General features: G+C 44.1%; 1 protein-coding gene across 1 annotated transcript; it reads right to left on the bottom strand.

Moving 5' to 3' along the window:
* Nucleotides 1–42363: 42363 nt before the first annotated feature.
* On the bottom strand, nt 42364–139520 carry NTN3 (netrin 3). Its single transcript, XM_073553584.1, has 7 exons — nt 138982–139520; nt 97601–98571; nt 65553–65741; nt 57258–57407; nt 56448–56501; nt 49918–49992; nt 42364–46021 (listed from the first exon to the last, which is right to left on the bottom strand). The coding sequence occupies exons 2-7, from the start codon at nt 98547–98549 to the stop codon at nt 45693–45695; spliced, it is 1746 nt and encodes a 581-aa protein (XP_073409685.1). The 5' UTR covers nt 98550–98571; nt 138982–139520; the 3' UTR covers nt 42364–45692.
* Nucleotides 139521–144179: the final 4659 nt, after the last annotated feature.

The following is a 144179-nucleotide window of genomic DNA, read 5'->3' as shown; positions in this document are numbered from 1 at the left end:
CAAGTGCACTGAGAGCAAGACTAATCCTAGCAAGTGCACTGAGGGCAAGACCAATCCTGGTAAGTGCACTGAGGGCAGGATGAATTCTGGCAAGTTCACTGAGGGCGGGATGAATCTTAGAAACTACAATGAGGGCAGGACGAATCCTAGCAAGTACACTGGAGGCGGGACCATTCCTAGCAAGTGCACTGAGGGCAAGACTAATCCTGGCAAGTGCACTGAGGGCAAGACTAATCCTGGCAAGTGCACTGAGGGCAAGACTAATCCTGGCAAGTGCACTGAGGGCAAGACAAATTCTGGTAAGTGCACTGAGAGCAGGATGAATCCTGGCAAGTGCACTGAGGGCAGGATGAATCTTGGAAACTACGCTGAGGGCAGGATGAATCCTGGCAAGTACATTGGAGGCGGGACCATTCCTAGCAAGTGCACTGAGGGCAAGACTAATCCTAGCAAATGCACTGAGGGCAAGACCAGTCCTGGTAAGTGCACTGAGGGCAGGATGAATCATGGCAAGCGTACTGAGGGCAGGACATTTGTAGCCTTATTTACATAAAGTTGATTTACTCAGAGATGTAATATACATTTACAGTCAGGAAGGTTTGATCGATCTTGACTTAAACGATCCTACCTAATCATGTCATGTGATTGGTGACCCTAAAGCTCCTTACAGGTTACCCATAAAGTTCTTGGCATACACAAAAAAAATGTATTCACAGACCCTCGTTCACCCGACAAAAGTCAAGAGTGTCATTTTGTCCCATTTGCCAACATACCTTTCGTAGTTTAGTCTGCTACACTATTGTAACGTCCGTCTGCGGTTCTGGGCTGCAGCCAGGCAACACCCCGAGAAACACTGATACCCTTTACCCCTATACAGGGATCTGGATTTACAACAGAGCCCAGGAGGTACTGTCTGAATAGGAGCAGCGGCCAGAGCAGGACGGTCGTCAGAGTGAAGTACAAAAACGGCAGGCAATAGCAGAGTCAATTTCAGGCCAAGGTCAGAGTCAAAAACCAGGAGGGCGGCAGAGGTACAGAATCGTTAGGAAGTAGCAGAGTCAGAATATCCAGGCCAAGGTCACAAAACAGGAGAGTAGCAGAAGTACAGAATCGTCAGGCAAAAGAGGGGTCAGAAATCCAGGCTGAGGTCAGAGTCAAACAGAAATCAATCACTAAGTAACACACAGGGGAACCAAGAATATATCCGGCGGCTTGCAAGACCAGTCCCAAGGTATTTGAGGGATCAGGTCATCCCTCACAGGTTCCTGGACTGGTGATGTCATTAGGGCCGCCCCCAAGACCAGGCCAGATGGAGTTGCAGTAACCCCCTGATGACTGACAGAGGGGCGGAGCCTGCGCCCACCAGATGCCTGCGCAGGAGCCACTTCTCTGTCACCACCATAACTCACGGGCGGACCACGGCGCCTCCCAGTGGCCGAGGCAGGAACAGCCGTCCCCGAATCTGACAGTGAAGTGGCGGTCTGGCGCCTCCTAGTGGCCGTGACCGGAACAGCAGGCCTTGAATCCAACGGTGACGTGACAGACCGGCGCCTCCTAGTGGCTAAAGCTGGGATCATAGGCCCTGAGTCTGACGGCGACGTAATAGAACCACGGCGCCTCCCAGTGGCCGAGGCAGGAACAGCCGTCCCCGAGTCTGACGGCGAAGTGGCGGCCCGGCGCCTCCTAGTGGCTGCGACCGGAACAGCAAGCCCCAAATCTGACGGAGACGTGACAGTACCCCCCCTTCCAAGAGGGGCCTCCGGACCCTCAAAACCTGGTTTGTCAGGGTGGAGGAGGTGAAACCTTCTAATTAGTGCTTTTGCATGGATGTCCCGCGCAGGGACCCAGGACCTCTCCTCCGGGCCGTAGCCCCTCCAGTGTACCAGATACTGTACGGACCCTCTTACAAGGCGGGAGTCAAGGACACCCTGGACTTCATACTCCAAGGACCCTCCGACCGAAATGGGAGGAGGAGGGGACGGGACAGGGTGAATTGGGGAGCGATACAACTTGAGGAGAGATTTGTGGAAGACATTGGGAAATTTGAAAGACTGAGGGAGTTTTAAACGGAAGGCCACCGGGTTAATCACCTCTATAATCTCGTATGGACCAATAAATCTGGGACCCAGTTTGGCAGACGGTACTTTAAGCTTGATGTTTTTGGTGGAGAGCCAAACCTTGTCTCCAACTCCCAGGTGCGGTCCTTTGGATCGCCGTTTGTTCGCTGCCGAGGTCTGTCTAACCCGGGCCCCTTTCAAGTTAGAGTTTACCTCAGACCAAATGGTTTTTAAACGATGTATATTTTTCTCTACCCCAGGAAGCTCCGACATTCTGGCCGAGAATGAGCCAAAGCGCGGATGCAGCCCGTGGTTGCAGAAAAAGGGGGTAGACTTAATGGAGTCCTGATACTGATTGTTTAGGGCAAACTCGGCTAGTGGCAGATGTTCTGCCCAATCGGACTGGTGTTCTGAGATGTAGCAACGAAGGTATTGCTCCAGAGCCTGGTTGACACGTTCGGTTTGCCCATTGGTTTCAGGGTGGTAAGCCGAGGAAAAAGATAGCTCAATACCAATGCGTTTACAGAACGCCCTCCAGAACTTTGACACGAATTGGGTACCCCTGTCAGACACAATATTGACTGGGGCACCGTGTAAACGTACCACATGTACAATAAACAGTTTACTCAACGTTTCCGAGTTAGGTAACCCCGACAGGGGGACAAAATGACATTGTTTACTGAACCTGTCCACCACCACCCAGATACACGTCTTTCCATCTGAGGACGGTAGGTCCGTAATGAAGTCCATGGAGATGTGGGTCCATGGACTCTCGGGGGTGGGCAAGGACTGGAGCCAGCCGGCAGGGCGAGTATGGGAGGACTTGGCGCGGGCACAGACCTCACATGCTAAGACATATTCTTTGCAGTCCTTAACCACCGTCGGCCACCAAAAATTCCTAGTTATCAATCTGGCGGTATTATTGAGACCAGGATGGCCTGCCAAGACAGAGTCATGTGATTCTCTAAGCACTTGTAGGCGAAACGCAGGTGGAACGAACAATTTGTTGGGTGGCGTAGTGTCAGGGGCTTGTTCTGGGGATTTACGGATCTCCTCCAGAAGGTCCAATGACACTGCGGAGACAATGATCCCAGTGGCCAATATCGGAACTGGTTCACAGTCCTCGGCTTGTGAGGGGCAGAAACTGCGAGAGAGGGCATCGGCCCTCACATTTTTTGTACCAGGGCGGAAGGTGATTATAAAATTAAACCTAGAGAAAAACAATGCCCACCTTGCTTGTCTAGGATTTAACCTTTTTGCTGATTCTAGGTATGTCAGATTCTTATGATCGGTAATTACCGTGATCTTGTGTTTGGCGCCCTCGAGGAAGTGACGCCATTCCTCGAAGGCCCATTTAATTGCCAATAGTTCCCGATTCCCAATATCATAGTTTTTCTCCGTGGGAGAGAATTTGCGGGAAAAAAACGCACATGGACGAAGCTGAGTGAGGGATGTAGTGCCTTGTGATAGCACTGCTCCCACTCCGATTTCAGAGGCATCCACCTCCACAATAAATGGACGGTCCAGATCCGGCTGAACCAAAACTGGGTTGGCCACAAAACTCTCTTTTAACGTAGAAAACGCCTGAATTGCCTCAGGATTCCAGTTGGCCACGTCCGCCCCTTTCCGGGTCAGATCCGTGAGTGGCTTGGCAATCTCTGAGAAACCTCTAATAAACTTGCGGTAATAATTAGCGAACCCCAAAAATCGCTGCAGCGCTTTCAGCGATTTTGGTTGCACCCAAGCCTTAATAGGCTGGACCTTGGCAGGATCCATGCGGAAGCCTTTACCTGAAACCATGTATCCTAAAAACTGTACCTCCTCAGCAAAAAATACACATTTCTCCAGTTTAGCAAACAAGGAGTGTTCACGTAGTCTTTGTAGCACAGAACAGACGTGTTGAGAGTGTGTCACTGGGTCAGCAGAGTAAATCAGAATGTCATCTAAATACACCACGACATACACCCCACAAATGTCTCTAAAAATATCGTTAACAAAGTGCTGAAATACGGCAGGTGCGTTGCTGAGTCCGAACGGCATAACCAGGTACTCAAAATGGCCAAGGGGTGTATTGAAGGCCGTTTTCCACTCATCCCCGTCTCTTATGCGGACTAGATTGTATGCCCCCCGGAGGTCAAGTTTAGTAAACCAACGGGCTCCTGTTAGCTGATTAAAAAGATCAGGGATGAGTGGAAGCGGATACTGGTTTTTTATAGTGATTGCATTCAACTCCCGATAATCAATGCAGGGTCTGAGACCACCATCTTTCTTCTCCACAAAGAAGAACCCAGCCCCAACTGGAGAAATGGACGGTCTGATAAACCCTTTTCTTAGGCTATCTGCAATATAGTCATTCATGGCCTGACGCTCTGGGCCAGAGAGATTAAATATTCTTCCCTTAGGGAGACGGGCATCCGGAATCAGATCAATAGGGCAATCATACTCTCTGTGAGGGGGTAGCTTTTCAGATTCTACAATAGAAAAGACATCCTCAAAATCTCTGAAAGCAAACGGTATGCGGGGGGTTTTAACCTTAACTTGGTTTACTGCCAAGGATATGCAATTTTTCTGACACTGTGGGCTCCAGCGTACAACGTCACCCAAGTGCCAGTCGATGACAGGATTGTGCTGGCGTAGCCATGGCATACCCAGAATAACTGCAGAGGTTAAATTGTCCATCACAAAAAATGACACCAGCTCAGTGTGTAAGGCTCCCACAGACATGGCAACCTTGGCAGTAACAAACTTAACCCCCTCCTGAATAATGGACGTGCCATTAATAGCCGTGGTTTTAATAGGGGCATTAAGTTTTAGTAGAGTTACACCCAAATTCCTAGCAGTCAAGGAATCCATAAAATTTCCTTCAGAACCACTATCCACATACGCGTTTAAACACAGCGATTTCTGACCACATGAAACTGAAATGGGTAATAAAACTTTAGCCGCATCTGCGGGCAATACCTGAACCTCTGGGCAACCATAGCCAGAGTAGTTGCCCAGAGGTCGACGTGCCAGGAGCATGGATCTCTGAGGTGCAGCTCTCTCCCTGAAGACTCCAGACTGCCGCATAGTTGTCCAAGAAAATGAGAGAGATCTTCCAGGCTGTGCACTGCAACAGGTGTTCAGGCCAAAAATCAGCTCAGTCAGAAGAAGAAAAAAAAAAAGTTCAGGGAGACTGCTTTTGTATATGTTGGGTATATACACAAGAAGCAGTTAATTTTATGGCCGGATATAATGTAACGTCCGTCTGCGGTTCTGGGCTGCAGCCAGGCAACACCCCGAGAAACACTGATACCCTTTACCCCTATACAGGGATCTGGATTTACAACAGAGCCCAGGAGGTACTGTCTGAATAGGAGCAGCGGCCAGAGCAGGACGGTCGTCAGAGTGAAGTACAAAAACGGCAGGCAATAGCAGAGTCAATTTCAGGCCAAGGTCAGAGTCAAAAACCAGGAGGGCGGCAGAGGTACAGAATCGTTAGGAAGTAGCAGAGTCAGAATATCCAGGCCAAGGTCACAAAACAGGAGAGTAGCAGAAGTACAGAATCGTCAGGCAAAAGAGGGGTCAGAAATCCAGGCTGAGGTCAGAGTCAAACAGAAATCAATCACTAAGTAACACACAGGGGAACCAAGAATATATCCGGCGGCTTGCAAGACCAGTCCCAAGGTATTTGAGGGATCAGGTCATCCCTCACAGGTTCCTGGACTGGTGATGTCATTAGGGCCGCCCCCAAGACCAGGCCAGATGGAGTTGCAGTAACCCCCTGATGACTGACAGAGGGGCGGAGCCTGCGCCCACCAGATGCCTGCGCAGGAGCCACTTCTCTGTCACCACCATAACTCACGGGCGGACCACGGCGCCTCCCAGTGGCCGAGGCAGGAACAGCCGTCCCCGAATCTGACAGTGAAGTGGCGGTCTGGCGCCTCCTAGTGGCCGTGACCGGAACAGCAGGCCTTGAATCCAACGGTGACGTGACAGACCGGCGCCTCCTAGTGGCTAAAGCTGGGATCATAGGCCCTGAGTCTGACGGCGACGTAATAGAACCACGGCGCCTCCCAGTGGCCGAGGCAGGAACAGCCGTCCCCGAGTCTGACGGCGAAGTGGCGGCCCGGCGCCTCCTAGTGGCTGCGACCGGAACAGCAAGCCCCAAATCTGACGGAGACGTGACAACTATACCATAATGAGGTGTCTGTGGGCGACAGATGACATTGTATATGGTTTCAGGGTCATCCAATGGAGTCTTAGGATTGGAAATTTCTATATATTTCAGATTGACACTGTAGAATGCAACATGGTGGCAGATTTACCTTGGCTCCCATGATCTATAGGCAGCAGTATAACACCAATCACATCTGGTCCAAAAATATAGTAAACCGATCTGTATAACCAATAGCTCCCTCTTCTGGTTGGAAGGTCTTACAAATGACTATTTGATACAACATTTGCAAGCTCTGATGGTAAAAAGGAGGCAGAAAGAAAGAGGGTTTGTTTTCTAATTATTAACTATATATAATTATAGGGCAATTTTTTTTATTTTGCAAAAATAAAGTTTTGGTTTTGCTCTTGGAATCACTTTAAGGATACAATTCTGCAGGATTATGAATAGTTTCTTGTGCGTTCCTTGGCACATAGAGTTTTTCATCCCAGCAGATAGTTTTTTGCTCCATGCTTACACTGGAAGGTGAAGGGTTTCTGGCCCAAAGGTTCCTCTGGCATGGGCACACAGAAATGAGCGTTTTAATCCTGTGTGACCAATCTGTCCTCACTGGGAGCTGCTCTCCATGAGTACTTTGTCATGCTAATCACAGCTTGCTGAGTGAAAGGTGTGTGTCCTGCTGTGTATGTTTGTTGTTCTGTGTGTGCGTGTTTTTGCTGTTTTGTGTACCCTGCTGCGGGCTTATGTTTTCCTGCTGTGTCCTTCAAAATATTTATGCATCATAAAAATCTTTATGTACGTGTCAGTCAAAGTGTTTGGCCTAATGCATTTGTGAATCGAGCACCTTATTCCACATTGCCACATCTAATGAGGTCTAACAAGTCTGAAACAACAGCATGAAAGTTGTGATACACCCATGTCAGTGATGTACACCAGCGGCATGGTCCAGGGATTTGGACAGCCTCTGAGGGGAAATCATAAGCCTTCATTTAGGTTATATGTACTGAAATTGAGATATTTAAATATCCTTTTTATGAAGGAGATGCAGAAACCTTTCCATAATGTTTTGTGTTACTGGGATTTTAGAGGTATGTAGTAATAATAATAATAATAATAATAATAATTTTATTTCTATAGCGCCAACATATTCCGCAGCACTTTACATTATAGAGGAGACTTCTACAGACAATAGACATTTCAGCATAGCATAGCAATAAACACAGATCAAAACAGATACCAAGAGGAATGAGGGCCCTGCTCGCAAGCTTACAATCTATAAGGGAAAAGAGGAGACACGAAAGGTGGATGGTAACAATTGCTTATATTGTTTGGACCATCCCTAGTGTAAAGGGCCTTTTACATATAGCAAGATCGCTAGCGATATCGCTAAAGCGTCACCGATTTTGTGACCCAACAGCGACATTGCTAGCGATCTCGCTACGTGTGACACTTACCTGCGACTGTCCCCCCCCGCTGGATATCGCCGATCGCGCTCGAACGTCCTGGGCCATTTTCTTCTCGTTGGCGTCCCGCTGGCGCCGACTAGCGACGCATGGACGCAGGCGGAAGTCGTCATCATCACTGCCGTCTGACAGGGAGGAGCGACCGCCAAGCATCACTGGATCGTTGCTGCGTCGCTGGTGAGATCTGCCTGTTTGGCAGCTCACTAGCGACCATTTAGCGATGCACCAGCGATCCTGATTGTTGTCGGGATCGCTGGTGCGTCGCTAAATGTAACAGGACCCTAAGAATCGGGTGTTCCTGTTGCTGCATGAACCAGTTAGCAGTCTAAATATGTAACAGTACAGACACAGAGGGCTATTGGATGCAAAAAGCATGTGAGAACATGATGTGAGGAACCTGGTTATGGTAAAAAATTTTGAAATAAGCCACGCAGGGATATTTAGGTTAATGCGTTGAGGCGATAGGCCAGTCTGAACAAATGCGTTTTTAAGGCAAGCTTAAAACTGTGGGGATTAATCGTACTAGCCTGGGTAGTGCATTCCAAAGAATTGACGCGACAACTGAAAAGTTTTGGAGACGGGAGAGTGGGAGGTTCTGATTAATGAGGATGTTAACCTCAGGTCATTAGCAGAACGGAGGGCACGGGTAGAGTGGTAGGCTGAGACAAGGGAGGAGATGTAGGGTGATGCTGAGCCATGGAGGGCTTTGTGGGTAAGGGTAATATGTTTATACTGAATTCTGGAGTGGATGGGTAGCCAGTGTAATGACTGGCACAAGGAAGAGGCATCGGTGTAACGATTGGTGAGGAATATGTTCCTGGCTGCAGCATTCAGGACTAGAGAATGTCATCCGCTCAATGCCAACTTTTATTTCCCATTGACTTGCATTGGGGTCGGGTTTCGGATGAAACGCCGACTTTTTTTTTCCCTAGTCGGACCAGTTTCATCCAACTCAAATTTTGTTTCATGAAACCCGATCCGACCAAAGTCACTCAACTCTATTCAGGACAGATTGGAGAGGGGAGAGTTTGGTACGAGGGAGACCGATTAGTAGAGAGTTACAGTAGTCCAGACGAGAATGAATAGGAGAAACAGTAAGAGTTTTTGCAGAGTCGAAAGTAAGAAAGGGTCGAATTCTAGAAATGTTTTTGAGGTGCAGATAACAATAGCGAGCCAGTGATCGCATGAGGGGGGGGGAATGAAAGCGTGGAATCAAGTATGACCCCAAGACAGCGGACATGTTGCTCGGGAGTAATGGTGGAACCACATACGGAAATGGCAGTGTTGGGTATAGGTACATTAGTAGAGAGAGGAAACACGAGGAGTTCAGTTTTTGACAGGTTCAGTTTCAGATAGAGGGAGGACATTATGTTAGAGACAGCGGTAAGACAATCACTGGTGTTTTCCAAAAAGGCAGGAGTGATATCAGGAGAAGAAGTGTATAATTGAGTGTCATCAGCATAGAGATGATACTGGAAACCAAATCTACTGATTGCTTGACCAGTAGGGTTAGTATACAAAGAGAAGAGGATGGGGCCTAGATTTGATCCTTGAGCAACCCCAACAGTAAGGGGAAGATGAGAGGAGGAGGAGTCAGCAAAAGATGTATGTATGTATGTATGTATTGGATTCTGCCTCCGACTAGGTCCTAAAAGTGTACACAGGTCACTTTTCTGTGGATCTTTGTTTTTGATAATCATTCCATTCAATTTACTGGAAACAGGATCTAAACTAATCGGCTCTAATCTGCAGCTGAACCCAACAGCAAGTGCTCTATTTCCCCACAGCGCACCCACAGGGAAAGCAGAGCATTACCCAAGTTCTCCAAAGTAAGTAATGCACTTTGTTGCTAATAGACGATAATCTTGGACAGAGACAGCCCTAATAACTCACAGGATCTAATTCATTAAACTGGCGTTTCAAACTGATGGGCATGCAAGAATAAGGCTGAACGCAACAGCAAGTGCTCTATTTCCCCACAGCGCACCCACAGGGGATACAGAGCATTACCCAAGTTCTCCAAAGTGATTGATGCACTTTGTTGCTAATAGACGATAATCTTGGACAGAGACAGCCCTAATAACTCATAGGATCGAATTCATTAAGACTGGCGTTTCAAACTGATGGGCATGCAAGAATAAAGGGGGTTTTACACTAAGCAATATCGCTAGCAATATCGCTAAAACGTCACTGGTTTTGTGACGTTATAGCGATATTGCTAGTGATATCGCGATGTGTGATACTTACCAGCGAACGGCTCCCCCGCTGTCCATCGCTGATCGCGCGAGAATGTCCGGCTCCATTTCTCGTCGGGCGCTTCCTGCTGAGACTTCCTGCTGTGACGACGAGCGACGCTGGAGGTGGGCGGGAGGACGTCTGGATCGCTGCGTGTGAATGGTAAGTATCGTGCGCTGCGTCGCTGCTGCATCGCTGTGAGGACTTTCTGTATGAAAGCTCACTAGCGATCATTTAGCGATGCACCAGCGATCCTGACCGGGTGGGATCGCTGGTCGGATCGCTGGTGCATCGCTAAATGTAAAAGGGCCTTAAGGCTGGCCATACACATTAGATGATTGTCAGCCAAACAATGCTTCAGTCGATTGTTTGACTCGCAGCCATCTCGGCCGACACTCATACACAGTAGCGCTCTTTGGGCTGAGCGCTCCTTTGTTCTCTGTGATAAAGCTATCGACTGACCCCCTGGCCAGTGGCTTATCTCAGAGAGAACAATGCAATCAACAGTTCGAAATTGGACATGCACAATCAACATCTCTCTTGACCACCAGTCATCCGGGGCCACCATACTCATTAGATCATTGGCCAGACCCATCGGTTCAGACGACATTAGTCTTATTATTATTATTATTATTATTATTATTAAATGCCAGAATTACCTGTTCAATTATAATAAAAAGAAACCTATGCAAGTTTGGTATCACTATTATCATATTAAACTAGAGAATCAAGTTGTCAAGTCACGTTTATCACTTCTTGAGCATCATATAAACAAAAAACCATTGACGAAATTGAGTGATTTTTCACTATTTTATCCCAGCTGGAATATTTTTTCCTTTATTCATTAAATTATATGGTAAGATGAACGACGTCACTCAAGACTACAACTCGTTCTGTAAGAAACAACAACTTAATACGTTTGTCGATGGAAAAATAAAAAAGTTATGACTCCTGGAAGAAGGGAAGGAAAAAAAAGAAAATCAAAAACAAAAATTGGCCATGGCGGCAAGGGGTTACCAAAGGGTTTCTCCAAAGATTCTTTCATAAAACCATGGTCCTAAAATGATCTCATACGTTGATATTCCTTGCACAGGTGTTCTAAGTGGGTGGCAGAGGAAGGGGACAGAGTGACAAGAAAGGACGGGTAGACAGGCAGACATCTAGGGAACTTTCTCATGAATATCAGCACCCGGCGAAGAGAGACAGGAGGATTTCCTTGATATTACCTGGCATTGACAGACATGTGGCGTATATGTGTCTGCAGGTGCCTCTCCGCAGGTATGTGTGTGTATGCGTTACACAAGCACCCACTTCCTCTCCGCAGATGTGCGCTCTCTCTGTATCACCAATCCCATTTCCTGAGTGCAAGCCCGAGGTATCGTCTGGCAGAATACAGTAGATTTTAATAGCCACTGAAAAGATGTTTGTAGCCAACTCACTTTATCAGTTTTATAATTAACAAAACAAAAAAATCAAGTCTCAGATAGTCTCCATTATTGACCCTATCATCTGCTTGTCAGAGGGGTTTTCAGTTGCATTGTTGGTGAATCTTGGCCCTAACATGAACCTATTCTAAAGGTACTGTCACACTAAGCGATATCGCTAGCAATATCGCTATAACTTGTGACGTTATAGCGATATTGCTAGCGACATCGCTGTGTCTGATACTTGCCTACGACCGGCTCCCCCGCTGGTTATCGCTGATCGCGCGAGAACGTCCAGGACTGTTTCTCGTCGTCAGCTTCCTGCGGCGCTTCCTGTGGAGAGACGAGCGACGATCGTGGACGGGAGGACGTCAGGATCACCTAGTGTGACAGGTAAGTAGCGACCCCCGTCCCCAGCGATGTCGCTTGTGAGATCTGCCTGTGTGGCAGCTCACTAGCGACCACTTAGCGATGTACCAGCCATCCTGACCGCGTCATATCGCTGGTCGGGATCGCTGGTACATCGCTAAGTGTGACAGTACCTTAAACCACTGACAGGTGACGCTAGTAACACTGATAATCTTGTTACAATGGCGCCTGTCAGGGTTGGGATATATCATAAGCAAGTGATCAGTCAATTCCGGAGTTAATATGTTGATTTACAAAAAATGCCGATATGTGAACGACTGGTAAGAGAATCTCCAAAATGGTGGGTATTGTAGGGTGTTCCCGGTGTATGTCAAATCTTGTTTTGTGTACCCGGTATATGGCAGGTCTTGTAGGGTGTTTCTGGTATATGGCAAGTCTTGTAGGGTGTTCACAGTATATGGCAGGTCTTGTGTAGTGTTTCTGATATACAGCAGGGCTTATAAGCTGTTCCCAGTATACTTCAGGTCTTGTGGGTTGGTTCTGGTATATGTCATGTCTTGTGTAGTGTTCCCGATATAAGACGGGTCTCGTGGTGTGTTCCCAGTATGCTGCAGGTCTTGTAGGATGTTCCCAGAATACCGCAGGTCTTCTGTGGTGTTCCCGGTATACAACAGATCTTGTGGGATGTTCCTGCAACGCCCACTAGGGCCGGGGGACTTAGTCAGTTCTTCAGGGGTTTTGTCATGGCAGCGGTGACCCGGCCCGTGGCCCTGGGCGTGCAATGGAAATATAGTTTTGAGGATGGTTTGGGGGAATAAAGATGGGGATAAGTCGTGACGCCATCCGTGGTGTTCGGCAATGATGATAAAACCGACACTGCAGTTCAGATCCACTGGGGCAGTTGGTGACGCAGCAGAGTTGGTACAGCTCTCCACGGGTAGAGCTAGGCCCCAGGGCAGTTATGGTTTAAAATGTGATGATGGTGGTTGTAGTGCAAGGCAGGTGACGCTGTAAATAAGTTAGAGGACACAGTGGAGTGCAGTCTTCACACTTTTACACACAGTTCTTCCAGGTATAATCCCCAGCCGGGGTGCTGTGTCCTCCGGGTCGGTGGGCCAGCCAGCTCTCGGGTAATTTGGGGTGCACTGTACAAGAACCCGCTTCTGATGTTCCTTTCCTGGCCGTCTCACTATGCTGGCTCCCACCTCTTCTGCCCTGCTCCTTCACACACAGTGTCCCAAGCCAGCAGCCTCGGATCCCGTTGGGCGACGTTCTCTTATTCCAGTTGATCCTATCTGGCTGCCTTTTCAGCGAATGTGTATGGAGTTGGCTGTCGCACATACAGATACTACAGCCTCCGGTTTTCTAGCTGAGTCCTCAGTTTCTCCACTAGTCTGGGGCCGGTTCCCTACTGTGACCTGGTCCCTCCATCCGACGAGAGTCGGCGTGGATTTGGGCTCCACAGGTGGATTCTTCACTTCCTGTGGCCCTAGGACCCCTTCTTTCTCTTCTCACTCTTCTCTAGTCTAGGGACGAGCTCCTCACTCCTCCAGTCCCCTTCACAAACTCATTTCTCCTCCTGACTCCTTCTGACTCCTCCTACAACTGTCACTCCTGTTACCATGACAACTCTCCACTACCAACTGTCAGCTTTCTCTCCAGCTGTCCTAATCTTATCTGCTTTCTCCACCCACACCCTCTACCTAGTTCCTCCCTGGCCTAAAGAGGTCTAGTGTTGGGTGCTAGTGTGTGGGTCCTGGGTATTGCCCCCTCCTTACCCGAGAGTGGGGTGCCACACCTCTGGCTGAGGTGCAGTACCTCTGTGGCGACTGGACCCTCAGGGGCGCCACATACCCGTTATAGCATAGTTCTTGTGAGGTGTTCCCAGTATATGGCAGGTCTTCTGGGATATTCCCAGTATGCGGCAGGTCCCATGGGGTGTTCCCGGTATAGCATAGGTCCCGTGGGTTGTTCCTGGTTTACGGAAGCTCCTGTGAGATGTTCACAGTACACGGCAGGTCTTGTGGAGTGTTCCCAGTATACGAACAGTCCTGTGGGGTGTTCTTGGTATACAGCAGGTCTTATGGAATGTTCCGTTATACGACAGGTCCTGTGGGATGTTCCTTGTATATGGCAGGTCCTGTGGGATGTTCCCAGTATACGGCAGGTCCTGTGGGGTGTTCCCTGTATACATCAGGTCTTGTGGGGTGTTCCCTGTATGCGGCAGGTCTTGTGGGGTGTTCCATGTATACGGCAGGTCCTGTAGATTGTTACCGGTGTACACCAGGTCTTGTGGGGCGTTCCCAGTATACGGCAGGTCCTGTGGGGTGTACCGCTATAAGGCAGGTCTTGTGGGGTGTTCCCTGTATTCGGCAGGTCCTGTGGAGTTTTTCTGGTATACTGCAGGTCCTGTGGGATGTTCCCGAATCCCGAAGGTCTTGTGAGATGTTCCTCATATATGACAGGTCTTGTGGGATGTTCCCATTTTATGGTAGGTCCTGTGTGGTTTTTCCGCTATACAGCAGGTCTTGTAGGATGTTCCTGGCATGTGGCAGGTCTTGAATGGGATTACCGATATATATGGCAGGTCTTGTATGGTGTTTCTGGTATATGGCAGGTGTTATAGGATATTTTCTGTATACAGCAGGGGTTGTGAATTTTTCTCCGTATATGCCACGTCTTGTAGTGTGTAGTGAATTAAGTAATCCAAGGCCAACTTGGCGCCATATACCACCGACATCTTAATAATAATAATAATAATAATAATATAATAAATTTTATTTCTATAGCGCCGACATATTCCGCAGCACTCGGCTCAGTCAGAAGCTTCCAGGTACACATAAATTGGCCATTTTATGTGCTAAACTTTCTAAAATTTTCATACTTCTAATGCAGTAATGCAATTCATTTTTCATATTTGCATGTTATGGCGCTACAGTGTGCTTCCTTTTTTCTTTGAATGTTTATGAGTTCGTGACTCTAGGTTAAGCACCTGTTCACACTATGTTTATTCTTAGATGTGACTGTCAGTTTTTTGAAATTTGTATTCATTAACCTTCTGACTGAGCACTCCACCTGTTAGCCGCAGGCGGTTTTAATTAAAGCAGGGCCACCACCCCTCCACAGAGATATAGATTTCAGTCTAAGGAGAGGATTTACATAGGTTCCCATTCAGATGAAGACTTTAGTCTAACTGAGAATTGGCTTTAGGTTAGGGTCCTGGAAAACGAGAAATGCCTTACCGTGGTGTCCAGGCACACATAAATTGGCCATTTTATGCGGTAAACTTTCTCAAATTTTCATACTTCTAATGCAGTAATGCAATTCCATTTTCATATTTCATATTTGCATGCTATGGCGCTACAGTGTGCTTCCTTTTTTCTTTTTATTAGCCGGCCTGATGTGACATCGTCATCGCGGTGTGACATCGTGCAAGGCCAACTAATCAAAAGAATAGCCGGTAGGTAGGAGGGATCCCATCCGACGGCCATAGATCCCTGAAGTGGCCGCTGGGCCAGGTCCTGTGTTGACCAAGTCAACTCAGAACCATGATCTAAATGTATGCATAGTGGGAATGCAGCGGTTGTGTGGTGCCCGAGTGCGTCATTGACACCTGTCAATCTGCCCTTATACTTATCAGATGATGGGTGCATTTACAAGGTACAGCAAAATGTCCCCAATTTGCATTGTTCGGGTAGTAAAGCGGGCAGTATAGGGCACTGAATCGGTTAAGTACCTGTAGAGGTATGGGGCAGAAGATTTTCATTAGCCTAAGTGACCTGAAAATAGCTGACAAGCACCAACCCATGACAAAGGAAATGAAAGAAAAAAGACTTGATCTTCCTCCTCCCTCTGCGCCAACCATTCGTAGCAAAAAGGTACTAGGTTTATATCAGGTAATGCTTTGCCTAGAGGCAGGTACAAGACAACATCTTCTTGAAGAACAATGCCTAATCCTTGTATTTTCAGTAGATGCCGACATACAGCTACATCAACGTAAAAGTAAAAAGTTTGGGCCCTTGGGAAAAGAGGAGGAAAGAAGAAAAGCATATGGAAAATAAATGAAAAATTGCCCTGATTGGAAAGGAGTAAAAAATATACTAGTTTGCATTGTTTGCAATCTCCTTTCACCTCTATGCAAAACTCTTTGCATGAGCCCGAATAGTTAGTGACCCTGGACGGACCGTTTAGAATACTGCTCTTCCTTCAGCTCCTTCCAGGCTTTCAGTCCCCGGAGTCAGTTCATTCATCTCTCGCTTCTGTAAATATACAGACATTTCAAACAGCACCAAAAACTTTCCTCTCCATCGTCTGGCGAGGACTTTCTTTTGTACAACAGTCCCCAAACGACTGCAATAAACTCATAATGTCTGCTCACAACCTAACACATGATAAGGAATGAGCTGGAACTGTCCCGTCCTCTGCTGGATTGTAAAATGAAGAATTCGTCCTCCCTAAACTAGAAAATACTAATAATTCACTTAAAATGAATTTCAAGCTAAAAGATAATAAAGTCCATGCTCTGTGAGCCATCAACGGCAAAGAAGATGGTAACATTGTCCTTGTTTTCATCAGTTAAATTAACTCGTCCTTCTTAAAATAAATATTTCCATGACGGCTGCGCTCCTTTCATCCTATATAGAAATTCCTTGTGCCTTTAATTTCCATTTTCACACCCTCTGCTTGTCTCAATATTCTCCTCTTCCATCTTTCTTTTCGTACCTTACAAGTGTCTCGATTGATGTTACCCTGGGAGAAAAATTCTTAGGGATGCAAGATTTCAGAAGGTAAACATTGTGCATCCCCAAGAATTGGCGTCGACGATCCGAGACAGTGCCACATGCAATAGACTATTAGCCAAGTGTCCCAAATATTCAGACAAACACCAACATGATGCTGATAAATTGGGATCCCTCGATGGAACAAGGAGCTAAAGACTCCCTGCTCCACCCAGGGCTGTGGAGTCGAAGTCGTGGAGTCGGAGTCTGTGCTCATTTTGGTGGAGTCGGTATAAAATGGACCGACTCTGACACCTAAAATATATAATAAAATTGGGTACAGTAGTTCAATGCAGGATGTGCTGAATATTTTTTCATAGGAATTTGGGAAAGTTATGAAATATCCTATAAATGGCTGTTCTATTCCTGATCTAAGGCTACATTTTTCAAAGCAAAATTTGTATATATATAAATAGTAAGGTCAAACAACTTAACTTAAGTAAACAAAGGAGCCTTACAACAACTTCTAGATACAGATGTACATAAAAACAACCTTTAATGAAGCCTAAATAGTAGACAAAACAACCACATAAACAACAAGCAACCGTGTCACCTATTACACCCTACTATGGGGTACTGATATGAAAGCTGCCTAACAACGGAGGTTGGCACCCTAAACACAATCGAGATTGGTGCCCCCGTTCCACGATGGATGAACCCTAAAGCTCCTAAATAGCCCTGAATATGTGCCACATTTAGTCAACCAATTATTCAGAAAAGGAGTGTATAGGGGTTGCCAGATAGGAAGCTCAATAGGCAACAAAGAGAAAAAGTGTAAAAATAGTGCAAAAAAGACACATTCACACAAGAACAGGTTCTTGCTATTGAAACGGACAATGCTTCAAACATTATAAGTACAATTAAACTGATGAATAATAAATTTATAATAATAAATTTTTATTTTTATAGCGCCGACATATTCCGCAGCACTTTACATTTCAGAGGGGATTTGTACAGACAATAGACATTACAGCATAACAATAATCACATACAGTAGATTATAACAAATAACAAGAGGAATGAGGGCCCTGCTCGCAAGCTTACAGTCTATGAGGAAAGAGGTAGACACGAAAGGTGGGTGGTAACAGTTGCCCTGATTGTATGGACCAGATGAATGAGAGTAATGAACAGCAGCTGGAAGAAAATTTAGGATTCAGTATGTTTGAGATGGAAGGCCACAGTGCTGTTCATGTAACTGAGGAACAAACAGATATTACAACAGAAGAACAGCAAAATTATACTTTAGAAATAGATGATCTTGTTGAAGCCGCTTCAAAACACTTTCAAATTCATCACATGTGCTGTGTTGTGTCTGCAGCTGGCAATAATAGATAGTCTGCAAGAGGGACATGCTGGAAATCTGATTGGAAAAGTGAGGAAATTGCTTATTGCCGCCAGAACCCCTAAATTTGATTCCATCTTGAAGAGACATGTTGAGAAAGGGGCAATTGTCGATCAAGCCACTCGGTGGGGCAGCACTTATTTAATGATTGAGTGATTGCTTGAACTAAAACCATTTCTTATAGATATGGCGAACCCTCAGGTAACCCTAAATGAAGGTCAATGGACACAGGTGGCTGAATTGAAGGAATTGCTTAATCACCCATTTACTGTGACTAAAAAATTACAAGCTGAGGATTTAACTCCTGGCATTTTCATGAGGGAGCGGAAGAACGTGCTATTTTACCTGTCCCAAAAAGGAGGTTTAATTGCAAATGGCATTTCTGCTTCAATGAAATGGAGAGAGACACAGCTATTGGAAAATAAAATTTTTCTGGCAGCTGTTTATGTGGACCCAAGTTATCGTATACTGCTTGATGATCAACGGCTTACTAAAGGAAAAGAAGCTCTGACTGAGGTAGCAGTTAGGATGAGTGGCCTACAGGAGGACTGCCAGGCGCAAGAGGACTTGGGTCCTGACAGTGCTACTGATGCCATATCATCATCCTCATCAGATGAGGCGTTTGACTTTGACAAGTATTTGGATGACATGGAGCAGGCAAAGCTTTGCCGCAAGGAAAAAGATTTCACTCCGTCTCCTATAGCAAGCAGATTGACCATATTTCAGCAACATGTTTCACTTGCTCTCAAAGAAATAGAAAAATTCAACCGTTCATCAAAGCTGACTGTGCACGAGGCAATTCCTTTATACCCGGAAATTGTTAGAGATGTTGCCCTTGTGGTTACGGCTTTGCCTCCAACCCAAGTTAGTGTAGAGAGGTTATTCTCTGGCCTTAAAATTATTAGGTCACATTTGAGGTCATCTATGAAGGAGGATCTGATGGATGCAATTCTATTTCTTAGAACAAATTCACAGACTGCACAAATGTTATTTCATAGAATCATAGAATCATAGAATCGTAGAGTTGGAAGGGACCTCCTGGGCCATCTGGTCCAACCCCCTGCTCAAAGCAGGATTCGCTAAATCATCCCAGTCAGATGTCTGTCCAGCCTCTGTTTGAAGACATCCATTGAAGGAGAACTCACCACTTCTCGTGGCAGCTTGTTCCACTCATTGATCACTCTAACTGTCAAAAAGTTTTTTCTAATATCCAATCTGTGTCTCCTCCCATTCAGTTTCATCCCATTGCTTCTAGTCTTTCTTTGTGCAAATGAGAATAAAGATGATCCTTCTACAATGTGACAGCCCTTTAGATATTTGTAGACAGCTATTAAGTCTCCTCTCAGTCTTCTCTTTTGCAAACTAAACAATCCCAAATCCTGCAACCTTTCCTCATAAGACAGGGTTTGCAGACCGGTCACCATTCTGGTTGCTCTTTTCTGAACTTGCTCCAGTTTGTTGATGTCTTTTTTAAAATGTGGTGCCCAAAACTGGACACAATATTCCAGATGAGGTCTGACCAAAGAGGAGTAGAGGGAAATAATGACTTCACGTGATCTAGACTGTATGCTTCTGTTAATACATCCTAGAATTGCATTTGCTTTTTTTGCTGCTGCATCACACTGTTGACTCATATTCAGTTTGTGATCTATTAGTATACCCAAGTCTTTTTCACATGTGCTGTTGCTTAGGCCTATTCCTCCCATTCTGTATATGCTTTTTTGATTTTTATTGCCCAGATGTAGTACTTTGCATTTTTCCCTGTTAAAAACCATTCTGTTAGTTGCTGCCCACTTCTCCAGTTTATTTATATCTTTTTGAATCCTCTCTCTCTCTTCTCTAGTATTAGCTATCCCTCCTAGCTTTGTGTCATCAGCAAATTTAATCAGTTTACCCTCAATTCCTTCATCTAAATCGTTGATAAAGATGTTGAACAATACAGGGCCCAGGACAGAGCCCTGTGGTACCCCACTTGAGACATTCTTCCAACTGGATGTGCAGCCATTTACGTCCACTCTTTGGGTCCGATCACTAAGCCAGTTATGAATCCACCTAACAGTTGCCTTGTCCATTCCTTACTTAGTCATTTTCTCCTTCGTCTCATTGGGGGACACAGAGACTGTGGGGTGTGTGCTTCTGCCGTCTGGAGGCTGACACTAAGTATACAAAAAAAGAGTTAGCTCCTCCTCCGCCGCATACACCCTCGCCCCCAGACCGGAAGTAACTCAGTTTTTGCTTAGTGTCTGATGGAGGCACACGCAGTCTGGAGCTCCAGACTAGGTTTTTTTTTTTTTTTTCCCTTTCTTTGAAGATAAGACAGGGGCGACGGATCCTATAGAGAGGGTCCGATCTCCCCAAATCACCAACGGGCGACCACGTGTGAGTAGTCCTCCACGTGTTTTCTCTCCCGCACCGAGGGACACATCTGGGACTTTTCCCCAGACAACCATTTTTCTTTTTTATTTTGTAAAGAGGGGCAACGCATCCTGATGAGAGGATTCGATTTCCCCATGAGCTACAACGGGCGAGCACGTGTGAGCGATGGGCGATCCCCAACGGACTCCACGTTTTGTTCCTCTCCTGCAACGCGGGATTTCAGGTTGGCCCCTTCCACCCCTAGGTAGTGACACCAGGGGTGCAGTTGGAGGCACAGGTGAGCCAGGGGATCGAAGCATCCACCCCCAGTAGCCTCCCCCTCCCCGCCCAGGGATGGGGTTGAGTGCACCCCAAGAGAGCCCCCCCGGCGGCAGGCTCACCTTTGTTTGTAGGGTCACCCCCCGGAACGGGACCCTCCAGAAGGCGCCGCGGGGCTGTCTGTTCCCCCGCCCGACGGGGTTACTTCTTCTCACGGGGCCCGACTCTCTCCCCGGTGGAACCCGGTGCAAGTAGTGCCACATGCGGCAGCAGACGCTCTGCGGCCAGAAGTCCCGCCGGCGGCCGCGGTCCCCGCGGTATGGGGAGATCCGCAAGGCCTGCCCGCCCCTTCCGGTGGTAGCCGGAAGCCCCGCCCACTGACTTCCGGCAGCCCGGGGGGCGCGGCGGGCGCGCAGTGTCCGGGGAGCGCGCGCCCTCCTCCCCCTCCTCGCAGGTCCCCGCCGGAGTACGGCTGAAGCTCCGCCGGCGGCCGCGGTCCCCGCTGTGACCAGAGGCTCCCGCCCTCCTCCCCCTCCTCGCATTTCCTCGCCGGAGTGCGGTCGGAAACCCCGCCGCCTCTCTCCAAAGTGCACCGCAGTGCCCCCGGCGAGTAACGGCACGTGAAGGAACAGGTGTGCAAAGCAGCTCGTCCACGTCTCAGGGTTTTCGCTGCGTCCAGAGCACCCCGTGGAAGAGGGGGGACGTTACCGGTGGGTGAGTGCAACCGCGTTTCGAGTGCCGCACTGGTTGTCAAGGAAGGGGTTACCCTCCTCCTCCTACCCTACCCTGCAATATGTCTGGCAAAGGGAAAGCTCACTCTTTCCTATACGCTGTTTGCGTTTCCTGTGGGGTCAGGCTGCCTAAGGCGCAGCCGGGTAAATTTTGCGAAGCCTGTGAGTCGGAGCGAGCCCAGGAGCCCCCCATTGTTGCAGAGCCCAGGGGTCAGGACCCCCCAGAATGGGCAGTGTCTTTATCGCATTCTATGATGTCCCTTACGAAGGCAATTGAGTCCCTTCGGGGCCCGGGCAGGGTCAAGGATGGTGGTCTGCCAGCGGAAGACAGCTCGTCCACGTCTCAGGACCCTTCGTCCGTTAGGGGCCGCTCCAGCACCAGACAAGCTCATGGTAAGAGAGCTCGTTCACCGTCGGCCGGGCCCTCTGGGGAGTCGGCGGCGATTTTTAGGGCATCTCGTTCCCTGTCGCCAAGCTCAGGAAGCGATCAGGACGAGGGCGAGTAGGAGGAAGAGGAAGCCTGGAATCCAGAAAGCCTGGGATACCAGGACTCGGTGGACAGCCTCATTGAGGCGGTCAACCAGACTTTAGAGATCGAGGATGATGTGTCCGCGGCCTCAGGTCACAAGGTCTCCTTCAAGAAAACCAGGCGTCCGCATAGAAGGTTTGCCACACATCCGGAGTTCGAGGAGCTAGTCCAGAAACATAGGGAACACCCGGATAAGCGCTTTGCAATGCAAAAGGCGCTGCAAGCAAAGTATCCGCTCCCTCCTGAACTCCATAAAGGGTGGGTGGAGTCGCCAGTAGTGGACCCACCGGTGTCACGTTTAGCATCAAGATCGCTATTGTCGATACCCAGCGGTTCTTCTATTAAGGACCCAACTGATCGCCTCATAGAGGGGCTTGCCCGCTCAGTGTATGAGGCAGCAGGGTCGGCTCTGGCCCCCTCCTTTGCGGCTACCTGGGTGGCTAAGGCCATGGTTTCATGGGCAGACACTCTGCATAGGGCCCTCCAAGACAGGGATCTGCCCGCGGAAATCTTGGAGGTGACAAATCAGATATCAGGAGCGAGTGATTATCTCGTCGGCGCCGCTCTGGATGCGGCCGAGTGTTCTGCTGTGGCAGCAGCAAATGCGATCGCCGTAAGGCGAGCATTATGGCTGAGATTATGGAAAGCGGATTCTATCTCTAAAAAATCCTTGACCTCATTGCCTTTTCAAGGCAATCGATTGTTCGGTGAAAAGCTTGATAAACTTATCTCAGAAGCCACAGGGGGGAAGAGTAGTTTTCTACCGCAGCAGAAGAGTTGGCCGGCATTCAGGCAGACGCAGAGGCGTTTTCGGCCCTTTCGTAGCTCCTGGAGGTGGACTTCGGCCAGGGCATCCACCTCCGCAAATGATGGTCAGATTAGAGAAAGGCAAGTTTCTTACAGGGCCAATCCGCTGTACCTGTAATGAGGTCACAGGAGGGGGAGGAGTCAGAGGTCACATGATCAGGGGCCTCAGTGTATGAAGGACGCTGCTGTCTGTGCTGGTTGTCATGGTGCTGGATGCGGATAAGTTTATGTGTGGGGTCAGGAGGGGTTTACAGGGTGTTCGGAGCGGAGCCGTGTGTGTACGAGGTGTACGGAGCGGAGCCGTGTGTGTCCGAGATGTACAAAGTGGAGCAGAGTGTGTACGAGGTGTACAGAGCAGAGCCCAGTGTGTACGGAGCGGAGCCGCGTGTGTACGAGGTGTACGGGGAAGAGCTGTGTGTGCGAGGTGTACGGGGCGGAGCCACGCGTGTGCGAGGTGTACGGGGCGGAGCCGAGCGTGTGCGAGGTGTACGGAGCGGAGCCGAGCGTGTGCGAGGTGTACGGAGCGGAGCCGAGCGTGTGCGAGGTGTACGGAGCGGAGCCGAGCGTGTGCGAGGTGTACGGAGCGGAGCCGAGCGTGTGCGAGGTGTACGGAGCGGAGCCGAGCGTGTGCGAGGTGTACGGAGCGGAGCCGAGCGTGTGCGAGGTGTACGGAGCGGAGCCGAGCGTGTGCGAGGTGTACGGAGCGGAGCGGAGCCGCGCGTGTACGAGGTGTACGGAGCGGAGCCGCGCGTGTACGAGGTGTACGGAGCGGAGCCGCGCGTGTACGAGGTGTACGGAGCGAAGCAGAGTGTGTACGGAGCGGAGCCGCGTGTGTACGAGGTGTACAGAGAAGAGCAGTGTGTGCGAGGTGTACGGAGCGGAGCCGCGTGTGTGCGAGGTGTGTGGAGCGGAGCCGTGCATGTACGAGGTGTGCGGAGTGGAGATGTGCGTGTATTTTGGCATGGGGGGGGGCCCATTTGGAAGATCGCACCAGGGCCCATAACTTTGTAGTTACGCCACTGCTCACGCTAGAAGAGAGGAGGAGTGCGCCGCTCCATAGTGGCTGTGGCCCTGCGTGATGACATCCCTCTGGCGCTGTGTAATGACATCACGCCAGCGCGCAGAGAGCGGAGGAGAGACTTTCCCCCCATTGCTGGATTTTGCAGGTGACTGTAGCTGTGCATGTACAGCGAGTTGATAGCACCGGCTCACATGCAGAGACGACACTATCATCCGCTGAGGTAAGCTGTACATCGCAGCTGACAACCTATTTGAATGGCCACGATCGGTATTAGCGATTAACCCCTTAGATACCGCTATCAATTGTGGCTGTATTAAGTTTGAAAGGAATGCGGCCTGCACGCTTAAATTTTTTTTTTTCTGTGCGGCCCATTTACTCTGTCGAGTTTGAGACCCCTAGTGACTACTCCATCCATCTGGACCATCCAGGGTTGCTCGACACTCATCAGTAAACAAGACTGTTTAAAATTAGTCTTTAGGTATGTCTGGGCCCACTGCAACTGTTTCTGCTTGTGAGCACTGTTTAGGGGTGACCGAATAAGTAGGTTTATGACACTTAAAACCAATTTGCATAATAATTTGGAACACGGTGTACTTACGGCCTCAATACTTCAAAGAAATTTTAGGGATGGAGGGAACCTGAGTGGCCAGTGGCAGAAAAATATAATTCTTAATGTTCGGAGGATAATTTATAGAATCTTGTTAAGTAAAGCATTGGGTTTTAATTAAAAAAATGTAGGAAAGGATTACATGCATTTAGCAAATCTAGAGGGTTTAAACACAAAATTTACTGTTTTAATTTTTTTTTTTTTAGAAAAATCTGTAATTACTTGTTCGTTTCTTACTGCTGATTCAGAGATATCACATCTGTAAATGAACCAATCTCTTATGTTTCCTAAGAAGGTACGTCCCAAAAATGAAAAAGCCCCCGTATCCCAAGGTAGGCTTGTTACTTTTGGAACATGTACAATATTTTCAGAACTTGTACAATAATATTCTATTCCTAACTTTCATGTTCCAATCTGGGATATTTATGGCCTTTGGACAGGAATGATAGAGGCGGGTCTCGCCTTTAATGGGGTTGTTCACTGCTATATTTTATTTTACAAATGGTCACGTGGTAGTCCTAAAATAAAACCAGATTCCTATTTACACCCATCATTTCTGCTACCCATGTCCCGCACTTGTCTACTTGCATCCTTCTCAGGTTGAGACTGCTGCAGTCAGTCACTCGCCACTCATTAGCTGTAAGGGTATGTGCACACGTAGTTTTTAGGTGCTGCAGATTTCTCCCTGCGGATTTTGTAAAATCCGCAGGTAAATTTCAGGTAAAAAGACCTGTGGTTTACCTGCGGATTAGGCTGCGGTTTACAATGGAGGAGATGGTAAACCTCAGCGGAATCCGCAGAAAAGAAGTGATATGTCATTTCTTTCTGCGGATTTGAAACCGCAGCAAAACCGTGCGGAAAATTCCGCAGCATTTGCACAGTGGTTTCCATTTTACATAGAGTAAAATGGTACTGTTCAACGCAGCAGATTCTGCTGCGGACCCGCAGGGCCAGAAACTCTGTGGGTCCGCAGCAAAATCCGCAACGTGTGCACATAGCCTAACAATGAGCCTAGAAGCTCTTTTCTGTGGTGCTAATTGGCTGTAGCCATCAGGTCTTGTCCTCCACTGGAAGTAAAGCAAGAAGACTATGGAGACATAGGCCGAGCGAATATCGTCGGATCCCTCCTTATTCCTCTCACTAATAGAGCTTACCGAATAGCTGCAGCGAGAACCCGGATACCTAGAGCACTCCCAATAATCAGGTTTTCGGCGCTGCAGCTGCATGTGTCGCTGTGTGACAGTCACAACACACAGGCTCTCCATGCATGTGTTGTGACTGTCACACAGTCTTTATTTTTTTCATTTTAGGACCGTCGTGGGTCCATTTGTAAAATAACCTTGTGCTTTTTTTTGTTTTAGTGCACCATAGGGTTCTTGAGCTAGGGGTCTTTTTGGTTAGGGCTAATTTTATGGTCCTGTTTTTTTACAAGTGGGCGTGGCTCACAGGATTCTCTAGGGGCGTGTCTATAGGCTGTTATGCATTACTAGATGGTGGCCCGATTCTATCGCATCGGGTATTCTAGAGTCTCTGTTAAAATAAAAAATAGTTATATACTCATCTTCCGACGACCCCCGGACTCTGTCCCTCCTCTCACCACGCTCCCGGCATCTTCCGGTCCCAGTAATGCTTAGCGCGAAACACAGCTGATGACGTCGCGCTCTCGCCAGAGTGACGTCATCTCCGGCCGTTCTCGCTAAGCATTACTGGGACCGGAAGATGCCGGGAGCGTGGTGAGAGGAGGGACAGAGTTCAGGGGTCGTCGGAAGGTGAGTATAGAACTGTTTTTTATTTTAACAGAGACTCTAGAATACCCGATGTGATAGAATCGGGCCACCATCTAGTGTATTATACTCCTGTTACACCCGGAGCTGCTGTCACTGTTCTGCTGTTACCTAATGTATTGTACTCCAGTTACAGCCAGAGCTGCAGTCACTGTTCTGCTGTTATCTAATATATTGTACTCCAGTTACACCCAGAGCTGCTGTCACTGTTCTGCTGTTATCGAATATATTGTACTCCAGTTAATCCCAGAGCTGCAGTAACTGTTCTGCTTTTACCTAATGTATTGTAGTTCAGTTACACCCAGAGCTGCAGTCACCGTTCTGCTCTTACCTAATGTATTATACTCCTGTTACAGCCAGAGCTGCAGTCACTGTTCAGATCTTACCAAATGTATTGTACTTAAGTTACACCCAGAGCTGCAATCACTGTTCTGCTGTTACCTAATGTATTGTACTCCAGTTACACCCAGAGCTGCTGTCACTGTTCTGCTGTTATCTAATGTATTGTACTCCAGTTAATCCTAGAGCTGCAGTCACAGTTCTGCTTTTACCTAATGTATTGTACTCCAGTTACACCCAGATCTGCAGTCACTGTTCTGCTGTTACCTAATGTACTCCTGTTACACCCAGAGCTGCAGTCACTGTTCTACTGTTACCTAATGTAGTGTACTCCAGTTACACCCGGATCTGCAGTCACTGTTCTGCTGTTATCTAATGTATTGTAGTCCAGTTACACCCAGAGCTGCAGTCACCGTTCTGCTCTTACCTAATGTATTATACTCCTGTTACAGCCAGAGCTGCAGTCACTGTTCAGATCTTACCTAATGTATTGTACTCCAGTTACACCCAGAGCTGCATTCACTTTTCTGCTGTTCCCTAATGTATTGTACGCAATTTACACCCAGAGCTGCAGTCACTGTTCTACTGTTACCTAATTACCTAATGTATTGTACTCAAGAATATGTACAGGACTGTGCCTGTGTAATGAGCAACGCAGTGATGCCTTTAACGGCTGTAATGTGCTTGTACAATAAGCAATGCGGCCGTGTTGCCACGATGACTAAGCAACTCGCTGATTGGTCGTGGCCTAACTGCTGCGAGCAATCAGCAAGGTGGGATTTCCATGACAGACAGACAGAATTAGACAATTATATAGTAGATTACCTTATATGCCACACCCCTTTGGTGAAGTGCCTAAAAAAATTAATTGAATACCTAAGGAACAAAATAAAGTAAAGCAAAAACTCACCACTTTTGATCTGGCGAAAGGTCCCTTTTTTAAAGAAAAAAACAAACAAAAATGCAATTAAGGTACATATTAATTCTAAAAAAAATTCACAAAAACTCAATGAAAAAAAATCAAAAACAAAAAACTTGTAAAAGTACGCTATTTTATGCAACTCAGAAAAGGCCTACTGACATGCACCAGCCAGATGTCCAGACATGCACTAGGTAGATGGGGGATTGTCGATACATAGAGACTTTCGCAGCCTATGTGCAGTGTGAATGCGCCCTTATAGCATGATCTTTCCTTTATGAGAAGCGATAAATCTCTGATAGGGGGAGAACACAATCTAGATGACATGTGCATTCCTATGGAGCTGAACGCACGGGTGCTAGTACTCAGCAAAACCCAATGTGCTGATCAATGCTGTTCCCTGCTCTCCGTCACTTTGTGTTTTTGCTTCCGTTTCATAAGGATCTATCGGCCGCTTGCTTGTTTATTTTTCTTCCTAGCGCACAGCCAAAATATGAACTTTTCACTTCTTCCTTCCTCTACACTTTATTTGCACATTCTAGCTACTTTATAGCAAAATATATGATCTTCTTCCAAAATAGTTACATTGGGGGTTGATGTAAGGCTAGCCAGCGAAAACAGGACATGCAACAGCGGTCCTAGCGAGGCGCAGAGGCCGACCAATAGCATCGAAGACTAGTCTGACACATATAAAAGGAAACGGAGCACTAAAGTACCGCTCTATAGCGCCGTACTGCCTAAATAAGTACATGCAGTGGTCACTGCATATTACATAGATTCTTCATTATGGAGGCATTAATACGACGACAACGATGATACCAGGGTATATGCACCTATGTATTAATGAATGTATTATGTAGCTTAAAGGGGTTTTCTGGTTTCGGAAAACTTTTCTCTCCACTAACTTCAGTTTCTTTAAGGCTATGTGCACACGGTGCGGATTCTGCTGTGGAATTTTCCACGCAGATTTTGCTAAATCTGCAGGTAAAATGACCTGCGTTTTACCTGCAGTTTTAGTGCAGATTTAGTGCAGTTTTTGTGCGGATTTCCCCTGCAGTTTTCACCTGCAGATTTCTATAATGGAGCAGGTGGAAAACTGCAGCAAAACCGCACAAAAGAAGCGACATGCTGCTTCTTTTATTCCGCACCAAATCTGCGTGGAAAAATCTGCAGCATGTGCACAGCGTTTTTTGTTTTACATAGCCTTAAGGCTAAGTGCACACGTAGCAGAATATTTCTGCTCAAAAACCTGACTCCCTTCCCAGAAACCGAGCCTTTTTTGTCTGGGCGTTTTCGTCGCGAATTTTGCGCGGTTTTGATGCGTTTTTTTCCGGTGCGTTTTCAAAACGCATAGAACTAGCCAGAAACGTGGAAAAATCCGCGAAATTAATGAGCATGCTGCGTTTTTTACCGCGATGCATTTTTTTTGCGGTAAAAAACGCATCAATATGCACAGAAAGTGCAAAATGCATAGAAATTAATGGGAAACTTATTTTTACCGGTTTTATTGGCAAAACCGCTAAAAATACCGCTAAAAAAACGCTGTGTGAACACAGCCTAAATGGTACTGTACATCACATGCAGTTCTGCTGCAGTTCTGCAGGGCCAAATCTGCTGCAGAACTGCACAGAATCTGCACCGTGTGCACAGGGCCTAAAAGAAACAAACAAACTGAGCTTTACTCGCCCTTCCTGGGTCTAGCACTGAGACTCTGCCACTGCTCTCAACGTTTATTATTGGCTGCAGGGGTGACATCACGGCGACAGCGCTGCAGCCATTCGATTAGCTCAGCAGCTCTGACTAGAGTTCTGTGCCCTGATGGCTGTGTATTAGGAGGAGGACGGGGCCGTGTCCTGATGGCTGTGTATTAGGAGGAGGAAGGGGCCGTGTCCTGATGGCTGTGTATTAGGAGGAGGACGGGGCCTTGTCCTGATGGCTGTGTATTAGGAGGAGGACGGGGTCGTGCCCTGATGGCTGTGTATTAGGAGGAGGACGGGGCCGTGTCCTGATGGCTGTATTAGGAGGAGGACAGGGCCTTGTCCTGATGGCTGTGTATTAGGAGGAGTACGGGGCCTTGTCCTGATGGCTGTGTATTAGGAGGAGGACGGGGTCGTGTCCTGATGGCTGTGTATTAGGAGGAGGACGGGGCCGTGTCTTGATGGCTGTGTATTAGGAGAAGGACGGGGCTGTGTCCTGATGGGTGTGTATTAGGAGGAGGACGGGGCCGTGTCCTGATGGCTGTGTATTAGGAGGAGGACGGGGCCTTGTCCTGATGGCTGTGTATTAGGAGGAGGACGGGGTCGTGCCCTGATGGCTGTGTATTAGGAGGAGGACGGGGTCATGTCCTGATGGCTGTGTATTAGGAGGAGGACGGGGTCGTGCCCTGATGGCTGTGTATTAGGAGGAGGACGGGGTCGTGTCCTGATGGCTGTGTATTAGGAGGAGGACGGGGCCGTGTCCTGATGGCTGTGTATTAAGAGGAGGACCGGACTGTGTCCTGATGGCTGTGAATTAGGAGGAGGATGGGACTGTGTCCTGATGTCTGGTATTTCGAGGAGATATGAATAGTAATGGCATCCCAGACTATATGATATCTCCTGATTGTATATACTTGGTCGGTGGGTGCGAGTTGTGTTTGGCAGGAGGGTGAGGTAAGTGATGCCTGATGCTTTGCAGCAGCAGGTTGGGGTGTAAGTGTCCCTGATCGGTGCGGCTGTGGTAGAGATTTTGGAGTGGGAGGAATGTTTTCTGTTAATCACCGCTTGGTCTAATTGAAATGTAAAATGAAGTGCGGGTCTCCTGTTTCCAGGGAACTGTCAGAAGTGCAGGTGTGAGTCCAGGCAGCCTGAGGTGGGTTACGGGGGGAGAGGACGGCTCTTTTAACTGGCGTTGGGTTACTGGCAGCAATGAGAAGAACGGGAGGAATCTTGCCTCAGCCACAAGGCTCAATTCTTCCTCTTGGAATGAAAGTCAGGAAAACAGACCGCCCCTGTGCACCTGTCCCCCACCATGCTAGCCAACACAGGAAAAGAGTGAGCGGACATTAACCCACCACACACTAAAGGCTTTGCTGTCTTTTTCTACTTTATTTGCTGTCTGAACTTATGTGTTTGCAAGCAATTGGACAATTATCTTTAAGCTTATGGTGACATATATGGGGAAATAGTAAATATTACACTCTGGTATTATCCCCCCTAACTATAATGCTGATCAGACACAAATCTCTGACCAAAGGGCCTCTCTCTCTCTTTCTCTCTATGTATAGATATAATATTTGCATATTAGTCCTGACCGGTAAGGGGGGTGTTGACACGCTGCCTGAGCCACCAATGTAAAAATACCAAATTAACTTGAATGGTGCTGCAATCTGTCTCCCATTCATTTCCGGTGGATAGCTGAGCTTGCGGTACATAAACATTCACTGTGCATTGTACGAAGCTGTCCCACTCCAGAATCGCTGTGGTGCCAGCAATAAGATGAGTGTAACATCATAGAGTAGTAGAAAAACCCTTTAAGAAGGGGTACCAGTTCAATACGTGGACCCCAAACACTTTAAAATGCCCAAAACAGCAAACAGATCATGTGCTCACTCTTCCCAGGTCCAGCATCGGCTTCCCGCCACTCCTCGAGTGTTGCTGTTTTGGTCATGGTGACAGCTTGCATCACCGCTGCAGCCAATCACTGAGCTCAGCAGCTTTGCCTAGGTAGACAGTGCAAGCCGCTGAGCTTAGTGATTGACAACAGTGATGATGCACACTGTCATTGTTATGTCACCGCTGCAGCCAATCACTGAGTTCATCAGCTGTGCTGAGGTAGACAGCGCGAGCCGCTGAGCTTAGTGATTGACAACAGTGATGTCACCTTTCTGTCACTGCTGCAGCCAAAGCACTGAAATCCGAGCACCGGCGGGGAACCAGCACTGGACCCGGGATGGGTGGGTGAGCTTCTTCTCTGTTTGTTATTTTAGTGTTTTACAGTATTTGAGATCCACTTTCCTAAAAGTGGAAAACCCCTTTAAGGCTGCCAGACACATAAGATGAACGCCTGTCAACCTCAGCGCTACTCTACATCAATATATTAACCAATATGTATGGAAATATCCCGACTTCTCTGACAGCAAGTGTCAGGGGATAGAAGAGTGGGCAAGTTGGATTTTAGCACATCCAATCCTTTTTGTTTTTATTGGAGATACGTTGCTACCAGAGGTGTGTGGGGAACATATGCACACTAGTTTGAGCCAAGTATGTGCATGAGGGCGCACTGACATTAGGTAAGGGGTCAGCACCGTGGTTGCCCTAGGTGTAAAGTTCTGAAGGGCACAAAATGTAAAAAGTCAAAAATTAAAAAAAATGCAAGCAAAGTAGCTCTGGTAACGCTATTGACAAAGATCTCCCCAAATCTCAGTGTCACTTTGAGTTATATCAGCAGTTGGATCTTGTGGTAGAGCAGGAAGTCACAGGAAATAGGCCCCACCACAAGCCATAGGCCCCACCACTCTCCATTCTGTAGCATGCAGGGTTCTGTAAGCCTACAAGACTTCAGAGTCCCTGCACTGGACTTCACTGCCAGGGAGAAGAGGGCTTGATGGCTTGAATTAAGTGGGTTTAAACTATGGGTGCATGATGGTGACGTTAATAGTTTTGGAGATGGTATAATTATTTTTTAATGTTGTTCTAAGAGAGTATTAACACTTTGTAAAGGAGGCACTCAGAGGGCCTTATTACTGAGTTAGGGGTGCAATACTGGTACTGTCCTTGGCGGTGGCAATCCACGCTACGTAGAAAGGAGGTTAGGAGGGATAACTCTCAGATGAGCAATCATTTGGCCGACTGCGATCTAGGATGTGTGGTCATCTTTACATCTTTTTTCACTATGTTGGTATATACCACATTTTTATATACCTGTATGAAAGGAGACTGACAGCATATTGTGAGCTGCCCTATTGTGCATGGCAGTGCCGTAATCTCTGTAACGTCAGGATCAGACTGTAGTTCTTTGTCCGTTTACATACTACAGTGCCCAGATTGATTCTGAGTCTTCTGACCCAAACTTACAGCCTCATGGGCATGTGCTGATTCAGATGAAACATGGCTCAACAGGTACACATATCTCATAAAAGGAGGAGTGCATATATGACCGACCTCTGCTAAAAGCAGAGAACCCTTAGGAACCATCATTTAATACACTTGTATAGCAATCTGGTCATGTTTGTCGATTTTAAAGGGGTTGTCTGAGACTATTTTCATTTCTTTTACTATGGACCTAAAAACTAACAGGCAGTTAGTTGCTAACAGAGGCCGCTACCTGCCTGTTCTACCCAGTGCTGACTCTTTTTTTGTTTTTTTGGTATCTGTTGATGATTTTTTTTTAAGCAAATTCTTCAAAATGGCGCAGGTAATCCATGAATTTTGTGCAAAATAAGTTGTGCTCAATATGTTTGTCTTTAAACTTAAAGTTGCTTGTTACCCTAAAACATTGACAAATATGCTCAAAATTTTAAGGCGTACACTAAATTACTCTAGAAGAGGAACTGGAGCACATCTGTCCCAAAATTTTGCGTCTTTTTAAAGTCTGAAAAAGTTGCAATTGACGAATCAGCCGAAAACATTTCGAAATCCCAAACTGTACCAAGGACTATGAAGCATCCAGTTTTATATATGATTATTAACAATTCTGTTCTTTCTGCCTCCATTTTTTTCTTAAAGGAACCCATCAACATGATATTGCTGTTCAAACTAATGGCATCGAATCCCAGTAGTTGAGCAGATTGACATACTGAATCTTTTCCCACAAAACCATATAGAAATCTGCTCTGCTCTATAACATGCTGGCAGTAGTTTGGACAGTATTTTCATGGTGACTACTTCCCTTTAAATGTTCATGGTGACTGGTTCCTTTAAAATAAAAAAATCATCTAGTACAGAGGTCTCAAACACGCGGCCCGCGGGCTGCATGTGGCCCCTGAAGCAGTCATCTGCGGCCCGTGGCGCACCACGTCGCACTCCTTGAGGTAGGTAGAAGGGGGAAGGCAGTGGCACGCATTAGGAGTGTGAGATGGCTGTGTGCACAGGACCTGTGATGAGGTCACAGGAGGGGAGGAGTCAGAGGCCACATGATCAGGGGTTTCAGTGTATGCATGATGCAGGACGCTAATGTCTGTGCTGGTTGTCATGGCGCTGGATGCCGGTAAGTTTATGTGTGGGGTCAGGATCGGTTTATAGGGTGGATGTAGCAGAGCCGAGTGTGTACGAGGATCGAGGTGTACGGTCGGAGCCATATGTGTACGAGGTGTACTGAGCGGAGCCGCGTGTGTATGAGGTGTACGGAGCAGAGCCACGTGTGTACGAGGTGTACGGAGCGGAGATGTGTGTGTATGAAGTGTACGGAGCGGAGGCGCGTGTGTACGAGGTGTGCGGAGCCACGTGTGTATAAAGTGTACGGAGCGGAGCCGCGTGTGTATAAAGTGTACGGAGCGGAGCCGCGTGTGTATAAAGTGTACGGAGCAGAGCCGCGTGTGTATAAAGTGTACGGAGCGGAGCCGCGTGTGTATAAAGTGTACGGAGCGGTGCCGCGCGTGTATAAAGTGTACGGAGCGGTGCCGCGCGTGTATAAAGTGTACGGAGCGGAGCCGCGCGTGTATAAAGTGTACGGAGCGGAGCCGCGCATGTATAAAGTGTACGGAGCGGAGCCGCGCGTGTATAAAGTGTACGGAGCGGAGCCGCGCGTGTATAAAGTGTACGGAGCGGAGCCGCGCGTGTATAAAGTGTACGGAGCGGAGCCGCGCGTGTATAAAGTGTACGGAGCGGAGCCGCGCGTGTATAAAGTGTGCGCGGAGCGGAGATGTGTGTGTATTTTGGCATTTCACCAGGGCCCATAACTTTGTAGTTACGCCACTGCTCACGCTAGAAGAGAGGAGGAGTGCGCCACTCCGTAGTGGCTGTGGCCCTGCGTGATGACATCCCTCTGGCGCTGTGTAATGACATCACGCCAGCGCACAGAGAGCGGAGGTGTGACTTTCCTCCCATTGCTGGATTTTGCAGGTGACTGAGATGATAGCGCCGGCTCATATGCAGAGCTGATACTATCTGCTGAGGTTAAGGCCCCGTCACACACAGCGATCTCGCTAGCGAGATCGCTGATTTTGTGACGCCACAGCGATCTCGCCAGCGAGATCGCTGTGTTTGACGGGGATCAGCGACGGCCCCCCTGCCGGTTATCACTGATTGTGCAGCAGCTGCCTGGGCCATTTTTCGATCGCTGGTCTCCCGCTGCCCAGCACGCATCGCTGTGTGTGGCAGTGAGAGACCAGCGATCAGCGACGCTGGTTTCTAATGAAAACATCGGGTATCCAGGAGTTGCGCGGCTCCTGGATACCCGATGTTTACATTAGAAACTAGTGTCCAGCGTCGCTGGTCCTGATCGCTGCAGGGGCTGTCTATGTGACAGCTCTCCAGCGATCAGCCTAACGATGTCCCAGCGATCCCATCATGTCGGATCGTTCGTGGGATCGCTGGGACATCGTTATGTGTAACGGGGGCTTAAGCTGTACATCACAGCTGACAACCTATTTAAACGGCCACGATCGGTATTAGCGCCGATCGCGGCCGTTTAACCCCTTAGATACCGCTATCAATTGTAACTGTATTAAGTTTGAAAGGAATGTGGCCCGCCAGCTGAAATTTTTTTTATGTGCGGCCCATTTACTCTGCCGAGTTTGAGACCCCTGATCTAAACTGTGTTCCAAATTATTATGCAAAAAGAGTTTAGGAGTGATAAGGTTAGAATTTTTTTGTTTGTCATTTAAACTCATTGATGGTGATGTGTGTCAGGGCTCTTTATATCACTGAAAGCAATTGCAGATACCTGTGCAAATTAGTTTGGCAGGTGTGTCCAAATAAAGGCAAGACTACTTAAGAAGGCTGTTCCACATTATTAAGCAGCCTACATTTTTTGCCAAAATGGGAAAGAAAAAGGATGTGTCGGCTGCTGAGAAGCAACAAATTGTGGAGTATTTAGGTCAAGGCATGACTACAATCAACATTGCCAAGACACTTCATCGTGATCATCGCACAATCAAGAAGTATGTAGCTGATTCCCAGCACACACGTGTGCGTGCTGATAAAGAAAAATTGAGGACTCTTTCCAACAGGCAATTGCGTCAGGTTAAAAGAGCAGCTGCAAAAATGCTTTGTCATAGCAGCAGACAAGTTTTTGAAGCTGCTGGTGCCTCCAACGTCCCCTGAACAACAAGATGCAGGGTCCTTCAGAGGTTTGCAGCTGTGCGTAAGCCATCCTGTCGACCACCTCTATCCACTGCACACAAGCAGAAACGGCTCCAGTGGGCCGAACGATACATGAAGACTGACTTCCAAACTGTTCTGTTCACCGATGAGTGCCGTGCAACGCTTGATGGTCCAGATGGATGGAGTGGAGGATGGCTGGTTGATGGACACCCCATAAAAACACGGCTAAGGCGCCAACAAGGAGGAGGTGGCGTAATGTTTTGGCTGGAATCATGGGGAGAGAGATTGTCGGCCCCTTTAGGATCCCTGAAGGGATAAAGATGAACTCCATAATCTATGTGGAGTTTCTAAAACAGCACTTCCTGACATGGTTCAAGAGGAAGAATCGTGCTTTCCGCAGCAAGATCATTTTCATGCATGATAATGCACCGTCTCATGCTGCAAATAACACATCTGCATCTCTGGCTGCTATGGGCATAAAAGAGGACAAACTTATGGTGTGGCCACCATCTTCCCCTGACCTCAACCCCATTGAGAACCTCTGGAGCATCATCAAAAGGAGTGTCTATGATGGCGGGAGGCATTTCACATCTAAGCAACAGCTCTGGGAGGGGATTCTGTCCACATGCAAAACAATTGAAGCACAAACCATCCAAAAACTGACAAATTCAATGGACGAGAGAGTTCAGAAGCTTCTTTCCAACAAGGGGTCCTATGTGCAAATGTAACATCACCGAGAAGAAAGTTTTGACTTGAAAACTGTTTGATTTCATTCTGTAATAAGCTGATAATGCTTATCATTTCACAATTCACCAGTTTTTTGTTCAAAATAAAAATAAAAAGGTTGAAAACTCTGCTGTGCATAATAATTTGGAACATGCATTTTGAGTGTTTCTTAATTTTAAAAATATACTGTTTTCATAGGCAGTTTGTTCAAAAACATTGCAATTATACAAGAATATTATATGACTGGAAAATAACTGACTGCAATTCATATAGGTAATTTAGAGAAAATATGAGGAAATACTTTTTGCATAATAATTTGGAACACAGTGTAGTGTAAAAGAGTATTATTAGAAGATGGGGAGGAGGGAGGTGCAGCTGCAGCCTCTCTGCCTCAGAGTATGAGCCTGCCTGCTGTGAGAGGGGGCGGAACCTATTGGAGGGAATCTCATTGTGGAAAACCTCAGGCATTCACACTGGGTTCACCTTGTGTTTGTGCTTTCAACAGTTCCAAGGAATAAAGAAAAAACGAAAAAAAAAAGTATAAAAAGTTTTTCTTTACAAGTAACCTGATTGTTTGGTAGCGCAAGCATTTTCCTTGGTGCAGTGGTCTACGTGTAGCACAATGGGGGTCACATCTGTAGCTTCACATTACATTAGTGTCTTCCGTGTATCGGGGGAAGGTAGCCATATATACATCGCCATTTCCAGCTTATTGACAAACTGTTTTTCATACATCCCATTCTCTATTAAGAGGAGAATGACTAAGTATGTGTGGAGACCCCACTTACATATTTCCCCAAACGATTACTTTTTTAAAGGGGTTGTCCCCTACTAGGGCAGCCACTTCTCAATCCAAATCCATGTTTCCTCCCTTACACTCCCCTCCGGTGTCAGCACCGATCCAGCGCATGTAGGGCAGCGATCCACTACGGAAGAACGATGGTCTGAGAAACCCCTTTCAGCCTTGCACCTTTTGTAGCCATGTTGCTAAGATTGTCCCGGAAAAATCGGGAGTGTTGGCAATAATTCACTTCTGCAAACCAGAAACCTAGAACCTCAATTAAGAAAAATCTAAGTGTCACCAACGGGAATTGTGGATCCAGGGGCCACCTGAGGGCCAGTACGGCTCCTGAGCTGTCAATTGTCTTACAATGCATAATTTTGTAGGGAGTTTCTCCAGTATATTTTTCACATGGGGCAATACTACAGCACCCAGAGTAAACTACCATGCTGATATAGTCCTCAGGATCCCAGGTCTGCGATGAGGCTAACCACGGAGCCACCATGCTGCATTATTTTACAGCAGGTGTTTGCTTTACTGTACACCGCACAAGCATTTATGCAGACATTATAAATTTGCCTCTCATCCCGACTGCATTAGTAATCCATTGTATGGAGTACATCGGTGTGACGAGACGTTTATATGGCTTTTTATGATTTTGCCTTTTTTCCCCAGCTCATACATTAGCTTTTACAACACCCAGGTGTGCAGCTGATGATAACGCGATGAATTATCATCTCATCCCCCTCCGCGAATCTGTCCTCACTCCCCTTCAGCATCTCACTCTACTCGTATTCTTCCAGGTGTTTGTCTGTCATGCATGTTTCTACCGCCATTCCGACTTCTTTCCACATTTTAGCAGCGTGAGGGAATCAATGCGAGAAGTCTTTCTACACATAAAAATAAACCCAGCTAACATCTGTCATGTGAATAGTCTACACAGCTCGCCATGAGAGTCTGAGTAATACACATATTTTAATATATTCCGTATAACATAATTTTATTCATGGACATTCATCTTCTTGTGTTCACAAATAATGCTGCCACATATAATACAAAGTAAATGTCAAATTTGGTATTTAATGCGGCCAGGGCGGCTGAATTTAGCGTAGGTGGCCATTCTCTGAGCAGACTAATAATGCATTGCATTAGGAAATTGTGCTTAATGTTCCTGAAAGGACACTCCAAAAGATAGGCTGCATTATTTCCAGGTGTGTTATACGACGTGAACCCATATTTTATTCTTAGCACGAGATCTTAGCTGTCTAGATTGTCCTTTAGATTTATTTGTGATAGCGCACAGCGAATACTAATGCTCGAGTGTAGGACTGACTAGAGAAGAGCTTTGTTGTTTTCATCTTTAGGGCAGTGGGGTTTAAAAAATCTTCATATTTTCACTTTTATCAATCAACCTATGTTTGGTGAATAATGTTTAGCTTCTGGTTACTTGTGGACAGGATAAGCATCTCATTGTAACATATGTCATGTATACTGTATAGAGTGTATCCTATAGGATTCCTCTCCACACTCCAGAGTCTTAGTGTAGTTCTATGTGATGAAGATTCACAGTGTTTCCCCTACCTCCTACTTGTGATTGGTTACTCCCTATTAGCTCTTACAAGCAGGAGGCAGGGAGAGCAGTATGAATCTGGACCTCATGGAATACACAGTTCTGCATTCAGCCATCACAGATAGTATAGTCAGTAAGTGTAGTTGTATAAAATAAAGCTGTTGAGTTAGCATTATTTAGTATTATTTTTTGCTGAAGTGCTACTTTAAGAAAGGAAAACAAAGAAGTTTCTGCCTTAAGAAAAATGTTTTGCTTCTGAATCTAAGATGAAAGGGGTAATTAAATTGATGATTTGTGTATCTAACAGCTGTCATGCAGAACTTTGGAAGCTGAGATTTTGCGAGAAGGGTGCACATTATGAAACCCCATGCATTTGGGCACTAAGAGAACTTGTCTAGCCCCTTATATTGCATCCTGCTCATTGCCAGCATTGGTAACTGTAGTGAAGCTGGAATCGAATCTAGCGGCAACAATGATTGCTTTCAGCTCAGAATAGATTTATTGATGCTGACAAACAGAGCAAATATGAGCCAGGTCTACTCTACAGTAAATTTGGCTTTATGGCTGTAGGCGAAATTCCCTATGACATTATATAATAGGATTACCTGTGACCAGTATGTAAACCTCCATTTTATGTAGCGTGCACTTTGTCAGGAGGTAGCAAGTACCACAAATTAGATCTTCCTGTTTCGACATACCGACCATTATTATATTTAGCTGCCCTAACCCCATAGATAGCTGTCTACCTCCTTTTTCTTTTGACTTCCCCATACATGTGCACACTCCTCTCAGTGTGTTTTCAGTGGGAAGAGCACTTATCTCCTATGGTAACAAAGGATTGGACAGGTTTAACGCCAACATGCCTGATCCTCCTTTCTCCCAATGTCTGCTGTCTGGGAACAGTCAAGCATATTTTTTCCTATGTCACAGGCTGTACATACTATAACAAATCCCAACAATAATTTTTTAGTTGCCAAGAATGTTTGAAGAGTATTTTCCAGGTGCTGAACAAAAAATGGCATTGGTGTCAAACGGGATCTATTTTTTTAAGCATCTCAAGTAATGATTTTGCATCAATGTCATTTATCTGATAAATACAGCCGGGTTTGGGCTATCTTTCACCCCGGCAGGCTGTGCTTACCTAATCCAGTACTGCAGAATGTGAACTCAGCCTAATTGTTGGTGCAGCAATCATCATTACCAAGCCATTGATTGACAGTAAATTGACAGGAAGTAATTTGTTAACCCCTAGGATCTGCAGTCATTTTTGGCAGCAAAATTATTTTTATTTTCAATCCTTGCATTCCAAAAAAGATGACTTTTAGGCATAGGTGTCTTATTGTATCCTGTGTTATGCATACTGCAAAGTCTCATATCCTAAGTGATTCATCTTCAAACTCCAGAATATTAGTGTAGTTTGTAGTTTTATGTAATGAAGCTTCAGAGTGTTTCTCCTACCTCCTGCTTGTGATAGATGTCTCCTTGTCAGCTCTTACAAGCAGGAGGCAGGGAGAGCAGTGTGAAGTTGCACCTCATAGGATACACAGTTCTTTATCCAGCTCTCACAGATAGTATAAACAGTCAGTAAGGGTAGTTGTACAACTGCAAGATCATTTTGTTCCTTTTGCTTGTATATAAATGGCCTCTATAAAACTTGACTGATATCTTCAGCTTTGTGGAGGCTATATATATTTCTTTATCAATATGTAGGAGGGATTTTTTTATTTTTGTACTCAGTTTTTTTGGAAGTAATATATTTATTTACATTTATTTATTTTTTTTAAACTATTTTTATTAATTTAACAATTTTAACAACAAGGAAACGGTACAGACAGTTACAGTATATTTATGACATTAAGCCAAAATCCCACCTTTTCCTCCCCCCCCCCTCCCATTCCTACAATCTTCATCATTGGAAAAGATTCCTTAAATTGGTGCGAGTCCACTGATGCTTTGTAGCAGGTACCATCTGATGCTCTCAAATTGCTTCTTAAGTCTGTTCCTAGATTCTGTATCCAAGGATGGAACAAAAAACGACCATCTGGTGAAGAACTTCTCTGTTAATTTTTCTTTTTTGGTCAAGGTTTCCAACCAGTCCATTTTAAACAGAAAATGAATTTTTGTCAATATTAACGATTTTGACGGAACATTTGAGTGTAACCATTGATGTAATATACTTTTCCTTACTGCTGAGGCCCAAATCACTAACATGGCTTTGGTGTGCTTTGGCAATACTCTTTGGGTCTCCTCTAAGATATTAAAAATAGCCCATTGTGGGGTAAGAGGGAACGTCAAAACCACTCAATTGTTGCATCTCAGAGTGGATATCACGCCATAACTTTTGAATTTTTGGACAATCCCACATATGATGGAAAATGTCAGTATTATGTAGACCACATTTTATACATTGATATAAATTTGTGGGAGACATTCTAGATTGGACGTGCGGGGTAATATAAGCCCTATGTAGCCATAATATGGCCATATCCGTATAACTATTATATGGAATAACTTTCCTTTTTGTCTCAGTAGCTTCTAATATATCTCCCACCTCCAGACCTTCCATGTCCCGTACCCATCTTGCCGGACCCGAGGTTTTGGCCTCCCTAGACCATATATGGTACTAGTTGACACCAATTTACATTTATTTTGTACTTAGCAAGGGTGTTTATCCTTTTTCATTCTTTTTTTTTTTATAATTTTTTAATTATATTTCAAAACTTTTTTTTCTAAATGGCTGATTGCTGCTTTCAATAGCTAAGCTAGAACCCTTCTCTGTCACAGTCGATGCAATAAGCGACCAGCCCCCTTCACACACAGCTGTGGTCGTATGCCGACACCAAAACGCTGTCACGACCGGAAGTGATGCTCCTCGCATCCATAATGCAGTGGCTACCAGATAATCAGACACACAATTACTCGTGCATTAACAGATCGATGTTTAATTCATGTATTAATATACAGCTGTATATCAACCCCTGAGGAAGAAGTGATTTGTACTTCGAAACGCGTTGGGAAAATGAATTAGACATCGATCTGTTAATACACGAGTAATTGTGTGTCATGTTAAGCAGCGCACTGAATCCATAAAAAAAGTTCCATTTAACTATATGTTTCAGCGGTCACTGGTTTGACCTATGGATGTGCAGCAGCTGACTGATAATTTCATGCGTTATACCTCTCCTATATCAGGTGAGTAGAATCTCAATACGTTTCTTACCCTGTTTATCGGATAAGACCCTATTTGCACTTTTTTACTGTCCTATAGTGTGAAACAGTGTACCAGATAATCAGGGCACTTGGCACAATTGATCCATGTCAGTAAGTCTGACTTCACGTGTCCGAGAATCGCAGTCCGAGAAGGATGGCGATTTCAATACCAACCCTATGGTCTCCTGGCACAAACTCAGTTGCCTCATGGTGGTCCGGGTATACTCAGGCCATAATATTTGAATGTGTGTGAAACCTGCCTAGCTTACGTAAATTCCATTTATGTATTTTCTCGGCTGGACACCCCGTTTAAACTAATCTGTGCCTTTTCTTCAATTTACTAATTTCATCTACTTTATTTTCTGCGTTACCTTCACCCTGGTAAACCCCTGCCGCCCTTTATCCTGTCTAAATATATCAGATATGCTGACACATCAAACAGCCATCTGTGAGCCAATTACATCAAAATTATGTTTTCAGAGATCATTTCCAGAATTATTTCAAACACACAAGGAACACATTGCAAAATAAAAAAAAAAAATTCAGGATCACATAAAAGCATTCTTTCCAAGGCACAAATTTATTTCACACTTGATACGTAGGAAATAAAGCGAAAGAAAAAAAAAACATACAAAGAGTCAGGTAAATCTTTTTTCTTTTTATTGAATGTGTTTCCATGTTGGAAAGGTGTTTACAAGGCAGGAGCCTGCTCCTTCGCCACAAAGAAAAAGGAATTTAGGATGTGGTGTAAGTAGATACAGTAATTGCTTCATTGATCGGAGTCAGAATGTCTAAATAAAATAATCTGGAAGGGTGGAAAAGGGTAAAGGTTTGGGTGGGCATCAGGACTCACAAGGCACTGTGCAGAAGAGGGTGGACAGTAAGGACATTCATACAGAGTCGGGGACCACCAAACTCCAGCTCATATTTGAGGGGTTGCTGTATTCTACTACCAAGTCAGCCCGCATATTTAGCAATAATTTGTAAAACTGGTGCTTTTCCCCTTTGCAATATTTTGTAATACTGTTTTCAGCAGCTGCAAATTAGAGGAATTCTGAGTCCCTCTAGAAAAAAAAAGTGTAAATTGGTGAAAATGCACCCAAATTTTTTCTCAAATTACGTAGAAATGTGAAGTACATGGTGCACATCAAATGTATTATTGGTTTTGGACACTTCTTACACTTAAGCTATAAAGTACCATTTTGAAATATGCTGTATAATTCTCCAAATCCATTAAAGAGAGGAAAATATATTGGTGTACAATCACAGATACCAGCCAATTGGAGGTGTAAGGCCTCAGGCCCATGTTAGTTTTTCTCATACAAGCTCTAATTGTGTTTTTTCAGCTATATCACTTATACCTATAATAGGGCCGTTCACACGTCCGTGATTTTTTGCCGAGAAACGTGTCGAATCAAAATCGGCAATGCAAAGCTATGGGCCATCTGAGTGCTGTGTGTTTTTCACAGACTGCTGGATAATAAAAGATAAAGAAACTTTTTGTTTGTTGCTTTGACCAAACTGTGATGTTAAAAACTGACACTTTGACCATACTCTGATGACACACTGATTAGGAAAACAAAACACTCATGGACCGATTTTCTCGTAGGAGGAAATTACTGATGTGTGAATGAAGCCTAAGGAAGGTTGTCTAAAACCCTGTTAATATCCTAATAATGGATCATCACACAAGGTATCCTCTCGAAACATATTTGTACCTGGATGTAATCAGCATTTTAATTGTAGTAGCTGGTGACTTAGAGTAGGATCGCCACTTTTTCTTTCCTCTAGTTTTGATAAAGTGACTAAAGTTATCCCCTATTGGTAGGATAAGGGATAACTTATTGATTGCTGGAGGTCCAACCACTGGGACCCTCACCGATCCCAAAAACTGCCTTAGATTTCCAGCAGTCCTGAATCGAATGAGGGGAGCAGTGGTGCGCATGTCAATTATTTTTTGGAGATCATTGCGACCACCAACAATCATTAAGTTATCTCCTTTCCTATCAGTAGGGGTAAGTTATATTCTTGGTACATCCCATTGAATATGTGGCAGGTTTGATTGAAGGGGTATTCCTATTTCTGACATGTATGGCATACGCATCTCTTTTCATTCACTACAATAGGAGGTCCAAATATTACCAAGCAAGCAGTTATCTCTGCATTGGCAGCACATGCTGGATATTCTCAACATAGTCGCAGGTCAACGGGGTATACCGTAAATGTCTGATAGATGCAGGTCCCACCTCTTGAACTTTATGTCTGTATTGATTGTTATTTTTGGACCTCCAGTCGTAGTAAATGAAAAGAGATGAACATTCACCGCCACCTCTCAGTTCACAGCAGCCTTGAGATGGGGATTGGAAAGGTGTGGATATGCCATAGATGTTTGAGAAGGGAACAGCCTTTTAATTCATGTCTTCTCCATTATGTAAAAGGGACTTAAGTAAAAAATATTCTACATTTACCGCATATATCTGCCATAAATTTTAAGATCAAATATTAATCAAATTTAATCAGTGCTCTGCCCACCTTTTACTCACTGCACGTCTCATAAATTGTGAAAAAAAGAGGGGGAAGAAAATAAGAATTTGCTCAAATCTTTGTCCAAATAATCAACAGCCAGTTATTTCCATTCTGGTTGTACAGGGGAAATACGCACCACAGTAGCAAATCGTCTGTTTACGTCGATTTTTAATCTAATTGCCCACTGGATGTGGCACATTTTTCCTGCTTACCACTTTCCATAAAATCCATAAAGAACTTTTATTCAGCAGATGAGTTGATGAGGGGATTCCCAAGCAACAGGCACGAAGAAAACATCTGCGTTCACCAAATATTCTATACATATGATACACACTAAATAAACAAGTACATAAACGTTGTAACGGTGGTTAAAATCACAGATATATTACTACAGAACACACATTGTATTATACACCCCGTCACTGCGTGCAGGACATGTCTAATGCATGATAATAGAAGATAATATACCGGCTTGTATGTTACACAATTTTGCATATCACAACACTTTTTTACACTCAAAATGAAATCCTCGAGTCCGTAGTTTTTGTTAAAAAAAACTTTTCGTTAAAAGGCAACATATACTGTGTCGCGCTGTTTGGCAGAGGCCGGATTATTGTACAAAGCTCTGCAGGTCTTCATTGCTAAATGCAATCCATACAGTTCCATAGAATGATCCGCAAGCAATCAGATCAGTTCAAAGGTGCTACAATTTGGGGGCAAATACTGTTTTATACTTTTTTTTTTTGCCCAGTATAAATTAGCAGCAGCCTTTCATTTTTTTTTCTCTTTCAGAAATTAAACTTGTCTCCCGTTTTGAGAGACATTAGCATTTTGCGATGTGATGTCCCGAGACGATTTTACTTAAACCTTCTCAAATTTCTTACAATTTGAGGACAAAAATCAGTACTTATATTTTTAGAGCTTAGATATTTTTCCCATCAGGATAAAAGAATGAAGAGTTGATCTTTGGGTAAACAATACAGATCACAAAAAAAAAAAATAAAGTTAAAACCATCTGGTTTCCAGAGTTCAAACACATTATAGGCCTCAGAAATGAGTGACACCAGGTCACAGCTTGAGAACTGTCATTGTCCTTTTTAAATTATTCTGCGTTTTGTCATTTTTTGTCGTTGACCCCAATAATAGAGATCTGAAAACCGAGATTAGTGTCTAACATGCTCGGGGTGGCGAGTCGACTGCCAGATCATGGACGATATTGGCGCTTTTGTCTCTTGCTTTGGACATTGCAGATCTATTGATGGACTATTAATGTAACCCTATCGGTGGGTGAGTCCTTCTGCATAGGTGGATCTTGCCTAAGCTGTACTTTTGCTCTCACCTACACTCTCAATCTTGGGTGAGACCGACATGTTGCGAGGTTCCAAGCATTGGAAGTTGTGTATATATATACAGAATTAAAGTTCTCTTCTTAAGACAACCCTCATGGTTTTACACATTTTCCTTTCTTTTCTTTGCGCTGTAGTTTCCGCAGGCGCCTGGTCCAAGCGTCCCTCCATTGGATCACCATGCTGTTTTTGTCAGCTGTAAGTCCCGGCCTATCTCCTTGACCTTCGCCGCTGCCCATCACTAAGTATCGGCGGCTCAGCAAGATCTTAGGGCATTTGCAGGAGAGATCTTTTATGTGTATCCAGAGTATACTATCTCCACGTTTTACTCGGTCATCTCGGCATTTGTAGACCGAAAGGACGTTGACGGTAAATTTCGCCCAGGAACCGACCATCTCCATCTCCAAAACATTCACCTGCACCACTGAAGGGAAAAGATTGGAAGAAAATTATAGTTTTATATATATATATATCGTATGGGGTAACACAAACTTTACAGGTTATTTTCATCTGTGATATGCCATGAATGTCCTTTTAGATGGGATCTGTATTGAAAACAGGGCTCAATCAAAGCTTCGCTGTCCGTGGAAAGGTGTCTGTTGTGTTCAAATGATAAAAGTGCGTGTGTGGCCATTCTTAATACCCTTCTTGTCACCTATGTAATATTTGGGTTACATGACTGTCCAGGGTCCAGGCTCTTCTCCCTTCACCCCGGTTCACTAAACTCTCTTGTGCACCATGTGATCATCTTCCTAGGCCTCTATAAGGCATACCAAGACACACACCTGTGTCATGGCATTAAGACCCTTCATTTTCTTGTTCTCAGTTTTCTGGCCACCTTCAGCTTGCAGAACTTCTTCCTTTTCCTGGTCTTCCAGAACCTATGCAATCTGTTCCTGGTCTCCTATCCTTTTGCGGTTTCCTGGACTTCTACTACATTTTCCCGGTCATTCAGAACCTCTGCTACCTGTTTCCAGTCTTCCAGGACCTCTACTATCTGTTCCTGATCATCCAGAACCTTTGCTACCTGTCTGTGGTCTCCAGGACCTCTGCTACCTGTTCTGGAACTCCTGTCTGTGGTCTCCTGTACCTCTGCTACCTGTTCTGGAACTCCTGCCTGTCTGCAGTCTCCTGTACCTCTGCTACCTGTTTCCCGCATGCCTGGTGGCCCATATACCCATCCAGACTTTGTGCTTTGAGGATCCACCTCACCTAGTGAGCCAAACAATCAGACAGATGGATTTTGCCGGTTTGTGGGAACTTATAACATCCTACCAGAGAGAGGACAATAGATAGAGCATGCACCTTTCACCAATCCAGCGACTGCTGCGAGTGACGTGGCCCTTTTTTCGGGATAGATAAGAGTCCCTGTAGTTGACCCGCGGATATGCCAGAAATATCCCAGATAAAACAATCCTTTTAACCTATATAACAAAATTTTAGGCATTTATAGATATTTCACTGTTTTCCCCTAATCTCTTGCAGAATTTTCCGTGAATATGGCTTGCAGAAATCCAAGCACATTCACATGTATAGAACAAGTTTATGGAATAAGTTTCATTTAAAAATAAAACATGAACCCTTTGCCATTGCATCACGTAGATGACCATTACACCGGGGCAGGGGGGATTCATTCACATAGGTAATAACTTGATTTATCATCCCAGCACATAATATCTCTTGTTTGCGCTAAATGAGGTACCAAGCGCTGAGGTTATGGTATGAGCCCACTACCCCCCACTTTTAAAAAAAGAAAAAAAAAGCTCTATTTATCAGTGGGAGGTCTTTGTCTCTCTGACAGGGACAGCTTGGGGAGGCCTGGTTCAGACTTTCTCGTCTCACAGTGCCATAACGCCTTCTCTATTCTCCGCACGCCAAGAGTCCCTGCCATACATCAATGTGTTGCTTCCCCTCTGCGCTCAGGATGAATGGTCACCGTGTCACACTGATTAGGGGCCATCAGTCTACGTCCAATGGTTGAACAGCCAGGTGATTATTAGCATCTCATTAGCATATTGCTCCCTCCCATGGATTTTTTTTTTTTTTTTTAAAGGGGGGGATGCAATATCCTTTTTAACATTTCTGGCAGACAGAGAATGGGACAGGAATGAAAAGAAATAGGGAGAGGGAAGGGAGTATGTGAAATAGGGAGAGGTGGAATCAGACCGTCCTAGGAATTAAAAGGCGAGAGAGGGTCTCCTCTCACCCTAATGAGGATACAGTCCTTTTATAACCCGAGTGTGGGGGGGCAAATCTCCCCTCTTTGTGCCTCTCTTAACTCCTCTATGGCCGAACAGTCCTGGAATGTCAATGCTTTGGGCTGTCAAAAGGCCAGTGATGGGAAGAACACAAAGAAAAAGTAGTATAAATGTGGGTTATATAAGAATATGGTATATCTGTTTAAACTGGTTGCACATTCTTTCACTTTTTGGACTTTATACAGCACTAAAAAAAAAAAAAACTTTTGGAAACTAGTATATAGCGACCCCTTTACCCCATACTCACATTGAGGTCTTTGATTAGTAATCAGTCACTGACCTCGTAGCCATTTTTACCCCTGAATTGCTCCGAAGCTCTGGCCCATTCTATCACATCCACTCAGCGTTGTACATTATAAAAAAACCCACCGGCGTAACAAACCAGGCGGTCGTATAGCTGTAGAATCACAAGTAGTGTCCTGTGCCCGCAGGGGCTACTACAGGCATCAGATTCAAAGTTATTCTAATATAATTTCTTTAGCCAGTTTTTAAGACCACTGCCTGCTGTCATGTAAATCATTACGGGGCGCATGTGCAGTAACCTGCCGCCACCACTATACAGTTGATGGAGCCGTTCTGTGCAGCTTCACAACTGAGCACAGCCTGGTGTTGGGAATAGTTTACCTGTAGTGTCAAAATAGTCCCGAACACCCCCTTTAAGTCTCCATTGACTTTATTCTAGTAGTGCCCTTCGGAGATGTATACATAAGGAGTATTCCTTAAAGGGTTATTCTCATTTTCATAAACAGGTATTTTCAGATAGGCCTTGTAAATTAAAAAAAAATTACTGTGAATTCACATTTTCAGTTATCTCAAGATATTAATGCTTTTGTTTTCATTTACTAAAAGCTTTTTACCTTGGAGACCGACCGCTGCTCGACAGTAGGAAATGCGCAGTGCTTACAAGCTCTTTTCTGTTGAGCTTGTAAGCACTGTTTGAAACTGTCCGGTGTCACTGGAGCGCACTGTTACCTCCTAATTCCGGCCAGCTTTAGCTCAGAGCGTACAAGCTAGAGAGAATTGGTGGTTCGTCTCCTAGGCAACAAGCTGTAAACAAATGAAAAGAAAGATGTTAATTTCTCAAGAACAGCTGCAAATTTTAATAAGCAATAAAATGCAAAAGTGCTTGTTATTTCAAGCTCTATTCGACAAAATGCACATCCACGAGTTAGGTGCTGAATACTGTTATAGATTTTTAGTAGGGACCCGGGAACTACGGGCAGAATGAACCCATTGTCCCCGAACATGAAAGATATGCCTTCGCCTCAGCGCACCTTTCTGATATTGAGCACCATCTCGCCCACAATATATATACAGTTGTGCTCAAAAGTTTACATACCCAGGCAGAATTTTTGCTTTCTTGGTCTTTTTTCAGAGACTATGAATAATAACACCAAAACTTTTTGCTTTGCATCCCAAACAATTTTCCTGGCAGTTGTGGACGAAATTTTTGTTGGTCTACATGACTATGATCTTGTTTTTACAGAGACCCTAATTTTCCACTTGTTAATCACAGTTTGAACGCTGCTCACTGGCATTATCAATTCCTTGGATATCTTTTTGTATCCCTTTCCTGTTTTATACAGTTCAACTACCTTTTCCTGTAGATCCATTGATAATTCTTTTGCTTTCCCCATGACTCACAATCCAGAAACGTCAGTGGCTGGATGAAAGATGCAAGAGTCTGTCTGGATCCCAGAAACTCACTCAGCTTTTATGCACACACTCTGATTACAAGCAAACAGGTCACAGGTGAGGATGTTACATTTAGTAGCCATTCAAACCCATTTGTGTCAACTTCTGTGCATGATATCAGGCCAAAATCACCAGGGTATGTAAACATTTGATCAAGGTCATTTGGATGTTTTGGGTTGTCATTGTGTTTTCTCTTTTTCAATCACAGTAGTTTGACAATAAATGCCTTCACCCAACCACTAACTATGAGTGGAGAAAAAGTTTTGGTGTTATCATTCATCTTCTCTGAAAAAAGGCCAAGAAAGCAAAAATTCTGCTGGGGTATGTAAACTTTTGAGCACAACTATGAACTGAGTATGTTTCTTACCAAAGTCTTTCTTGCAGTATTTCTTCAGATTGATTTTATAATTCCCTTTCGGAGGCTTGCAGTACTGTTCACAATCTAAAAAAATACAGAAGAGGGTTATTACAGTAAGGTTTATAATTCAGGCAGAAGAAATATTTCCAAGTTCTGCATATTAGGACGATATTACTAGTCTGCATATGGCGTAACGTAGCCTTGTCCGTAGTGAAGGGTATACGGATTTGAAGTATTTTGTACAGAAGTGCAGCTGTCAGTAGATCAGGAGGGTTAACCGACCAGCAACATACGGAATACCGGAGGTGGTCTATTCCTTCACGTGCAGCTCCAAAACCATCAATATATGCGTCCTCCAGATGTAACAGTCCAGTCCGTGTACTTGTCTGCACGACTTGCTGATATGAGCTGACTCTTATTATTATTTTGTGCCATTACCTTGTTTAATGTTTAATTTGCTTTGAAAGTGATAGAAATGCAAAACAAAAACTAAAAAAAAAAAACAGAAGCTCCCCCCTCACACCCTATAAAAAGCCTTGGGACTAAGCCAGGGTGAAAAGGCCATCTGTTGTAGGGTGGAGGGCATTCAGTGTGCCAGGGACTCGTGCCAGGGTGACATTAGGATTCCTGGCACATGCCATGCTAACGCTGGGCACAGGCAGGTACAGCTTGTCATGTAAAGAGCTGCAGCTGGATCACCTGGTATATAATGCCGATTACAAACACTAATTATTTAATTCACGGAGAGAGATTTATTAAAAGGGCTATAAAGCTGGTAAAAAAAGACAAAATCCGAGCGTTCTGAAAAGGGTCAAGGTCGTAGCTTTATTTTTAGGAATTACGTAATTCTTCATTTGTCACGTGGCATCACAGTTGTACTTAATGTCATGCTTGATAGTTCAGTCAGACCTCCACCAGGGCGGCGACACTGGCCCTAACCGTGCACTCTACGATGCTGCAGGCAAAGGCAGCTGTGCCTCTGCAACATCGGGGGGGGGGGGGGGCGCCGTTACCTAGAAGCTGATCTTATTTGGCTACCCGGCCGGCTTCAAAGCTGCTCTGCTTGCCTAGGAAACTGGCCACCGCTGATAAGACTGCAGAAGTGGCCGACAACAAAGGCAACGACCAGTAAACTAAAGAAGAAAAAATTCTTATGAACAGAGAAGATTTTGTAATAAAAAAGTATGTATTGAAAATTAGCAGCATACTATATTCCTGCAGAACGTGTAGCACAGACTTTTCAGTGATTGTTGGATTTTGGCAGGGAAAAGTTAATTCCAGTAATCTGGATTCGGTTCTGGTCTGTGGCAGGACCTCCTCAGATCCCAGCATCATAGCGTTCATTCAGCTAGAGAGGAAATCAGCTTATAAACGACAAGCCCCATTATACACCTAACCTCCTTCTTATCTCATAATCCAATTACTGTGTGGTCAAAAATAATCTAGATAACCTTGATAATTCCTACTGCCGGCCTGACACCTATTTACAATAGCGATGTATCGGACTAACCCTAAACTGACTCTAAAAGTGGCGACTTTTCATGTGATACAACCAGTAAGGAGCCTTTGTGATTGTGTAACATTTATTTTCCGCTATCACAAAGAAAGGATGAAAGGTTAATTACTGGGAATGGAAGTTTTTGAGAGACCAATAGCAAAAAAAGTGCATCATTACAATTATTCCGATTCGACATATGGACACTAAATAAATAAGAATTAAATGTTATGTCTCCGCTCCAGGATTGATGCCATCTAAAAATGCAAGGAAACTATTCTGGCAAGTTTTTCAGTAGTTCTTTCAAGGACCATTTGGTGGAAAAAGGAGATGTATTATCGTCCCGTGGTGCAAAAGCGGGGGGCAGCAATAGAAAGAGCTGACACTTACTGTGGCGATGGGGGCAAGGGTTGAGGTTTGGGTATAGGGTGCCTACTAAGATACATGCCACCTGTTCCTTCTACCTGTTGGCGCTGTCGTCCAGCAGATTGCTGTATCCACCATATATTTCGGGAATGTTCTATCCTACTACCTTTCTGGATAGAAGTATGGAGAATTATGTCCACGTTTACGGACTATGCTATCCCTTTTTCACGGTACATCGACACAACATTCCCCAGAAGATCTCCTGCCGCTCTGTTTTGCACCATTTTGTTAAAGCCGCAAAATCGTTAGTCCCAGCGCTTTTGAGATGCCAGGAACTTTCTACGCTCAAATTGTGGCTTCAGAGAGTACAAGATTTACATCAATTGAAGATCAACCGCCATGACATATTCTGCCGCATCTTTCACACAAGCTTTCTTTCATTTAGAAAGTGTATAACTTATATTAAAGGTTATTGGGTAGGATCAATGTAGTGGACATAAATGTCTTCCTCTATGATCAGTGCCATTACTGTTCAGGGCAGCGTGGCGGATCACTGTTATTTTGCAGTCCTGGAGTCAAATCTGACCAAGGACATCTTCTGCTTGGTAATTGCACATTCTCCCCGTGTTTTTGTGGGTTTCTTCTTATGTTTTACTAACAGATTACGTAATTCTGAATTAATATTGTGAGCCCCAGTGGGGTGAGGGACTGATGTGGGTGATTGCAATCTCTGTACACCGATACGGAATGTGTTGGCGTTATATTTAGATAAAACAAAATAAGTCATTTTGTCGTGGTATTTTCTGCAAAGTCCCCTTCAGCCGGGACCGTGCCAAGGCGCAGGTTGCTTCCCCCTCTTCTTGGTATGTTACTGCACCCTTGCTGAGATTTTGACTTTTAGTTTATAGCTAGTTCTAGCTTAATTTTCCTGCGTTAGCCAAGGGGTTAACAGTATCATTATTTCCGCTGGGAGATTTAGTTTCAGAAAATGAGGGGAGAACTTCTCAAAAATGTCAACGCAAACAGAGCTGAACAGGCCTCCACCCTGACTGCAGGACGGAGAAGGGGGAGCGGACCCCTCTCGGAGGTAGATGGAAGCGTGATCCTGGGCTGCTGCCTCACCTTGCTGCCGTATTGCTGCATCAGCCTTATCTGCTTTATAGGTTGTGTATGAGACTGATCTTTTAAAGGGGGTTGTGTAACTAAAGATACGGAGAGCATGTCACCGATTGATGTTGGCTTGCCTTTGCTTTACTCAGAGGCTGCGTGGTTATCCATCCAATTTTGCCCCTTTTAGAGATTAGTGGGGTCACAGCTTAGGACCACCACCAGGATTGACATTATTGGCATATTCTTGCAAGGCAGCCCTATATTGAGCGTTCTGTTTAGTATTCGCCCTTTTTTTATTTTTCAGGAAAAATTTAATTATTAGAACTAGAAGAGGGAAATTTAGTAAAAAAAATTAGTAAGAAAATGATCACAATAAATGAACATGGAATGAATGCTGGAGAACTGAGTACTGAGTGAGGAGTGCTCCATACTGGTGGTGTCTGTCATGGTGGTCTTCAGTTTCTGTGCTAAGTATAAAGGAGTGTGCATTCGAGAAGTTTTGCTATGCTGATATCTGAGAGCTGGATATTTCTGTATTGCTAGAAATCTGCTGAATATAGTAAATTATGGAGGAAAGACCCTATACATACACATGATGTACAGTGGAAGCTCGCAGAAGGCCTGGTAGTGATGGGGTTAACATATCCCGACCACAAGAATGTTCTGTGTAAGATTTCTGACCAGCAACCACTTCCCCTCCCTGATCCTCAGACCGATCATGAGAGAGCAATGGGTACATGGTACTCCAGCATCCAACCACACGTGGGCAGTGACTACCCCACAGACCCACTAGTGCTCTTCTTAACCCTTCAGCACCAGACGTCTATCTGCCTGTGCAATAGCTGCACAAAACCTCACCGCACAGTACACTTGTACTGCTCCAATAAAAAAGTTGGGCAAAATTCAAAAAGCAAATGTCGTTTATATGACGTCACATACCGTGGTTATCCTCAAAGGCCCTTTTCACACGGCTCATGTACGCAGACCGCTTTTTGTCCATGTACCGCTTGGTTTCTTCCTATGAAGCAGTTATCTCAGGTCAACCCGGGTTTTCCGATGCGAGAACAGATGTTTGAGACCGGTCTAAGAAGGATGGGGCACCTGTATTTCAGTATGCCTAATCCTTTTGTTCTAAAGCCGCTATCAGAAGTGTCTAAAAGCTGATGGAACACATGCGTGCTCTGTAGAGGCGTGCGTGCGTTTGTATCGGGGGTTTATGATGGAAAACTGTTGAACCTACATCTATCTTGAGTGTTGGCCACCAATAAGGGGAATCTGTCACCCTTTTTTTGAGATTTCATATAATGATATCATTCAATTGTGTGTCACATAAGGATTCTCTTAGTACTTTTGCTTCGCCCTGACCCCGCACCTTTCATGCATAAATACCTTTTTTATGTCGGTTCAGATGTATGTAAACTGCCCGCTGTCCGGTCCGCTGGGCGGGGCTTATTCACCTGTCCCCCCCCCCCCGTCTTGCTCTACACAAGAAGAAATGCATAGAGCAAGATGGGGGGGAGCAGGTGAATAAGCCCCGCCCAGCGGACCGGACAGCGGCAGTTTACATACATCTGAACCGATATAAAAAAGGTATTTATGCATGAAAGGTGCGGGGTCAGGGGGAAGCCAAAGTACTAAGAGAATCCTTATGTGACACACAATTGAATGATATCATTATATGATATCTCAAAAAAGGGGTGACAGATTCCCTTTAAAGGGCATCTGTCAGTAGGATGAACCCTCCTAAGCCGTCTGCATGGGCATGTAGGTCATAGGAAGCTGAATAAAAAGGTACCTTGATATCTGTGATCTGATCTCTTATTCCAGAGAAATCCACATTTTTCTTAATATGTAAATGAGCTGTTGAGATCTATAGGCCGGACCTGCTGCTCAGGTCGTTGTTGATTGGCAGCAATGGTGACGTTACATTGAAAGCTCTGAAGCCAATCACTGAGCTCAGCTTGGCATACCTGCTGATGTAGAGGGCATGAGCCGCTGAGCCCAGCAATAGTTTGCAACGGTAACATCACGCCGCTGCAGCTTATCAACAAACACTGGAGAGGCATTACTGGACGCGGGGAAGATGAGTAAGAGATTACTTTGTCATTTTTTAGCAGCTACTTAGTGTTATAGATGCACGCGTAAACGGCCATGGGGAATTATTTACCTGACACTCCGTACTACAATAGGTCATTTACTTGGCCAGTGACATTCGTGGTATAAATCTATACATTATTTGTGAGAGGTAAATAATCTCTTATATCTGTAATTCCCATTTAAAAGTGTTTCCACTCTGCAATTTAAAGGGAATCCATCAGCAGGTTTATGTCCTCTGCTGCAGATCTAGCAAAGCTCAGAATACTGAGCGCTGTAAACCCACATCACTGATTTGCTGCTTTCTGTGTCCACTGTATATTGACATTAAGCTGCCAATCCGTGATGTGGGCGAGGCTACAAAGAGCAGGAGGACTACAAGGCACAAGACATCTAGTCCTGTAGCGATAGTATCCTGATGATAAAACATTGATTTTAATGAAACAGCAGCACACATCCTAGTAAGTGACACATCGCTGGAAATCAGGCTCTCAGCCCCTACATCGTTTTGCTCTCAAAGTATAAATCTGCTGACAATTTATGTTTAAAGGGGTATTCCTGTCTGCAAAAATTAAGCAGGACACAAGCTCGACTGGCTGCTCCCCTCAAGTCCTCCTGGCTGCAGTCTCTTGTGTCCAGGGGAGAACTAGAAGAAGACAGTGGATATTAGGGGGTCCCACTATGATCTAAAAATTATCACCTATGCATTGATCATTATTCTAGTTTGGAATACCCTTTTAAATATACGACAATGAGCTGCAATACCACAAATCTAAGTGGTGCAGTTTCTGGGCCCATTTTTTTAGAATTACTTACCGTACATCCCATTTCCATTTACTATTTCCCTTCCTTTTTCATCTTCCGCTATGGTAAATTCAGCCCATTGTGTTTTAATCTGTGCTTCGGTTTTGTTTTCCCACTCTTTTTATGATTGTCCTCGCTGACTTATTTCTTTTGATTATCCCTTTTTGCCGCCCCTGAACTTTCTCCCCTTCAATCTCCTGGATTTCTGCAGCTTGGTAAATACCTCACTGTCATAACTGTCCTCACATGACTGATGCAGGGAATAATACAAAACTTCTGCAAAATCCCTGTAAGATGACTATTGTTTTCCTTCTTCTGACATTTAGTCACCCTCCCCTTGAACTAAGTGTCCTTTCCTTCCTTCTTCATTTCAAGTTTTTATTATATTTGGGAGAGGGGCCAGGACGAGTTAACCCATTGCTTTGCATGCTCCCACCCCCTGCGGCCTGGCATATTCTCTGGCGATGAGCCTGGAAAACTTGTCTCTGAACAGCTTGTCTCGAAAAGCAGGGAAAGATTCCCAGTGTTTTGATGCACTCTTTAAACGTCTGGCACCCACCATCTTCCTCCCAACAAGATGAACTGGCAACAACGCTAATTTCATTTACTTTTGGGTCGCTATCTAGAATACCGCCCCAACTTCTTTATCCTGCAGATTGCTAAGACTTACCAGCTGGCTCCTCTGTGCTAGTGAGGGCTGGAGTAGGGACCACTGCCGGGATTTCTGAAAGGTGAGAAAAAAATAAGGAAAGATGACATTCATTGATGCAACATTAGCTGTGACTAATAGAAGGCGACAAGATCAGAGTCCATACAGTCAGATATTAGGAGAAAGGTAAAACCCTAGAGGAACAGTACAAAGTCATTTTCTGAAATGTTATCCTAAACAGCAATCCTGGTCGCAGTAAAAGAAAAAAACTCAGAATATTGCCTATTATAGGAAATGGTTAGCTGTAAGTTGTCAGTCAATGGTGAACAACCTTAAGAAATCTATCTAGTGTAAAGTACATAGAAGATGGGGAGGAGGGAGATGCAGCTGTAGCCGATTGTTCAGATTTTCATAGAAGGAGAGGAGGGATGAGACTGAAGATAAAGAGTTCAGCTTGTATATCACCTTGGAGGAGCCGGAAGAAAAAAGACCTAAAATCTGTAGGTTACATGCAACTTTTGTGGCCGCATTACATCAATTATATCTGTAGCCTGAATGTGATTTTCTTTTTTACATTTTTTTTTTAACTTTAGGTACAAAAGCCACATTGGAGATAAGGCAGAATAACATTTAGCATGTGAAGGGAACAGCTCTGGGGGCATTTTGTAGCCCCGTGTATATTGCTAGAAATGGCATCACAATGCTTCGTCCCCATCATTCTCAAATTCGGTATAGGTCCCAGAGGTCAGACCAATTATATAGCAATATACCATCACTTTACAAGATAGGAGTTCATCCTTAATATAGAAACTGTTCCTTTAAGCTACTTACTGATGCATGGAGCAATAGGGGATCGGCTTTGTTGATATCCCTTGGCGCATCGATTACATGTTAGACCAGTCACGCCATCTTTACACGGGCATTGTCCAGTTGTCTGGTTGCAGGTCTTTCCTGCTGCCCCCACTGGATGACAGTCACAGGCTGGAAGAGAAGAAACAATAAAGCCAATGATTACTCATAATAAGGCAAATCTCCTATAAAAATAAAAAATCACTTAAGTAGAGGTTGCTTTATCCTAGGCAAAAATAGTTGGGTGCAGCAGCCCTCACTTAAAGGGTTCATCACATTTTTTGTTTTCAGGACCACACCTCTTCTATGCCTCCTGGTTTCTTGCTTGCTGGGGAAGGCAGAACTCCAGATAATTGACAGTTGTTCAGATCAGCAACATGGTTGCACCACAGGCACCTTTGCCTGAGTATCATCAGGAAATCGCAGGTTCAGAACGTTACCCAAGAGCGTATAAGCACTGCTCTCCTTGCCTAGGAGACCTGCCACTTCTTATAGCCTGCACAGGTGGCCGGTAACCTAAATAATGAACTATAGCACTAAAGATCCATCCATTCTTGAGAATAATAAGAAATACAGAGAACCCCTTTTAATAATGTGGCCAATGCTTGAATTCACAACCCTGGGCACAGTCCCATCTTCTCACTTCCTAGCTTTGTCTCCAGGCATAATTTTACTGACGAAAAGGATGGTTAGAGATGTTCTGACAGCTCATAGACTTTACCAAAAGTGATTTCCATTGAAATTTTCTATGGTGTTGAAATGCTAAAATTTGTGTGTGTTCCTTTAATGATAACCCCGCTGTGTGTTTCCATTAGATAAGTCCTTAAATAAAGAGTTGAAACCACTACAAGGCTTCTATAAACCGTAAAACATGCTGGGAATATTAACGAGACAACCTACTCCAATATGCAGACGTTGGACGGGTAGTGGATGGTGGGGGTGTTCGTTCTTGAATGATGAAATTAAATCCTCGCAATATGAGGTGGGGGTGGTAAAATGTAGATGTAGGGAATTTCGCCCTTCTGCATCATTAATATCCCAGGTAATATGAAGAGGAAGAGAGCATAATGAAGGGACTCGTGGGATTCATCCCACAAGGAGAAGGTAGCACGTATGAGACATCAGCCAGCTCCTTTACTGCAAAGCTATAATTTTGTAATGAGCTAATAGAGCTGCGGTTGCTGTTTTTTGTTCCAGTGGGCGTCTTCCCAGTTATTAAAGGAGCTTAGCTCAGCGACCGATAATTGGACAATGGCAATAACATTGTTCTTTCTGTCTGCGGGATTTAACCTCTGACATTTTGCAGTTGGGCTTTAAGAAAAATATCAGCATTAGTGGTCCAGAAATTATCATTTGAAGACAATCGTAGTCCATGTGACTTGTTAGGGTATATGAACGTCATAGAGGGGCGTTCCCCTTCAGACAAGAGAGCAGTTGTATGTAGCAGGCAACTTGCATCAATTGCAAGAACTATGATCATGCACAATTCCAGTGGCTGGAGCGTTCAGTGCCCGTGCCAAGCCCACACCTCCCTAAGTTGCCAATGGGTTGCCATAGGAAAAGGGAGCCTACTTAAAGACATTGTCCATACTTTGGGTACAATCTGCTGTCACTCCATTTGACTGCAGACTTGTTATTCCTCACAGCATGCACAGTGCGCACTGTCAGAATACTCCAGGGCCATAGGCCGGCATTCATGTGACTGCAAGTATGTAATTTGCATACTCCCGGCCACATTCCAACTAGACATGTCCAACCTGCACAGGTTTAGTTGGCACAAGACAAATCGAATAAATGCAGTTATGATGCCTGCCCGCTCCTGGCACTGGCACCTGGGAATCCTGACAGTGGGTACTGTGCGTGCTGTGAGGATTCACATGTCTGCAGTCACGTAGAGTAACTGCAGACTTGAAGCCCAAGCCTGGACAACCCCTTGGTAACGCTGTCTTGGTGCTCCTTCTGAGGCCCAGTCATAAGCTGGGCTTCACAGGAAACAAATATTTTTCCTATGTACTTACAGTATATCGTACAATCAATCAAACAAATTTAGGTTCATGTCCTCTATGGAGACTAAAAATACAGTGTAAAGTTAAAAAAAAAATTGAAAAATATATTAAAAATGTAAATCCCCCTCCTCTTCCCTACTTAAAAATAAAAAATGCAATAAATAAGCATATTCAGTATTGCCGCATAACCCTTTTTCCCCCTCTGCACGTCTCCTAAAAAATGCAAAAAAAAAGCGATCAAAACTTTGTATGGACCTCTAAATTAAATAGACTTTTTTTTACCATTTTAAACCACTTTAATTATTTCTCCTAGTTTTCGGCATATTAAATCTTAAAATGAATATTGTCATTCTAAGCCACAACTCATCCTGAAAAAAAAACGCAAACAAGTTCTCATAGTGCTATGTCCATGGAGGGGTAAAAACGTTCTGATTTGTGGAAGAAGAGGAGGAAAAAATGAAATCGTAAAAATTGGCTGCATCCTAAAGGAGCTAAGTGATGGTTAAGCTCAGCAGAAGATAAACACCGTGTAGTAAGGTCTCCAAATAGTTCCATTCACAGGCATCAAGTATTTGGTTAATTTAAGGTCATTGAAAGAGAATAATTTCCAACTTTGGATTATCTGCATGGGGCCTAAAGGGAATGATGATGACCATGGAAACATATGCAACAGCTGTGCACTATGGAGCTGCTGCCTCGCCCAATGTCCGGTCCACCTGAGAATCAGAGGGACCGAAAGATTAAATGGAACAAGAACAGAGGGAAAGCTCCTCGTGGTTTTAAGGAGGACATGTTAACAGGCCAGAAGTGACCAGTTTTTGTTCTTATTTTTTTGCCGCTCCTCCCCTGTGTGTTCCGATTTTTTTTTAAAAAATCCTCCATAGATTTCCTGAGATTTAGGTCTATGACGTCATGTGATTAAAAACTGACAAGCGAAATCCTTCTAAGCTCTACATAGAAACAGGAGGTCAATTTTCCCTGTATGAGTCATGAGTCACTGCAAAAGTCCCTGGCACGGGGGAGGAGGGAGCATCTGGGTCAGGAGGTGAAGAGGGGAATTATAAAGCAGGGAAAAGAGACTTCCTGTTTCTACATAGAGCAGAGGAAAGAGGAGAATTATCTGGGTAGAAAGGCAAACTGAGCATTTGTATGTACACAGTGCTATATAATGTAATGACTGCAATACATTAACAGGATAAAAGCTTTGATGGGAGTAGAAGTGCTTCTTTAAGGGTATAGGCAGATGGCATTTTTTGAGGAGTGTTTGGAGCAGGTCTGCTCTAAAAAAAAAAAAAAAAAATACCAAAGCAAAAATATATATCGCTTAAAAAGACTTGTAAAATTATTCCTATTCTTTTCTATCGTGAAACCACTTTGCTGTTCATATGTTCATTTTTTTGTGCATTTTCTTCCTGTCTTGGGGTGTTGATAAAAAAGGCCTCTTTAAAAAAGAAAGTTTTCCAAAACTCTTCTTCAGAACCATTTCAAGGTAAAGAAAAACTGTTTCAAAAATTCCCCGAAGTAGAAGCGCTTCCTGGGATTTGCACTTACGGTAAATAACTTGTCGTTTTTGACCTTCTCAAAAACATTCGTTTACACATACCCCAAGGATGTGTTCACACTGGGTTATTTTGCTGAGTTGTCTGAGCAGAAGCTCTCCAATTCTCCAAAACTCCTTGTGGTTTTTGCCATGGAGGTTTCCAAAAATTGCTAAAACTTCTCAAAATACAACCTTTACAGAAAGCACCACAGAAAAACTTTAATAAAATACTTTGGGAAATGTTTAGGATATAAAAGAAAATGCCCGTGTTTCCTGAAGATTTTTTGCGCTCACTAATAGGTTACTTGCATTTTTTTAAAACACGCAGTTAAAAAAAACTCAACAAAAACTCATTGTAGGAACGGAGGCTTAAGATATGTGCACACTTGTGTTTTGGACGCCGATGTACCCATTGAGTTTTTGGTGCAGGAAGATGCTCCATTACAACGCCAGCAGTATTCTTCCTGAAGTGTCTTATTTGGCGTCTTTTTAGTCATGGCAGCTTTGCCACCAGGGTCTTTTTTTTTTTTTTTTGTACGTGTGACATATTGAGTGGCTTCCAAATGGAAACCGTCTGAATACCGGTCACTTCTTACAGCCGCATCACCGCTTTCAAAAACTGAAGTAGTTAAGAGAAGCTAAAAAAATGGGACATGCACACAGCAAGACGTTTAGACATTTCAGTGCATATGTTCATTCTTTTTAGCATTTTTTAACATTTTTGTTTAGGCGGGTTTCTGAGCAAAACCTACCTGAAAGACGCCATGTGCGCCTACCCTTAATGAAGAGGACCGCTAGAGTAAGATGCACCTGATCAATTAAGAGGCACGCTTTACAGCCAGCATGCGCCTTGCCACAAATGTTACCCCAATCAGGGACTGGAGCACATTTCTGGCATAAGTTATGACACTAAAATGGCGTAACTTTTCTAAGGGTTTACCAAGCAGACGTCGCCACACCATGGCCCACCCATGCTTCTCCCACTTTGGCTGGCCAAAAACTGCAAAAGTTGCAAAATGTCTGAGCGACTCTGAGTTGCACCAAAAGTTTTAAATCCTTCAAAGTATTTTGCACCAGAAAGCTGGAGTAAACACTGATAAATTGGGCCTAGGATTTTTGAGGTGGATTTGGGGAGATCCTGCTATAAAAACTGAGTTTGAACACAGCCTTTTTGTCTACATGACGTTTTTCTTATACACACTCAAAAAAAGACTAGTTTGTCAAGCAGAAACCTCTTTAGGAATCTGTCCTTTTTTGACAAGTTTTTCTTTTCCTGAAGTCTCCCGAGATAGTCTTGAAGAACTTTTTTTTCATACATTTTTTTTTCCGCAGCCTTTTGATTGGACAGCGCTTAGTTCCCCCTATACGAGGAATGACCCAATAATGTTCCTATTTTTGAGTTTTATAGCATGGAAGAAGTTTTATCTAAAATATTTATTTTAATAAAAATCCACCCCTTTAGGCACATATAGGGGGCTTTTTCATCAATTATCGTCAACCTCATAATGTCTGTCCGCTATTTCATCCTTCTCTGCTAGATTTCTAAAACTTAATATGGACAAAACAGAAGTCATCATCTTTCCCCCTTCTCACTCGACCCCTCAACAAACCTATCCATTAAAGTCAATGACTGCTCACTCTCCCCAGTCCCTCAAACTCGCTGCCTCGGGGTAACCCTGGACTTTGATCTCTCCTTCAAACCACACTTCCTGCTGACTCAAGTCAAACATTTTTCCCTGATCAGTACATTCTTTAATCAAGTATCTGCAAAAACCCTAGTGCATGCCCTCATCATCTCCCGCCTCGACTACTGTAACCTCCGGTTTTGTGGCTTCTCTTCTAACACTCTTGCTCCACCAATCTATCCTAAACTCTGCTGCCTGACTAATCCACCTATTCCCCTTTTATTCCCTGGCCTCTCCTCTCTGTCAATCCCTGCACTGGCTCCTCATTATCCAGAGACTCCAGTTCAACCCTAACCATGACATACAAAGTCATCCACAACCTGACTGATCCATATATAAGTGACCTCGTCTCCCGAGACTTACCTGCACGCAACCTCCGATCCTCACAAGATCTCCTTCTTTACTCCCCTCTTAAATAATAATAATGATCTTTATTTATATAGCACCAACATATAGCGCCCTCTTATCTCCTCTTCCCACAATCGCATAGAAGATTTCTCCTGCGTATCCCCCAACTCTGGAAATCTATACCACAACATATGAGCCTACGATGGGAACCTTGAAAAGGAACCTGAAGACCCACCATCTGCCGACAAGCCTACAACCTGCAGTAGCCACCGATCCACCAAACCGCTGCACGACCAGCTCTACCCTCGCCTACTGTATCCTCACCCATCCCTTGTAGACTGTGAGCCCTCGGGGGCAGGGTCCTCTCTCCTGTACCAGTCGTGACTTGTATTGTCTAAATTACTGCACTTGTTTTTATTATGTATACCCCTCCTCACATGTAAAGCGCCATGGAATAAATGGTGCTAGAATAATTACTAATAATTACATTCACTAAATGTAATGCTGGCGTTAGGTAAACGCTGCTTTTTTTTCTGCAGCAAGCATTGTATGGAGAAGTATTAGGAAGGAGGAGCCCCTCTAAACAGCTGTGTGTAAACCCCCTCGCAGCGGCTACCTCAGCTGCAGCTGTTTAAAAAGACGGCGCTGTATTTTCCGTGTGAAAAATGGGAGGAATTTAACCCAAATGGGGAAACTCACAGCTGGTAGAGTAATTTATCCAATAGCAAACTGGCAAAAGAAAAGGCGGAGGGGGGAAGGGACACGTTAGGGCTCATTAGGAGAAACTAATTGCCACCTTGTTATGGGACAGGAAAAAAAAGCGAGAGGGAAATTCTTTCCAGGATTTCTTTTTTTTATTTTAACTGTGGAAAAAGAAACGTGTTAGGAAGCTACAAGGAAGAATGCAAAGTTCAGGAATATAGAGAATAGAGGCGAAGGTCCTAGGAAAAAATAAATATACGATCTTACTAGGAGAAGGCTTAATCAATGCACAGGTGCCAATTAGGAGAGTGTATAGGAGGCATGTGCAATATCCTGGCAGGCAGGCGGGCGGCACAGGGATCAGTGATCACAATATAATTGCCTCTTATTCCATCATTAACTGCACTCGGCTTTGGCACCACACCCGGTGCCAGGTGTCAGAAGCGTGAGTGCAGATACAGGGGGAATTTTCATAAACCTCATTTTTGGTTACATTATTAAATTTAAAAAATAAAAGATTTTCCACTTTTGGGGACATTTTTTGTGTGCTTTTTTTGGCTGAAAAGAATTTTTGTAATTGGGTTCTTATAAAAAATGTTGGACCATGAGCCTTCTATAGCCCCGGTGTTAGGCCACGTTCAGTATTTGGTCAGTATTTTACATCAGTATTTGTAATCTAAAACCAGGAGTGGGTGAAAAATGCAGAAGTGGTAACGAGTTTCTATTATACTTTTCCTTTGGTTGTCCCACTCCTGATTTTTGCTTACAAATACTGATGTAAAATACTGACCAAATATTGAATGTGTGAACGTGGCCTTACATTGACTATTGCTGCAAAATATGTTAACTGAGAATCCATCAGTGAGCATATTTAATGAAACCAAACCGAAAAAAATGATTTTAACCCCAAATACATGCATTTAAGTGGAATAATAATATAAAAAAAAGATATATAAATATATATATATAATTATCGTGGAATGGGGCTGTATGTTAAGAAGTGGATGTTATTGGTTTAGCTGATATTGCTAGTTGTATTTCTAGGCTCCTTAAAGGGGTTGGCAGGCCTGGACTCAAGTCTGCAGTCAATATATTTGACCGCAGATTTGTGAACCCTTAGAGTGCCACTGTTGTTATATTCTGGTGCCGACACCGGGAACAGGCGGTCTTGTAACCGCAAGTATGCGATTTGCATACTTCAGGTCACATTCTGACTAGACGTGTCAGACCTCGCTCAGTTCACTTGTATTGAGCGAGGTCACTACGTCTAGTTGGCAAATGACCGCATGTATGTAAATCACATACTTTCATTCGCCCGTCTGTTCTTGGTGCTACCACCGGAGAACCCTGACAGTGTGCACATTGCACGTTGTTAGAGTTCACAAGTTTGCAGTCACATACAGTGACTGCAGACGTGAAGCCCAAGCCTGAACTGATATTTCAACAAAATTTGTATAAATCAAGAAAATAAAGTAAGAAACGTAATGTATAAATAGAAGAAAATAGAAAAAAATAGTAATATATCTTATCAGAGAAGTATTCTTTCTTCTTTTGAGAAAGAAGTCACTTTATCCTTATTCACTCTGAAAAAGTCAAGACAGACCGCTCACTGAGGGATCAGGTTAAAGCCTCCTGTTGAAGACAATAGAGAGGAGGGATCAGAGGAAGAGAGGCACAGAGATATTCAGATCTGTACTGCTGTTTTCTAGGAAGTGTTTTATCTCACCACACCCAGAGCTGGATTTGCAGCTACACTGCTCAGTACTGCTGTATAATGTCCTCCTTGCTGCTGCTTCTGAACTTGTGCTACATGAAGTCAGGAGAAAGGCTAATTTGCATACTGTTTCCCATGAAGATTCTTTACATAAGCTGGATGTCCACAAAGAGAACCGGTACCTTTTGAGTGAGACAGTCCAGAGTATCCTGCAGCCTGCTTAAGATCTCTGGATATGCATTAATGGTAGAATGTTCTTAGCCACGTAGGCTCATGTCTTACCTTTACAGGCTCTTCGGTCAGTTATGGGGCGGGTGACATCCCGGTAGAAGCCCTCTTTGCAGTAGTGGCAGTGCCTGCCCGCCGTGTTGTGCCTGCAGTTCAAGCACACGCCGCCACTCTTCCTTCCTGACAGCTTGTATAGTTCCATATTGAAGCGACATCTCCGGGCGTGCAGATTACAGGAGCAAGCTGGGGATAGATAAAAAAAGAGAATGGATTGTTAGAGAAAAACTACTTGTTTTTGGAGCAGAAAATTTTTTTTTTAGTTGAAAAGTTTCAAAGTAAAGAGAGTCAATATTATCCCATATGACATGGGTCCTGATCCAATATTTGAGGCTTCGTGGGGAAGATCATTGAGGATACGCTTAGCTTAAGTGCCCAATATGTAATCTTTGGGGTCTAACCATTCAGCAGAATGAAGGGGCCCCGGTAAGTGATATAGCGTGACAACCGCTTCACTCCAGTAACTGAATAGTGCTGCCATTGTCCTTGTGGATGTGCGTGGTACTGCAGCACAGAGTAAGTGTATTGGTGAAAGGAGACTATCATTGCTCAGTGTTTGACCATAGATATATGAAACTATTCTGCATAGTGACCGAATACTCAAAATACCTTAAGCCTTTTTACAGTCAGGATTGTTCAGGAGATATAAACCTAAAATACTTATCACCTACATAGACCCTAAATGTTACATCAGTCATTGCTATTAGTCTGTAAATGATCGATTTGTTTGGGGGAGGTTGGGTGGAGATAAAGCTATTGTACCCCTGTTGTAGATTTCAGCTTTCAGCAGAATCATCAGCAGATTGTAGGAGAATAAACTGCTCTACTTGGGACAAAGAAATTATTAACGTCATCATCAAATAACATGGAGGATTTACAGGGCAGAACTGACACAGAGAAAACAGAGGTCTAAAGTAAGAAAGTCAAACTCAAATACACAGAGGGCCGAAATAAAAAACTTGTACAAAGTCACGTCCAATCTTGATATCTATCAAATCTATGTCTACAATTGAGGAAGTTTTTCTTTTATCATCAAATATGACGATGAAACTTTTCATATGGAAACAAACGTAAAGGGGTTGTCCCACTAACAAAGTATATTGTAATTAACATATCTTAGTAAAAAAAATAAACACATATCACAAATGGGGCAAACTGAAATAAAATATGCCATGTAAGAACAGTAAAAAGCCTAATTTAAATATGTAATAAAGGTAAAAAAAAAAACTTGAATTAATAAATAATACAGATACTAAAGTGTGATGCCAACAAAAGGCCCCCCCCCAAATACAGTATGATACCACCACATTGAATTCCTCCACAGTACCCTATATACTCACAGTATGATGCCCAAACTGTGATCCCCACACAGCCTCTCACACAGTATAATGGGCCCTGGATAGTCCTCCATACAGTATCATGGGCCCCACATAGTCGTCCCTTCAGTATAACGGGCCCCACATAGTCCTCCATACAGTATAATGTGCCACACATAGTCCTCCATACAGTATAATGTGCCACACACAGTCCTCTATACAGTATAATGGACATCACATAGTCCTCCATACAGTATAATGGACATCACATAGTCCTCCATACAGTATATTGTGCCACACATAGTCCTCCATACAATATAATGGACATCACATAGTTCTCCATACAGTATAATGGGCCCCACATAGTCCACCATACAGTTTAATGGGCCACACATAGTCCTCCATACAGTTTAATGGGCCACACATAGTCCACCATACAGTATAATGGGCCTCACATAGTCCTCCGTACAGTATAATTGGCCACAAATAGTCCTCCATACAGTATAATGGGCCACACACATAGTCCTCCATACAGTATAATGGGCCACACATAGTCCTCCATACAGTATAATGGGCCACACACAGTCCTCTATACAGTATAATGGACATCACATAGTCCTCTATACAGTATAATGGACATCACATAGTCCTCCACACAGTATAATGACTCCACATAGTTCTACATACAGTATAATTGGGGGCGGTGCCGGCGTCACGGGCCAAAACTAATCACCCTGTGGGACAGATTTGGCTCGCGTTTTACATGTGTGGTCTACAGGAACTAACACACATGTCCACCAACTATCTGCTGTCTGCATAAGATTAGTCTGCAGCTGTTGTATTTTTCAACTATCCCCACTAATTCCTAGAAAGGGGACCACAGTTCTTCATCCTCCATCCAAACTCAACATGCCTGATCCTACTTTCCAGCCAACATCAGGGTTGTAGGGGGGAAGTCAGGCCATCACTACACACATTAGGTGGCCAGTCCCTCTGTAATCGTCAAGTTTAGCCAACATTCATCTTGTGTGCGACCACCTTTAGGTAGCCATTGGTTCAATTTAGTAGCTATAGCTGTTTTCTGAGTAGCAGAGGGACTACAAATAAACCTGCATTGTGTATTAGATTTTTACAGAATCATGTTAACCCCTTTCCCGCCGCCATAAATGTGTCTCTAAATTCTTCCTAGCTGCAAATGTTCCACCACAAATCTGTCACAGCAGTATAATTGTGCAGGCAGCAGGTATGGCCGTCATTCACACACAGCTGTCAGAACTCACCCTGTGTGTATGGCAATGCCTGTCACCGACAGTGTGTCCGTGTGTGTGTTTGGCACAGTCCACCTGTGTTTGTGTGCGCCTGTCTCTGTAAATGTCTTTCTGCGTGTGTGGCTGTGAGAGCTGCCATTCATGTATACACAGCCTTTGTCTATATGCAGATGGACGATAACAAACTGCGTCTCTGTCCAAGGTCTAAATATGGAACATGGGCCTTTCTCTGCATCACCACTTGTAACCTTGGATTTGGTGTGCTGCCTCAACTTTTTTGTCTTTATTCATGAGGACGGGTATGTACCTGTGAGGCTTTTGCACCCTATTTTTCAACTGTGCTGTTTTTCTATTCTTTTTGTTTTTTTTTTATCTATCTATCCACCCTATATCTATGTATGTATTTATCTATTTATCTATCCATCCTATATCTATGTATGTATTTATCTATTGTTTATCTATCCATCCTATATCTATCTGTTTATCCATATAGCTACCTATCTTTACATTTGTCTATTTATCATCTAATTATCTGTTGATTTCTCTGTTTATTATCTATCTATATAGAGAAAAAAACTGACCAGCAGCTCCTAGGTTTGAACAGGTGCAAGCTGCAAAAGCTGCATTATATAAAAAAAAACACAGCAGCACTCTATGGGTATGTGCACACGGTGCGGATTCTGCTGCGGTTCCGCAGCGGGTCCGCAGCAGATTCTGCTGCGTTGTACAGTACCTTTATTTCCTATGGAAATTAAAAAACGCTGTGCACATGCTGCGGATTTTTCCGCGCGGTTTTGCTGCAGCTTACAATCCGCAGCATGTCAGTTGTTTGGTGCAGAAAAGCTGCAGTTTTACACCTCATCCATTATGAGGTGTAAAACCGCAGATAAACCGCAGGACTTTTGTCCTGCGGATTTAACTGCGGTTTTCTCTCCAAAATCCGCACACCAAAAAAACTATGTGTGCACGTAGCCTATATAAGCCAAGATATATGCAAACACTGAAAACATTGAATCTAAACTGTGTTATTACTCAATAAGATGTACTTACAAAAATGAAGGTTCTTAGCGCATAAATTGGCCAATTCATGTTTGCCCATCAACCACGGCAAGGTGACCTCCCTCTGATGGGTCCTTGTTCTACTGTCCATACCTCTCTTGAGCTATCAGCCTACAGTTAAATGGACAAACATTTCTCTCCTTGACCATGAGCCTAAAATTCAAATGGGTAAATAGAACTAATGAAAATCACCTGCTGGTCAATGGGAGGAGTGCAGACCCATCGAAGTGAGGTCACCTTGCTGTGGTTGATGGGCACACATGAATTGGCCAATATATGCGCTAAGAAGCTTCATTTTTGTAAGTACCATATTTTTCGGATTATAAGACTCACTGGACCATAAGATGCACCCCACATTTTCAGAAGGGAAGTGGGGGAAAAAAATTAATGCGTCAAATGGGGGTCCGTCTTACAGTCCTGGATTCATCTTACCCGGGGTGGGGGTGGGATCGGCAGCGCTAGTGGCAGCAGGAGTCGGACGATTCTTCCGGTGGTTCGACTCTGCAGGGCGATGATCTTGCTCCCATTCCAGCCTGGTGCAGCAGTTTCGGTGGTGCTCGGTGCTGCAGGGGGCTCCGGCGACATTATGTGAAAGCCCGAGGCCCCCGCAGTTCTATTGCCTTGATGCTGTGGCCCCCTGGAAAATGGCTGCCGGAGGCGGCGCATTCGCAGATTGAGGTCTCGACAACGAGATCTCGGAGCCGAGATCTCAATCTGCACATGTGCCACCTCCGGTGGCCATTTTCTCGGAGGCCACAGCATCGCAGCCATAGAGCTGTGGGGGCTTCGGGCTTTCACATAATGTTGCCGGAGCCCCCCACAGCACCGAGCACTGCCGCGCGAGGCTGGGATGGGAGTGAGATCATCGCCCTGCAGTGTCGGACCACTGGAAGAATCAGATGACTCCTGCTGCCACCACGCTAACTGTAAGTACATTCCGACTATAAGACGCACCCCCATGCCCCCCCCCCAAAAATTGCGTCTTATAGTCCGAAAAATACGGTATATCTTACTGAGTAATAACACATCTATCTCATGTCTATATCTTTATATTTGTATATCATCTAATTATTGATTTCTCTATCTATATCCATCTTTCTATTTATCTCTTTAGTTATCTATCAAAATCTGTCTACTATATTATCTATTTCTAGTGATTTATCTATTTACATTTTATTTATCTATCTTGTACCTACTTACCCAACTGTTTTTCTATCTTTCAAAATCTGTCTTTCGTCTAAATATCTATCTTATGTCTAGCTATTGATTTGTCTATTTATCATCTATCTATTTATCGGTCTGTCTGTCCATCCGTCCATCCACCCCTCCCTTTATCTCTGTTCCTGGCCCGGTATAACCAGCAGGTGTCGCTATTGTTATTTTGTTACAGCCTGTGGCCATCAGGTCACTATATGGACAGGGTGATATTTTAGGATATAACTTCATAGAATAATTTCTTAGTTCAGCAAATATATTATTTTCCTTAATTTATGGTCCTATGTATTAATGTTCCTTGTACTAGTGTACATGATTCACACTAACAATAGTTTTGTTGATTTGCAACATCCACTGACCTGACTTCATCTGTAACCATTGACTAAAGTGCAGAAATCCCAGCAAATAATTGTGCACTTTCCAGTTTTACCGTTCTCATCCCCTTCCTTAAATATATTGTAGTATAAATTATCTCACACTACAGATACGGTACTGCCACTCATAACTATACTATAACAACTGATCGATTTTCTAATACGCTTTATACCTCAGTTCTGCCAGTCAAATCCTGATATGTAGCTGCTCAGATTAGCTGGACTGCCTGACACGTAACACCTAGTCCTGTAGTGATAATTTCCTGCTAATAAAACACTGATTGAATTAAAACAGCACACAGCCCAGTAAGTGACAGATCACTGGAATAAGGGTCTCTGCCCCTACATCATGCTGCTCTCAGATTATATAGCAACAACCTGATGACAAGATTCCGGTTAAGACGGATGCAAAGATCATCTGTGTCTCTGTAGGACTAACTCACACCCACAGGGACATGATTAGTGGTAGCAAAATTTGTAAGAGCTGCGTCACCACCGGCTCTTTACAAATCTCTGCCTCCTTGGCAATGCACAGTGAGCAGGGTGTACGATTCCCGGCTTCATGGGCACCCTGTGCATGCCAGGCAAGGGAAGAGCAATGCTGCTGTGAAAAGAGAGATAGCTGCGCATGTGCGGCTCGCTCCACTCACTTCTGTAGGATGCCGAAAAATTGCTAATCATTTTTTTGCTGCAGTTTTTGGGAACCCTGCAAAAGTGGATGGAGAGATGCTTGAGCCCCATTCTCGACTCAGATGGGGGTCCCAATATATTTATACTTTTAAGCGTAACCTACTATCCGCTACCTATGATAATTATTCAGGTTCCCAATAATTTGCTGTTTTAAGGTTTATTTCTAAAATCGTAAGTTATCCCTTATCAAAAGGATTGTGGATTAATAGCTGATCGCTGGGGGTCCGTCCACTGGAACACCCAGTGATCGTGAACAGAGGGTAGGTGTGCTGTGCATGCTCAAACTCCACTCTATTCTTTGTCAATGAGACTGCTGAAAAAAAGCCAAGATCGCCTGTTTCCAGCAGTCCCATTTACATTCTACAAAGCTGAGGTGGAGCATGGGCACCGTAACGCCCTTCAAGACAAGGCTCCAGATCTTTTTGGGTCCCATCAGTGAGACCCCCATTGATCAGATAGTAATCTCCTGAACTTTTGACAAAAACCTTGTAAAAAAAAATATAGGAAAAATGCTGACTTTTTTAAAATACATTGACTAAATTTTCCATTATCCGGTCACTACCAGGAGAAGCACTCCAACACCTAAGCCAGACCTAATGGAGAGGTTGGTCTTTGTCAATCGCTGGGGGAAGTCATTGGGGCTGGTTGGAAATAACCAAGGCTTTCTCCAAATGTCCCAGAGATACAGTGGGGAAAAAAAGTATTTAGTCAGTCAGCAATAGTGCAAGTTCCACCACTTAAAAAGATGAGAGGCGTCTGTAATTTACATTATAGGTAGACCTCAACTATGGGAGACAAACTGAGAAAAAAAAATCCAGAAAATCACATTGTCTGTTTTGTTTTCATTTTATTTGCATATTATGGTGGAAAATAAGTATTTGGTCAGAAACAAAATTTCATCTCAATACTTTGTGATATATCCTTTGTTGGCAATGACAGAGGTCAAACGTTTTCTGTAAGTCTTCACAAGGTTGCCACACACTGTTGTTGGTATGTTGGCCCATTCCTCCATGCAGATCTCCTCTAGAGCAGTGATGTTTTTGTCATTTCGCTTGGCAACACGGACTTTCAACTCCCTCCAAAGGTTTTCTATAGGGTTGAGATCTGGAGACTGGCTAGGCCACTCCAGGACCTTGAAATGCTTCTTACGAAGCCACTCCTTCGTTGCCCTGGCGGTGTGCTTTGGATCATTGTCATGTTGAAAGACCCAGCCACGTTTCATCTTCAATGCCCTTGCTGATGGAAGGAGGTTTGCACTCAAAATCTCACGATACATGGCCCCATTCATTCTTTCATGTACCCGGATCAGTCGTCCTGGCCCCTTTGCAGAGAAACAGCCCCAAAGCATGATGTTTCCACCACCATGCTTTACAGTAGGTATGGTGTTTGATGGATGCAACTCAGTATTCTTTTTCCTCCAAACAAGACAAGTTGTGTTTCTACCAAACAGTTCCAGTTTGGTTTCATCAGACCATAGGACATTCTCCCAAAACTCCTCTGGATCATCCAGATGCTCTCTAGCAAACTTCAGACGGGCCCGGACATGTACAGGCTTAAGCAGTGGGACACGTCTGGCACTGCAGGATCTGTCCATGGTGGCGTAGTGTGTTACTTATGATAGGCCTTGTTACATTGGTCCCAGCTCTCTGCAGTTCATTCACTAGGTCCCCCCGCGTGGTTCTGGGATTTTTGCTCACCGTTCTTGTGATCATTCTGACCCCACGGGGTGGGATCCTGCGTGGAGCACCAGATCGAGGGAGATTATCAGTGGTCTTGTATGTCTTCCATTTTCTAATTATTGCTCCCACAGTTGATTTCTTCACTCCAAGCTGGTTGGCTATTGCAGATTCAGTCTTCCCAGCCTGGTGCAGGGCTACAATTTTGTTTCTGGTGTCCTTTGACAGCTCTTTGGTCTTCACCATAGTGGAGTTTGGAGTCAGACTGTTTGAGGGTGTGCACAGGTGTCTTTTTATACTGATAACCAGTTTAAACAGGTGCCATTACTACAGGTAATGAGTGGAGGAAAGAGGAGACTCTTAAAGAAGAAGTTACAGGTCTGTGAGAGCCAGAAATCTTGATTGCTTGTTTCTGACCAAATACTTATTTTCCACCATAATTTGCAAATAAAATGAAAAAAAAACAGACAATGTGATTTTCTGGATTTTTTTTTCTCAGTTTGTCTCCCATAGTTGAGGTCTACCTATGATGTAAATTACAGACGCCTCTCATCTTTTTAAGTGGTGGAACTTGCACTATTGCTGACTGACTAAATACTTTTTTTCCCCACTGTAAAAAATGGAGCAGAGATTCACGCTCACCGCTCCTCCTCCTTTCAAGACTGAGCTCACTTCTCAGAATCTTTGAAAGTCCCAGCAGCGATTAGCCAGGGAATAAGGGATAATTTGCAATTTTATGGAAAGACACCCCCCACCCCAGAAAATTCAACAACAACAACAACAAATAGTAAAACACTGAACAAGCAGATAAAGTATAGTAGAGTGTTTCCTATCGTCTGATCCTCCAGCTATTGCAAAATCATAACCCCTGGCATGATTGATGTTGTAATATTGCAATAATTGGAAATCCACAGTGCGAGAACGTTGATATAATATATACCAGGCAGAGATGCATGTTCCTTGCTAATGATTTGCTTTCATTGGGCCATATAATACAAGTCTGTGTATTGCTCCAGTGTAAATGGCTGTTTGTATATGGAGTCTGCTGCAGGTTTCGGGAACAATCTGTACTCCAGATGCTGGGTGTTCTCACTACCCCACAGAGCCAGGTGCTGTCGAGGTCACAATGTTAGACATTAAGGACACGGTGGAATTAATAAGAAGGGGGGCACATAGGAAGACGTGGAAAAAAAAAATGTTCCGAGTCGGTGGCTAGCCTTTGAGGATCAGGGTGGCACCTTAGCCGCTCGCTCCGGCCCTCTGTGGCTCGCCCAGATTGCATGCCAAGGCTGTTATATCTATCATGCCCTGTGAAAGTCATTTCTAATTTCAGACCATTTTACAGCTGTTGGGGGCCTGATGGCTTCATAGGCCACATGTGCTTTATAAAACCCAACAGCGAGGGCCCACACCTCCCCCTCCGCCCAAACTCTGCAGACCATCTCCACCTCGCTAACTTTTTAACTTTTTTTTTTCTTTTAGGGCAGGGTATAATGAAAACAAGATTTTCTTCAGCTTGCTTGGCCCCCCACCCTTTCCCTCTTCCCCCACCTTCCTGAAAACCTTCAGCTAAAGGTGCGAGTTTTTCCAGACATGCTGTGAAATTCATTAACATGTCAGAGAAATAATACAGCATCCTGAGAGAGGAGCAATTTATTAAGGAGAAAGGGGCGCTCCATCCAGTCAAGAGGTCCACCACTGCAAGAGCGCGGCACTACCGGGGGTGACAGGAAGAAAATCTACAGCAGGCGGCTAAAGTGACTTTATTAGTATTACTTCACAGGATGGAAGCTGGGTGGTCTTCATCATTGCTTCATCAGTGCATCATTTCCAGCCAGTAATGACTTATCATATAACCCTGCACAATTTATGAAGGCGTCTGTGGGGACTTACTGTAGCCAGGACCATGGTTACCAAGTACAATTGTGCCATTGCGTCTACAAAAGAGTAATTCTGTAAAATGGCGCTGTATGGAAGGTACTACGGCACAGTATGAAGGATAAAATGGCGCTGTATGGAAGGTACTACAGCACAGTATGAAGGATAAAATGGCGCTGTATGGATGGTACTATGGTGCAGTATGAAAGATAAAATGGCGCTGTATAGAAGGTACTATGGCGCAGTATGAAAGATAAAATGGCGCTGTATGTACTCTAATATGGCGCGGTATAAAGTGTAAAATTGAGCTATATGGAAGGTACTATGGCACAGTATAAAGGATAAAATGGCGCTGTATGGAATCTAATATGGCATGGTATAAAGCATAAAATAGCGCTGTATGGAAGGTAATATGGCACGGTATGAAGTTTAAAAGGGTGCTATATGGAAGGTATTATGGCGCGGATAGAAGGGTAAAATGGCGCTTTATGGAAGGTAATATGGCGCTGTATGGAAGGTAAAAGGCGCGGTATTAAGAATAAAATGCACTTTATGGAAGGTAATATGGTACAATATAAAGGGTAAAATGGTGCTGTATGAAAAGTAGTGCAGCGCGGTATGAAGGGCAAAATTAAGCGGTATGAAGGATAAAATGTCCCTTTATGGACGGTAGTATGTTGTGGTATAAAGGGTAAAATGACGTTGTATGGACGATAATATGGCATGGCATAAAGGATAAAAAATGCACTATATGGAAGGTAATACGTTGCAGTATAAAGGGTAAAATGGTGCTGTATGGATGGTAATACGGCACGGTATGAAAGATAAAATGGCGCTGTATGGAAGGTAATACTGCACAGTATGAAGGATAAAATGGTGGGGTCTAGAAGGTAATACGGCGCGGTATGAAGGGTAAAATGATGCTGTATGGAAGGTAATACAGCGCGGTACGAAGGAAACAATGGCGCTGCATAGAAGGTAATACAGCTTGGTATGAAGTGTTAAAAGGCACCATATGAAGAGTAAAATGATGCTATAAGAACGGTAATGAAGGGTAAAATGACGCTGTATGGAGGGTAATACAGAGCGGTGTGAAGGGTGAAATGGTGCTGTATGGAAGGTACTATGGCGCAGTATGAAAGATAAAATGGCACTGTATAGAAGGTTCTATAGAATCATAGAATCGTAGAGTTGGAAGGGACCTTCTGGGCCATCTGGTCCAACCCCCTGCTCAAAGCAGGATTCGCTAAATCATCCCATACGGATATCTGTCCAGCCTCTGTTTAAAGACTTCTATTGAAGGAGAACTCACCACCTCTCGTGGCAGCCTGTTCCACTCATTGATCACTCTAACTGTCAAAAAGTTTTTTCTGATATCTTATCTGTGTCTCCTCCCATTCAGTTTCATCCCATTGCTTCTAGTCTTTCCTTGTGCAAATGAGAATAAAGATGATCCTTCTGCAATGTGACAGCCCTTGAAATATCTGTAGACAGTTATTAAGTCTCCTCTCAGTCTTCTCTTTTGCAGGCTAAACATTCCCAAATCCTGCAACCTTTCCTCATAAGACAGGGTTTGCAGGCCGGTCACCATTGTGGTCGCTCTTTTCTGAACTTGCTCAAGTTTGTTGATGTGTTTTTTAAAATGTGGCGCCCAAAACTGGACACAGTATTCCAGGTGAGGTCTGACCAAAGAGGAGTAGAGGGAAATAATGACTTCACGTGATCTAGACTGTATGCTTCTGTTAATACATCCTAGAATTGCATTTGCCATTTTTGCTGCTGCATCACACTGTTGACTCATATTCAGTCTGTGATCTATTAGTATACCCAAGTCTTTTTCACATGTGCTGTTGCTTAGCCCTATTCCTCCCATTCTGTATATGCTTAATTTTTATTGCCCATATGTAGTACTTTGCATTTTTCCCTGTTAAAAACCATTCTGTTAGTTGCTGCCCACTGCTCCAGTTTATTTATGTCTTTTTGAATCCTCTCTCTCTTCTCTAGTATTAGCTATCCCTCCTAGCTTTGTGTCATCAGCAAATTTAATCAGTTTACCCTCAATTCCTTCATCTAAATCATTGATAAAGATGTTGAACAATACAGGGCCCAGGACAGAGCCCTGTGGTACCCCACTTAAGACATTCTTCCAGCTAAATGTGCAGCCATTTACAACCACTCTTTGGGTCCGATCACTAAGCCAGTTATGAATCCACCTAACAGTTGCCTTGTCCATTCCATACTTAGTAATTTTTTCAATAAGGATTGTGTGAGATACTTTGTCAAATGCTTTGCTGAAGTCAAGATATACTATATCTACAGCATTTCCCTGATCCACCCAATCAGTGATTCTGTCATAGAAGGAAATTAAGTTAGTCTGACATGACTTATTAGTTACAAACCCATGCTGACTCTGTTTAATCACTTCATTCTTATCAAGGTACTGAAATACATGTAGTTTAATAATTTGTTCAAAGATCTTTCCTGGTATAGAAGTCAGACTCACCGGCCTATAGTTGCCTGGGTCCACCTTCTTCCCCTTTTTGAAGATAGGAACAACATTTGCTCTTCTCCAGCCTTTTGGGACTTCTCCTGTTCTCCACGAATTTTCAAAGATTATAGAGAGCGGTTCAAAAATTTCTTCTGCTATCTCCTTCAGTACTCTGGGGTGTAATTCATCTGGACCTGGAGACTTGAATTCATTTAGGTTAGCTAAGTGTTTCCTCACTATATTTCTGTTTATAGTTATCCTGGATTCTTCTATTCCTTTAATAGGACAGTGAAGAATAGTTGATGTTACATTTCCTTTCTGAGAGAAAACAGATGCAAAACAGGAATTTAAAAGTTTGGCCTTCTCAACATCCTACCATTTCATCATTTTCATCCTGTAGAAATCCTATAGCATGTTTGACTTTTCTTTTACTTTTGACAAATCCCCAAAATCCTTTATTATTGCTTTTGACGTCTCTTGCAAGCCTCAATTCATTGTCAGCTTTAGTTAATCTGATTTGTGCCCTGCAGGTTCTGCAGACAGCATTATATTCTTCTTTAGATATGCCTCCCTCTTTCCATTTTATAAACATTTCTTTCTTCCTTTTTAGCATGTGCTTAAGTTCTGTGTTCATCCATCCTGGTTTCCTTAAATGCTTCCTATTTTTCCCTCTTTTTGGAATTGTTAACGATTGTGCTTTGAGAATTTCATTTTTCAAGATTTCCCATCCTTCCTGATACAGTAAAGATGTATATCTTTGTACCGTGTTAGCCAGTAGATAGAAAAATATTCAGGATTGAGAGTCCTCAGTAGTTGATACCTTTTAATGGCTAACTGAAAAGATGGTAACACATTGCAAGCTTTCGAGACTACTCAGGTCTCTTCATCAGGCTAGACTAATACAAAATCTGAAGTCACATATTTATGCACAATACAGCCTAGAAAAAATGCAATAGATAAGACAAGTGACGTGAAGCAGAACTATCAATATGGGAGAGGGAGAAACATAAAGATAAACATTGGACCAGTTCATAGATAAGGAGTCCGGATGTTTTATGGTCCTCTGATTGGGGTCTAGTTCTGTGTTGTGATTCCCCCACAATGTTTTAAAAGGAAATTCCTTAATTGATGTAAAAAGACATAAATCCATGCGACACATTCATTCCAGCACTGAGAGTGTCAAAAGTCGTCATAAATTTGTACTCCCAAACTCGTCTCTCTCTCTGAGAATTGAAGTTACCTTTCAATACCAGTAATTTCATATCCACGTTGCTGTGATCAGGGATACAGAAATGTTTTGCCACAGGTAGATCCATTCTTTTTTCTCTTATTGTGTGACGATGAGCATTCATCCTTGTTCTAAGCTTTTGCCCTGTCTCCCCCACATACAGACCCCCAGTTGGACATTTAGTACAAATAATTAAGTATACCACATTAGATGTAATGCAGGTGAAAGTACCTGGGATCTTGTAGTCCTGATGTGAGTTTGGGATCTTTATCTTGTCCGTGGTCATTATAAATGGCATTTTTTCTGGTTGCAAGGAAAGGTTCCTGCAGCTGTTGGAGAGGACAGGGAGCTTCTGACAATGATGCTTCTTAAATTTTGGGGCTGCCTGTAACACAGCAATGGGGGGTCTGGAAAAATGGATTTTAATCGGGCATCTTTTTGTAGTAAAGGTTGTAATTTCTGTGCAGCTCCCCTTAGCACCTCCAGATTTGGGTTGTAGGTGACTACTAGAGGCACTCGGTTATTTTCTTCTTTAGCTTTGTAATGTAGCAGGTGATTCCTTGACAATCTGGTGGCTCTTGTAATTTGGTTTTCAATTGTTCTTGGATGGTAACCCTGATTCAAAAAGGTCTTTTTGAGGCGACCAAGGTGTTTGTCTCTATCCATGGGGTTGGAACATATACGATTGTATCTGATGGCTTGGCTATAGATAATAGAGTTCTTTATGTGTTTTGGATGGAAACTGTCCCATTTAAGGTATGTTGGACGGTCGATTGGTTTCTGATACAGGGATGTCTCTATTTCATTGTTTTTTTGGACACCATCATTAAGCTAAAAAACAATGAAATAGAGACATCCCTGTATCAGAAACCAATCGACCGTCCAACATACCTTAAATGGGATTACCGTGCGCAGTGTCATCAAGAAGTTTAAAGCCCATGGCACTGTGGCTAACCTTCCTAGATGTGGACGGAAAAGAAAAATTGACAAGAGATTTCAACGCAAGATTGTGCGGATGTTGGATAAAGAACCTCGACTAACATCCAAACAAGTTCAAGCTGCCCTGCAGTCCGAGGGTACAACAGTGTCAACCTGTACTATCCGTCGGCGTCTGAATGAAAAGGGACTGTATGGTAGGAGACCCAGGGAGACCCCATTTCTTACCCCGAGACATAAAAAAGCCAGGCTGGAGTTTGCCAAAACTTACTTGAAAAAGCCTAAAACGTTTTGGAAGAATGTTCTCTGGTCAGATGAGACAAAAGTAGAGCTTTTTGGGCAAAGGCATCAACATAGAGTTTACAGGAGAAAAAAGAGGCATTCAAAGAAAAGAACACGGTCCCTACAGTCAAACATGGCGGAGGTTCCCTGATGTTTTGGGGTTGCTTTGCTGCCTCTGGCACTGGACTGCTTGACCGTGTGCATGGCATTATGAAGTCTGAAGACTACCAACAAATTTTGCAGCATAATGTAGGGCCCAGTGTGAGAAAGCTGGGTCTCCCTCAGAGGTCATGGGTCTTCCAGCAGGACAATGACCCAAAAAGCACTAGAAAATGGTTTGAGAGAAAGCACTGGAGACTTCTAAGGTGGCCAACAATGAGTCCAGACCTGAATCCCATAGAACACCTGTGGAGAGATCAAAAATGGCAGTTTGGAGAAGGCATCCTTCTAATATCAGGGACATGGAGCAATTTGCCAAAGAAGAATGGTCTAAAATTCCAGCAGAGCATTGTAAGAAACTCATTGATGTTTACTGGAAGCGGTTGGTCGCAGTTATTTTGGCTAAAGGTTGTGCAACCAAGTATTAGGCTGAGGGTGCTAATACTTTTGTCTGGCCCATTTTTTGAGTTTTGTGTGAAATGATCAATGTTTTGCTTTTTGCTTCATTCTCTTTTGTGTTTTTTTTTCATTTAAGACAAATTAAATGAAGATAATACCAAAGAATTTGTGTTTGCAATCATTTTCAGGAAGAAACTGAGTATTATCTGACGGAATTGCAGGGGTGTCAATACTTTTGGCCACAACTGTATGGGGAGTAATAAATCACCATATCGAGGGTAATATGGCGCTATTTTGAGTGTAATATGGCGCTGTATGGAGGGTAATAAATGACCGTATCGAGGGTAATATGGCGCTGTCTGGAAGGGTAATAAGTCACCATATGGAAGGTAATATGGCACTATATGGGAAGTGATATGGCATAATATGGAAGGTAGTACATCACCTTATGGAGAGTAATATGTCACAGTATGAAGGTTAATATGGTGCTACATGGAGGTTATTACAGCGTATAATATGTCGCTGTATGGAGAGCAATACTGCGCAGCTTGAATGGTAAAATGGTATGGTGGGTAGTGTGTCTTGGAATGGAGGGGCATAATATAGAAGGTAATAGTGTGGTATGGAGGATAACATTGCGCCACATGCAAGGTAATACAAGCAGTATGGAGGGTAATATAGTGCAATAATAATAGTTGTGCTAAGTGCAACTTTTCTTGCAAATCTATTTGTATGTACACCTAACCCTGCAGCACTTTTTACTATTTTTACAGCCTGGGTCAATGCTGAAATGCAATGCACAAAGGACAAAGATAGTGACTTGATTAGACAGTCAGATCTTGGCGTGCAGCACAGATGAAGTATTGGTCAGGAATGGAGAGATCAGGCAAAAAGGGTAAGCAAGCCAGGTCCGTAACAGAAGAGTCAAAACAAGAATGCACCAAGACAGGAAACTGGAGACTAATTGGACAGAACCTAAGTTCAGGCAAGACATGGCGGGAGGAACTGCCTGATATATCGATAGACCAGGGAAGCAAAAATCCGTAGGACACAGCAGGTTAAATTCCTGTAGACTTGCCTTGCATCTCTATAGCCAGGTGGAGACTTTCCAGCAACAGGAGAATGTAGCAGCGTTGGGAATGCTGCAAGAGGCCGATCAGCGTGATGTTCTGATACTGGGGGGGGAGCAGAGCGGTGAATGCAGTGAATAGGACGGTGCTGAGAAGGCATGCAAGTTACCGGCATGCTAGGCCATTATATGACTTGTATTATGCACTTATTTAATAGTTTTCCCTTCTGAAGGCTCTGTTTCTAATTTTCAGTTGTTTCTGAGCTAGTGGATGGAGACCAAATGCTTTGGTGTCTCCCATTCACAGCACACACAGATATGAGTGTTTCCTGCTTTCTCTAATTAGCAGATATTCAGTTGCAGAAACAGCATGGAGGCTATTATACCTCAGTACTGAGCAAAGTAACTGTGAATCCAGCTCTGGGTGAGCTAATTCACTTACTACCACCCTATGTGTATATTTTTTATGCTCTCTTTCCTCACTCTATTTTAATAGAGAGCTGTAATCTGATCTCTCAGTGATCTGTCAGTCTGTCTTATTTTGACTAAGAGGGATTTTAGCACTTTTTTTCAAAAGGAAAGGGAAGAAGTGACTGATAAATGGGAAAAAGCAGATTTCTATGATAATATGTATTACAGTTTCTTATATTTGATTGTGCTATTGATTTTTAGAAAAGTGATCATTTAATTGCATATGCAACAGAAAAAAAAAATCACGTCTCCAGATGCCGTGTTATATATTTTTCCCAGTAGAATATGTTCTTGGGGTGTTAATGGTGCATTGACTCACGGCAAAAAGGAGCGGGTTAAAAATCAGAATTGATGCTTCCAGACTGAGAGCTTTGATTTAGCTCCATAGTTAATGGGACTGACTGTAATAACCCAGTAGGATTAATGCCCGTATGACAAGAATTTAACATATTCGGAGAGAAGTTACCATTTTCCTACAGGAGAGCATAAATCACATGCAGCGTTAAGAATTTTTAAAAGGGGCTTGAAAATGGCTCATATTTTATCTCTATCAAAACCCAGCGGAAACATTAGGAAAGACAAATGACTGTATGGCGCTTAGAGGTGTCAGAGAGCAATACATAAAAATCATATCTGCGCTGTGCAGATAGGCCCCTAAAAACAGATCCACAAAACATGTATGAATTTAGAGAACCTACCGTCACTGCTCAATTGTACAGTGCCAGATTAATTGTGTGTGTGTGTGTGGGGGGGGAGATTGCTGAATATGTGTGCCAGGAAAGGGTCTGCAAATGAATCTGCTGTATGGTGTCCAAAAAACAAACTGGGACTTCCATAATATTGCTGGGTTTTACCACCTAGGGCCGATTCCCCAAGACTAGTATTTTGTGCACCAGTTTTGATTGAGTGGACTGGAGCAAAATGCTCTAAGCGTAGCGTAAAAACGTCGAAAGTTCCCCAACTTTTCCAGTGCTATAAGATGTGCAAAACTTTTATGACATTTCAAAAAGGTTCGCAACACATTTCAGGAGCAAACTGCCCCTTGTCGTTTATTTCTCCCCAACCCATGGGCTAATTCCACAACCCCAATCATCCTTCAAAAGTTCTCACAATCCCAGATGATCGGCCAAGCCATACCTCAGCGGCTTTACAATGGCCGATAACCGATTTTTCAAGTGTGTCTGTAAATAGAAGATGTGCTGCCGACAATATGGTAACTGTATGGGGATTGAACTGATAGTATTAATGAACCTTCAGCCCCCATACAGTTTGCATTGGCTCATGAAAAAGAGCCTTTAATTGAGAGCCAATCGACTCGTCGTATCATCAATCAGTGCTTAATATGAGCCAAAATGAGACCATGTAAGCCCACCTTTAAAATCATTGTTGTCAGCAGCACATGTCTATGGTAACGGAACTATCATATTAATAATCATTTCCCATACAGTTGGCATCAGCCCGTGTAAAAGGGCCTTCAAACAAGCGCAAACAACTTCTTATGTTGTCAACATGAGCTCACTATGGACAGAGACGTTTGAGGGTGTGTGCACACGCTGCGGATTCTGCTACGGATTGATCCGCGTGGATTTTGCAAAATCCGCAGGTAAATCCACAGGTCAAAAGACCTGCGGTTTATCTGCGGATTAGCCTGCGGTTTTGCTCTGCGGTTTATCATCTCTACAATGGAGGAGATGGTAAACCGCAGAGTAATCCGCAGAAAGAATTGACATGTCATTTCTTTCTGCGGATTGAAAACCACAGCAAATCCGCGCTGAAAATTCCGCACCGTCTGCACAGCGGTTTTCAATTCCCATAGGCTATAAATGTACTGTTCAATGCAGCTAATTCTGCTGCGGATCCCCAGGACCAAAACCGCTTCGGAACCGCAGGACCAAACCCGCTTTGGATCCGCAGCAGAATCCGCAGCGTGTGCACACACCCTAAGAGTAATCCCACCTAGCTACCTAGCAGCCCCGTTGTCCGGCTCCTTGGTATATACTCCTATGACTGCCCTAGAAAAACACAGGACAAGAACAGCCATCTCAAAGTTTGCCCCAAGTGAAGTCTACTGTAAGGGGTAATATTCTACTTTTGAAGATTGACAAGCCAAGCTTGGGATGTCATGGTGAGGAGACTTATAAGCCATGCATGCTCCTCTTTGAAAATTAACTATGCAAAATGTTTCTAAAGGAAGAGGAGACAACTTGCATGTTTAATTCCCCAAGTGAAGGAAAGCTGAGCTGTGATGGCATTAATGTCTGATAATCGTAACGCCGGGTTCACACGTCCGACGTTCACGGTCTGAGTATGGACCACAGTGTCTGGACCAGCCATGAATCTTCTGACCCAAATTCGGCAGAGGGACAGATATCATATACAGACAACAATGCCCGAACTGACCGCGGGTCTCCTGTCCCGAACTTAAAACTTTATCTGAGGCTGTAAGTTCAGGTAGAGAGACCCACTGTCAGTCCAGACATTGCAGTCCCCATATGGATCGTGAAATATGCTCGTCTCAATTTGCCCTTACAAATACCAATGGGGCTGCTGTAATCGGTACTGGTCCAGATATTCAGGGGGATGTGTGAAACTGACCTTAGTCATGATATATAGTTATTTTCATTACGTAGTATGTACATATAACTCCCAGCCCCAGGTGACTCATACAACATAGCAATATTATTTTTTTTTCCTGGGGCGCTACAAGTCTCGGAGATGTCATAAAATAGGTGTTTTGTGGTTTGCTACTTAAATGAACATAAATGCTGTGCAGATATTCTGAACACATTTGCTTCCTATAAAAAGTAGCAGCAATCGATGATATAAATCAGATGTGGGCAACGTGTGCTACTCCAGCTGCGGGGCTTTTCGCTGGCAGGACCTGCTGGAGGTTGTAGTTCCTTAGCAGCTGCTGAAGCAGAAGTCATCCCAAACAATTTTTAGATGCTTAATCCACACTAGCCCGAAGAACATACACCATGTTTTCTGCAAGACAGCTGGAGTCTTGTTCCAACAGTGGCACTGGGTTAATTAAAGCAATTATCAGCAACCTCATTGGTGATGTTTTCCTAACCTTGTTAGGTTGCGCGTTGCTTTTAAGAGATCATTCAAGGACGTGGTAATGGCAAATGTTAATCCGTAGGCGCGGACCTTTGTGTGACCTTGATATTGGACCTCGGTTGGCACTTTCCTTTCATGTAAGAAAACTTTGCCCTAAAATCTGCAGATCATCACCTTGAAAGGTGAAAGTGGACATATTACAATGATTCCTCTATTTAGCTATAGGATTTACTTTTTGGCTTTTTGCAGTTATTGATTAGTCTTCGATCAGAAAATCATATTTTATATAATGCAAAACTATATTTTAGGATGGCAACAGACATTCGGATAGTTTGACTTGAGATCTGTAAAATCAGTGATGCCAAATGGTTAATGCTGGTGAGACAGCTGTCTGCTGAACGATCTTCTGGAGAACGCTATTTCTTCCAACTTCCCCATATATATGAGTGCTCAGCTTGGTTGAGCATTCATCTGTTTCCTACTGGACCAGAGGAGAAAACCGCCCTAAAAATAGAAGGCTTTGAAATTGAAACCACCCCATCCTTATTTCCCCAGACATCTTCTATTGTTGTCCCTATACACCTAAAAGTGTATGAAGGACTTAAAGGAATTGTCCATAAATGTGCTGTTTTACTTCACTTCCTGTAATATTTAGTTTAAGGGGAGTCTCGAACGAGACGTCACAGGAGTCTGGGGCTGCAGCCACTTCCCCGCAGCTTCCACTCTGTTTCTGTCTTTGGCACCACAGCGTCTTACTGTGAAACAAGACGTCATCAGGGTGCGGAAATAGAAGCAGGGTGAGTGACCCTGAAGTGATTGAAGCTGTGAGGCACTGCTGGGTATCACTCACCCTTCTTCAATCACTACCCCTGATAATTTGTTGTTTCACAGTAAGAAGCTGCGGTGACGGAGACAGAAGCTGAGTGTCAACGCATTGGTCACTTCTCCTACAACTTCTGTCAGCAACAGGGATTCAGCACACCTTCAGAGGGCGGCGATGAAAGACGCTGTGGTAAGTGACTGCATCGACACCCCCTGAGGACATCCTTTTCCAGGAGCGGTAGACACTGCGGGAAAGTGAGTGCAGCCCCAGCCTCCTGTGATGTCCTTCAAACAAAACAGAAGTGTAGATATTTTATAATAAAGTAAAAGACAATAAAAGACAAAAGTGCCGAGAGTGTAAGATAGATATTTATAACCGACATTTCAGGTATCAAACCAGCCCTTTAAGCTCTATTTATATTACATTACTGCTGTACATCTGCATGGAAATTTTTCAAGACTGGTGTTCATAATTGTCAACATTTCTGGGGATTTTTAAGCCATGTCCATCCCAGGAATATCCCACCACTACCGGTAACACCCTCTTTTGGCCAGGAAGTCATTGGAAAACACTGGGCAATTGCCAACTCTTGAACAAAAAGGCTGCTGGAGTGAGATGTGCCAAATTTATCAAAAAGTACAAATATTTTAGATTTTATATCTCTCGGCTTGTCTGCACTTTGCCAAGTGAACCCTTTTTTATGTGACAGGACTGGCGCAAAAGGGAAACAAAGACAGTTTTAGTACAACAATGCCTAGCCTCTAATTTTTTAGACTTTTTTTATACCAAAAAACTAGCATATAGGGAATGATAACTCTCCTCCTAGATTTCCCACTAAGCATCTAAAGGACGCCATTCACTTGATGGAGGCCCAAAACGCATCGTTTTGGCCTACAATTGGTCGGGTTATGACCCAGAGAAAAGCTATGGATTTCTGCAGTAGACTGCGATTTTCCAAAGTAAAGTGTACAATAAAAAAAACATTGGTAGTATATATTTTTTATGTACTTTTGGCCTATGCAGGGGGTCACGTTGCAGTCTTCTGCCGTATTTAGGAACGTTTTCTGACGTATATGTCAAATGAAAGGCCGTAGTGTGAGGGTCTATGCGTACGTCCAGCTTTATACTCCCAATTTACATCATGTAGGGAACCTACTAACTCAAAGCAAATGTTCCCTAGAAGATGTCCACAGTTGTGTGGTTTAAAGGCAAATTTTCCAATTTTGTAAGATCATCTGATTCACTACTGTCTCTACAGCTTGGGAGAACAGTGGCCCACTCAAAAGTTGGACTATAAGGCTATGTTCACACGCAGTATTTTTGCTTTCAGCCAAAACCTGCTCTTTTGACAGTTAATACACTGCGTTCAAAATACAAATATTGCTGCTTTTTCGCTGCTTTTTTTGCAGCGGTTTTTAGCTGCGTTTTTTTGTGTGGATTACATGTGTGCATTGTCTACAGTAAATATTAGTTTTAGGGCTCATTCAGATGCACATTTTACTCATGTATGAAAAAATTGACAGATTATTTTCATCAGCGTGTGGTCCAAGTTTCGTCAGTTTTCTCGTACATAGAGAAATAAAAAAAAGTTTCTCTGCCTTCTCCTTTCTGACAGTCCGTGAAAATCTGACCAAAATTGAACATGTCCTTGTGATTTTTTGCAGAAATATGCACAGCCCCATAGACTATCTCACGTCAAAGTGCCATCCGTGAAAGCTACACTGCAAAAGCACAGCAAAACCTTGTTTTCTGCGATTTTTGCCATGTGTTTTGCACTTTATCATTGCTACCGATGGGTGAGAAAATGGTGCAAAAATACTGAAAGAACTGATGTGCTGCAGATGTAGAAAAAAAGCTGTAGTTCTCAACTTCAACCAGGGAGATAAAAACATGCTGGGTACTGTATAATGCAGCTTCTTTTTTCATAAAAAAAAAACTTTAAAATAAACCCCCCAAAACACTTCATGTGAACATAGCCTAGGGATGAATTCTCACGCTGCCGTTTTCATTGCAACTGAAAATCCCTTCCCGTTCATCTGAGTGGAGTTGTTTTAGACCAACATACAACTTTCCGCAGCAAATACACATGGCGTGAACATCCCGCTACACAGGTCCAATTGTACGATCAATGGAAATAAAGAGTGGCAATGCTGTAAGCCATATGATAGTAGAGATCATCGTATCAGCTCCTTGATGTAAAACAACGCTTCTTGCTCTACTGGGCAAGTGCAAGTTTGCAATCAGTGATGGCAACAATTACCGTGTCATTAAGATTCCTTTGCGTTTTCATTGGTTGCCAATGGCAAGAGTTTTGGAATTTCTCTAATTAACAGATAATAAACCAATTAACGTTACACTCCACAATGTCAGAAAATGCCTCTGCGCTGTGGACTCCGAGGCACGGTCTGTATATATGACTCACAAGTTTCTCAGGTGTAGAGTTTCCTGATATTGGCACAGTATCACTGGTACTTTTATATTTTTTTTTTCCCTGGCCACTTTTTGAAGCCGCCTACACAGATGGTTCCTTTTTCGACTGAGTAGAAACACGGGGAGAGACTCCTTGCAAAGAAGACCTCCCGCTAAGACTAGAGAGGATTCCTTTAATTGCTGCTAATTAGAGCATCTGTTCAGGAAAAGCGGATGAGGTGTCATTGTTAAAAAAAAAAAAAATCACAGAGAGTGAAAGGGCAGGAGGAAGAGTACAAGCAATGGGAAGGGAGAACACTAAGAAAAGATAGTAAAAAGCTATAAAAGAAGAAATGGGAACAAATGTAACATGATAAAAAGGATTGTGTGTGATGTGGTAGCAAAGTAGAGGTGGCAATGATCTGCCAGATATGGATGGAGATGATATTTTGAATTTCTGTGAAGGATCGCAGAGAATAAGAAAAAAGACTTATGCAAAAGAGAGATGAATGGACGCAGAAGCAAAAAACGAGACTGCACGGATTAAATTAAAATGGACTGATATAAGGAAAGGTTGGTGATGAAACACATGCTGCCAAAAGTCAAGGAGAAAAGAAGCAGGCGGCGAGAGATATACAGAGAAAGGACAAAGGCTTGGGAAGAGTCACATGCTGTATGGATGAAAGAGGGGAAAAAAGTCTCAGAAGAGACAGAGAAGAGAAACAGACTGGAGAATACAGAGAAGATGAATGAGGTCCAGAGCAGGAGATGAGATGCGCCATAAAATAGCGGCTGTCCTCAACCTTTTCCAGCTCACATGCTACTGTCAAATCTAAAAAATAGTGTCAAGCCTAGTATATCAAATGCTCGTCCCGTGTCGTTACTTTTGCCTTACTGTTAAGAGAGTTGTTTTATCACATTAAGCCCCTTTAATTTATGAGCCGCCAGATCAGCTAGCTAATTATTGTGGGCCACTTTGCCAACAGCTCGATTTGGCAGATGAAGTAGCTAAAAGCCAATAATTTCTCCTGATATAATCGTAACCCTAGTGCCAAGCTTTTAGTGATTCTGCAATGCCCCTATTGTGTTTAGTGCACAATAGTGTTTGTTGATGTCACCAGCTGACGCAAGACTGACGCCATGTATGACTTCCGACCTCTGCCATTGGTTTGGGAACAATGATGTAGAGAATAAATGAGTGCACCAATAAACTATCACAAAATTATTGGAAAGTGACTCTGGCTATACAGTAATAATCCAGAAGATCTAAAGTAGGGGCAACCAAAGATTAAAGACGTTCGGGATGAGGATTTGTACATTGTAGCTTGTAACATAGTAACATTGTTTTGAAGGCTGAAGTAAGACCTTATGTCCATCTAGTTCAGCCTATTTTTAGTGCAGCTGCATTGTTGATCCTGGGGAAGGGAAAAAACCCACAGAGTAGAAGCCAATTTTCTCCATAGGGAAAAAAATTCCTTCCCCTAAGCTGGGTCAACCATCTACCTATAATATTCTGTTATCCGTAACCTTCTATACTGTTACTCACAAGAAAAGCATCCAGTGGCGGATTATAATGAGGTCAATTTGGGCAGTTGCCCCGGGCCCAGTGGGGTTAAGGGGCCCACAGCCCAGGCCAGTAAATTGCCCCATTATAATCCGCCACCGTGCAGGGCCGGATTATAGGCAGGGCAGGCGGGGCTTCAGCCCCGGGGCCCCCACCACAAGAGCTTCTAAGGGGGCCCCCACCACATTCCTGCTGGCTGCTGCAATGGCACTCCATCTTCTCCCCACCTAAAAGTGAGTGACCGTGGGGGCGGCATTATGTGCTCTGCTACCAGCAGCATCTACAAGTAGCGTGAACGCTGATGCTGCTGGTAGCGTGCAAAGGCTTGTGATGAAAACCAAACCAGTGGAAGAGTCTTGAGGAGATCATTTGCATATTCCCAGTGCCTTCTGGGATAAGTGAAGAGTCTCCGTGAGCTCAACGATCACTGGGTTTTGGCCGTTGCAGCTGAAAAGAGGAAATCGGAAAAACCGCGCCCCGATTTTGGCTCATCTTTCATCGTTTTTAAGAAATCTCAAGATGGAAGAGGCCAGGAGCCATTTGGTGAGCTGCATTTCTTGCTACATGTTCACAGATTTACCAGTGGAAAAGCCAAACTTCACATGCCACAAATGCAAGCTTGTGACCCTGTTGGAGGAAAAGTTGCAAAATCTCGAAGAGAGGTTAGCTACATTGAAGATCATTAAGGAAGGTGAAGAGTTCTTGGACAGAGCAGAATTATCTCTTCCCGTTACAGAAAGAGAAGAAATTCGAAGTGCACCTGAAGAAACAGAGGAATGGAGACATGTGACCCAGAGAAGCAGGAGGATCAGGAGGCAGTCAGCACCCATACTGCTCAGAAACCAGTACCAGACTCTCACGCAGGAAAACGATGAAGAAATACATCAGGATAAGACTTTGCCAACAAACAGCAACCTTGTATGCCTTCAGAGTCCTCCTGGATGGAGAAAGAAAAATGTTGTGAAGAAGAAACGGAGAGTGGTGGTCATGGGGGATTCCCTGTTGAGAGGAACAGAGGCCGCTATCTGCAGACCGGATTTAACTTCAAGAGAAATGTGCTGTCTTCCAGGTGCAAAAATTAAAGATGTGTCTGACAGGATATCAGGACTCTTCAGACCTACAGATGACTACCCATTCCTGCTACTACATGTGGGGACAAATGACACCGCAAGAAACAACCTGGAAACCATCTGCAGAGACTTTGAAGACTTAGGCAAGAAAGTGAAAGAACTGGGAGCGCAGGTGGTCTTCTCTTCCATCCTCCCAGTGGATGGCCATGGAACAAGGCGGTGGAATAAGATTCTGCAGGTGAACAACTGGCTACGTCGATGGTGCCGTCAGCAACGATTTGGATTTCTGGATCACGGAGTGAACTACTTATACGATGGACTACTTGCTAGAGATGGGGTGCACCTTACGAAGACTGGAAAGCAGGTATTTGGAAGTCGCCTTGCTACACTTGTAAGGAGAGCTTTAAACTAGAACAACGTGGGAAGGGAAGCAAAAGACCAGAAAAAGCCATACACCTGACAAATGCTATTGAGAACTTTGCTATTAGAAGTGGAAAGGAAGAACAAAGACGAAAGAATCTAATTAATAAAAATATTGGAGAAAGAGAAACCAATCACAAACTAAAATGTTTCTATACTAATGCACAAAGCATGGGCAACAAACAAGGAGAGTTGGAACTACTAACACAGGAAAAGAAATATGATGTCATTGGAATCACTGAAACTTGGTGGGACAATACACATGATTGGAATACAAGACTAGAAGGATACAACTTATTTGCAAGAAACAGACTTGATAAACGAGGAGGGGGTGTCGCATTGTATGTTAGAAACGCGTATATCTGCACAGAGATTGAAGCTTCAGAGACTGGGAGTTCTGTGGAAACTGTTTGGGTAAGAATACAAGGACAGAACAATGGAAAGGACACCATTGTAGGCATTTACTACAGGCCACCTGTGCAAGCTGAAGATATGGATGAACTCTTTATGCATCAAATGGCCAAGTTCTCCAAAAAATATGACATAGTTGTCATGGGAGATTTCAACTATCCAGACATTTGTTGGGAATCTCTCTCAGGCAAAACTAACAGGTCAAGGAAATTCTTATCCTCTCTTGCTGACAACTTTATCTTCCAAAAGGTAAGGGAGAAAACAAGGGGAACTGCTACCTTGGATCTAATTCTTATAAACAGGGAGGAAATGGTTGAGGAGGTAAAAGTGGCTGGGACCCTAGGAGGTAGCGACCATGCTATTTTAGAATTTTGGATAACTAGAGGCGGAAGACCTGTGAAGACTCAGATGTCAAGGTTAGATTTCAGAAAGGCAGATTTTAAGGGATTCAGAAAGAGAATTGGAGGGATCCAATGGCTGGATATCCTTAAAGACAAAAATGTCCAGGAAGGATGGGAAATCTTGAAAAATGAAATTCTCAAAGCACAGTTGTTAACAATTCCGAAAAGAGGGAAGAATAGGAAGCATTTAAGGAAACCAGGATGGATGAACACAGAACTTAAGCACATGCTAAAAAGGAAGAAAAAAATGTTTATAAAATGGAAAGAGGGAGGCATATCTAAAGAAGAATATAATGCTGTCTGCAGAACCTGCAGGGCACAAATCAGATTAGCTAAAGCTGAAAATGAATTGAGGCTTGCAAGAGATGTCAAAAGCAATAATAAAGGATTTTGGGGATATGTCAAAAGTAAAAGAAAAGTCAAAGATGCTATAGGATTTTTACAGGATGAAAATGATGAAATGGTAAGACAGGATGTTGAGAAGGCTGAACTTTTAAATTCCTATTTTGCATCTGTTTTCTCTCAGAAAGGAAATGTAACATCAACTGTTATTCACTGTCCTATTAAGGGAATAGAAGAATCCAGGATATCTATAAACAGAAAGATAGTGAGGAAACACTTAGCTAACCTAAATGAATTCAAGTCTCCAGGTCCAGATGAATTACACCCCAGAGTACTGAAGGAGATAGCAGAAGAAATTTTTGAACCCCTCTCCATAATCTTTGAAAATTCTTGGAGAACAGGAGAAGTGCCAGAAGACTGGAGAAGAGCAAATGTTGTTCCTATCTTCAAAAAGGGGAAGAAGGTGGACCCAGGCAACTATAGGCCGGTGAGTCTGACTTCTATACCAGGAAAGATCTTTGAACAAATTATTAAACAACATGTATGTCAATACCTGGATAAGAATGAAGTGATTAAACAGAGTCAGCATGGGTTTGTAACTAATAAGTCATGTCAGACTAATTTAATTTCCTTCTATGACGGTATTACTGATTGGGTGGATCAAGGAAATGCTGTAGATATAGTATATCTTGACTTCAGCAAAGCATTTGACAAAGTCTCTCATACAATCCTTATTGAAAAAATAACTAAGTATGGAATGGACAAGGCAACTGTTAGGTGGATTCATAACTGGCTTAGTGATCGGACCCAAAGAGTGGTCGTAAATGGCTGCACATCCAGTTGGAAGAATGTCTCAAGTGGGGTACCACAGGGCTCTGTCCTGGGCCCTGTATTGTTCAACATCTTTATCAACGATTTAGATGAAGGAATTGAGGGTAAACTGATTAAATTTGCTGATGACACAAAGCTAGGAGGGATAGCTAATACTAGAGAAGAGAGAGATAGGATTCAAAAAGATTTAAATAAACTGGAGAAGTGGGCAGCAACTAACAGAATGGTTTTTAACAGGGAGAAATGCAAAGTACTACATCTGGGCAATAAAAATGGAAAAAGCATATATAGAATGGGAGGAATAGGGCTAAGTGACAGCACATGTGAAAAAGACTTGGGTATACTCATAGATCACAGACTGAATATGAGTCAACAGTGTGATGCAGCAGCAAAAAAGGCAAATGCAATTCTAGGATGTATTAACAGAAGCATACAGTCTAGATCACGTGAAGTCATTATTTCCCTCTACTCCTCTTTGGTCAGACCTCATCTGGAATATTGTGTCCAGTTTTGGGCACCACATTTTAAAAAAGACATCAACAAACTGGAGCAAGTTCAGAAAAGAGCGACCAGAATGGTGACCGGTCTGCAAACCCTGTCTTATGAGGAAAGGTTGCAGGATTTGGGAATGTTTAGTTTGCAAAAGAGAAGACTGAGAGGAGACTTAATAGCTGTCTACAAATATCTAAAGGGCTGTCACATTGTAGAAGGATCAACTTTATTCTCATTTGCACAAGGAAAGACTAGAAGCAATGGGATGAAACTGAATGGGAAGAGACACAGATTAGATATTAGAAAAAACTTTTTGACAGTTAGAGTGATCAATGAGTGGAACAGGCTGCCACGAGAAGTGGTGAGTTCTCCTTCAATGGAAGTCTTCAAACAGAGGCTGGACAGACATCTGACTGGGATGATTTAGCGAATCCTGCTTTGAGCAGGGGGTTGGACCAGATGGCCCAGGAGGTCCCTTCCAACTCTACGATTCTATGATTCTATGATTCTATGAGATCACAGGAGGTAAGGTATCAGGGCCTGCGATCATGTGACCCCTGTCTCCTCCCCTCCTGTGACCTCATCACAGGTCCTGTGCGCCCAGCACAGAGCACTGAGAGCAGCCATGTATGTGGAGTGCGGCTCTGCGGGTGGAGGTCGGTGCTGGAGGCTCCATTATTCTCTATGTGGAGTGTGGCTCTGCGGGTGGAGGTCGGTGCTGGAGGCTCCATTATTCTCTATGTGGAGTGTGGCTCTGCGGGTGGAGGTCGGTGCTGGAGGCTCCATTATTCTCTTTGTGGAGTGTGGCTCTGCGGGTGGAGGTCGGTGCTGGAGGCTCCATTATTCTCTATGTGGAGTGCGGCTCTGCGGGTGGAGGTCGGTGCTGGAGGCCCCATTATTCTCTATGTAGAGTGTGGCTCTGCGGGTGGAGGTCGGTGCTGGAGGCCCCATTCTCTATGTAGAGTGTGGCTCTGCGGGTGGAGGTCGGTGCTGGAGGCCCCATTATTCTCTATGTAGAGTGTGGCTCTACGATTCGTGACCCCCGTCACGTGACGAGGGGGGCCCACAGAGTCTGAACTGCCCCGGGCCCTGGCTACCCTTAATCCACCCCTGAAAGCATCCATTCCTTTCTTAAATTCATTCAGTGAGTTGGCCATCACCACTTCCTCAGGAAGAGAATTCCAGAGCCTCACTGCTCTTACTGTGAAGAACCCTCTTCTATGCTGGTGCAGAAATTGTCTTTCCTCCAAACGAAGAGAATGCCCCCTTGTTCTTGTCACAGTCCTTGGTACAAACAGTTCATTGGAGAGATCTCTGTATTGCCCTCTGATATACTTGTACATATATATTAAGTCTCCCCTAAGTCTTCTCTTTTCTAGAGTAAACAGACCTAATTTTGATAACCTTTCTGGGTATTGTAGTGAACCAACTCCATTTATCATTTTAGTAGCCCGCCTTTGAACCCTTTCAAGTTCAGTAATGTCTTTCTTGAGCACCGGCGTCCAAAATTGCACACAATACTCCAAGTGTGGTCTGAAGAGTGATTTGTACAGAGGGAGAATTATGTTTTCATCTCTCGTGTCCCCAGACCTCTTCTAATGCATCCCATGACCCTATTTGCTTTGGTGGCAGCTGCCTGACACTGGGCACTCCAATTTAGCTTCTTATTGACAAAGATGCCTAAAGGTACTGTCACACTTAGCGATGCACCAGCGATCCCGACCAGCGATATGACGTGGTCAGGATCGCTGGTGCATCGCTAAGTGGTCACTAGTGAGCTGCCACACAGGCAGATCTCACCAGCGACATCGCTGGCGACGGGGATCGCTACTTACCTGTCACACTAGGCGTTCCTGACGTCCTCCCACCCGGCTCGTCGCTCGTCTCTCCACAGGAAGCGCCGCAGGAAGCTGACGACGAGAAACGGTCCAGGACGTTCTCGCGCGATCAGCGATAACCAGCGGAGGAGCGGGTCGGAGGTAAGTATCAGACACAGCGATATCGGTAGCAATATTGCTATAACGTCACAAGTTTCCCATTTAGTAAGTAATTGCAGCATCTGTTTCTCCTTCCCATGTGCATAACCTTACACTTATCTGTTAAACCTCATTTGCCATTTTTCAGCCCAATTCTCCAATTTACTCAAATCTGTCTGTAGTTGCAAACTGTCCTCCTTTGTGTTAACTACCTTACATAGTTTTGTATCATCTGAAAATACTGATATTTTACTGTGTAAGCCATCCATTAGATCATTAATAAATATATTAAATAGTAGGGGGCCCAATACAGAACCCTGTGGTACCCCACTAGTAACCCTGGCCCAATCTGAGTATGCCCCATTAATAACCACTCTTTGTTTTCTATCACTAAGCCAGCTACCTACCCATCTACACACATTTTCCCCTAGCACAAGCTTTCTCATCTTACTTACCAATCTTTTACGTGGGACAGTGTCAAATGCTTTAGAGAAGTTGAGATAAATGACATCCAATGATTCTCCTTGGTCCATTTGAGAGCTTACATCCTCATAAAAGCTGATCAGGTTAGTCTGACAGGAGCGATCCTTCATAAATCCATGTTGATATGGAGTTAAACATTTATTAACATTGAGATATTCCATAATGGTATCCCTTAGAAACCCTTCAAAAATGTTACCCACAACAGATGTTAAGCTTACCGGCCTATAGTTTCCAGGTTCCCTTTTACACCCCTTTTTGAATATTGGTACCACATTTGCTTGCCGCCAATCAAAAGGAACAGACCGTTTCTATAGAGTCTTTATATATAAGGAATAGAGGCCTGCCTATCACATTACTTAACTCCCTTAATACCCGAGGGTGAATGCCATCAGGGCCTGGTGATTTGTCAATTTTAATCTTACTAAGGCGGTTCTGCACTTCTTCCTGGGTTAGGCAGGTAATACTTAATGGGGAGTTTACATTATCACTCTGCATTTCCCCTGGCAAATCCTTTTCCTGTGTGAACGCTGTTGAGAAAAAAGTATTTAAAACATTTGCTTTTCCTACATCGATCTCTTTGATTTCACCCTCATTGTTCTTTAACGGGCCGACACCATCAATTTTAATCTTTTTACTGTTTATATAATTAAAGAATTGTTTGGGGTTTGTTTTACTTTCCTTAGCAATGAGTCTCTCAGTTTCCACTTTTGCTAAATGTATTTGTTTTTTACACATTTTATTTTTTTCTCTATAACTTTTTAATGCTTCTTCATTGCCTTCTTGTTTTAGCTTCCTGAATGCCTTGTTCTTGTTATTTATTGCCCTTTTTACATCCTTATTTAGCCACATCGGTGTTCTCCTGTTCCTAGCCCTTTTATTTCTGTACGGTATGGCTAGCTCGCAGTGGGTGTGTAAAACTGAATTAAATATTTCCCTGGTTTTTTTTTGTAAACTCGTGTTCACAAATTTAATTCCTTTTTCGGTGACCAAAGATTGGTTTCTAAGTGATGAACATGTGGACGAAAAGTAGTCTCGATATTTGTAATTACAGTTATTGTAGACCATGATTCATAAATCCATTATTCCCTTCATGGCAATATTTATCTTCTCGTGTCTTATAAAATCTTGACTTTTTAAAGTTTTCTATCTGTGTAACTCAAATATTCGAGTCAGCTCTTGGGGGAGCAAAGTGAAAACAAAAACAAAAGGGTTTGAAAACAAGGAATCTGTATTTGCATTTCCATCAGACACTTACCCATGCACTCGTTGGCTTCACGGGCATTGGCCCTCTGCCATGGTCGATCATAATGGAACGCCTTGCATCGATCACATTCCGGTCCTTCCGTATTGTGCTTGCAGTCACAAATTAACCGTCCTTCTTTATCTTTGCCGCAGCGAGAGGCATGTCCATTGCACTTGCACCTGCCTCCCACTTGAAACTCTCCAACGGAGTAAAAGAAACCCGGACCGTCATCCGATAACTCAGAATCCCTGTTCCCTTGGAGGTGAGGACGGCTGAAGACCACACGGATATCAGTAGCAGTCACCCAGTCCTGGAGCACAGGACTATTGTCAAAATCTTGAGCTGAGGGTCTTCCATCTAAGGTGCTAAATGCGATAAGTCCCCCAGTGAGTGGATAAAGATCTGTGTGCCCGTCTGTGCACAGTGCCTCTTGCTCGTTTTGCTTGGTGACACTAGCACGGCTTGGTTTCCCATAAAGCCGACGGCACTGGGATGAATAATACTGATAAGCAACCCAAGTCTTACCATAATCCATAGACTTGAAAATAGCCACGGACTCGGGACGTGGAGAACAGAATTGGAGACTGACATAAGTTACCTCAAACTTCTTTCCCAGTGAAAGGGTTAGACTGACATTTTGTGGTGAATGACGTGGGAAACTCTCTGACCTCCAGCATGTCATGTTCCCAGCTGAGTTAAGGTCAGTTAGATGGGTGGCCGGGTGAGCTTTCTTCGGATCAGAAACATCACACGTGCGGGTGGCCGGACGTCCACAAGTGCTGGTGGTTTGGACTTCTTTTCCAAAGGCTGCGTTAACAAACTCCGGCACACATCGACGGGGAAGGCCATGCTCATCATAGCAGGGATCTGGGATTGGATGTTGCTGCTGCCCAGAAAAAGGTGCCGCCGCCGAATGAAGCAGCACAGGAAGAAAGGAGAAAACGAATAACAGATGAAGCATCTTCAGAAGAAATCACTGCAGCCTACAGCAAGAAAATGAAAGGTTTATTAGTATATCAGATAATGTTTGTAATTTTAGCTATATACATCTACTTAAAAGAAAACTGTATAAGGTTGTAGACTCCAACCCTAGTGCCGCAATCATACATCCATGTGTCTTAGATATATATGAGGCTGTAAGCTTCTGGTCAGGAGACCTGTAGACAGTCTGTGCATCTCAGTCCGTGCTTGATCAATGATAGAAGGATGTGTAAATAAAACATCCGTGTGAGTCTTTCCATCCGAGACGAACGGATCATTTTTTTTTTAGTTGCATCCATTTTTTTTAGCAGGTAGACAGTTTGAACTTTTTTTTTTAATCTATAAACTCTTTAACAACGAAACGCAAAAGGAACGCTGATGCGTACAAAGTCTGTCTTTGGTGTTTCATCGGTTTTATATCAACCCACATAAACATAAATGCCAAAATCAGATCAGAATAGGACATGATCTGAGTCTCGCGGACCCATTTATAAAACGGATGGGTGTATGGATCAATGAAACTCTATGGGTCAGTGCATGTCCGAGAAAAAAACGGACAGCACATCGACGTGTCACATGAATGTGTAAGTGCAGCCTAACTTCAACCTGCTTCTCTAAACCATTCAGAGTCGTAGGACAAGAGTCAGACTGTCTTCATATTTTAATGTGGCACTTCCTTCCAAAACCAGAAGAATCCCCCAATAAATATCATGTATCGCTGAACAGCTCAACAATTGTTTAAGTGAAATCCTTACCTACATTCACAGATGAAAAGTCTATTGGAATAGCATTGTACAGCTGGTTTTATGATGATAGCAAAAAAAGTCTCCATACTTGTAAATTGTTGGGGAGCATAATATTGATGCCCTATTTTTAGGATCTGTAGGGTCCGACTCTGGGCGCCCCCAGATAGGCCATCCATATCAGATGAGAGATGGTTTAACTCTAGGCACTCTCTCTGATCAGCTTAGCCATAGTGAATGGAACATTGCTACCGTACCAATCACGGCCTCTGCTACGTGTACAGTGTGCAGTTGGATAAGTGTCACAGCTCCGTCAAACATCTAATCTGTGGGGTATCCAGAATTGAGACTTCAATTTTAATGGGCAGAACAGCAGCTCGATGGTTAGCACTGTAGCCTTGCAGCACTGGGGTCTTTGATTCAAGTCCCACCATGGACAACATCTGTATGGAGTTTGTAGGTTCTCCCCCGCATTCTTCGGTTTCCCCCCATACTCCATAGACATACAGATGGGGAACTGTTGAGCTCCAATGGGAACTTTCTGTACAGCATGTATCATTATATAAATAGTGTCTGATCCTAAGGACATGTCGTTATGGATTTACGATTGGGCATTCTACAATCTAACATGCCGTCTCTTCTTTTCCCTTCGCAAGCAATGACTAGCCAGGTCTTTCCCCGGGAAGGAACAACCACGGGAAGGGCAGTCTCCAATGAAGGAAACCACCTATGCCAAAACATGGTATCCATCCACAGACAGCTGTTTCGGGGTTTTGCCCCTCATCAGTGTAGAGTAGGAAACTGGCCAGTAGGAGCAATGCCTAGTAGAAGACTGTGAAAAATGAGGATGAATGAACTCATGGAGATCAACATCCAACACTGCGCAGACACCATCACATGTTTCTCAACGCAGTGATTCTAGAGCAAAGCCCCCGTCCCTTATGGGAAATATGTAAAAAATATGCAAAGCACAAGCCGCGGAGACACCATCACATGTTTCTCAATGCTTGCAATGACTAGCCAGGTCTTTCCCCGGGAAGGAACAACCACAGGAAGGGTAGTCTCCAATGAAGGAAACCACCTATGCCAAAACATGGTATCCATCCACAGACAGCTGTTTCCGGGTATTGCCCCGCATCAGTGTGGAGTAGGAAACTGACCAGTAGGAGCAATGCCTAGTAGAAGACTGTGAAAATTGAGGATGAATGAACTCATGGAGATCAACATCCAATGTGATGGTGTCTCCGCGGCTTGTGTTTTGCATATTTTTACATATTTCCCATAAGGGATGGGGGCTTTGTTCTAGAATCACTGCGTTGAGAAACATGTGATGGTGTCTCCGCAGTGTTGGATGTTGATCTTCATGAGTTCATTCATCCTCATTTTTCACAGTCTTCTACTAGGCATTGCTCCTACTGGCCAGATTCCTACTCCACACTGATGAGGGGCAATACCCCGAAACAGCTGTCTGTGGATGGATACCATGTTTTGGCATAGGTGGTTTCCTTCATTTTAGACTGCCCTTCCCGTGGTTGTTCCTTCCCGGGGAAAGACCTGGCTAGTCATTGCTTGCGTTGAGAAACATGTGATGGTGTCTCCACGGCTTGTGTTTTGCATATTTTTTACATATTTCCCATAAGGAATGGGGGCTTTGCTCTAGAATTACTGCGTTGAGAAACATGTGAAGGTGTCTCCGCAGTGTTGGATGTTGATCTCCATGAGTTCATTCATCCTCATTTTTCACAGTCTTCTACTAGGCATTGCTCCTACTGGCCAGATTCCTACTCCACACTGATGAGGGGCAATACCCCGAAACAGCTGTCTGTGGATGGATACCATGTTTTGGCATAGGTGGTTTCCTTCATTTTAGACTGCCCTTCCCGTGGTTGTTCCTTCCCGGGGAAAGACCTGGCTAGTCATTGCTTGCGTTGAGAAACATGTGATGGTGTCTCCACGGCTTGTGTTTTGCATATTTTTTACATATTTCCCATAAGGAATGGGGGCTTTGCTCTAGAATTACTGCGTTGAGAAACATGTGATGGTGTCTCCGCAGTGTTGGATGTTGATCTCCATGAGTTCATTCATCCTCATTTTTCAGTCTTCTTTTCCCTTAACCTGTGGTGACCCCAATACACTCTAGACCAGTGTTTCCCAAACTCCAGTCCTCCCTTTCCCCCACAGGTCATGTTTTCAGGATTTCCATAGTATTGCACAGGTGAGAGATTTCCTGATGCCTTGATGACAACTTCCATCACTTGTGCAATACTAGGCAAATTCTGAAAACATGACCTTTTGGGGGATGTGAGGACTGGAGTTTGGGAAACCCTCCTCTAGATGGTCAATAAATCCAGTCAAGATCGCCCTTGTCCACTCTTGTTCCTGGACCATGCCTAATATTGCAGCTTAGTCCCATTCACACAAATTCTTCAGTACCAGATACCATTTTTTTTTCCAACCCCTTTAAGGTACACTAGACATTAGATTGTCAGCAGACCCTGAAAACATTGCACGTGAGCCAAGACATATCTGATATCTAGTGCCACTTAGACTTGTAGGTTCAAGCCAGAGGAGCACTTCGGGGGTTGCACTCCACATTTGCATTGTCAGGATTATTCGTGTAAGGAAATGTATCCCTTTGCAGAGAGAGGGTTAAACGCGCCAGACGTCTCTCGCTTTTTCTTTTAAGAGCACATAGTTGAAAGGTTGCCCAGCAGAGATTAAAAAAATAAGTCAAAATACTTCCAGTGTAAAACTAAACATAGTTATATATACGGAATATGATGTGATCATTGTGCCAAACCTTCTAGTTACAGACTGATACACCCCAGAACTGCTGGAAACAGCCCCTCCAAGACAGATACACCCCAGGTCTATTCATCACAGCTCCCGAAAGACAGATAGACCCCAGATCCATTCCTAAAAGCCCCACACAGACAGATACACACCAGAACTGCAGGAACTTCTTATAAACAGGTATCATTTACAATGGGGAGAAAAAAAAAAGAAGCTGGCTCAGTGGTTAAAAGCGCTGGCTGCGAACCAAAGACACACTGGAGGCTCTAGCATTACTCCGTGCATCTAAGCATTGGTGACCTTGAATGACACTTTATTTCCATTTCTTCTGGAGAATTATTAAAAAAAAAATAGAATTGCGAGCTCTTTTGTGGACAGTATCTGAGAACTGTGTATTAGCCATATGCAGAAATTTATGTTACATTTATTTGTATGGACAGATGAGCATGATAGATGCTGACCAAAGCAGGTACCCATTAAAAGGTTGCGCTACCCTGTTGGATATTCTTTGGTTGTTTTTCGGTGCTGTTCATGCAGAAAGGCAGATCTGTATCCCGCCAGTGAAAGACTAAACCAAACCATCGATGAGTGCCCGATGGCCAAAGCTGTTAGTAGCGGTATGGGCATTGCGTTTCTACAACCTACAGCACTGCAATCTTTTTCAGACGTACCACCATAAATAAACAGCGCATCAGAAGAAGTTCTTTAAACAGTCACCATAAAAACATTATACATTGGCTCCTAGAGGGGATTTTCTCACTTTTGTAAAAGGGTGTAAAATTGCCAAGTTCTTGTAAAAACAAACAACTTTGCAATTTGCCGGTTAACAAAAAAATCCTTCCTGTTCTCAAGAACTGATCGAATGTAATTGAATTATTTACTGCTTATTGCCTAGTTTACTAGCCACTGCTGCAGTGTATCAGGGGTGGCCGGTCTCTTAAGCAAGGAGCGCAGGGCTTTCAAACTCTTTGCTCTAGAGTTTGCAAGTGCTGATTGAAGGTGGTGACTGGTTTGCTGAGTCCGGCCTGCTTCAGTGATCCTGCGCTCGTCTGATACTGCATAAGGAAAGTGGCGTCTGCTTGCCTGAACTATCAATAATCAGGAGCGCACTGCTCCCCAGCATGCAGGGAGCTGGGAGTTAGTGGAGCAGTGCCCTCCTGAAGAAGAATCGAGAACAAACCTTTGATGGGAACCTGTCACCAGGTTGAAAGTGGCCAGGTTTGGCTCTTATTTTATTCCCACCGTTCCTTGGTTTGTTTGTTTTTTTTAAATCCGCCATACGGTTCCAGAGACATGGGAATTTTTATTTACTGCCTATTTTTAGAGTCTTTATCAAGGGGGTGTGGCACACATGGTCATGCCTGTGAGAATCCAATGAGCAACACTCCTTTGGCAAAGACCATAAAAATTAACACTAAATAACTAAAAAAAATCTCTGGAACTGTATGGTGGATTTAAAGAAAATAATGGGATACTCAGGGGTGCACTTTTGTACTGGTGACGGGTCCTCTTCAACAATAGTCATGAAGCAGTATAATTGATGGTTAGAATCCACACAAAGTTTCCGTGACAGGTCTGCACCTGACGGAAATCAGAAGGCAACCTGATGTCACCAGCATGGTGGGCCTATAACTTCACTTGATTGTTTCTTATATATATATATATCTATCTATATATATATATATATAGATATATATATATATATATATATATATATATATGACAACTTTTTCTTTTTACAATATATAGAAAATAGCTTTCTTCTTATAGAATTTGGAGACTTATTTTTTATTGCTCTAGAAAATTAGAAAAATTGAGAATACTTAGTGCATAAATTGGCCAATTCATGTGTACCTGGCAGCCACGATAAGCCGATTACACTGGTCAACAGCATTTTTGGTGCCAAAGATATTTCATCGAATTTAGGGTATTTTTGGGGTGCTGATTCTGAATATGTCATCAGTTTTGCCAGATTGGCTCAAGTTTTTGAGATTTTTGGTATCTTATTTATAGCACTTGTTGGTAAATGCGACGCATCATCTCATTAATTTCTTTGGATTAGTACTTGAACTGAGCAGTTCTCAATATAGTTTTGTGTTAATTAGTGTTCTAAAAGTTTGTTCATAGCTTGATTTTTGCACTAACTTTATGTTGTTGTCTGTTTTCCAGTGAAAAGCATGAACTCATCATGAAGAAGTTGTCTTAACGATCCAGACTCATTCTGTTACATTTGTGGTGAATATACACTGCCAAAACATAGAAGAAACATAACACACTTCGTAAAAAAAGTGTATTTTGCCTATTTTGGGGTTATGCTTGGGGACCAAGACAAGTTTTGGGCACCACACATAGTGTGCAAAGCATGTATCGAATTATTACGAAAATGGAGCAAAGGACAAAGAAAAAGCTTCAAATTTGGTGTTCCAATGGTGTGGAGAGAGCCAAAAAATCATCATGATGACTGTTATTTCTGTGCAGTGCAAGTGCAAGGATTCAATAAGCATAAGAAACGAAAATGGGAGTAACATGGAATCTGCAAGAAGGCCTGTCCCTCATTGTGAAGATGTGCCTGTACCTGTGTTTACCATAAATAACAGTCATCATGATGATTTTTTGGCTCTCTCCACACCATTGGAACACCAAATTTGAAGCTTTTTCTTTGTCCTTTGCTCCATTTTCGTAATAATTCGATACATGCTTTGCACACTATGTGTGGTGCCCAAAACTTGTCTTGGTCCCCAAGCATAACCCCAAAATAGGCAAAATACACTTTTTTTACGAAGTGTGTTATGTTTCTTCTATGTTTTGGCAGTGTATATTCACCACAAATGTAACAGAATGAGTCTGGATCGTTAAGACAACTTCTTCATGATGAGTTCATGCTTTTCACTGGAAAACAGACAACAACATAAAGTTAGTGCAAAAATCAAGCTATGAACAAACTTTTAGAACACTAATTAACACAAAACTATATTGAGAACTGCTCAGTTCAAGTACTAATCCAAAGAAATTAATGAGATGATGCGTCGCATTTACCAACAAGTGCTATAAATAAGATACCAAAAATCTCAAAAACTTGAGCCAATCTGGCAAAACTGATGACATATTCAGAATCAGCACCCCAAAAATACCCCAAATTCATTAAAATATTTTGGACACCAGAAAAAAAATTTTTTTTCGTTGACCTGTGTTATCGTTGCTGGGAGCGGCTGCCTGTGTGACTCCTCTACCTTCCCACATAAATGTAGGCTTTAGCCCAAGAGAGGATTCACACAGGCAGGTTCCCAGCAACGAGAATCGCCTTATCATGGCTGCTGGGTACACATGAATTAGTCAATTTATGCGCAAAGTATTCTCAATTTTTCTAATTTTCAGGAGCAGTATATTGTGTGTTTCCATGCTGTAGCGCTACATACTGCTATTTTATTTGTTGCTTAATATATATGCCATGTTACATCAGAAGTCTTCCAGGTTTGTAGAAAAGACGTACACTATAACTAAGAAACCGTTTAATGAGATGATGCAGGAATGTGTAATAATATATGGGGGGGGGCAATCTCTTGGACCCTGATCTATTGAGGCAGCAGGTAAAGAAAATCCAGCCTGGCCACATATAGGAGACCAAGTGTTGAGGTGGCACTTGTAAAATACGACGTGTAAAAAGCTCTCTCTGCTATATGTGTCACAGAAATAGAAAGTATAACTTGGCTGCCATTGACCATTTTGGCTTGCAGAAAAAGGGCAAGAGAACCCCCTATTCTAATTATCGGTAAAGTCCTAGAGGAGGTACACGTGTAAAATGATCTCTCCATTGAAGTCTAAGGAAATCACAGAAATAGGAAGCTTGATTGTTTGGATTTTTCCATAGCATGGCTACCATTGATCATTTTGGCTTGCAGAATAGTGGCCAGAAAACCTCCTGAGGAGGCCCCCACAGCTATTAGATATTTATGACATAACCTATGGATGTGTCAGTAATGTCTGATTTCTGTAGACCTCATGTAATACTTAATTTGTCCTGCGGAGGCACTGCAGAAAAGCAGAGCACCTGCTTCTTTTATAGTTTGCAGCTGATTGCTTAGGATTTCAGTATCAGGGACACCCTGTTAATCAGCTTCTTTTGGGTATTTTTCTAATAAAAGGTAATTGCCCAGAGCAGAAAAACCCTTTAAGGCCCCAATATTGAACAGGTGAAAAGCCTCCTATAATTGATGTAACTGCTTTTGTAATTTGCATGTGAATGTGACGCAGCTAGAAGCAGGCCTTATGGTGACATTGACAACGTCATGGGTCTCGTCTACCAAGCGTTCTCACTTGTCAGCTCGTATAATAAGTGTTGTCAGGCCATTTAGACTATTATCTGAATGAGAGCATATTGGAGGAGGCCCCAACAAATTCAGGTACGGGGGCGAGCAATGGGAATTCTGTCCGGCAATGACGGCATTCTGCTAACATAAAGGGACAAATACTTGTGCACCTGCTGTAGGGCAGGAAGGTCAAAAGAGCAGCTTGCGGGCTCTCCTAGAACCTCCAGGATCCTAACTCCTCCACAGAGATCCATTGTCCTGAACAGTATATATATTTCTCTCTCTGCCTCGACTCCCTCCTCCTCTTTGTGGTCTGAAATCCAAGGATCAGTCTTCCACGGGAGCTCACACAGACCCTTCCGTCTTGTGTTTATAGGGGTACAATTGGGAATTATGTGCCTTCTGCATCTGTAATTAGGAGAGGCGGGAGATGAGGGCTTAGTTTGAAGTGATGTGTTTTTGGTTTTTTTTTGATGCACAGACAGTTTAGAAGGGGAATTCTCAAAAGACCAAGGGATTGGAAATGAGAGGGGAAGGGAGACACGGGATACACTCTGCAAGTGCTAGTGTCCAGGTGGAGGTTTAGTTGTCAGTAGGTAAAGCCACCCACATCACCATCCATTTAACACCTCACTACCATCCAGGCTGATGTTAGTGCATGTTTTATTATCAGGGGGTGTACACAGCGTCGCCTATACCCAGAAGTATAAAGATTCATGACTTTAAAGGTGTGGTTTTTGCAGTATTTTGTTTTCTGCACCAGAGTGTTAGCAGGAAAAACACTGCTTCCATCATGCGCATTTTTGACTCCGTTTTCTGTGTATTTTTTTTGCAGTATTTTTACTTGCATTCAAATAAATGGATTTAAAAACCCTGCAAAATCGCTGAAAGAATTCACAAGCGGCGTCTTCTTCTTGGCAAAAAAAGCAGGGCTCAGAGTAATAGAGGAAAAAATAATTAAGGGTGTGTGCACACTTTGCGGTTTTTGCTGCGGATCCGCAGCGGTTTTGGTCCTGCGGATCCGCAGCAGTTTCCATGCGGTGTACAGTACCATGTAAACCTATGGAAAACCAAATCCGCTGTGCACATGCTGCGGAAATTTCTGCTCAGATTCGCTGCGGTTTATTTTCCACAGCTGCATTCTACATTCCAGGACATACAAATAAAATCTCTCTCTCTATCTCTCTCACCTGCACTGCCAAAACACACTAGAACCTGCATCAAATCTGCTGAACAAATACTAGGAGGCCGCAGGAATATTTTACTCTGCGGATTCTCTGCGGAAAAAGCCGCAGCAAAAACTGCAACGTGTGCACACACCCTAAGTGTATGCAATAGATTTCAGAAATCGCATTGACTATGGTGGTACTGTAAAATGCTGCATATTTTACTCTCCAAATACGTGGCATAAATAATGCAGATCAAAGGACTGTCTATTTATCTATCTATCTGTCTGTCTATCTGTCTATCCATCTATCTGTCTCACCATCTATCTATTAGAGTTGATGCAAATGGATTTGCTGGACCTAGTCCCACTGCCGAGACCTGAGAACTACCTCTAACCTCCCGGTATCTGTGACTCTTTTTTTTGACTAGCTGGCCTGGTGTATCGTCATCGTAGCAATGTGATGTGCAGTGAGGAAAATAAGTATTTGGTACACTGCCAATCTTGTAAATTTTCCAACCTACAAAGTATGGAGAGGTCTGTCATTTTTATCGTAGGTACACTTCAACTGTGAGAGATGTAATCTGATAAAAAATGCAGAAAATCACATTATATGATTTTTACATAATTAATTTGCATTTCTTTGCATGAAATAAGTATGTAATACAATAGAAAAACAGAACTTAATATTTGGTACAGAAACCTTTGTTTGCGATTACAGAGGTTAGATGTTTCTTGTAGTTCTTGACCAAGTATGTCAAGAACTACAAGACACTGCAGCAGGGATTTTGGTCCACGCCTCCATGCAGATCTTCTCCAGATCTTTCAGGTTTCAGGGTTGTCACTGTGCAACATGGAGTTTCATCTCCCTCCAATGATTTTCTACTGAGTTCAAGTCTGAAGACTGGCTAGGCCACTCCAGGACCTTGAAATGCTTCTCACTCTTCTGTTGTACTGGCTATGTGTTTCGGGTCATTGTCATACTGGAAGACCCAGCCACGGCCTATATTCAATGCTCTTACTGGGGGAAGGAGGTTGTTTGCCAAAATCTCGCAATACATGACCCCACCCATCAACCCTTAAATACAGTGATGACCCCATCCATCCACCCTTAAATACAGTGCAGTCTTCCTGGCGCCTTTGCAGAAAAGCAAAAGAAAAAAAAGAATGATGTTTCCCCCACCATGCTTCATGGTTTGGTCAGTGTTATTGGGGTTCTACTCATCCTTCTTCCAAACACAGTGAGTGGAGTTGATACCAAAATTTTGGTCTCATCTGACCACATGACCTTCACCCGTGCCTCCTCAAGATCATCCATATGGTCATTGGCGAACTTCAAACGCGCCTTGACATGTGCTGGTGTTAGCAGGTGCAAGTGGACCTTGCGTGCCCTGCAGGATGTTAATCCATGACGGCGTAGTGAGTTACTAATGGTAATATTTGAGACTGTGGTCCCAGCTCTCTTCCGGTCATTGACCAGGTCCTCCCGTGTACTTCTGGGCTGATTCCTGACCTTTCTCAGAATCATCCTTACCCCACAAGGTGAGATCTTGCATGGAGCCCCAGACCGAGGAAGATTGACAGTCATCTTGTGTTTCTTCCATTTTCGAATATATCTGCTAAAAGTTGTTGCCTTCTCACCAAGCTGCTTGCCTATTGTCCTGTAGCCCATCCCAGCCTTGTGCAGGTCTACAATTTTGTCCCCAGTGTCCTTAGACAGCTCTTTGGTCTTGGCCATGGTGGAGAGGTTGGAGAGTGATTGAGTGTGTGGACAGGTGTCTTTTATACAGGTAACAAGTTCAAACCGGTGCATTTAATACATGTAATGAGCGCAGAGTAGGAGGCTTCTTAAAGAAAAACTAACAGCTCTGTGATAGCCAGAATTCTTGTTAGTTGGTTGGTGATCAAATACTTATGTCATGCAATAAAATGCAGTTTAATTATGTCAAAATCATGCAAAGTGATTTTCTGGATTTTATTTTTAGATTCTCTCTCACAGGTGAAGTGTTCCCAAGATAAAAATTGCAGACCTCTCCATTCTTTGTAGGTGGGAAAACTTGCAAAATTGGCAGTAAAGTCTGTGGGCCTTTCGACATGTCCCCTTTTTTGTGGATTAGTTAAAAAAAAAGAAACTTGTCCAAATTTGATCCAATGTGCCAACCAAGCTCACCATTTCTAATGATAGGATCCGCATTTCAAATGGACAGCACACAGATGCCATTCGTCTTGTATCCATGTGTTGTCCATTTCAAATGTTGTAAAATTAAAAAAAAAATACCCTATTAAATTTGTCACTTATCCTGGACAATGCCTTAGTAACTCCTTAGTAACCAGGCATAAAAGGGCCTTAATGAGAAAACATTTTTTCCCCTCAATTTTTGCCTCTCCTATTTTTAGTAGCCATACTTTTTCCATTTTTTCAGTCCTGTGACTACATGAGTCTTTTTTATGCGGGACAAATTTTATTATTTTTTTTACATATATTACTGTGTCATTTATATACTGTACTGTGCAAACGTTTTAGGCAGGTGTGGTAAAAATGCTGCAAAGTTAGAATGCTTAAAAAAAAATAGAAATTGTAAATTTATTTGAATTAATTAGCAAAATGCAAAGTGAATGAACAAAAAAACAAAACAGAAAAAGAAATCTTACTCAAATCCATATTAGGTGTGACTGCGCTTTGCCTTCAGAGCAGAATTAATTCTTCGAGGTACACTTGCACAAAGTCAGGAAACTTGTAGGATTATAGTTAGACTAGCTGAAGAGCCCGGTGCTACCCGGGCATAGTAACCAACTACGGTTAGTTATAACAAATTTTATTGATTTTATAAATATACAGTGGGGCAAAAAAGTATTTAGTCAGTCAGCAATAGTGCAAGTTCCACCACTTAAAAAGATGAGAGGCGTCTGTAATTTACATCATAGGTAGACCTCAACTATGGGAGACAAACTGAGAAAAAAAAATCCAGAAAATCACATTGTCTGTTTTTTTTTCATTTTATTTGCATATTATGGTGGAAAATAAGTATTTGGTCAGAAACAAAATTTCATCTCAAAACTTTGTGATATATCCTTTGTTGGCAATGACAGAGGTCAAACGTTTTCTGTAAGTCTTCACAAGGTTGCCACACACTGTTGTTGGTATGTTGGCCCATTCCTCCATGCAGATCTCCTCTAGAGCAGTGATGTTTTTGGCTTTTCGCTTGGCAACACGGACTTTCAACTCCCTCCAAAGGTTTTCTATAGGGTTGAGATCTGGAGACTGGCTAGGCCACTCCAGGACCTTGAAATGCTTCTTACGAAGCCACTCCTTCGTTGCCCTGGCGGTGTGCTTTGGATCATTGTCATGTTGAAAGACCCAGCCACGTTTCATATTCAATGCCCTTGCTGATGGAAGGAGGTTTGCACTCAAAATCTCACGATAAATGACCCCATTCATTCTTTCATGTACCCGGATCAGTCGTCCTGGCCCCTTTGCAGAGAAACAGCCCCAAAGCATGATGTTTCCACCACCATGCTTTACAGTAGGTATGGTGTTTGATGGATGCAACTCAGTATTCTTTTTCCTCCAAACACGACAAGTTGTGTTTCTACCAAACAGTTCCAGTTTGGTTTCATCAGACCATAGGACATTCTCCCAAAACTCCTCTGGATCATCCAAATGCTCTCTAGCAAACTTCAGACGGGCCCGGACATGTACAGGCTTAAGCAGTGGGACACGTCTGGCACTGCAGGATCTGAGTCCATGGTGGCGTAGTGTGTTACTTATGGTAGGCCTTGTTACATTGGTCCCAGCTCTCTGCAGTTCATTCACTAGGTCCCCCCGCGTGGTTCTGGGATTTTTGCTCACCGTTCTTGTGATCATTCTGACCCCACGGGGTGGGATTTTGCGTGGAGCACCAGATAGAGGGAGATTATCAGTGGTCTTGTATGTCTTCCATTTTCTAATTATTGCTCCCACAGTTGATTTCTTCACTCCAAGCTGGTTGGCTATTGCAGATTCAGTCTTCCCAGCCTGGTGCAGGGCTACAATTTTGTTTCTGGTGTCCTTTGACAGCTCTTTGGTCTTCACCATAGTGGAGTTTGGAGTCAGACTGTTTGAGGGTGTGCACAGGTGTCTTTTTATACTGATAACCAGTTTAAACAGGTGCCATTACTACAGGTAATGAGTGGAGGAAAGAGGAGACTCTTAAAGAAGTTGTTACAGGTCTGTGAGAGCCAGAAATCTTGATTGCTTGTTTCTGACCAAATACTTATTTTCCACCATAATATGCAAATAAAATGAAAAAAAAACAGACAATGTGATTTTCTGGATTTTTTTTTCTCAGTTTGTCTCCCATAGTTGAGGTCTACCTATGATGTAAATTACAGACGCCTCTCATCTTTTTAAGTGGTGGAACTTGCACTATTGCTGACTGACTAAATACTTTTTTGCCCCACTGTATATATATATATATATATATATATATATATATATATATATATATATATATATAAAGCTGAGTGTATAGCCCCGCCCACACCGCATAGCCACATTCACTATAATATCCCTCATCATCCCGTCAGCCAGAGCTAGCCGGACTACTACCCCTAATATCCCACATCGTCCCGTCAGCCAGAGCCACCGGACTACTAATATCCCACATCATCCCGTCAGCCATAGCCACCGGACTACTACCCCTAATATCCCACATCATCCCGTCACAGCCGCCGGACTACTACCCCTAATATCCCACATCATCCTGTCAGCCAGAGCCAACGGACTACTACCCTTAATATCCCACATCATCCTGTCAGCCATAGCCACCGGAAAACTACTCCTAATATCCCACATCATCCCGTCACAGCCGCCGAACTACTACCCCTAATATCCCACATCGTCCCGTCAGCCAGAGCCACCGGACTACGAATATCCCACATCATCCCGTCAGCCATAGCCACCGGACTACTACCCCTAATATCCCGCATCATCCCTTCACAGCCGCCGGACTACTACCCATAATATCCCACATCATCCTGACAGTCATAGCCACCGGACAACTACTCCTAATATCCCACATCATCCAGTCAGCCATAGCCACCGGACTACTACCCCTAATATCCCACATCATCCCGTCATCCAGAGCCACCGAAATACTCCCCTTAATATCCTGCATCATCCTATCAGCATGGGGTCAGAACCAGAGCGCTGAGTAGAATGGCCCTAACTTCCATATCAGGGATCCCTTTAATAGAAGCCTGGGGTGAGAATCAGAACGCTGAAGGATTTACCCTAACTTCCATACCGGAGATCCCTTTAAGAGAGTGAAGCGAAAAAAGAAGAAATATGCAGCACTCACCGATATAGCTGAAAAACTCTGCGTCTTTATTTCACATTAATTCCATCAAATGTGTGGACATGCGGGACGTTAGGGGAATGCTAGGGGAGGGAGGTGCCGGACAACGGCCCGTTTTGCGATTACTCGCTTCTACGGGTCACCCGTAGAAGCGAGTAATTGCGAAACGGCCGTTGTCCGGCACCTCCCTCCCCTAGCATTCCTCTAACGTCCCGCATGTCCACACATTTGATGGAATAAATGTGAAATAAAGACGCAGAGTTTTTCAGCTATATCGGTGAGTGCTGCATATTTCTTCTTTTTTCGCTTCACATTGAAATATTCATGTTTTTTCATGCAAGCACCTCCATTTTTTGACTGAATTATATGCCGCAATACTTCAGATAAATAACTCCGTCTGGTAATGTGGTGATTTGTGTGCCCTAGTATGCCGTTCATCTGTTTGCTCTTTGCTGGGATCATCCCTTTAAGAGAGGCCTGGGGTCTGTACCAAAGCGCAGAGTGGATTTCCCTCACTTCCCGTACTGGGGATCCCTTTAACAGAACCTGGGATCAGAACTACCGTAGAGCGCTGAGTGGATTTGCCCTGACTTCCATACCAATGATCCTTTTAATAGAATCCTGGGGTCAGATTCAGAGCGCTGAGGGATTTGCCCTAACTTCCATACAGGAGATCCCTTTAAGAGAGCCTGGGGTCAGAACCAGAGTATTTTAAGGCAATTGCCCTGACTTCCATACCGGGGATCTGTGATGGTGTGATATGCTATGTGGATATCATTTTGTGTATATTTCTATTTCACTTATTTTCATAGTGTTTTTCTTGTTGCCTTGTAAAGGGCCCGTTACACATAGCGATATCGCTAGCAATATCGCTGTAACGTCACTGGTTTTGTGACGTAGCAGCGATATTGCTAGCGATATCAATACATGTGATACTTACCTCCGACTGGCTCCCCCGCTGTCTGTCGCTGATCGCGCGAGAACGTCCTGGACCATTTCTCGTCGGGCGCTTCCTGCTGGGCTTCCTGTGGCGGCGACGCGTGGACGCGGGCGGGAGGACGCCAGGATCGCCGCGTCTGAGAGGCAAGTAGCGACCCCCGATCGCTGCTATGTCGCTGGTGAGATCTGCCTGTGTGGCAGCTCACTAGCGACCACTTAGCGATGCATCAGCGATCGATATCGTTGTCGGGATCGCTGGTGCATCGCTTAGTGTAACGGTACCCTTAAGGCCCTTTTACATTTAGCGATGCACCAGCAATCCGACCAGCGATACGACCCGGTCAGGATTGCTGGTGCATCGCTAAATGATCGCTAGTGAGCTGCCACACAGGAAGATCTCACAGCGATGCAGCAGCGATACAGCGGACGATACTTACCTTTCACACACAGCGATCCAGACGTCCTCCCGCCCGCGTCCACGCGTCGCTCGTCTCACACAGCAGGAAGCCCAGCAGGAAGCAGACGACGAGAAATGGAGCTGCCCGATCTCGCGCGATCAGCGACAGACAGCGGGGGAGCCGGTCGGAGGTAAGTATCACAAATAGCGATATCGCTAGCAATATCGCTATAACGTCACAAAATCAGTGACGTTTTAGCGATATTGTTAGCTATATCGCTATGTGTAAAACCCCCTTTAGGCTACAGCCTGACTGGATCTGTCTCTTGATGACCCCCTGTAGTTACTTAATCCCCAAGGCTCCTTTATTCTCCTCTGGGAGGCCTGCAAACAGCCCCAACCTGTTTGACCTCCTCTGGACACAAGGAGTCATCCGGTCCTCACCGGGGAGCAACCACCACGAACCACATCAGAGGTGGTAAGCAATTCGTTCGCTACTACTACATTGGGAGAGTCTTGGGACAGATAGGAGTTTAGGAGAGAAATAGAGGGTGACACTACCTTAGCAGCCCTTAGGTGAAAGGCAGAAACTGGGCACATGGGAGATAATGGGCATGGCTTCACTCTAGAAAACGGACTGTATTATCGTGTAACAAATCTCAGTGACCAGGGCAACCCTGACGCAATGACCAGGCAACTCATTGTCCCTCAAAAGTACAGGGCACAGCTACTCCAACTGGCCCATGACATCCCCTTGGCTGGGCATCAAGGGAGAAAAAGGACTGAAAAGAGACTCACCCAAAGTTTTTACTGGTCGGGCGTCTCGCAGTCGGTAGCCCATTATTGCCACACCTGCGATATGTGCCAGCGAATGCGGCATCCAGGAGCTCGACATAACGTACCCCTGCAATCCCTGCCCATAATTGAGGAACCATTTCAACGTGTAGCTGTCGACATCATAGGTCCTCTGGCTCACCCCTGCTGGTCGGGGAAAAAATATATCCTGACCGTGGTAGACTATGCCACTAGGTATCCTGAAGCTGTGGACCTGTCCAGTATTACAGCAGTAAAGATAGCCGAGGCCCTTGTTACCATCTTTACCCGGGTAGGGTTTCCTAGTGAAATATTATCGGATCAAGGCACGCAGTTCATGTCAGATCTGGTCCAGTCCCTATGGCATACCTGTGGTGTTCGAGTCATTCGCACCACCCCATACCACCCGCAGACCAACGGACTATGTGAACGCTTTAATGGAACCCTAAAAAATATGCTGAGGGCTTTTGTTGATGTTGAAAAAGACTGGGAAAAGTACTTGCCACATCTCCTCTTCGCCTATCGGGAGGTTCCCCAAGAGTCCACAGGGTTCTCTCCCTTTGAACTACTGTTTAGCCGGATGGTCCGTGGGCCTCTCACTCTTCTGAAAGAACATTTAGAGGGAGACATCTCAGATACCGGAATGCCCATCGTTCCCTATGTTCTAGAGTTCAGAGACCGTCTCGCCCAGCTAGCTACCTTGGCTAAAGAACATCAGCGAATGGCCCAGTCCAGACAAAAAACCTGGTATGACCGTAATGCCAGGAACTGGGAATTTATGGAAGGACAACAAGTGCTCATGATTACTGCTTCCCCTGCCAACAAGCTTCAAGCAGTGTGGGAAGGCCCTTATCAGGTTGTCAAGAAAATTAATGACACTATCTACATTATTGCTCTGGACTCTAGTGGTCGACGACAGAAAACCGTCCACATTAACATGCTGAAAGACTACCACAACCGATCTCTCTGCCTGTTCTAGCTGTCTGCCACCCCCCTAGTGATACCACCGCCGACGAGTATCTCCCCGATCTCCAGGTTGCCCAAGCAGGAGGATCACTGGAACAAGTGCCCCTGGGCTCCCATTTATCGGATATACAAAAGGACGATATTTTACTCTCACCAGCCACCATGTGGAAACCCCCGGTCAACGCCCCATCCAGCAGGCTGCCTACCGGGTTCCAGAGGCTGTTCAAGGCATGATAAAGGATGAACTGGAGGAGATGAAACGACTGGGAGTTATTCAGCCATCTCACAGTTCTTGTACTTCTCCTGTCGTCCTGGTCCCCAAGAAGGATAGTACAACACGCTTCTGCGTCGATTACAGATGATTAAATGATGCCACCAAGAGTGATGCTTATCCCATGCCTAGAATTGATGATCTATTGGATCGTCTGGCCAGTGCCCAATTTGTGACCACGTTAGACTTGAGCAAGGGGTACTGGCAGATACCCCTAACGGAGGACGCTCGGGAGCGCTCGGCCTTCATTACTCCATTTGGGCTTTTTGAGTTCCTGGGAATGCCCTTTGGGATGAAAACTGCCTCCGCTACTTTCCAGAGACTGGTAGATCGACTGTTACAACAATGTCAGGACTTTGCCTGTGCTTACTTAGACGACATTGCCATTTTTAGCATAACCTGGGAGGAACATCTTAAACACTTGGGCATAGTGCTAGACTGTATCCTTACTGCAGGACTGACCATTCGCCCTGATAAGTGCCAAATAGGGATGGCTGAGGTGCAGTACCTCGGGCATAGAGTAGGGGGTGGATCCCTAAGACCTGAGCCTGCCAAGGTGGAAGCCATTAGCAACTGGTGTAGACCCCAGACTAAAAAGCAGGTACTTGCATTTTTAGGAACTGCTGGTTACTATCTCAGATTTGTTTCTAACTTCAGCACCTTGGCCAAGCCTCTAACCAACCTGACCCGCAAGAACATGCCTAGGAATGTGACGTGGACGACTACATGCGAGGATGCCTTTTCAGCATTAAAGACAGCCCTCGTCACTGCTCCTGTCTTGGCTGCCCTGGATTATAAGTGCAGGTTCCTCGTTCAGACAGATGCATCCACCTTTGGGATTGGGGCAGTATTTAGCCAAGTGAACGCTGCCGGAGAAGAACATCCTGTTGCTTTTGCCAGTGGGAAACTACTGGATCGGGAAGTTGCCTATGCCACTATTGAAAAGGAGTGCCTTGCCATCGTATGTGCGCTAAAAAAATTGCAGCCATACTTGTATGGCAGAGACTTTGCAATTGTTACAGACCACAACCCCCTCACATGGCTGAACCGCGCATCAGGGGACAATGGAAGATTGCTGTGGTGGAGCTTGTCCTTACAACCCTACAGCTTCTCCATCCAATACAAGCGGGGAAGCCAACACCCGAACGCCGATGGTCTGTCTCGACAAGAAGAACCATAGGCTGCCCAGGCCGACCTACCCCTGCCACTGTACAAGGAATTATAAATGATTGAGCAATGTGGACTAAAGTGAGCAGGCCAGAGGTCTGTGTAGACCTCATAGCATGCTCACTTATTATGGGGGGGGGGGAGAGGTTGTGATGGTGTGATATGCTATGTGGATATCATTTTGTGTATATTTCTATTTCACTTATTTTCATAGTGTTTTTCTTGTTGCCTTATAAGTCTACAGCCTGACTGTATCTGTCTCCTGATGACCCCCTGTAGTTCCTTAATCAAGGCTCCTTTGTTCTCCTCTGGGAGGCCTGCAAACCGCCCCAACCTGTTTGACTGCCTCTGGACACAAGGAAGGGGGTGGGGAGGACAGGAGCTGGACAAGTCAGTTCCTCTGTAGAGAGCATTGTGTAAAGACTGCACCTCAGAGAGAAGAAAGCGTTTGGACCCATTTTATCCTCTGGATGCTAGAGTTTTGGAATCTCATCTCCCTGGACATTTTATCTTGTTACTGGACTATATTCTTGTTCTGGACAATTGTATCCTCAGTGTGGTGGATTGTTTATGGACCTTCTAATTTTGCCTGTAATAAAGGTCTTGGGATTGTTCACACTTCCCTTGCTCTGTTGATTGTGTGGTATCAGAGAAGGACCCCGTGACAACTGGTGGCAGCGGTGGGACCAACAGAGTGTAACCCAATGGAGAATCACCCACAGAGTGAGTACAGAAATTGGACTGTATCCAGTTTACAGGAGAGACCCAGAGACCTGGGCCCAAACTACCAGGGACTGACTAAAGAGGCCTTAATTGATCTATTGGTGGGCGCTAGCCTGGCCACCTCCTCCCAGATGTCTGAAGGATGAGCACTGGAGACAGAGATCCCCATCCAGAAAAGCCAGTGGTTGGTGTGGTACGAAGAAGAGATGGCGGTTCTGGGCCCAGGCGCCTCTCAGGAGTACAAGGAGGAGGCTGCGCGCCGGGCACAGCGGAGACAAGAAGCAATGGAGCTTGAAAGAGGGAGTAATGCAATGTGGAGTGTAACCCCAACGATCCGGGAGCCTGTACGGATCATCCGGACAGTTTTTAAGCCATTTGATGAGGCTTCCGGAGATGTAGAGGGGTTCTTCAAGGACTTTGAGCAGTAGTGTGCTGTGATGCAGGTGCCCTACTCTGTCTGGATGCGTTTGTTAGTGGGACTCCTGAACGGTAGCATGGCGGAGGCAGTGGCGGATTATAATGAGGTCAATTTGGGCAGTTGCCCCGGGCCCAGTGGGGTTAAGGGGCCCACAGCCCAGGCCAGTAAATTGCCCCATTATAATCCGCCACCGCGCAGGGCCGGATTATAGGCAGGGCAGGCGGGGCTTCAGCCCCGGGGCCCCCACCACAAGAGCTTCTAAGGGGGCCCCCACCACATTCCTGCTGGCTGCTGCAATGGCACTCCATCTTCTCCCCACCTAAAAGTGAGTGACCGTGGGGGCGGCATTATGTGCTCTGCTACCAGCAGCATCTACAAGTAGCGTGAACGCTGATGCTGCTGGTAGCGTGCAAAGGCTTGTGATGAGATCACAGGAGGTAAGGTATCAGGGCCTGCGATCATGTGACCCCTGTCTCCTCCCCTCCTGTGACCTCATCACAGGTCCTGTGCGCCCAGCACAGAGCACTGAGAGCAGCCATGTATGTGGAGTGCGGCTCTGCGGGTGGAGGTCGGTGCTGGAGGCTCCATTATTCTCTATGTGGAGTGTGGCTCTGCGGGTGGAGGTCGGTGCTGGAGGCTCCATTATTCTCTATGTGGAGTGCGGCTCTGCGGGTGGAGGTCGGTGCTGGAGGCTCCATTATTCTCTATGTGGAGTGTGGCTCTGCGGGTGGAGGTCGGTGCTGGAGGCTCCATTATTCTCTATGTGGAGTGCGGCTCTGCGGGTGGAGGTCGGTGCTGGAGGCCCCATTATTCTCTATGTAGAGTGTGGCTCTGCGGGTGGAGGTCGGTGCTGGAGGCCCCATTATTCTCTATGTAGAGTGTGGCTTTGCGGGTGGAGGTCGGTGCTGGAGGCCCCATTATTCTCTATGTAGAGTGTGGCTCTACGATTCGTGACCCCCGTCACGTGACGAGGGGGGCCCACAGAGTCTGAACTGCCCCGGGCCCTGGCTACCCTTAATCCACCCCTGGGCGGAGGTCTTGGGATTGTTCACACTTCCCTCGCTCTTTTGATTGTGTGGTATCAGAGAAGGACCCCGTGAAAGGATCCCTTTAAGAGAGCCTGGTGTCAGAACCAGAACACTAAGTGGAATTGTCCTAACTTCCATATCGGGGATCCCTTTAATAGAAGCCTGGGGTCAGAATCAGAGCACTGAGGGATTTGCCCTGACTTCCATACCGGGTATCCCTTTAAGAGAGGCCTGGGGTCAGTACCAAAGAGCTGGATGGATTTGCCCTAACTTCCATACCAATGATCCCTTTAAGAGGGAAGATGTGCCTATGGATGGAGGATGTGTATATGGGCACGGGAGGGGGGGATCCATTTCTGTCATGTGCTCTCTGCTCCTTTCTGGGGGCAGACAATGGCTGGGAGCTTATGTTCCCAGGGAAGCTAGATTTCTCTCTCCATTTCAGTGTCTGCTGAGGTGTTTTCTGGAGTAGGAAAACTGTTGCGCATAGCAACCAATCACAGCTCAGCTTCTTTTAAACAGCTCTGATGAAATGAAAGATGTTTCGTGATTGGTTGGTGATACACACACACACACTTTTATATATAGAGATGTATGAGTAGCCAGATATACTCAATATATTATAATGATCATTATTTTCATTTGTACAATGAAATACAGTCATTAACTGAAACTTCTGTGTAGGAGGCCTAAAACTGGGTGAGGAACAGACAAGCTGTGCTATAAAAATGAAGTTGTGGAAGACAATTCCATGTCACTGGTTATCCACCATGGCAAGACAGAGCTCAGCAACAAGACACAAGGTAGTTATACTGTATCAGCAAAGTCACTCCCAGGAAAAGATTTTACAGCAGACAGGGGTTTCAAGATGTGCTGTACAAGCACTTTGAAGAAGTGACAAAAAAAACGCACTGGTCGTCCAAAGCAACTTCATGCAGCAGATAAAAGACATTGTACGAAATTGGAAGATGTCCAGCAGTGCCATCATCTCAGCCCTTTCAGTTACTAGTGGGACATAGCTTGACCAATCTACTGTTTAGAGAAGTCTGGCTAGAAGTGGTTTTCATGGAAGAATGGCAGCCAAAAACCCATTACTTTGACATGGAAACAAGGGCAAGTGTCTCAGCTGTGCTCAGTGATTAGCACTGCAGCCTTGCAGTGCTGTGGTCCTGAGTTCAAAACCCACCAAGGACAACATCTGCAAGGAGTTTGGATGTTTTCCCCGTGTTTGTGTGGGTTTCCCCTGGGTTCTCCGGTTTCCTCTCACACTCCAAAGACCTACTGATAGGGAGTCTAGATTGTGAGCCCCAATGGGGACAGAACTAGATACCTGATATGAATAGGTTTTTTTTGTATGTTTGTGAGAAAATTTTACATTAACACAATTTGATTTTGTCGTACATTTTTTTTATGTAATTTTTTTTCTTTTGTTAATTTTGTAAATGCTTTTTACATATAAAGATTTTTTTTCTTAGATAATTTATCCCTCCAGAGATCATAAAAGATCTGTAGGGGTCATATATTTTTGGGGGGCACATAGATGCCTCAGTTAAAGGGGAAAACATTTATAAAACGGTGATGAAACGTACAGACAGAGGTGATCTGGATCTGCTAGGCTTTGTTACACCAGGGAGAGACCTTGCTAACTTATGATTGCCAGGTTCTACAGACGTGAGCGCTGCTGATGCTTCTGCTTTCTACATAGTGCTCACTAAGCGCTAAGTAGCCGTCAAAAGAGAAGACGGAAACAGTGATAAACTGCTTCTGTCTTCTGCCCAGAGTCTTTGGCTGTGCTAACAGCTGGCGACCGGACCTTCTCCTGCTAGACTGCAGGAGCTTTAACACTGTTTTGTAAATTTACAATGGCGCAGTGTCAAAGCCCACAACTAAGCGCCTCACATCTACATTGTGTCAGTTGTCTGTAGGTTGTTGCTTTGTCACAGAAACATCTGTTTGGCCCTTAACCTTAAATTTGTTTTAATGCAGACCACCACATAAAAATGTAAGCGAACATACAGACCCAGTAAACTTAAGTTTAATTGCTGCAGTAAACCTCCAAAATCCTTTTTTTGCCGTTTTTGATAGAAAGGCACCAGAGTAAAGTTCTAGTTCCCATTATAGCCGTGCTACGTGGGCTAATTCCAGAAAATGCCAGGAATGGAGGTGACTTACGGCTTTTCCACCAGCGCAGGTGGAGATGGTTGCTCTGTGCAGGCAATTGCTAGACTGCTAGTTTGTTTATTGCAGTCAGTGTGCAGAGTAAGGAGTGCAAGTTCCAAAAAGTATAATTGCAATTTAAATAGTAGTTTACAGTTTTTTTAATAACCTACATTAAAATAGATGACTGCTCTCAGAGAGGTAGTCTACTGCCATTGTACGTGACTGCAGAACATCAAATAGTGGTGGCAGTGTGTGATGTACACACTGTCACAGCTCCTCTGTACTCCCCTTGTCCGCATGTATCAGATCTGCGAATTTGCAGTCACTTGCCGACTAGACTACTGCACTTCTCTTCTATTGAAAGAAGCCAGATGAGACTAGTCTACATGTGACCAGAAGTATAGAAATCACATCCATGCATCTGCATGGAGAAAGCGGGAGTCATGACAATGTGCACTGTCTCGATTCGTCAGACTTCTAAGGCCGGGATCACACATGTGAGAAACACGGCCGAGTCTCGCATGTTAATACCTGGCACTGCCGCCAGCACTCGGGAGCGGAGCGTGCGGCTGAATATATTGCTATGCGACCACACGCTCCGATCCGAGTGCCAGCGGCAGTGCTGGGTATTGACATGCGAGACTCGGCCGTGTTTCTCAAATGTGTGATCCCAGTCTAAGACTGGACAACCCCTTTAAAAGTTAAAGAGAATCTGTCATTAGGTGAAACAATGGACAGTTTTTTTGTTCCCACTTCTCCTCTGAGTACTCAATTATTTTTTTTTTTTAACCTGCTATATGGTTTCAGAGATATGGTCCTTTTTGTTTAGTGGTCATTTTTATGGCTTTTAACAAGGGGGAGGTACTAAAATGGGAATTATGCAGAGCTGCCTAAAGACACGCCCATAAAGAATATTGTGAGCCATAAAATTTGGACTAAATAACAAGGCCTGTAAAGGAACCATATTGAAGATTCTAAATAAAACAAAATAAAAAACGAACTATTCAGGGAAACAGCGAGAACAAAAATTACCCACTTTTCTCCTGGTGAAAATACTTTAATACTTCAAATGCTGATCCTGCGTTACATGCTGTATTTTACTGCAGAGCTGCACTCACTATTCTGCTGGTGCAGTCACTGTACATACATTACAGTACTGATCCTGTACTGATCCTGAGTTACCTCCTGTATTATACTCCAGAGCTGCACTCACTATTCTGCTGGTGCAGTCACTGTGTACATACATTACTTTACTGATCCTGAGTTACCTCCTGTATTATACTCTAGAGCTGCACTCACTATTCTGCTGGTGCAGTCACTGTGTACATACATTACATTACTGATCCTGTACTGATCCTGAGTTACATCCTGTTATTATACTCCAGAGCTGCACTCACTATTCTGCTGGTGCAGTCAGCGTGTACATACATTACATTACTAATCCTGTACTGATCCTGAGATACATCCTGTATTATACTCCAGAGCTGCGCTCACTATTCTTATGGTGCAGTCACTGTGTACATACATTACTGATTCTGAGTTACATCCTGTATTATACCCCAGAGCTGCACTCACTATTCTGCTGGTGCAGTCACTGTGTACATACATTACATTACTGATCCTGAGTTACATCCTGTATTATACTCCAGAGCTGCACTCACTATTCTGCTGGTGCAATCACTGTGTACATATATTACATTTTGGAGTCAATTCTGCTCCAAAATACTTACAGAAAAATAAATTTTCAAATACTCTTTGAATCCGCATACTTCTTTGTTGTGAGTTCATTTTCCCCTTCACCATTGAGGTCTGATGAACTCCCTCTTCTGGTGAAGGAAGGTAGTGAGGCTGATTACCAAGTGTCACGGCACCGCCAGACTCAGGGCCTGCTGTCCCGGCCTCGGCCAGTAGGAGGCGCCGGACTATCACATCACCGTCAGACTCAGGGCCTGCTGTTCCGGCCTCGACCACTAGGAGGCGCCGGACTATCACATCACCGTCAGACTCAGGGCCTGCTGTTCCGGCCTCGACCACTAGGAGGCGCCGGACTGTCCTATCACCGTCTGACCCGTGGCCTGCAGTCTCGGCCTTGGTCTCTGGGAGGCGTTGTGCTTCAACCCCGAGTGGTGGCGGCGATAGTCATGAGGCTCCTGCGCAGGCTTCCGCTGGACGCAGGCTTCGCTCCTCGGTCAGTCATGAAGGGGCTGGTGCATTACCATCCAGCCTGGTCCTGGGGGCGGTCCGGATGACATCATCAGGCCACGGGCCTGTAAGGGATGACCTGATCCCTCAAATACCTTGGGACTGCTCTTGCAGGCCGCCGGATATATTCTTGGTTCCCCTGCGTGTTACTGTGTGAATTACTGTTGACTGACTCTGACTTTTGCCTGGACTTCTGACCCTTCTTCTGCCTAACGATTCTGTACCTCTGCGACTCTCCTGGTTTATGACACTGACTTCGGCCTGGATTCTGACTCTGCTTCTGCCTAACGATTCTGTACCTCTGCGACTCTCCTGGTTTATGACACTGACTTCGGCCTGGATTCTGACTCTGCTTCTGCCTAACGATTCTGTACCTCTGCGACTCTCCTGGTTTATGACACTGACTTCAGCCTGGATTCTGACTCTGCTTCTGCCTAACGATTCTGTACCTCTGCGACTCTCCTGGTTTATGACACTGACTTCGGCCTGGATTCTGACTCTGCTTCTGTCTAACGATTTGGTACCTCTGCGACTCTCCTGGTTTATGACTCTGGCTTCGATCTGGTATCTGTCTTTGCTTCTGTCTACCGTGCTTATACCATTTCTGCCTGACTGGTTTAGTCTCGGATATCATTGCCTCTGTGTCCTGTGTTGGAACACCTTTCTGGCGACCGTCCTGCTCTGGTCTTTGCTCCTATTCAGACAGCACCTCCTGGGCTCTGCTATAAATCCAGATCCCTGTATAGGGGTAAAGGGTATCAGTGTTTCTCGGGGTGTTGTCCGGCTGCAGCCCAGACCGCAGGCAGACGTCACATTATATCCGGCCCAAAAAATAAAACGGCTTTTTGTGTCTATACTTAACACAGATAAAAGCAGTTTTCCTCACCTTTTTTTTTTCCTTCCTCCTGACTGAGCTGATTCTTGGCCCAAACACCTGTTACATTGCACAGCCTGGGAAGTCACTCTCAGGCTCAAGCATGCTGCAGCCTGGAAGCTTCAAGGAAAATGCTGGCTGTTGGAAATCCACATTCCTGGACCATCACCCCCTGGACAGCTTTGGGGGTCAGGTATTGCCCGCAAATGCGGCCAAACTGTTGTTACCAGTTTCCCTTTCGTTTGCTAAGAAACGTCTGTGTGTGAAGGCTTATGTGGATTGTGGTGCTGCCGTCAACCTTACGGATTTTTTATTTGCTAAGAGCCTTGGTGTACCTCTGTCAAGGCTTAAAGCGCCTATTCAGACTACTGCGATTAATGGTACATCTATATTCCAAGGAGGCGTGGAATTCGTTACTGCCGAAATTTCTATGTCAGTGGGGACATTACATAACGAACAAATGTCATTTTTTGTTATATACAATTTATCAGATCCAGTTGTGTTAGGCATGCCATGGTTGCACCAACATAATCCGGTTATTGACTGGCGCATAGGTGACGTTGTGCGCTGGAGTCCATGGTGTCAGAGTAACTGTATGTCTTTTTCAGTAAACCAGATTAAAATTAAAACACCTTCTATTCCATATGCGTTTAGGGATTATGAAGATGTTTTCTCTATAGTGGAGTCGGAGAAACTACCTCCTCACAGAGAATACGATTGTCCTATTGAATTGGTCCCTGGTGCCCGTCTCCCTAAGGGGAGAATATTCAACCTCTCTGGTCCTGAGCGTGTAGCCATGAAGGAATACATAGCAGACAGCCTTCGAAAAGGCTTCATTAGACCTTCCACCTCACCTGTAGGAGCTGGGTTTTTCTTTGTAGAGAAAAAAGATGGTGGACTCAGACCATGCATTGACTACCGTGAGCTGAACGCCATAACCGTAAAAAATCAATACCCGCTGCCACTCATTCCTGATCTGTTTAATCAGTTACTGGGAGCTCGCTGGTTTACTAAGCTTGACCTCCGGGGGGCATATAACCTGGTCCGCATAAGAGATGGGGACGAATGGAAAACGGCCTTTAATACACCCCTTGGCCATTTTGAGTACCTGGTAATGCCCTTCGGACTCAGTAACGCTCCTGCAGTATTCCAGCACTTCGTCAATGATATTTTTAGAGATATTTGTGGGGTGTATGTCGTCGTATATCTGGACGACATTTTGATTTATTCTGCTGACCCTGTGACTCATGCTCAACACGTCCGTTCAGTACTGCAAAGACTGCGCGAAAACTCTTTGTTCGCGAAATTTGAAAAATGTGTTTTTTTTGCCGAAGAGGTGCAGTTCTTAGGATACATGGTCTCAGGCAAGGGGTTCCGCATGGATCCCGCCAAGATTCAACCCATTAAGGATTGGGTACAACCCAAATCGCTGAAAGCACTCCAGCGATTTTTGGGATTTGCGAATTATTATCGCAAATTCATCAGGGGATTCTCAGAGATTGCCAAGCCACTCACGGACCTTACCCGGAAAGGGGCGGACGTGACTAATTGGAATCCTGAGGCAACCAGGGCTTTTTCCACACTAAAAGGGTGCTTCGTGGCCAACCCGGTGTTGATTCAACCAAATTTGGACCACCCGTTTATTGTGGAAGTAGATGCCTCCGAAGTCGGAGTGGGAGCAGTGCTCTCACAAGGCTCTGCATCCCTCACTCAGCTTCGTCCATGTGCCTTTTTCTCCCGCAAATTCTCTGCCACGGAGAGAAACTATGACATCGGCAACCGAGAATTATTGGCGATTAAGTGGGCCTTCGAGGAATGGCGCCACTTCCTCGAAGGCGCCAAACACAAAATTACTGTTATTACCGATCACAAAAACCTAACCTACCTAGAGTCGGCTAAAAGACTAAACCCTAGGCAGGCCAGGTGGGCCTTGTTTTTCTCCAGGTTCGATTTTTTTAATCACCTTTCGCCCCGGAACCAAAAATGTGAGGGCAGATGCCCTCTCCCGCAGCTTTTGTCACACACACACCGAGGACTATGAACCAGCACCCATATTAGCTAATGGCATTGTTGTGTCGGCAGTATCTCTGGACCTTCTGGAGGAGATCCGTAGGTCATCAGAACAAGTTCCTGACACTACGCCTCCCAAAAAATTATTCGTCCCAGCTACCTTTCGCTTACGAGTGTTAAAAGAATCTCACGACTCCGTCCTGGCAGGCCACCCTGGTCTCAATAATACCACTAGGCTGGTAACCAGGAACTTTTGGTGGCCAACGGTGGCCAAGGACTGTAAGGAGTACGTCTCAGCGTGTGAAGTCTGTGCCCGCGCCAAGTCCCCCCATAACCGTCCTGCCGGCTGGCTTCAGCCCTTGCCCACCCCTGAAAGTCCATGGGCCCACATCTCCATGGACTTCATTACAGACCTGCCACCCTCCGAGGGGAAAACTTGTATTTGGGTGGTGGTGGACAGGTTCAGTAAACAGTCTCACTTTGTTCCCCTGTCCGGCTTACCCAACTCTGAAACCTTAAGTAAGTTGTTTGTTCTTCACGTTGTACGTTTGCACGGCGTTCCGGCAAATATCGTATCCGACAGGGGTACCCAGTTCGTCTCGAAGTTCTGGAGGGCGTTCTGTAGACGTATTGGTGTTGAGTTGTCTTTTTCCTCGGCATACCATCCCGAGACGAATGGTCAAACTGAGCGTGCCAACCAAACGCTGGAGCAATACCTCCGCTGCTATGTCTCAGCACATCAGTCAGATTGGGTGGAACATTTGCCATTGGCAGAGTTCGCTCTCAATAATAGATACCAAGACTCCATCAAAACCACCCCCTTCTTCTGTAACCTCGGACTACATCCGCGCTTTGGATCATTTTCGGCCAAGATGTCGGAAATCCCAGGGGTTGAGCAAAATATATATCGTCTAAAGACTATTTGGTCCGAAGTAAACTCTAATTTAAAAGGGGCTCAAATTAGACAGACTTCGGCAGCCAATAGTCGACGATCCCAGGGGCCGCACCTGGGAGTTGGTGACAAGGTTTGGCTCTCTACAAGAAACATCAAACTTAAGGTACCGTCAGCCAAACTGGGTCCCAGGTTCATCGGACCATATGAAATATTAGAGGTAATTAACCCAGTAGCGTTTCGGTTAAAGCTCCCGCAGTCTTTTAAAATTCCTAACGTTTTTCATAAGTCCCTCCTCAAGGTATACCGCTCCCCAATTCATCCCATCCGGTCCCCTCCTCCTCCAGTTTTGGTCAAGGGCGCCTTGGAGTACGAGGTCCAGGGCATATTTGATTCCCGTCTAGTGAGAAACTCGGTACAATATTTGGTGCATTGGAAGGGCTACGGCCCAGAGGAGAGATCCTGGGTCCCCGCTAGTGACATTCGTGCAAAGCGGTTGATTAGCAGGTTTCACCTCCTCCACCCTGACAAACCGGGTTTTGAGGGTCCGGAGGCCCCTCTTAGAGGGGGGGGTACTGTCACGGCACCGCCAGACTCAGGGCCTGCTGTCCCGGCCTCGGCCAGTAGGAGGCGCCGGACTATCACATCACCGTCAGACTCAGGGCCTGCTGTTCCGGCCTCGACCACTAGGAGGCGCCGGACTATCACATCACCATCAGACTCAGGGCCTGCTTTTCCGGCCTCGACCACTAGGAGGCGCCGGACTGTCCTATCACCGTCTGACCCGTGGCCTGCAGTCTCGGCCTTGGTCTCTGGGAGGCGTTGTGCTTCAACCCCGAGTGGTGGCGGCGATAGTCATGAGGCTCCTGCGCAGGCGTCCGCTGGACGCAGGCTTCGCTCCTCGGTCAGTCATGAAGGGGCTGGTGCATTACCATCCAGCCTGGTCCTGGGGGCGGTCCGGATGACATCATCAGGCCACGGGCCTGTAAGGGATGACCTGATCCCTCAAATACCTTGGGACTGCTCTTGCAGGCCGCCGGATATATTCTTGGTTCCCCTGCGTGTTACTGTGTGAATTACTGTTGACTGACTCTGACTTTTGCCTGGACTTCTGACCCTTCTTCTGCCTAACGATTCTGTACCTCTGCGACTCTCCTGGTTTATGACACTGACTTCGGCCTGGATTCTGACTCTGCTTCTGCCTAACGATTCTGTACCTCTGCGACTCTCCTGGTTTATGACACTGACTTCGGCCTGGATTCTGACTCTGCTTCTGTCTAACGATTCGGTACCTCTGCGACTCTCCTGGTTTATGACTCTGGCTTCGATCTGGTATCTGTCTTTGCTTCTGTCTACCGTGCTTATACCATTTCTGCCTGACTGGTTTAGTCTCGGATATCATTGCCTCTGTGTCCTGTGTTGGAACACCTTTCTGGCGACCGTCCTGCTCTGGTCTTTGCTCCTATTCAGACAGCACCTCCTGGGCTCTGCTATAAATCCAGATCCCTGTATAGGGGTAAAGGGTATCAGTGTTTCTCGGGGTGTTGTCCGGCTGCAGCCCAGACCGCAGGCAGACGTCACACCAAGCACCTGAGCAGGATGATGATGACTGGGTGACTGGAATTGCTGATTGGATATAAGGCAGCCGACGCCCTTCTGCCTTGCTGGTAATCTCTCTGAGGGATTCTAGGAGACCAGTCTGATTCCTGCTCCTCAAAAGTTAAGTTTTCTGCTCCGCTTTTTGCATTTGTGTTTTGGTTTTGTTTTGCCTTGTTTTTCTGGATTTCTGCCATTCCCTGCTGGGGTGAGCTGAATTCCTTTTTGCTCTGTCTTCAGAAAATACCTGAGTACTAATATAGTCTTTTTTAAGCCTAGCGTCTTCAGGGCTTTTTTCCCTATCAGTCTGCTGGCTCTTGTTTTGATAGGGTTTTGGCGAATTGCAGACAGCAGCTTTTCTATCCTGTCCTATTTAGTTAGCTTGGGCCCCATCATTTTCTCAGCCTATCTTTCTATCTGTGTGAGTGTTTTTTCATCTTGCTTCACCGTCATTATATGTTGGGGGCTGCCTATTGCTTTGGGGTCTGCTCTGGGGCAGTTTAGATTTCCCTTTCTGTCTTTAGGCTATTTAGTTCTCCGGCTGTGATCGAGGGGTCTAGGGCACCGTAGGAACCCCCCACGGCTACTGCTAGTTGTTGTTGATAGGTTCAGGGGTCTGCAATCCGATAGCTGCCAACTTCTCTGTTTTTCTGGACATAGCTAGTGTTTCTGTTTTTGCCTCCTACGGTGACTCATTTCATAGCACTTCTTATTTCAATGGGAAATCAATCCTAAAATACACACATTGCTGTTTTTTTCATGAGAAAAAGTAGCACCATGTCAGTTCTTGTGGCATTTCTATTTGGAAAAAAATGCTCAAAATAAGGATAATTACAGTAATCAATTTAAGCAGAAAATAATTCCCATGCACAAAAACAGCGCTAAAAGAGAGAAAAAAAAACAGATGATAAAGAAAAACCATAATTATTCATCATTGTGTTTGCACCTTTTTTGGGAAAGTTTTATTTTTAGCCATTTCTATTCTGCCAAATTCATTATGGATTTTTAGGTAATTTTTGGGTTGTTTTATTCTTTCATTTATTAATTTAAATTCCTCGTCAATTTTAGGATTTCCTTGACAGTGTGGATGTAGTTTTCATTATCCACATGTCTTCAGCTAATTCATCACTTGCATCTTATTTGAATTTCACTATGGTGCAATGATTCTCAAGTATTCCAGTGGAGCGCAAAATTTCATTTTTGATGTACAGTTGAAGAATAACGAGCTATTTTAAAGCTTTTTGAAAGTGGTGTGTAACATTTTACTATAAAACAGTGCAAAAGAAAAGGCTTTTTTCATTTTGGGCCAAATTCATAAAGCTTTCTTAATTTTGCGTAAACACCACCAGCAGAAACGGAAGGTCAAGACTGAAAAATGGCTTAACAATAACAACGTTTTGTGAATCAATGCCTTACTGTTTTTAAGTATGGATGTTGATTAATATGGAAAATCCATGTGAACAAACCTTTAAAGGAAATCTGTCAACAGGTTTTTGCTACTCTATCTGAGGGCAGCATAATGTTGAGGCAGAGACCCTGATTTCAGCAATGTATCACTTATTGGGCTGCTTGCTGTCATTTTGATAGAATCACTGTATTACCTGCTGCAGAGCACTAAATGTTGAGCTCTATATATCCCCGCCCACACCCCTGATTGATTGCATTATGTGTACACTGTGTATCGGCACAATGCTACCAATCAGTACTGGGAGCGGGTTTGGCCTACCTGGTCCTTTAGCGATAATCGCCTACTGATAAAATGGTGATTTTGTCAAAACTACAGCAAGCAGCCCAGTAAGTGACACATCGCTGGATTCAGTAGCTTTATCTCCACATTATACTGCTCTCAGAATAGGTGGCAAAAACTTGGTGACAGATTCCCTTTAACATTTAGATCTGAAGAGTTTGTTAATTTTTGCAAATCCAGATTAGATTTATAGTATATACTTGCTACAACATTCGTTTTTTTCGGGTATTTCCCATTACTTGGGAATAATATACCAAGTCACTGGATCTCCATCTTCATGAGTAAAAGCTAGTGTTTCTTTTTTCTGATCTGCATGAAGTTTTTTTAAACTTATTTAACAAGAAAGATTCCGCTACCGTTTTATGTATACAGCTCCTGAACAGACCTATGTGTCTCTATGGTGACAGATTACGAACATTCCATGTGCGTGTTCCGATCCTGCACATATTGGCCATGCCATAATTCAGCCTTTAGGAATACTAGATAGAATTGCCTTACATGCTTAAAAGTTTCAAACTTGGGTCTGTTCCCACAATCAGTGGGGATCCACCATTTGCTGTAAGTTTTTACAAAAAATTAATTAAAAAAAATGTTATGTGCGTTCTATAGTAAAAGTTGTGTGCTGCGTTCTTAACCGCTCCCGGGTTTGTGCCTCATATAGAGGTTTTTTACGTTGACTATTTAGGTGTATTTCTCAGGACTGTCAGTGTTGTAAGTAATTTATTTTTTTCTCTGAGATCAATTGTTAATTCTGTTCTTGCAGGGCAGAGTGTCGTGCTCCTGACCCCTCCGGTGCATGTGCTCCTTAATGAGATGGGGTCCAGATTTCCTTCCTCAAACATCTGCATTCAAAGAGCCCAATCCAAACATTTCAGGAACTTCAGGTAGGCCGCCATGAAACTTTCCTTTAAACTTCAAGAGTGGGTCACAAAGTCCTTGACTCAAAAGCTGGTATATGACCTATGCTCAAAATGTGTAGGTCTTCATTAATTGCCTCTAGCAACGAGTAACCCCCTCTTCCAAAATGCCAAAGGACAGTTTGAGGTCTGAATACTCAGAGTAATACCTCATATTGACTTAGAAGGTTTTCTGTTTTAATTTCCACAGGTTATGTGAGATTAATAAAAAGACTGCTCTTATTTTATTTTTTAATCCTGAAACAGCACCACTCTGGTCTATGGGTTGTATCTGGTATTGCATCTCAACCTCAAACAGCTTCAGGTCACGAATGAGAATTGACGCAGATTTTTGAAAATCTTAAGAGAAATAGTCTGAAAAACCTTAGCAGAGAAACTATTCATAGTAGCAACACCGGACGCCCGTTCAGAAGACTGGGATTTAAAACCCACCAAGATTTTTCATTTTTACATAGGTTGAAAAAAGGCACAGGTCCAACAAGTCCAACCTTTCTCCACCATTTGTTGTGAGAAAGCATCCAGCCTTCTTTTTAACCCCTTAGGGACAGAGCCAGTTTGCAGCTTAATGACAAGGCCAATTTTTACAATTCTGACCACTGTCCCTTTATGAGGTTATAACTCTGGAACGCTGTAATGGATCCCGCTGATTCTGAGATTGTTTTTTCGTGACATATTGTACTTCATGGTAGTGGTAAAATTTCTTCGATAAGTCTTGTGTTTATTTATGAAAAAAATGGAAATATGGCGAAAATTTTGAAAATTTTGCAATTTTAAAACTTTAAATTTTTATGCCCTTAAATCAGAGAGATGTGTCACAAAAATTTCTTAATAAATAACATTTCCCACATGTCTACTTTACATCACCACAATTTTGTAAGCTAAATTTTTTTTTTGTTAGGAAGTTATAAGGGTTAGAATTTGACCAGCGATTTCTCATTTTTACAACAAAATTTACAAAACCATTTTTTTTAGGGACCACATCATATTTAAAGTCATTTTGAGGGGTGTACATGACAGAAAATACCCAAAATTGGCACCATTCTAAAAACTAGACCCCTCAAGGTGCTCAAAACCACATTCAAGAAGTTTATTAACCCTTTAAGTGCTTCACAGGAACTAAAGCAATGTGGAAGGAAAAAATTAACATTTAACTTTTTTTTTGCAAAAAATTTACTTCAAAACCAATTTTTTGTATTTTCACAAGTGTTAAAAGAGAATATCAACCGCAAAATTTGTTGTACAATTTCTCCTGAATACGCCGATACCCCATATGTGGGGGTAAACCACTTTTTCAGCAAACGGCAGAGCTCGCAAAGGATGGAGCGCTGTTTGACTTTTTCAACGCAGAATTGGTTGGAATTGAGATTGGATGCCATGTTGCGTTCGGAAAGCCCTTAATGTGCCTAAACAGTGGAAACCTCCAACAAGTGGCCCCATTTTGGAAACTAGACCCCCCAAGGAACTTATCTAGATGTGTGGTGAGCACTTTGAACCTTCAAGTGTTTCACTGAAGTTTATAACGTAGAGCCGTGAAAATAAGAAATCCATTTTTTTCCACAAAAATGATCTTTTCGCCCCCAAATTTTTATTTCTACAAGGGTAACAGGAGAAATCATACCCCCACAGCTATTGTGCGATTTGTCCTGAGTATGCTGATACCCCTTATGTGGGGGGGAACCACTGTTTGGGCGCATGGGAGAGCTTGGAAGGGAAGGAGTGCCATTTTGGAATGCAGACTTTGATGGAATGGTCTGCGAGCATCATGTTGCGTTTGCAGAGCCCCTGATGGGCCTAAACAGTGGAAACATCCAACTAGTGACCCCATTTTGGAAACTAGACCCATTAAGGAACTTATCTAGATGTGTGGTGAGCACTTTGAACCTTCAAGTGCTTCACAGAAGTTTATAACGTAGAGCCGTGAAAATAAAAAATCCATTTTTTTTCCACAAAAATGATCTTTTCGCCCCCAATTTTTTATTTTTACAAGGGTAACAGGAGAAATAATACCCCCACAGTTGTTGTGCGATTTGTCCTGAGTACGCCGATACCCCATATGTGGGGGGGAACCATTGTTTGGGCGCATGGGAGAGCTCAGAAGGGAAGGAGTGCCATTTTGGAATGCAGACTTTGATGGAATGGTCTGCGGGCGTCATGTTGCGTTTGCAGAGCCCCTGATGGGCCTAAACAGTGGAAACCCTCCACAAGTGACCCCATTTTGGAAATTAGACCCCCTAAGGAACTTATATAGATGTGTGGTGAGCACTTTGAACCCCCAAGCGCTTCACAGAAGTTTATAAACGCAGAGCCGTGAAAATAAAAAGTCTTTTTTATTTCCACAGAAGTGATTTTTTAGACCCAATTTTTAGACCCCCAAAGTTGGTAAATAGTGAAAACCCCTCAATTCTTGCTCCAACCCTAACCCCAACACACCCCTAGCCCTAATCCCAACCCTAACCCCATTTCCAACCCTAACCTTAATCCCAACCCTAATCCTAATTCTAACCCTAATCCTAGTTCGCCCTAACCCTAAATCTAACCCGAGCCCTAACCCTAGCCCAACCCTAACCCTAGCCTAACCCTGACCCTAGCCCAAGCCCTAACCCTAATGGAAAACTGAAAAAAAAAATATTTTCTTTATTTCGTTATGTTGGCCTAACTAAAGGGGTGATAAACGGGGGGGTTATGTACTTTTTTGTTTATTTTGATCACGATGATAGTTTATCATCGTGATCAAAATGAATGAATGGAATCTGCCAGCCAGAGCCGGCAGATTCCCGGCGGGCGCACTGCGCATGCGCCCGCCATTTTCCCCGGATCCAAGATGGCGGCGCCCACCGGAGAGGTATCGGGGGGATAGGGGACAATCTTTCTTTCTCCTCTGATGTGCGATCACATCAGTGGAAAGAGAAATTAAATGTAAAATCGCAGCTTTTTTTTTTTTTTTTGCGGTCTCCGTTATAGGGTTAATAACGGCGATCGCAAAAGCGGGGTCGGTAAAAACCCGACCGATTCATGTTCTCTGGGGTCTTGGCTACCCCCGGCAGCCGAGACCCCGGAGAAAATCCAACACTGGGGGGCGTTATTCACTTTCTCCACAGCGCCGTGAATTAACGGCGCTGTGGTTTAAGTACCCTTAATTACCGCCGTTAAAAGGCGTATCGGCGGTCGTTAAGGGGTTAAATGCTGATAATGGTGTCTGTCGTTACTGCCTCTTGTGGTCGGCCATTCCACAGTCTGACTGCTCTAACTGTAAAGAATCCTTTCCTATTTAGTTGCAGGAATCAAATTTCCTTTAGCTGTCTCCTGGTCCTTGGAAGATTTTACCTTCTTCCATTAATTGAAGGAATAAGTGATGTGCCAGTCCCTTTTTAGTAACTACACATGTACTTATACGTAAGTGAGAGCTCCTCGGAGCGTTCTGTTTTCTAAGCTAATCAAAAACAATTTTCTAACCTCATTATTAGAATGATCTAGTTCTAACTCTCCAATATCCTCTGATTCCAGCGATGTGTAACTTCCTAGACTCTGTGCTACTGTATCAATAAAATTAGTGTTTTATGAGCAGGAGATTATCTCTCCTGATCCAGCCACGCCCCCACCACTGATTTGCAGATCTTTCTATGCACAGTGTATACAGAAATCCGCCAATCGTGATGTGGGTGGGGTAATACAGAGCTCAGTATTCTGAGCTCTACTAGCTCTGCAGCAGAGAAAAGCTGTGATTGTATCAAACTGACTGAAAGCAGCCACATCGCTGGAATCAGGGTCTGTGCCCCTACATCATACTTCTCTCAGTTTGCATAGCAAAAACTGCTGACAGATTCCCTTTAAGATGCTCATAAAACCAGACATAGGGGCATACAGGGGTATAGTTCTGATATTATAGTGTGTTTTCGTGCTCTGGATCTTGGCCCCCATTCATGCAGCAGGTAAAACGTTTGCATCGGTTTTGCATCTGGAGGTGAGTGGTGTCTGTAACGCTGTGTATGCACGTACTTTCCAGGACGCGTACATGATCGGCAGGTCTGTCATAGTCATTACGATAGGTGCACGACACCTGCCGATTCTACATATCCCGGCAGATATGTGCCCACGTGACGAGTGTCACTCACCTCTCAATGCGGAAGTCGGCAGCGCCAGACAACACCTTTGTCAACTTGTGGTAATTTTTTTATGGCCATATGAGGCACAACACACACTGGTGAGGTATAGCCGGATACCCAGTCATTCCATCTTATTGGTGGCAGAAAATACGGGACCGGACTCGGTATCGATAATTGCGGCTCTTATTTGCAAAGCGATCAGACATCAGCTCCTAGCAAAGGTTTTTCTGCCTCTCCTGTACCGAATATTGTACTCTCTACACATGCAAAAAGCCATTAATGTCAATCCAGGGAGTTTATCCATCCTTATTAATTGAGATTATACTGAATTGTATAAATATCCTCTGCACCGTAATTTACTGAGTCTTCAAGTCTAGTAATAATGAGCGTATGTCGTCCTCACCCCAGAAGACCTTTGATGTAGAGAGCTTTCCGAAATATTATGACAGTAATAACGAAGAGCAAAAAAGAAACGTATTCAGAAATCACAAAAAGTTATGTACCTGACCCGTCCTGCTACATGGGGCACAGTGCTGCGCTCCAAAAATAGGAGAAGCTGCAGCTAGGAAGCAGCTCCCCCTGGTGGACACTTTCCATTTTCTTAGCCATGCACCTCCTGTCTTATTATGTTTCTGTGTGTAGATGATGGGAAAACCTTTGTCCGCACAACCTTTAGTACAACTATACACCTATGGTTGCTGACAGTCAGCGTCAATTACAGCTCAGTCCATGTCAGCGGTGCAAACTGGTATGTACTGGGCATACATGTACCGAGAAAGCAGCCTATGGAACACCAGAGATGCCGTTCACACAGGATTTATGTGGCCACGTGAAGACGTAAGCGGCACCACAATAGGTTAATATGCAGTGGTCAGCAGGGGGCACTGAGATTTGCACACTCGGACAGGTGTTCCCACCGGCTAGGGAAGGACTCAAAGCAGAAGCAAAAAATCTTATATAATTGGGGACACGAAGAGGTACAGAAAGGACCTTTACCCGCATATGAGCGCAAATCCGTACTGCACGGATCTATACTGATGCATATGTATGTGCATACAGGGGATTGTATCTGACATTGTATAACGGTTTTATTACTCCGAAAAAAATTCTTCAAAATGTATATTTATTAAAAAAATTTGTCATATGAGCGTTGGATGGATCTGAGGCAGAGGGAGATAGAGAGACAGACCGTAACTAGAATTTAGTCAGTCTGTCAGTGGAAGAATTGCAGCTCTCATCACAGTATGCTTAGTATACTTAGCAATGTCCAGCTAGGAGTAGTATAGGTGCAGGCATAGTAAAATATAAGAATACCATAACAATATAATAATCCTTAATAAAGAGGTAGGAAAAAGTGACAGCGCCAGTCCAGGGTAAAATGCACAAATCACGGCCTGTAAAATAGATGTCGGACAGGTGCTGGAGTAGGCTCGGTAGTGTTTCAGCTGCTGTGGCGTAAATGGAAAATGACAAGCAGCGTATATACCTAACAAGCCGAATAAGCATTGCCATGTAATCAATATAGAAGATTTGATCATCTGTAGGTGGTATTTGTATTAATATGCAGTGGAATTTATTTTATTTTTTTTTTTTTAATTTGTCTTCTTTTTGCACATGGACACGTAAGGCAATTAGATCTTTGCGTTATGATTATTACAGGTGCTGATATTTGCTTTTAATTAGCTGAGCTAAAAACAATTACTGCCACACACCCCAAAAAATGAAATGACATTTATCTATCATCTTATCTTATCCAACATCTGTCTGTCTCACTTTGGGGCCTAGCAATACAATTCTAGATGAACAAGATCAGAAAACTGATTATAGAATAGAGCTCCAGAATCTATCTATCTGTCTATCTATTATCTATCTATCTATGTATTGCTATCTATCTATCATTCTATGTATTACCTATCTATCTATCTATTTATCTATCTATCTATTATCTATCATCTATCTATCTATTATCTATCATCTATCTATGTATTATCTATCTATTATCTATCTATCCGTCTATCTATTATCTATCTATTATCTATCTATCCGTCTATCTATCTATCTATCTCACATGTATCTATATATCTATGTGGAATTGAACTTTTCAACTTGTAAAAAAAAAGTCTCCATCCTTAGAAATATTCTCCAGTCTCCTACTAACTACACAACAATTTCAATTTCGCTTCACGATTTAGTTCTAAAATGTATTTCAATATTTATCTACCCCAATTTACAGATGCGTCATCAATTATAAATGATCATCCTAGTAGGAGGAAATGAAAACTGAAATTGTATGGTTATTATAATAATTAATAAAATTATCGTCAAACGCTCATTTCATTTTCTAATACAAATGATAGAGCCCAAGTATAGTAGATAGATAGATAAATAGAAAGATGATAGATAGATAGATATATGATAGATAGTAGATAAAAGATGAACATCACTATTGTTAGAGCTCAGGTCTCCTCTTTGGATTCCCCAGTAGATATTGCGTGACGATAAGATCTCATCTCTAGACACCTTTCATTGCGGAAGATATTGGCTCACGGCCGAAGAAAAAAAAATAATATATACAGTTCCAAGTGATTTAAAGTAAATTATGAGATAAAAAGTCCAGCAACACTTGTCTGAGAAGAATGATAAGAATTCTGCAAGTGTAATGAGGAAAGCAGCAGTTTCTCTTGGGTCTTAATATAAAAACTAAACAAAAAAAAACATAAAGCTATAAAAAACAACTAAAAAGGCTTCATATGAATGTAACACGGATGATCCTTTCCCTGGAGCTTACAGTATAGGTAATATTGTGCAAGATAAGAGATTGGATGGCAATTAGTCAGGAACTTACAATTTGGAGACAGTGGCAATATTCCGGATACCAAATCTTCTGTTCCGATCTGGGGTTAGTATCCGCACATTATCACACCGGCCATTTCCATTAGCGATTTCTAAGAAAAGTCAGGGAAATACAAGGTTCTTATTGGATTTCACAAGCTGAATTTCTCCCAGCAAGATTGCAACCTTCAAATGTGGAGATAAAATTTGGGTGGTGGGGTGTAAATAAAAAATGGGGGGAAAAAAAAGAAAGAGGATGTAAAATGCAGAATGATGATGAAGTTGAAGTTTCAAGAATGTCCTTAGGGTAGGAGAGGATCCGTCTGCTGGTTGATGCTGTGCTGTAGAGAGCAAGCTGAGATGTGCTACATACTGGAGCAGTGTGCTTCCTCTCCTCTACCACTTCAAGGCAATACACTTTGCTTTGGCTATTCCTCCCCCTCCCACTTCTAAGTATCACTCCTTCGAGGCTCTCCGGTGTGAAAGGAGGGGGGTCCCTGCAAGTAATGTGTGTGTGCGTGTGTCTCAGACACTACTGATGAAGAGAGAGCAAGTGATGAGGACACAACACCAGAATGAAGTCATTATGGAGGGACGGGAATTCCAAATTTTCCATTCTATTTTATTTCGCTGCTGCATTGTGATTTTTTTTTTCTTTCTTTTTTTTCATTATTCTCTGCAGTCTGTTCTTGTCGTCTCTGGTATTTGACGTCACTTTGCATCAGCCATCATTTAGGATATAGCAGAATAGGTATTGGCAATATGCATAATTTTGGTGGGATAAGATTCCTACTGTGTAAGACAAAAACATATCTAGTATGGGCAGAGGAATAGCAAGGCTTTTCTTCACACGGATATGCCAGTATCTCATATCAGCCAAACCAGAAACACATCCAAATCTAAAGACTGCATTGTTCCAGAGTTTTGGCCCCTCATCAGTACAGAGCAAGATACTAGTTGGCTGAGTAAGATGACTAAGCAAGCTCATACATGTTAGATTAAAGTTGGTCAAAATGGTCAATTCAAACCATAACGATCAATGGTTGCTTTGGTGAACAATCATTCATTTCAACTGACTATTGAAAATACTAGTTGGCATGTTGGATTTTTCCAGGTCAGAACTGGCTGAAAAAAATCTAATATTGTCGGATCTGGTCTGTAATGTATTTTGGGCCATGAAATGATCGGTTAACAATTGTTAATAGACCAATTTTCACTTAATATGCGTGGGGGCTCTTAAGTTCCCAATACACTTTGATAACGATTGGACGATTGTTTGGCTGTCAGGTCACTTACATCGTTCTCTGCTGATTCTGTGTACTCTATGAGAGAGCCGCTGCCAGACTCCTCTGGCGGCACCTTATCTCTAGGTAGATAAAGGATTGTTAGTCCATAATCAGACATGCCAGATTCTTATTTCCTCCAACAGTAATCTGTCAGTAGCCCCAAACTCATTAGACTGTCATCGAAACCTGTCGATATCAGCAGGTTTGGCTGGCGTTCTGTGCTGATGAGGGGTAAAAACCCCCAAACAGTGCTGTCTACAGATTACAGATAAGCCTCTGGTTGGGCTGATACGAGTTACTTTGATATTTTTTTTCCATGGAGAACTGCCTTGTAAATCAGTCTTACTGAGTTTGGCCTCTTCAATGAAAACCAGCATTTCCCCTGAGCTTCACGTGGGGTAAAATTTGCAGTCCTCTGTTATTTCCATCCTCACAAGTGGATAGGTGATAGCTGGCTTCTATGGTCATAAACCTTTTACGAGGCTGCCATATTGAGCAATTATCATATAAAGCATTGTGCTATCGCATTGCAACCATTGTATTTACCATCGCCAAGGGAGAGTCGCCTTTTTGGCCTCTCTGATATCAATTGCTTTTCTCTGGATGGCTATTTAGTAGTTTGGATAGACAGGCCGACAGCTCTTCCCATGCGCACAGAACAATTGGAAATAGATCGTTCTGTGCACAAAGGCTACACATCTTCCAATGACAGTCTAACTAATTTTAGGTTTTCATTATGATGTCTGACATTTCACTAGACAAAAAAAGCAAAAAACGCTTTTTGTCCAGTAAATTCTGTATATTCTACGACGAACACTTCAATACAGATGTGAACACAGCCTAAACCTAAAATGTGTTGAGTCTTGTCATCACTCCCGTACCCCACACAGGTCAGTTTGCACAGTCTTCATCCAGTTAAGCTTTGCTCACAGTTGGAATAAATCCTAACTAAAAACACAATATATGACCCCATGTGGACTCACTAAATGGAGCTCCGTACAGTGCCAAATTACCAAGTGATGCCTCCCGTTTCTTAAGCTTAAGGCATCCAATGGAGCATCTTTTTGGATTTCTCATTGGTAGGATTCATACAAAGTCCAAATGAAAAACTGTAGATGACATGTGAAACATACGGAGGTACAGAATAGCCACCTAGAAGCCTAATGTTGCCGTATTACGACCCCATGCTACATGGCGGTTTTACAGAGCATGAGAATAAATCAACCTTGACATCTATGTATGTGTTGGATTAGCAGCTCATCTTTACCCAGATGTCAACACGACTGAACTCACTCATTATGGTAAACGTCTATCACAAGTGCTGATGACTTTCAGGCACTCTCTTGACTTTCAGTGATTGTCTATACGAGCACCGTACTCAAGTGACCGAGTGATCAAGTGAAAACTTTGGATTTTCAATTACAAAGATGTTACCATTTTATGGCCGCTATCTCACTTTGTGCAGACGTCTGTGAGTGAATTCCATTATTGATCCCACAGCTAAAAATATATTTCCTAATGTAGAGTAGTAAAGTGCTATATAAATCTATATACAAGGCCAAAAGCTTTCTCTGAACACAATTTAACAACCCTCTCTGTTGATTTATTTTACGAAGGCGTAAATGCCGCAACTGTTCAATTGCTTTCAGTTACTTACACCTTTAAAACTTTTAATGTTTTTATTTTTATTTTTTGCAAATGCCATTGTAAAGGTGCATTTACTCTGCCTGATTTTGGAGAACAAGCTTTGATAGGAACACATATTTCTCAATCATCAGGCAGTGTAAACAGGCTACCAATCACCCGACAATCCAATCACCCAGCAAAGCCCTCCATCACGACTCATACACATCAACCCCTCTATACTTCCATCTCCCATGTACAGCTCCCATGCACTCCCTCACCTTCCTGAGAAACCGCAGCCCATCTTGCCCAAACACATCGCAGAAAAAAACTACTTACAATTCCAACAACTATTTGCTCTTTATCTTCCTACTCCTACTGATTTCAGGTGACATCTCCCCCAACCCTGGTCCACCATCCCCCAACCTCAACCCCTACCCTACCTCATATCGAAACCATAATAATCTTATTAATATTGCTTGCACTCCCTCATCTCCATCTTTTAATTGTGCCCTCTGGAATCCACGGTCTGCTTGTAACAAGCTTCCTTTCCTGCACAACTACTTTCTGAACAACTCTCTTAATCTGTTGGCCCTCACTGAAACCTGGATTCAGGATTCTGACACTGTCTCTCCTGCTGCCATTTCCTATGGTGGCTTACAATTCTCTCATTCCCCGAGACCCACAGACAGACATGGTGGTGGAGTTGGCATACTCCTGTCCCCACAATGCACTTTCCAGATCATCCCCCCAGTTCCATCACTCTCATTCCCTTCTTTTGAGGTTCACACCATCAGGCTCTTCCGTCCCCTCTCCCTCAGAGTAGCGGTCATATACCGGCCCCCAGGCTCAGCCACCCACTTCTTTGACCACTTTTCAGCCTGGCTGCCGCACTTTCTGTCCTCAGAACTAACAACTCTTATCCTGGGAGACTTCAACATCCCCATTAACAGCTCTACTTCCACATCTGCATCCCAGCTTCTATCACTAACCACCTCTCTAGGCCTCTCGCAGCTTTCAACCTCTGAGACACACAAGGACAGTAACACCCTTGATCTGGTCTTTGTCCGGCTCTGTTCAATCTCCCACCTAAATAACTCACCGCTTCCACTCTCTGACCACAACATTCTCTCTTTCACCCTCGCCCACCCCAGCTCACTCCTACCTACCAATCAGAAATCTACAAGCCATTAACCCTCAGACACTTTCAGACTCCCTACACTCATCACTGTCACCAATCTCCTCTTTTTCCTGTCCTGATCTGGCTGTTCATAACTACAACTACACTCCTAGAAGCACCATTGACCAAGTAGCTCCCCTCATCCTCAGTCAGAACCTCCAAGCACAGAGTAAAACAGCCCTCGCTCACATCGCAAACTCGACTTCTCCAGCGATGCTCTAGGAGTGCTGAACGCCAATGGAGAAAAACCAACACACCAGAAGACTTCATCCACTTCAAATTTATGTTAAGAACCTATAACACTGCCCTTCACCTCGCCAAACAGGCCTACTTCACCACCCTGATCTCCTCACTAGCCAACAACCCCAAGAAACTTTTTGACACTTTTCACTCCCTCAGGCCAAAAGCACAAGCCTCTATCACAGACATTTGTGCTGACGACCTGACCTCCCACTTTACAGAAAAAATAGATAATATCCGTCAGGAAATCTGCTCCCAACCACCAAGTGCTGTGACTCCCATCCCTTTCTGCATCTCCCCTGGCTCACTTTCCACATTTGATCCCATCACAGAAGAAGAAGTCTCCAGACTCCTCTCTTCCTCTCGTCCGACCACTTGCACTACAGACCCCATTCCCTCACATCTCCTCCAGTCTCTCTCTCTAGTCGTCACAACTCACCTAACTGCAATCTTTAATCTCTCCCTCTCCTCGGGCATTTTCCCATCCTCCTTCAAACATGCCATCGTTACTCCATTACTAAAGAAACCTGCTCTCGACCCATCCTGCACAAACAACTACAGACCAGTCTCCAATCTCCCCTTCATCTCTAAACTTGTGGAGCGTTAGTTTACTCCCGCCTTACCCGTTACCTCTCCACTCACTCCCTCCTAGACCCTTCACAGTCCGGCTTCCGCCCCCTACATTCGACTGAAACTGCACTCATCAAAGTGACCAATGACCTTCTGACAGTAAAACGTAACGGTGACCACTCTCTGCTCATTTTCCTTGACCTATCTGCAGCTTTTTACACTGTTGACCACCATCTTCTACTCTCTAGGCTCCAGTCACTAGGCATTAAGGACACTGCTCTCTCCTGACTCTCTTCCTATCTTTCTGACCGC

The sequence above is a fragment of the Dendrobates tinctorius genome, unplaced genomic scaffold, assembly GCF_039654945.1.
Source record: "Dendrobates tinctorius isolate UK_male_01 unplaced genomic scaffold, ASM3965494v1 ptg000202l, whole genome shotgun sequence".
Lineage (NCBI taxonomy): Eukaryota > Metazoa > Chordata > Amphibia > Anura > Dendrobatidae > Dendrobates > Dendrobates tinctorius.
Note: the sequence above shows the minus strand (reverse complement) of the source record. Positions and strands in the feature narration are given on the sequence as shown.

What these genes read in the sequence shown, in the direction of transcription:
- NTN3 (XM_073553584.1), bottom strand. Translation starts at nt 98,549, where the DNA reads ATGCTTCATCTGTTATTCGTTTTCTCCTTTCTTCCTGTGCTGCTTCAT. An exon ending in TGACCGAAGAGCCTGTAAAG is followed by an intron (nt 57,408 to 65,552) that starts GTAAGACATGAG and finishes CTTCTCTTCCAG; the next exon opens with CCTGTGACTGTCATCCAGTG. An exon ending in ATACTGCAAGAAAGACTTTG is followed by an intron (nt 46,022 to 49,917) that starts GTAAGAAACATA and finishes TTTTCCCTTCAG; the next exon opens with TGGTGCAGGTGAATGTTTTG.